The sequence below is a fragment of the Melanostigma gelatinosum genome, assembly GCF_949748355.1.
Source record: "Melanostigma gelatinosum genome assembly, chromosome: 1".
In the NCBI taxonomy this organism is placed as follows: Eukaryota; Metazoa; Chordata; class Actinopteri; order Perciformes; family Zoarcidae; genus Melanostigma; species Melanostigma gelatinosum.
Genome location: NC_136634.1, coordinates 7,374,246 through 7,507,029, shown reverse-complemented (window position 1 = coordinate 7,507,029; position 132,784 = coordinate 7,374,246). Strand labels below are relative to the sequence as shown.

At 43.3% G+C, this 132,784-nt stretch overlaps 2 protein-coding genes and 1 long non-coding RNA gene across 3 annotated transcripts; 2 read left to right on the top strand and 1 right to left on the bottom strand.

Annotated features, from left to right (window-relative positions):
* The first annotated feature begins 24,603 nt into the window (after positions 1-24,603).
* LOC306776073 (uncharacterized protein) lies at positions 24,604-25,978 on the top strand. The gene has a single exon (XM_079266658.1). It carries the CDS (start codon positions 24,675-24,677, stop codon positions 25,683-25,685), a length of 1,011 nt encoding a protein of 336 aa, XP_079122784.1. The 5' UTR covers positions 24,604-24,674; the 3' UTR covers positions 25,686-25,978.
* A 13,649-nt stretch (positions 25,979-39,627) lies between these two features.
* LOC306779825 (A disintegrin and metalloproteinase with thrombospondin motifs 20) lies at positions 39,628-113,074 on the bottom strand. The gene is made up of 39 exons (XM_079271848.1): positions 112,881-113,074; positions 112,346-112,707; positions 109,042-109,210; positions 99,758-100,011; positions 97,488-97,571; positions 96,849-96,973; positions 96,714-96,754; positions 96,339-96,444; positions 92,625-92,771; positions 88,964-89,105; positions 88,309-88,413; positions 78,288-78,433; positions 77,791-77,972; positions 76,884-77,020; positions 76,487-76,604; positions 73,469-73,564; positions 71,655-71,821; positions 71,297-71,426; positions 70,368-70,494; positions 70,059-70,269; positions 69,494-69,658; positions 69,015-69,185; positions 67,919-68,038; positions 66,816-66,923; positions 65,052-65,216; positions 64,573-64,842; positions 62,643-62,804; positions 62,242-62,418; positions 50,764-50,931; positions 47,725-47,898; positions 46,726-46,896; positions 46,281-46,487; positions 45,976-46,105; positions 45,045-45,139; positions 44,851-44,945; positions 44,583-44,716; positions 43,160-43,251; positions 42,723-42,827; positions 39,628-42,438 (listed from the first exon to the last, which is right to left on the bottom strand). The coding sequence occupies exons 1-39, from the start codon at positions 112,969-112,971 to the stop codon at positions 42,349-42,351; spliced, it is 5,739 nt and encodes a 1,912-aa protein (XP_079127974.1). The 5' UTR covers positions 112,972-113,074; the 3' UTR covers positions 39,628-42,348.
* Positions 52,293-59,191, top strand: LOC306779829. Its single transcript, XR_013772121.1, has 3 exons — positions 52,293-52,581; positions 53,446-53,499; positions 57,286-59,191. It is a non-coding gene; the product is annotated as an uncharacterized lncRNA (long non-coding RNA).
* Positions 113,075-132,784: the final 19,710 nt, after the last annotated feature.

Genomic DNA, 132,784 nt, shown 5'->3' with positions numbered 1-132,784 from the left:
AAGTCCTGTATTCAATATCTTACTTTAAGTATTTATTATACAAAATGACCTAATCCAGATTGTTATATATTTATATATTGTTGGTTAACTTTATCTGTAACAATTTCTAAACTGATCACGTGTTTTGGATATAAAATCTTGATCTTGATTAAAATCTACTCATTGAAAAATGAGTAGTAACTAGAGCTGTCAAATGATTGTAGTAGAGTCAAAAGGGCAATACTTCCATACAAATGTAGTGGGATTGAAAGATAAAGTATCACAAAATGAAAATACTTGAGTAAAGTAGAAGTACCTCTAAATATACTTACGTACAGTACTTTAGTACATGTACTGCCTAGTTGGGTAATTATTAAAGTAGCTTGAAAAGCAGCAGCATTAGCAGTTTTCTGAGAGGTTTGTGCATGAGTAGGCACTCTTCTGCGTGTATGCATGTGCTTGTGTTGGTCCGAGCCGGGTGAGTGGATTAGGTCTGGTCTCTGGCTCTCGTCAGCACATGCCGGACACGGCGCTCTGAGGCCCTGCATTCATTCCATGTTGTTTTCATTCCCCCACCTTCGCTATGTGCACAAAAAATGTTTTCTCAAGACTTTGCATTCCAGCCCCCCCCCCCCCCCCAAAAAAAAGTGCTAGCATTTACTTTTACACACACCTGGATCGTGGCCTTTCATTTGATACCCAACTTTTTTCAATTACGCAGCACAGCCCAAAAAATATGAACCATTTCTTCTTCTGCGCTAAACCGTTTTGTCACACAGGCCAAGCAAACAAACTGTAGGGGAAGTTTGATTGAACACATATTTCCTAATCCTTCATTTATCAAAGAAATCGACATTTATCTTGACCATTAGCGCTGCCGAAAATAACTTTGAACATGATTGTTTTCACTCACAGAGGGTCCCTATCACTCTGTTAGCACTGTAAACTGGAGCAGGAAATATCAAGGCCTGTAATTACAGTCAGATACAGAAGGTAAGGAAGTGAACAAACATTCCTGATCAGAGTGCAGCCCGGATGGACGACACACGAGACTTCCTCCATTACACATTCATTTATTAGCTTTTCATTAGGGAACTCACCCTCGGCTTGAAAGCTACACAGATTTTCCAAGAAGCAGTTTAAGGTTTTCTGCTCCTTTTGTGGGCAACCTCGGGTCAGGATTTAAACCTCCGCTTTCAGTGTAAAGCTAACGAGAACACTCACCACAACACCATGACCAAACACTCTATAAACACACACATCATGGTTTCATCAAGCGCGGCATAACATTGTGATTCCATGTTGATGCTAATGACCCTTTGACGGCCTTTTGCTTTGATCCAGATGACATCCTTTGACATTCTGGGACTGGGCAGCCGACAGGAAGCAGTTGGCATGCTCTGGCACATCCTGAGTCTGAGCTGAACGTGTTGTGTCATCTCACAGCCCTTTTACCGGAATGAGTTTGGCTGAACACCTCCTGACCTTACCACCATATATTAACTACAATTACATTGTCATTCTGTTTTGATTTTTTTGGGATAAGCCCGTATTGCTTTTGGAAATCTGTCTGTTTGATTTGTCTTACTTTGAATCACACATTTACATTTCTTTGCACAGAATTCTGATTGTGAGTCATAGAGCTTCTATATGGGTTTCAATACTCAAAAATGTAAGCAGAATTGTGAGTTTGGTTCGAGTTTATTCAGCTTATAATATCAAGAAAGCTCCATTAGCCTCTCCCTTTGGAATTGTGTGCTCATTTTGACCCTCACATTTACTTCCATTGTCAGTTCAGGCACCAAATCGGCCCATTCAAACGGACCTGGTTTTTAACTGAATAGTAGCAGGGCTTTAGGGAATGCAATACCATGTCAGTCTATTTGTCGACATATGAAATTTCACACGGACATTCATGTTCCCCAGAGGCTGAAGCGTACTGACTCCCCTTACGTTTCATCTCGCACCACCAGATGGGAAAACCTTTAACGTATCCCTTAAATAATCTCAACAAAATTTGCGGCTCAACTGGCACAGCATTTTGAACAGACTTTCATGGTTCTCAAACGATGAATCCTAAGACCTTTGGTGATCCCCCTGACTTTCCATGTATCACTACTATCAGGTCAAAAACTATATCTGCAAAACATCACGCTGGACTCGTCATTGTAAGCAAGTCGGCATGCTTATGTTAGAATTTAGCTCAAAATGCCTCTGTACAGCCTCACACAAGTGCTTTGTTGTAGATTCATAGTTTTCTTACGTTATACGCTCCTGGATGCATAAGTATACAATTTGTATAAGTATGACTTTGAAGTGTGATCTTGGCATATCATCTCTAGAAGTTAGTGGGATATTTCCTATTATACATTAGTAGCATCAGTACTGATATATGATTTGAGCTCTTCTCTACTGGAAAACTTGAAATTAGCTTACACTTCCAAGCATATGTCAACCATTCTGATAATAAAAAGTTAATCTATTTTATGTTTCTTCTTTTAATCTACTTCACTGGATAGAAATAAAAAGGTAGAATCCAACACTTTACAAGCAAAGCAGTTAAATCTTTATATCTCACGATAAACACGTGAAACGACAACTACTCGGTGTGTAAGCGTGTTGTCATGTGTTTGTGTTATCGGAGCATATTTACTCAATGGTTTGTACGATTGCTGGTGCGATAAAGAGGTTAAAGCCTTTTCATATCACTTTTCCACAAGCTTGGATGACTGTCTGTCTCATAGCTGGGTCGTTGCCCCTATGGCACCCTGGATCACACAGACGACCTCATACCAGAGAGATGTGCTGTACTGACACGGAGCTGAGATTCTAGCACCACACAAACAGCCCTGAACAGGGCAGGCTTTCAAAACAACGCTGCTAGTTCCGTTTCCTTTTACTGATGGTGTGATTTGTGTACGAGCTGTCTCCACTGTACCAGCAGAAGGCTAAGGAGGCCACGGCAGCCAGACCTTAACATTACACAGCCTTCGTCGTCTTCAACTGGTCTCTACTTTTCCAGTTTCTCCCCAAGCCTGAGCGTGGCCAGTCTTCCACAGACCATTGAGTAGTCCAGTTCTGGGAGCTAAAATACATTCCCTTCTTCCAAGATCTTGATATGATTCACAGCTCAGCTTCCAGCGGATGTGCTACCACCGTATTTGCTGGAGTATTGGCCTTTAAGCAGGAGGCCCCACAGTGCTTTGTTGTGGTGGGAAGCAGCGCTGCTATCCCACAGAAATCTCTGTCACATGGATTTCGGACGGCAGGAAAGCCAACAAGAGGGGCTTTCATATGTAATCCCCTGAACTGGTTGCTACTGTACCACGTACTTCCCCCATACCTTACCCAGCGGAAACAGATCCAATCTTTCCTTATCGTTGGGCTAACTTAACCCATATTTATGTAATTCCACCAGTTGACTGTTTTGCAGAGGCAACAGTGACTCACATCATTACATCATATGAGCAGATAGAGAGAGATACATAATGTAACTCATAAAAGCTGACACTTTCCCACACACCCAAGATAATACACCAGGCACCACAACACGTCCAAAAGCTACGTCTCCCTTTAAACAAGAATACATGTCAAACACTCGCATGGACAAACTGTTGAAAGCCAGCTGAAGGCTCAAGCGGCGGCTCAGAATGAAGGGGAAATGATCACGACCGCACAGACTTTGGCTTGGACATGACGGGCTGTTTACTGCCAAGAACAGCAACTCAGCCGGGGAAACAAGATCATTCTGACACTCTGCAAACGAGTCCCCCGCTCTTGTGGAACGAGCCACTTACTGACCAACTTTAATTAGGAATAAATTGAAGTTTTACATGATTGTAACTTGGATGAACTCGCATAACATAAGTCTGGATGGGAGGCTTCCCCACATGATATTCTCCCATACATGTGAAGCCTCTGCAGCTTTTTCAAGTGTCTGCTCTTGACAGGATAATATCTAAGGGCTCAGGTAAACATCATGATGCTGGAGTTGGCTCTCCTTTCAGTCAGCAACACTCCCCGTGCAGACAGAAGAGAAAAGTTTGATCTCCTATTCAGTTATTTCCATGTCTCAGCAGTGTTGAACATGTGAAAGGCTTGAGCGTGTTGCTGCCTTGATGTTGATGTAGTCTTGACTCCTATGGACACAGAAGCTGATGTCTCCCCCTGGCCTTTGAGGCGCCTGCTTGGTTCCCAACCAGTCGAGGAGATTCTGCCCTCGGAGTCACAAGGTTCACCACTCAGTGAACTCAGTGCTGAGGGGTCAAGGGTCAAGAGCCCAGGGACAGGCCACAGCCTCAGTAGCTGACAGTTATGCTTCAATATCATACTCTGCAAGCTGATTTGTGAGGTTTATGTAGAGCATTGGCGGGATTGTCAAACAAAGCTGTTTATGGCCCAAGTGTTTACCTGTGCCCTGCCCCTAGAACATCATTTATAGCCGATTAATCTAAAACTACAACACACGGGATATTTAACAGCAATGACAGGAAGTCTCGGGTAACCAAGTCACAGAAAAGTGAGAAAATATTCCTATTTGCAGAACAAAAACAGCCTCTTCAATACACAACGGCAATCATCTCCAGGTCATGAAAGATGCACATACAGTAAAGCTTTTAAACTTTTTTTAACTAGCTATGGTAAAAAGCTAATTATCTCATAAAGAGGGACAACTAAGTGGTCCATTGCAAATCTTGTCAAGGCTTTTTGAAGAGCTCTCATAACGCTTGCTGACCCTGGGGTAGAGTAAACATTCCATTTGGCCTTCATGACTTGCCAGTAATTACCCAGACTGTCCCAGGGCCTTGCTCGCTGCCTGGCTGGCTAACTGGCCGGGCTGATTTTACTAGCAAGCAGACATACAAAGAAACCTGCATGAGTTTCCTAACTGGTTTACCCCACATTAATGAATCGAGGTGCATCCACAAGGGGCTTGTAAACTCACCTTTAAAAAAAAAAAACAGACTCGAAGCAGGAAAGCAGTTTATATGTGCTCTAATGGATGTGTTCAGATTTTTCCATTCTTGTGCAACTATCCACAATGATTTTGCAGGAGAAATGTATCCAACCCAGATGCGTCAACTCAGTGAATTGCAGTATTGGAGCTTCTGTGCCTCCTTCCAAACATTCATTAAGGTGTGTTGACCGCTGAAGGCTGCTGTCGGTTGCAGTCTGCCAGCCTTGATGCTGGATTGACGCACTGACTTTCTGCCCGTGTGCTCAACCACTTTCTTGCACACACACACACACACACACACACACACACACACAGGTCTGATTGTCCTCTCTCCGGCTCCATTCCCTCATTATCTGTATAACTGCATGTCTGAGACCTTTTGCTCAGCGACCAAGTTTCCACAATGCAGACAAATATCCCAGCCACAATAATTCACCTTTGGGGAATTCATGCGTGTCTGGCCTCACGATGTTTACCGGTAGTTAAGATTTGATCCTGTTCTCATGTAAATTAAATGTGGTGGAAAACTTAGGAGTCTTATAATAATATGACAATCAAATCTGTCAATTCAAATTTGCTTTATTATCATGACGTAATGATGTAATTAAGTAAAGTCATGCCAAAGCAGGTTGTGCAAGGTTTACAATGTAAGTATAATCTTTTTAGGACTTGCGCACACACACACGCACACACTTCTTGCCCCTAGCTATATGTACAGTGATGCTTCTACATGTTTGTGTGTGCAAGATTGTGACTCCCCTTGAGTAGGTGATTCACAGTGGGGGATTGAAACAAAGAATGAATGAACCTGGAAAGACGATACTGAAAGTCTGGGTGGCCAAATTAGAATGCACTAAGAGAATTCAGTTTGTGACAAACTACGGCTGTACAGAAAATAAATGAATTTGGATTCGCATAATCTGCAAATAATGTCCAACAATTAATGTGATCTTAATGACTGCAACATAAAATGTTGCAAAGACCAAATGAAAACACGTTGAACCTGACAAGAAAAAGAAAATATGAAGGAAAACGGGTGGTACAATAAAAACCTTTCAATTAAATGTGACTTAAGCCCTCTATTATAATAATAATGACATCCCTCTCACTCAGTTTTTTTTTTCAAATTTTCACCATTTCAGCTGATCAGAGTGACCCGATCTTCAACCTAAATGGTGAATGAATGTGTTTGTTAGTTTGATGGATGTGCGTTTCCTGAGAGCCAGCACTCGTCTTGACTTTAAACCATACATCATTTTTAATTGGCTGGGTTACACTGGAATTTGGAACGTGACAATTAAAATGTAAAGTCCCCGCAAATTAGCTACTACTACGGCAAAGCCACACAATCCCGTTACCTTAAGTTCCATTAGTGTTTTACCAATAAACTAAGCATGTGTGAGCCTTTAAGCATGTTAACTATCGGTAGAGGAGCTGGAAAAACGGCCGTCCAAAAAAGAGAAGAAGAAGAAAAGAGTTTAATTCCTTGTAAGATTTGTGTTGAAAGGTTATTTAAATTTTTTTTAAATAAGCTTAAACACTCTTCAGAATAGATGTCATAGTGCATGTTACCACGTGTTGTAGCAAGTGGTTTAAAAAGGACTAGGGGAGACTGCTGAGCTGAATGCAGGTACTGTTCATGCAAGGCCCTCTCTGAATACATGTTCATTCAACCGGTCACATGACCAAATCTAAGCAGAAAAAAGCCATATTACCGGTTCCAGACAGATTAACCCCAAAAATTCAGGTTAACAGCCCTCAAGCGCAGGAAATTCTTGCTTCACATGGTCATTTTCGCATTTGCCACAATATGAATTCTGATCTGTGCTGTAACGACCTCTGTGAATGTAATCTATAAATTTAAGGGATATGAAATTAAACCAGTCGTTTAAGTGTTACTGACCGGGGAGTTCCTATGGTGTTTGGCAACATGTCAGACATTAGACATTTCATAAACGGTTGAAATACGGAACCCCACACATGCATTTACAACCCTTTTTAATGGAACGGCAATGAAAAAGAATCAACCGCCTGTTTAAAAGTCAAAAATAACTTTGTGTAAATCATATCCGTCGTCTGGTACAAAATTGAGAGAAAAGAAAAAGACGAAAAAAATAATTATTGCAGTGATTGGTTGTGCCACATTAGGGGTGCTCGAGAGTAAAGCTATTCCTGGAGCTTGTGAAGAAAGTCTGATAGGGTGGATTTTCCATGCTTGTGTGCACCCAGCGTCTGCGTAAATAAAGGGAAAGGGCTGGTAGGGATCTCTCAAGGCTGTGCTCTCTCTGCTCAGACCTTATAAGGAGGCTCACTGATCAACAGAGCAGTCGCTGGGACATTTGATCCACAGAGACAAATGGAGAGCACTTGCACTGAAAACAGTGGGCAGTGGGGGAGGGGGAGCTATCATGGTTAACCATCCTGAAGGTGTCACTGAGATTTCTGAAGGTGCTTTCCAGTAACTTTCGTCTGAATGTGTGGAGGGGTATCTGCATCTGGAAGATAACATTTTTATAAAATAGAGTCATCAATGGAGACAATAATCATTTCACTGTTAATGTGAAAAGAAAGCTCAATGAAAATATTCGTGAAAGTCTTTTTCAGCTGACTTCGCAACATGCAGGATCAGCTTACTTTGCCCCACAGGCAACAGTTGCTGATTCACTGGAGCTGCCGGGATGAGAAGGTGCTGCCAATCTCACAGAGACGTCAAGATGAAAGGGATGAACATGTTCATTCCCAGGGGCTGTTGACAGCAGAACTGACTTCCAGGTTAGAATGGGTAAGGATCATCCACGGGGTCCAGACCTTTGCGGTAACCATCAGGAAAACAGCTGGTCCTGGGCTCTCCTTCCACCCATCCTCCGTGACCTATTCCATCGAGCAAGTGCTGAGTCAACTACATGAAGTGAACACTCCCCTGACCGCCAACCACAAACCCAGACAGTTTACTGTTATCTCAGGCTTGCACCATCAATGGGAGCTTTGACAAGTCTTGGATGATTGTAGGGTGACTGAGAGCCTACGTGAGGGAATTCTCAGGACATCCGTTTGTGAGAAATCCTCCTGTTGGTGGTATTTTCTTGGCCGTATGTTGAACCTGACAGAGTGACAGGGAGAGGTCTGATCATGCAGGCGCAGGTGGCACAATGAATGTGAAGTAATAAGAAAAGTAAAGCAAAAACTGTATGATGTAAGGGAGGTCCACCAATTGTACTGCAGTGAGGCGAAACATTACACATTAGCTCCGTGGGTTCACTGCGTCGCCTTACATGCAGCTCAGTTTCGTGATGCAGCTTGGTGACCCGGCACCCTTATCAGCAAGTCTGTGTTTTGATCACTGATCACTCAGTGGAGTTCCACATCATATGAGCCCAAGGGGGCGAATACCTGTGATTCAGAAACACTCCTAAGACATCGTGTTAAGTGAGCGACAGTGCTGTGGTGCAGCTGTGTGGCTGACAAGTCCAGGATGCAGAGGCAGGTGTGAAGACCAGACCACCTACAGTTGGAGCTGAGAGGACACCATTGAACATTTCCCTCCCAGTCCCCCATAAAGGGTGCAGGTGTACCAAGACTCAGCTCCAAGTCGTGTGAATTCCTCACAACTCCTTCTGCCTCTGTTTCTCTCTTTACATTTCTATGTAACATCTAATTATTAAAATTGAATAAAATCCAATATCTAAAAGGCACTAAACACGACTTGTTTGTATTAGGTTTTACTTCTTAACAAACGGCTTCAAATACACAACACAGCAAAATAACTTAACCTTTTTAATCAAACGTCAGTGAGGTTGATATAATATTGTATGAATGCAGAATTAAAAACAAAGCTACTTGCAACCCCTCGTCTATACATGTGTTTACTGGTTGGGACCAGTTCAACCAAAAATACATGTTTTTCCTGGTTTTCTTTGAATGCATTTTAAAGATAACACGATCCAGTTCATATTGCAAAATATGGGGGAGTGGCTTTGGAGGGAGGCCTGAAAGGACCCGCTGTCTGTGTTGCCGACTTGCCGACTTTCTTGCTTGATTTAGGGACTTTAGGAGCAAGTGTTGCTAACTACTTTCAGTGGAAAAGAGTTGACAACACTGGGTTGGGTTTTTCGGTGATGTATTTTTTTATCGAGCGTGCTCGTTGATGACCAAACCATAGCTTTAACAGGTGAACAGATGAACACTGAGCTATGCTGTAGTTACAAAATGTGGGAGACTGGAGTTGTGCGTTGATATTTGCGTGTGGTTGAGCAAGAAAAGCACTTCCGTTAAGCATAGGGAAAGATGTTCATAAAGTAAACAGAGCCTCATGTTCAATGTCAATTTTTACTTTTTGAATATTTTACCAAGACTACGATGTTTCTAACTTTAGTGCTTTGAGCGTCTAAACGTAACCATAAGAAACATTAATCATGCTTTAGTTGCCATGAGGGGATATTGTTGTGACAATTGTAGAGAAAGCCAATGAAATGCATTGTCACTGAATGTTATGTATTATCTCTCGAAAATATAATTCCGGTGGGATTGCATTTCTCTTAAAACATATTTGCTGTCGCAGATTAGTAGTGCAGGCGTGAATTCTAGGAGACGGGGTTAAGAAGAGACAGTTAAAGCTAATGGGGATCAAAATAGATAAACAAACAATGAATGAAACAACTCTGCCCTGTAAGTTTTAGTCTCGTTTATAGATAGGAAAGTCATTTGACGGGGTTTTTTTCCAGCGTAAAGCCCTGCCCTGAAGTTGTGATTTACACAGCAAGAGGCCCCTCCGTAAACAGAGGGAGCAGACGTGATACTCGGGGCTCCTCATTCATCTCGCCATCCCAAGGACACTGACAGCTGGCTATCGTGACGGGACAATGAGTCTGAGAGGAGCTCCAGCAGAGAGACGCTGGCTAAGGGCCCTTTCTGACTCTCTCTGAAGGGGTTAAAGTCTTAATCCCCCTCTATTCTCTATGGCATTAGGATTAGCCAGACAAAGTTAATACGCACACCTTCAGGTTAGGGACGAGAGGAAGATCCCTGCTCTGTAGCCGCGAAGCCTGTCGACTGTTTGCAGACAACATGCGGCCTTCACTGCCCTCAATGGCTCAGGACATTCTGACCAGAGGGTGACCACCCCTATTTCAAAGCCCTTTATGTAGAAAGAACAGATTGTTTGACTTGGCCCTCTGCACTTTATGCGTATGCATTTTGTCACCACTTAACCCCATGAGCTAGGTCATGATTGAGATAGAATTTGCATTCATTCACCGTGAAAATATTGTAAGAGTTGTGTAAACACGCGCATAAATAGCGCAAATTCACAGCTCGCACTGCTGACCCTCAAAAGGGGGTTTGTTTGCCGCTGCTCAGCAGTATATAAATATTCAATTGCCTGTTAGCCACGGCTGCTGATAATCCTCAGCAGGAGTCGCTGCCAAGTTGGAAGCATATTTGAGGGCAGCTGGGTAATAAATCATAAGGACTTGAACACAGAAATATACCAAAGAGCTGGCTGTTTACGCCTTTTGTTCTGGAGCGATGATGGTTGCGACAGCGTGCTCGTGAGACAGGACAAAACCCACCAAGAACATCAGGCTCTATATGGACCGTCTGTGCTCTGAAGCAAGCGAGATGAAAGAAGAGCTCATTGCACAACAAAGCATTTATTGAAGAATGGACAGTGTAGTGTTCTTAAAATCATCCATATCTGCTGTTGTGAATGATGCTCACTGGATGTTTTATGCGTTCATGTGTTAATCCCAGAGTGAATCACTTTGTTTTATAATTTTACTCATGCTCCAAAACAATTTCAGATTTCACCAAAAAGCAGGAATAGAAAGAAATGGTGACTATTGAAATATTTTTCATGATGAGTGGTTTAATACTCATTGCCATGATTGACTGGTGCAGGCATCAGTGCTGCATTGTCTATACAATTGAGAAAGTAGCAGCTGTTTCCAACCATTTCTCCCTTGTTGTTTGTATGTCCACACCACAATGGCCATAAAGAGCTTTACGTGTTAAGATTTTTAATCAACCATCAGTGATGTGGAAAATGATTACCATTCACAAACACTGAAAGGAAAAGTGCATGGTGACTGCTCTAACTTTGACATTTAACAGTTCAATAATTCACTCATCTGTTTGTTGGCCTCAGCAAGTGGACACTGGTATGTTGTGTAAGTGAAAACAGGTGTCCAGTGCTGTGGCTGGTATGGAGACACACTGACTACATTATGTCTGTATCTATGCAAGTGGTGTATTTTTTTACTATATCACCTCTTTCTACTGTACCTCAATCTCTCGATTATTGCTGACAGTACACTGCTCTTTCCTGAATAAAAGTTTGGGACATTTTTTGATGATCTACAATCTTCACCAGCGTACTTGTAGGTATCATGGGAGATATCAAAAAGTATGTTTACAATAGACAACTTTGGTTTTGGCAACACAGATGAACCCCATATTCCTCAGAGAGATATTGTGACACTCGGGGTATTGTGGCATTTTTGTGTGACATTCAGAGTCGTAAATTGGCGCTTGTGCTCGCACCACCGCTGTCAATCATATCAGATGGCCAACGAGTGAGCATGTGTTTGCTAAAGCACCGTCAGTCAGCCTCAATAACATGTTTACACTGTTGAAAGGAAAATCTATTGGGCTTCTACAGAAAGCTGGCTTGCGTCACTGAAAGATATGTGATTGGTGAGCATTTTCAGATATTCGAATGCAGGAAAGCTATTTCAAACTTTGAATAGAAAGATTTGGTTGAATGTGAATGTTGCCTGTCACGAGCCAGTCCTCCTCTGTTGTCCAATAAACAGCTCTGCTGAAGCAGTTGAAGGTTGTGTCCGTTTTTTGAGGCCACCTGACAGTATGGAGAAGGCAGAGTTACACTGTTTCAACACATTTGCAGTCACATGTACAACTTTACAATTCATTAAACACCGCATTGTGAGCTGGTAGCCACGATTAGTCCACTGATTTAACTCCACCCCAATTTTTGCGTTGTCTACTAACCCTCTAGGATTGTGTTGGAATCACCAATTGTTCGGCTAAAAATGGAAAACATTGACTATTTTCAAAAAAAGTCTAAAACCGACTCGATTACTAGAAAAGCTCAGTGACTGAATTTATCGGCCAATACTTCACAAAATGGTAGAAATAGAAATAAGATGTATTACGTAAGAGTCAGATGGGTATGGTTACTGGCATGCAGCATTTATTTATTGGAACACTTTACATATAGGAAATTGCAGGCACCATCATTATCAATTTCTTTAAAAGATCACAGCATGTACTGGAAAATAACTTCCTTTATCATATTAATCATAATTTCCATGACGTTGGGTGTCATAAGACGGTACTTCTGACTCATTAAACATCTCTCCATCTATATACCTTTGTTTCACATTACCATACCTCCCCAGGGATCAGTGGAATCTATGGAATGGGTAAACTGCTTGTTGAAGTTCTTATGAGATCGCCTTGATCTATGTAATCCCATTCACGTAACATGTGTCCTACCATCTCAGGTGATATAAAGAATAGCTCCATTCATCTTGCCAATGAGAGGGATGCTGACCACGGTGTCCATCATTGGTCATTAGGACAAACCAACATGGCTCAGATCCAGGTGGGACTTGATTGCTGATCGGGCCGAGCAAATTCCAGTGTTCTGCCAGGCTAAAGGCACCGCACGGGATATCAATAAAGTAAGTGGAGCTTTGGAGGGCTGCTTTAATCCACAGTGAAACCAGAGCGGCCTCTGTCACGAGCCTTGTTTTTGATTTCTGAGGGGCTTAAGGTATTGCTAGGTTAAGAGCAACTTTGATCATGTCTGCTGGCTCCTGGAACACACAAAGGCTTGAGTATAAGCCAAGGCAACAATTACCAGCCGACAGAGGGTCATTAGACAGAGGGCTACTGCCTATGTTCCAGACCCCCCCCCCCCCAACCCCAACCAACCAGGACCTTTGATAACATCAAACCCACTTCCACTTCTCCAACTTTTGCCACAATCACACCAAGCAAGGCTAGACTCCACTGAGATCCAGCATTCCCCACAACTAAAGAAGAGGAGTGGCCCAACAGGAAGTGTCCAGGGTGGGCCAAAGTGGGAGGCTGTAGGCCTCTGGGTGGGTAGGTCTTTGGAGAGCTGCTCAGATCTGGTTCAAATGCAATGATATCTCTCTGCTGTGCTTTACTTGAATTTATTTTGATCCAATTGATTTTCCTAGGGGACAGACAATCCACTCAAAATAGCTGCAGGTCGAGTAGTCTTGTTGTAGATTCATTACAGAGTTACTGTAAATGTGATATGTATTGTTATCCCCAGATGACTCTCTAATTGACCTCTAAGAGGAACAGCATAGCAGATAAATGTGAAAGCAGCGTTTCAGATTAGCTTCTCTCCAGTGAGACCTTGTCACAGCATCTTCGTGACCGAATTGATTTGCTTAGAGGTAAGCTACAGTTACACACATGGGGGGGGGGGGGGGGTCACAGGCCATTCTACAGCATGGTAAGGAAAAAAGAATCAGAGACAAGTTTGCTTAAAGTTTACTTTCTGGTTGTCTCCAATCACAATGTGTGTGTGACAGTCTAAATTACAGCATGAAATCAACACGCTGACCTTTGACCCATCTTCCTTTCCGCACTCTTGACCTGATGTAAACTAAGGCTCCTCACCAAATGTCTGCAAGGTGAGCGCAGGGTCAATGTACCTGTAAACATGGAATGGAAAGGAGGGCCGAGCTTAACTGCAAGATAACATTTGACTTTTATTAGAGTGGTGAGGGTTAGGCCACTGATTCACTGGCTCTCAGTCTTAATTCACCGGGTCAGGACACTGAAAATCGAGGGAAAACCCTGCTATCCGTTTTAATGTTCTGCTTCAAGATTAGTTTGTGCAAAGTAGAGAGGACTGGATCTTAAACTGCCACCAGCTGTGTTGAGTTCAAGGCATCCTGCCAAGTTTGCTTGCTAATCAACCAGCTTATGGAGCATGTTTCTTCTGTTAAATATGCTTGAGTAGGATATGTAGTCTCTCATAAATCTGTGAGTCGCCCATCAAAATTCCGACTCAGCAGTGTTTGTCGGTGAATACGCAGCGTTGACATAATTAACAACACTCCCTTTGGCTCTGATTGTGCCACAAAATAATTCAGTCGCTAGAATGTTTTCCACTCGCTCTGGAGTTAAGTGCTTTCAGCTGGTCGAGCGTCATTGATCCCCATAAAAAACGCTTATATTGTTCATATCAACAGGAAACAAATCAGCAGCTAGCCGGGCCACAGTGTTTTGGTTAAACTTACAAAGACTGTGAGATGACTGGCAGGAAATATGTAAATAATAGCTCTATATTTACCCGGGTCTCCCACAGAAGCCACAAAAAGTTTGGCAAAATTGGGATGTAAATAAAGAAAGTGCTTGTTGACGGCGGTTCATCAGCGACTGCACGAGTAAACATCTTGCAATAGTTGTCATGTTGGGGGGACAAAGTGCTGATTGGATCTTTGAACAATCTGTGAAATGCTATCCTCCCACACCTTTCCAATGAAGAATTGGTGGGGTTCATCACATCCTACCCTTTTTCTATGATGACATTTCACCCCGCCTCCAAGAATAGCCATTTGGAACAGCTATAAACACTGGTTAGTGTCACGCAAGCCCCAGCCTTTTGAGCGGCAGTTTTGAGTCAACTGGAAATCAAAAAAACTCAATTCTAACAGCACAACAGTTTCCATTTTGTGCAGGATTTAATGCAGAAAACATTACAGAAAATAGCTATTTCAGAAGTCTTTACCTGAGACTGTCTGAATGCAGAGAATATTAACAGGTCAAATTGAAAGCATTTTACATGCACTCAGGTACCCACACGCGTGCGCCTGTTTACTTCCATCCTACATACAGACAGAAAATATCACTTCATTTGAATAAATGTAGTCAAAAAATAGAATTCATTAATACTCTGTTTCCTATTATGCAAGCAGTATATTCAAATTGAAATCAAATTTGATGTGGGTACAAAAGTAAAATGGCGGGTTTATTTCCAAAACAAGCATTTGGCTTCGAATTCCATGAGTCCAAAAGATTCTCATTCCTGACTCGTTGCATACAGTTTGGTCCGGACTCCTTGGCATCACTTTCTAACGCACTAGGTGGTCCTACGCGTCAAACTATGACCCTACACTATGGTTGCAGTAAACACATGGTTAATGTTTTGACTTCTTACAAAAGCACTTGCATATGTTTAGGCAACAAAACCACTTGATTAGGTTTTGGAAAAGTGTGTTGCTTGGGTTAAACTAGTTGGAATAACGCGACGCCAAGTTCTGTTTTCACACAGGACATGAACAGAGGTCTCCTGAGTGAAGGTCCTGTGTTTGTTTAACCCGGCCACATGTCCATCCTCCACTCCTGCTAGCTCTAAGTGGACAAAACGCATAGATGCTAAAAGTGTTTGACGCTCTGGGAATAAGACTGGGCTGATTATTCAGCAGAATTGATGTTTTTCACAGAACCACATCTACTGCTCTCCAGTATATTCTTCTACTTCCTACATTTCGCAAGCTCCACAATCTGTCGTAGACACCACCACATGGAAAGACCTGGAGTCACAGCAAGTGCAAAGGCATTAGCTTGCAGTGTACAGTTTGCAAGCCTTTACAAACATGCCAAATTTGATTGCATTTTGAGTATCCTCAGAGCTTTAGTCTTCGACACTGCAAAGAAAAACACCAATTTACTTTCAATCGCTCTAGGCTGATTTTATAACTATAAGCGATATTTTGTCAAGGCTTTTGTGAATATTATCATAAACAAAGCACGCTGAGAGTTTATAAAACCTCTGCTATCCCCAGATAATCCTTGAACTCTATGTTACCTGTGGTTGGTAAGCTATACTTGCCGGCCATGCTTGACACTGAGATAGGTCATATGACACACATCGTTGGCCTTTATTACATTATTATTCCAGATTAGAGGGATTTCATTCATCTTCTGCAATATATTTGACTATAAATGTCAAGTGATGTCCAGAATTCCATTTGAGTTTCATGGTAATGCTCATGTTACCTGAACACAAAATCTACTCCAAAACAAACTGCAGGATCTTTTGTTAAGTGTCTGCAGCTACAGTACAATTATTCTGCTGCAAACATGCATTTTATAGGCAGAAATATTCTGTGGTGCTGCAGTGAGCTTTCTAAATGATGTTTTTCTAAGCAGGGGAATTTTCTTTGCTGAACGTTCCTTACCTCTCTATCGCGCTGTCTTTTGGCAAACGTGCAAAGTAAAAAGTGTAGCGTATCATTAGATCAGCAATTGTTGCAAGGCCTCTACCCCCATGGCATGTTCAGGCTTTACAGCGAGACCTCACTCTTATCGGAGACAACTGCAGGGCAGATGTAGTCACATTTTTCAACTCTCCATTGACAAGATTTACTATGGTGCCCACTATCTCTGTGATTTGTAGTTCCAATCCACTTTGAAATTCTCCCATTTACTGTACCTCTGCTCCTTCTGGCAGGGCTGAATGGCTGTTGAACTTAACATTTGCACCCATTTTGAAATCTTTGTTTTAGAACACAATATATTTGCAAAGACTATAGTGTACATCAGGCCATGCATGTTCATGTACTCCAAGAAGAAAATGGGAAATTCTACTCTTCCTGTTCTGTTGGGACCAACAAACTATCCTCTTTCAAGCCATTTATGCAGCCAACTGGCTCTTCCTCCATCTTTTAACTTTATCCACCAACGAAACACAGACGCTGCAGTATTCAAAGAATGTTTGGCGAGGTCGATGCTGCAGCACGATTACAACCCGTGAGTTAAGGAGCATGAGGATTACAAGGAACTGACAGAATGGCCTTCTTCCTGCATTTAATTAAATCCCCCTTTTCTGTCTCTCTTTGTATCCACAGACGGCCAAGTCTGTGCTGCCAGGGGCAGGGCACCATACCATGGTGCGGTAAGCTGTTTAACCTACATGAAATTGTCACGGCTGAATAGAAAGGATGAACCCTTCTGTCTGGTCACCATATCCCTTTCAAAAATCATTTGAAGTTAAGCCCTGTGCTAAATGAATCTCTGGTCTGCTAAGATAAGATGGAGACGTTTCAACGGCTTTGTGGGTTTGGTGATGAAAATTTTATGGGATACATCAAAACGCAGATTAGCTTTTATGAGAATATAAACCATCTAAGACAAAATACATTTTTGTGAAGTTTGTGTGTATATTTTTGAAGTTGTTTTTTTTACTCAGTGTTAGACTAATTTAAACTGTGTTCAGAATTCTGGGAATTTTATTTACCGTTATTTATGAAAGTTCATTTGGATTTTCTGGAACATTTGAAATTCCTCATTCTGGAAACTAATGATAAGATGAATGTGCAAGTGAAATTTAAAATATTGAATTTGGAGCCGTCAGTTTGCCAAAGCAAAACAACAACAGGAAAGCCTGGATGTCTTCCAGCAGTAAGATTTAGAGGGTTAGATGATGTTGAACCTGATACAAACTAATCTCTGGAAAGGCTCCATCCTTGTTGTCCTCACATTAAAGACATGAGAAGACATCAGACAGACACTTCAAAGCACTGGGAGGAGAACAATCACTTTCAGAATTAGTCGTTTCCTTTTGGCTTATCCCCTTGGCTGAGGATATCGTGACTGTAAATAGCTGTTTGCGTGGATTTGATCAGTTTGGACCGCACCCTTCCATTGCACAAGCCAGACTGTCTAGTCCCACTGAAATCCTTGCAACCTTATCACCTAAACCAAGAACATAGTCTTTCTATTAATCTGTCAAATTTAACTGAAAGACATGACCGACAGCTTTATCTCTTGGATGCGAGCAGGTTTTGGAGCTCTTGATCTTTTCTCACATCTGAACCCACATCAAAGGCTTAAAGCTATTTAAAGAAGGTGGAGAATATTGCATCCTGTCGTCACGTGACCTAATCCAAGCCAGGCGGAGGCAGAAGAGAAGAATGAAGCCTGATAAATGGCCTGACATACAGACGTAGCTCGTGGCATTGTAGACAATTTAAAAGTCGATGTTCTCTCAGCCCAAGATGGCATTTAAGCTTATTTCCCAAAATGTTAAACTACAAGTGATTTTGTTCATATAAACAACTTACTAATATGAAAGGATTAGTCAATTTCAGGTCCACTGCCAACTACTACCAAACATTTCATCTCACAGCTTTTAGCCACATTTGACTCATTCGTTTGGGTTTAACTGGTATGTACAGATATTATAACTCACAGCTTTCCCACCCCCAAATCAATGCATGAGTTAAACTCTGGGGCAAGCTGCTCCATGCAGGTTTTAACTGCAATATATTACACAGAATATTCAGGCTTGGGTTGGGTTTGGACTGCTGGCTTTGATTTTGGGTTGGTTTATTAATATCAGGTCTCTCTGCAACAGTGAGTCACACTATCAGTGACTCTAATGAATCCATCATGTATCCCTATACAAATGCTTATAAACACATGAGGCCTGAAATCTTTCTTCCCTTTGATCAATTCCTTTTCTTTCAAAAGTGTCTTCATCAAACTACCCTCCTTTATCAACTCCACTCCCAATTAGTGAGCAGGTGTTGGAAATGCACCAGGTGTGACTCATTTGTACTAATGAAACAAGCTCTTGTTGGCATTACCTGTTAGCTCTGTGAAAATGTCAAGAGAGATGTAACCCTCAAGGACATAAAGAAAAACTCTAGATTCACACGAATGAAGACTACCGGGATGAAATAAAAGCTTTCACTGTGCTCATAATTGAGCCTACCGAAATCACACTTTGACTTTTAATTACAATTCCATTTTAAGGAGCACCAAAGACCTGGCACTCCGCCGTTTTTCGAAACATCAACAAATGGTGGTGTGTTTTCCGAACTTCAACGTGACGGTATAAACTGTATAAATTACAGCATGACAATTTTGAAGGGATTCCTCAGCTTGTCTGCCTGGCAAAGCAGTGGTCCCAGACATTTGAGTTCAACAGGTCTTACAATTGTAGGTTTGTCAACATGATGAAATTGTCCATTTGTCAATGCACTTCGTCAGGCTGCTATTTCTCACCTCCAGCTGTGCAGTGATTTATGGCCCGGTACTGTGCCTATTTTAAATAGTCTGACACACACACTGCATTTCAGCTTGTTCAACAGAGTTATTTAAACCGATACACAAGCATTTAATCACAGGTTTCCTGGTTTGTACCATCACACCCTTTATCACTGACACTGCTGTTGCGTGTTCTTTTTTTAGAAAGTTCTACAGCATTCATCTACAGGTACATTATAATAATGAAATAAATTAAAGATCTGATGGATATTGCTCAGTAAACACGTGTTAAGTGTGCTGTGTGATACAGAATGACATACAACCAAAGTCATTCATTTAGAAGAGAAGGCTTGGGCTTTTACACTCACAGAAAAAGTTCAGCGCCAGAGGAATAAAAGGAGGGATGAAAGGAACATAAGTCAAAACCACTGGGCAGAAGAATGGCCTTCATTATAACATTCAGGTTTGGCAGCATTGTTAGCACATCGGAAACAAAAAGAAAGGCCCTGGAACAAGTGGGATGCTTCATCTGTGGCGGATTAACAGTTCATTGGTCATAAAAGCAAAGTGCAGAACACAGGATGACCTTCAGGCAAATACAAATGATGTAATCTGTGATGACATCTTAGAAATTAAGTGTTTGTTCATTCGCCCCAGCTGTTGAACACACTTTGTTTTCACAGAATGTCCAGTGTTGGCTTTAAAGGGCTTGTTTTGGTATAAAGGAAGGTAGCTTTTCTGATTCATGCCCTGAGCTTATGGTCAGCCACAAAATGTCTTTACTTAAATATCCTCCTCAGTGTTCATTGGCCAGTGAGACACCAGAGAAAAGATGCCCTGCAGCCATAAAAGAAGAAAAAGGAGAACAAAAACAATTGATCTCAGTTGTTTAAACTTGAACTCCGGCAGGCTGATGGGAGGTGGGTTTTTGGGGTCATCGGTGCCAGAGTGATTCCCCTCTATGCAATGCCTCCCTGCAGACATCAAAGATTCTCAGCATCAGCAGATAACTGGTCAACCCAGTGAGCAAAAACAGCTGGGCCAGAGCAAAACAAAGATGATATAAGCGGCTTCCATAAAAAGAAAAAGGTCTGGCTTTTGTCTCTCCAACCATTTTGGGGAAGTAGTGGGAGTGACTTTAAGTCGCAGGGACTGCGATCTGTGAAAGCATTCAAACATCAGCTTCGGGAGAATAGGGGGAAGGTAATGGAGCTATGCCGGATGAGATGGGACATAAAAATGATGTACATGTGAAAAGATTCCGCTCTTGAGCTAAACGTCTGGCAAGTTGTGTCCTTGTTCTCCTGTAGTGTTGAAGATATGCAGAGCTCATTTTACATCATGACATACTACAGCAGTGTCAATGACACATAACAGTACTCTGCAACATGCTTAGGCTATACTTCCTCAAACAAATAACCAGCAAAACTCTGAACATCTCATGTTGACCGACACAACAGCTAAATATATGTATGTTTCTCAAATCCCTCACACTGAACAAAACAGTACAGGCTGTGGTGAATTTAGACCGTACATATGGAAAGGACCTTTTTTTTTTTTTTTTTTAACGGATGAAATTTTCCTGGACGGTATCCAAGGCGGAGGTAAACACTTTCGTGGGATGCACAATTTCCCTTTGGATTTAGCTGACATTAATCCAGGCTTGGACAAGGATCAAACTTCAGAGGTTGCCAGGAGCAAAAGATCTTATTTTTAAGACTTGGTAGCACACATGATATTACTTATATATTTACTTTTTCTAAATAGGAATAATCTAAGTTGCTTTGGTCCCCTAAGTCTATACCTACAGCCCTAGTGACCAGGATTTAAAGGCAATAAATATTTTCCCCCTTGTGTGATGTACTTTATACCTTTTTTAGCTTCCACTGACCTCAGATGTCAGCACTGTGAAGAGGGTTTGCAAGTAAACAGCCCAATTTGTGCATCAAAGTTCATAAAAGACATTTTCTGGAGCTCCTGGACAAAATCCCCAGATCAGAGGCAAATCCACATTGACTTGGTACTCGCACATCTTGCATGTCAAAACTCCTGACTGACAGAAAGCAAATTGTGCAGTGTGAAAAGTACAGCGATCCAACGACTTTGAAAGTCATGTGTGAACTTGGCCTTCGCCTCCATTGTAATCAATTGATTTTGATTCATTTTAAATGTTGGTGTGACCATGGCACATAGACAGCATCTGTTCATCCACTTCAAAGTACTTTCATGGCTCAGAGTGATATTACTGTCCCAGATTATATTGACTTCGGAGAGCAGTAGGGGCCACCCGGACCCCCTTTTGTTCCCCCGGGGCCATCCAGAGCCACAGCCACGTCTGGTGAAAGTGTGAGTCAGGGATCTCACAGCCAGGCTGCTATGCCTCCATCTGGGCCCCTGAATTAAACATCAGCTCGGCAGACAGGCTCCCTGCCGGAAAGCTTCAGGGACCAGGAACTGAGGCCAATTAACCCATGCCCAGTCTATTCAGCCCTTACTGTGTAGCCAATTAAGAGGGCATATCACAGAAGGGGATCAGAAGGGATGATAAAGCGGTTGGGTTTGATTTGGCATTAGGCACAAAGCACACTGTTTGTATAAAACCATAGTGACTTAATGGAGGCCCATGGCAATGATTGCACTCATCATAAGCTACACATTCAGAATGCCCTGGATAATTATTAATACTAATTTGGTGTACTTAATCTATTGTTTCCCTAAAGCTTCCAAGCGCACCACCAATATCTGCTACTAATGATTTGAGAATAACTGAGCTCTTTTTGTTAAACCATTGCATACTGAACATGGAAACTCTTGCCTTGACATCAGGCACTATGTCATATGATGTCACCAGACACAAGTATGTCTTCACTACAGCTTGGTTCCTCTTTCTCTGAGGAAATACTTCTGCACTTGAGAGGACAGGAAACACAGCGAATGACAGGAGCAGAAGTCAACAGAATCAGGACAGTTGTAATATATATATATATATATATATATATATATATATATATATATATATATATATATATATATATATATATATATATATATATATATATATATATATATATATATATAGTGAAAGATGGAGATAGTCACAGATGTGGCCCAATCAAAAGCTTCCAGTCCAACAGCCTGGTGTGTTGCTATTTCACAATGAAATGCACTATTGTGCAAATCATGTCTCCAAAGAAGCCTCGTCATTTATTTAACTGTTAAGATTTTTTTTGCAGAGGAGCTATGAGGTGGAAAACACCAGTTTCCATAGATTGTGAATGGGAAAAACATTTGTACGTTAACATGATGCAGACTGTGGTTGATTCAGACTTCATGGAGTGGTGTTAGTGGAGGGTCCTCAAATAATATGTCTAGGATTTATCTTCGCGCTGTGCAGGCTGTAAGTATTAGCACAGTGATATATTTCTCATTATTTTGGCTCTCGTCCAGCACATTGAATTTGAAATGAAACACTTGCTATGAGGTTGTGCGTCCACTTGACACTGGAGGAACATTGCAGAGCATTTTACCTTTGGGGAAAATAGAGAGGGGTAAGTGTTTCTACGTGGTGTATCAGATATGGATGTAAAAAAAGTAAAAGATGAAAGTTAGAGCGTTGGCTTGCATATACAATTTAATTTCAAACACAATGCACTTCACAGAGGTAAAACAAAAATGGCCCAAAAATTACCAACTTCCCTGCATATGAAACATTTTGGGGGATATTCAGCAGAGCAATTTTCTTCTGAAGTGTTCTTAAGTGTTTGTTTTGTGATAAATAAGAACCACGGGCAAAAAAAGATGGATTGTGAAACTCTTCCATCTCACAACCGTCATTGCATTTCAAGTTTTTGTTGCCAGGTACCGTTTTGCAAAATTTGATTGAAAAAAGTTGAGGGTTGGGAATAGACACCTTCTTTGGCTCATGTCAGCTACGATATCAAACACAAGCACACCATATGTCTGCGTATTAAACACATGTTCTTTTTTGTGAGCTGGCAGGAAAAATTCTTGGGAGATATAATCTTTACAACATTTGTAGCTCGGAATCCATTGCATTGGACTCTCCGTACGCCCCCTCCATCAATCCGTTCCCTCAGGGTAGGAAAAAGTGTAATGACGGTGACACTAAAAGAAACCGGTGTTCTTCTTGCAATGGTACCTTTGAAGGTTCTGAGAGCTACAGATAGATTGTGAATCACTGCTAATTGCATGAAATTATAGTTGCGGGGTGTAAAATGAACTCATTCTAGTGTTGCCATGAATTAAAGAATGACAAGGGTATTTCTAGATGGCAGCCGAACAATGACTCTACTTTACTGGAAGTGCTGAAGGGGATTTACGGAGAGCTTACTTGATTATGATGATTGAGGTACAATTCAAGAGCAAATTGTTTGATTTAATTCCATGAAAAAATGCCAACTCTGTTTCAGATCCACCAAATTTAAAAACCAGAAAAATATGTGCCACTTGGAGACTTGTTGGATTAAAACCACAGAGCCAAATGAGGTCGACTGGGTTTGGCTGCAGCCTTGTTTATTGTTTGTGAAGTAAAACACTGTTGTGCGGCTTTCTGTACAACAGCTCTTCTCTCAAGAGGAGATTTATTGAAAGCATTTAATTACATTTTTAATTGACAGCATAGCCCCATATCCAATTACAAAAATGCACATGCTCTCTAGTTGAGTTGCCCCACTGAGGGCAGTAAAACAAAAGCATTTGCAACAGATATTTTGAAGAGGTGGTGGCCTCTCATTATTCAATTGCTTGATCAGACAAGGCAGCCCTGACTAAACCAATTTAGAGGTGACAGATAAAAGTCATTTGTATTCTTTCACAGGCAGAAACCAATAACCAGGAAGCCAGCAGGGAAATATTAGAGTGATGCTGAATCTTGGAACTCCTTTCATGGTATTTCAGCAACATAATATACTCTGCATCTTAACTTGCTGATATATTAAACTGTGTATTGGTGCCTGTGTTCTGTTTGCAGAACACATCAGGGAGAGTTATTCATGTTGAGTTATTCATGAGCTTTTCCCAAGAACAGACTGAAATAGTATATTGTGATATATATTCTGCTCTGACTTTAGCCGAACCCTAACCCTAACCCTAACCCAACCCTTTTCTTCTTGTTATTTGTTCCTCATATGCAAGTGTGTTGTTTAAACAACCCTAAAATGTACAAACCAGAAACAGGATTATAGATACTCTACATTTCACAATGCAGCCAAACCTACTCAACTTAACTTTTCTAAGCAGAAGTTAAACACATTTCATGTGGTTTCAGTGGTTTATTTAGCAATCTTTTGACCACAATTGTTTTTCCATCAGGTCATGCTTGTTGCAGCAAATTGCGACGTAAGACACACATTTCTATATATATTCTTCTCGTGGGCAGAAAATGTCAGTTGGCGCATGACTTTGACTAGGCTTTGTGTCATCTTCAGAGAACTGAAAGCAGACTCTCATAAAGTTTCCTTCCCACTCAAGATTCACTTCTCTTTAAGGGCTCGAAGTCTGTCATTGACGTGCCAGTTATATTCTGTGAGGCTATTGTAACGACTCATCTTGACGGGACTGCTTCTCCACCAGGGCTTGTAAATCAAAGATTAAACTAGAGAAGGGAATCATTACGGTCAAGTGATTGGTATACGGATACCTTGGTCCACTCCTGTATATCATGGCGTGTTTTGTCGCCACACTCGGTGTCATCATTCTGTCGGGATTCATCAACCTCACGGCAGCAAACAAGGACACTTGTGATTTTCATGCTGTAGTTGGACAGAGTCTAACTCTGCCGTTTGTCTATGAGGGACTGGCAAACTCACATGTGCTGAGATGGACTCATAATGGCACGATCATTTTATACAAAGAACAAGGCAAGTTGTCTGCTGGAAAGTCGGAGGACATATCTACAACTGGATCTCTTTTGCTGAAGAACCTACAATTCTCAAGTGCGGGGGCGTACCAAGCAACAGTGCTGAATCCCAACGGGACTCTGGCTAAAACGTGGACTGGTCGTCTCTGTACGATGGACAAGGTATCGAAACCTCAACTCAGCTACACTTGTGACCTCAAGTCTGGTGCTGTTAATCTAAATTGCCTCGTAGCGAAACCTCAGGGTTTGGTGTTCTCATGGACCCTCAATGAAAAGACCTTGACCAGCGAAACAAGACAAACCCTGAGCATATCGCTGGCTCAGCTGAAAGGGGAGAGGAGCTTTACATGTAGCGTGGCAAACAGAGTCAGCAGGGAGAAGAGTGACACTGTCCGGCCAGCATGTACAAGTCCAGCACCACCATCAATCTGTTTTACATCCAAAGCTGTTTTGGCAGTGCTAGCAGGAGGAGCAGGTCTGATTCTGTTGTTGCTCATCTTAATCATCGTATTATGTTGCTGCAACATACGCATCAAAACCCAAATGCGACGCAGGGATGAGGGGGAGATGAGAATGCTTTCTCTAAACAAACGCGAGCCCGACTTCATCAGCCAAGATTATGAGACTCTGCACCCGACTGAGGACTCTCCACCCCCGAGACACAATTCTTCACCCGGATCCTGTTACGAGAACGTTTCTCAGCCTGAAGCTCAGACTGAAAACAGGTCCTTACAGCTATCCACAGCTGCCGGAGGACAACCTTCTCCTGTGCCGAAGCCGAGGACGAAGAGCCCCCAGACAGCAAACATCTGAATCTACCTCCCTCTCTTACCATCCTAGAAACTTGTGAAAATTAAGACAAAGATGCATATTTCTTTTAGCTTTTTAAACATACAACTGAACCAAAATGAAGAAAATCGCTCAAGAAATGTCTTATTGATGTCCACAATTATAACCGACACTTTCTTTATCTCTGTAATATTCTAGCATATTCCTATCATGACATGCTGTGTGCGCGGGAGGCAGAATTTGAAGCAGTATCATCTTCATTTACCCAACAACTTTAAATATGATATCATGGCTTATCTCTGTTGAAGTTTTGTTGTTAATTTTTTCAATTTAGCCTTTATAGAGGTGGGGGTAAATGGTTGGTGGGGAATATAAGGAGAATCATTCTTATTTGTTAATGTTACTGCTAGTCTTACCAGCTTTTTTGTGACTTCTCTGCAGAGTCAATGTACTCATGAATGTGTCTTATAAATAAAGCAATTTCCAAACAGAAAGAGAGGTTTGAGTAAAATATTTGATATTGTAGATTTAAGGATATTGCTGGTGATATTCTACATTTTCTTAACAAATCCCATTTTTCTGTCTTTCAACACTCTTTAAAAAAAAGATATGAATGTAAACATACATTAAAAAAAAGATACAACATTTAAAAAAACAGCTGGGCACTGTAGCTTTCAACAAATGTTTCTCAAACGAGAATAAGTTGCGTAATTGTTGGGTACTTAGTTCAGCGGTGGATTAATACACATTTGGTGCTTTTTTATAATTCATCAACAACAATGGTCAATGGCTCAGAGACACAGGTGATTTCAGACTTTTAATACGCAGACAGAGTTTGTTTTTGTAAATTGTATTAGTATGGTATGAGAACTATTGTATCTTAACAATCACGTAATGGACAGAAATATAACAGACACAACTATTCACCATCTGACCTTACATTAGCATTTTATTGAATGAAGATTCTTTTTCTTCACTTTTATCTTAACAATTGAGTTTATGGAATATATTTTCTGTAGTTTAAATATATGGCGTTTGAAAAAAATGTGATCGTCAAAATGATCTTATATTTGGACAGAAAAGTGCTAAAAGTGAAAGTTATCCGTGTCAAAAACAGCCTTTTGTTCCAGCTTCTTACACGTCAGCATATTAAAATTTGCTTGCTTGCAAGAAGTTATTAAAGGGAAAAAAAATCAATGGAGGAGTGGATTAGCAAAGGCAAATATCTATTATGTCCAATGGGTAAATGGTAATCCACACATGAAAGTGTTTGCTGTCCCGCCTAATGCTGTGTGACAGCCACATAATGCAATCCCCATGAGCGTCATCGCCTAAAACTTACAAGCCAATGTCATCTTTTGTCAGGCCCTGCTCCACTCCTGCTCTCTTTACACGGCTGAAATTTCAGTCCAGCCGGCAGGGATTTGGCAGTAAAGCTGGTATCTGCTCCCGGAACAATGCCACTTGTCTTTCTTGAGAAACACAGAGACTTTACTGGCAACACGCCACATGACTTCCCCTCACCAGCCAAAAATGTGCACCATATACATAGACAGACCAACACATGTGCACATACATAGGCATACTGTATTCTCACGAGGGACTACATTTCAAGATACAACTTAATGAAACACATCTCATATGGCTTTGCCAGATCTGCCCTGGAAATGGAAGGGAAATACCTCTGAAATGTGTTTAATCAGTGGCTCTTGGAGTCCAGAGGATATAGCCTTTTGATCTTGGAGTGTGTGTGTCCAGGAAAAAGGGTAAATTACCCATGGAAAGTATTTATACTCATGTCAGATCATTCTTATAACAGTTATTTCATTGTCACGGGCTGCCAAGTCTGGGGAGAGCAGCCTACAAACAAAATCAGAGGTCAGCCAGCGCAGAGGCCTTTTTATCAGATTCGTCTGAAAATACAGAGATGATTATGACCTATTAACATTCTTGAACCAACTTAGCACTCTTTGACCTTCGTCCTCTTTCTGAAACTCAAAGCATACAAAGCAGTGAGTGAGTTAAGACACAATCTCCCAATCAGTCCCAAGTTTATTGTCAAAGCAATGTCCTGAAAATCAAACAGATATAATGACTTTGTACACCATTATGTTTAAAGTAATGGCCTGTAAACGTCATTACATAGAAAATATGTAGAGAGATTGGGTTGTGGTCTTGCTCAGCACATTATTATTGCATTAAACAGTGCTAAGCCATTTTTCAGATGTCCCATCAATCAAACTCACACTATCTGTTGCCAGTCCTGTTTTTTTTTAATCTTTTCCATCTGTTCATCTCACATTTCTTGCACACTTTCTCCACACTGTACATGCAATTTGTGGACTGTCTCGGCATTGTATGTGGCTGTCTGCAACACACCAAATCAATTTCACAAATTTGCTGAGGAATCAGGCTGCAGCTGATTTTTAATGGCGGCAGAATACTTTCCAGACCTCAGTGATATTTAGCACCTCACAGAAACTGGATGTCTGAGGCCAAAGCAATGCTTTGTGGGAAGGAGTTTTCTAACGTCTGAATCTAAATAGGTTTTATGTCTGAATTGGCTGCCCCAGCTGTTTGAAAATGATTTACTAAGTTAGTGTGTAAAGTTGTTCCTAAGATTGTAGTTACTGCTAGTTAGTTTCAAACTAGTGATTTACTAAAATCTTTTGCAAGAGAACATTTTTAAGGAGCGATCAAAAGAAATGCATGTAAAAAGAAAGTAGCTGCAGCGTCACAAGATGAAACCTAACTTCCATAAACAACATGATAGTAGACTAACTTTAGTCTACTAGGTTCGGTTTACATAGCAGTTACACCTGGCAGTTACTGGGTGTAAATATTGAACAACTAATCTCTATTTAAAAACGATAGTTTATGTGGTACAACCTCAGATGTATTTAAAGAGCTTTTGATATGGCACAACTCAGCCTTGGTGTCAATTTGCCCCGGTGGGCACTCGTAGTATTGCAGCAAAAACATTCTTTTTCCCAAATACCTCCATTATAAAAGTCCGTAAAACTGTCAGCACACCTCGAACAACAAACAAAGGCCAATTATTGTTCTTGGATTATTCATCTGTAAGCCATACAATTATTTATGTTTGTAAAATGTTCCGAGTACAAAAAAATGATTTGCGTGACAACTTCCCAAATTAAAGTCAATGGGCTGAGTGGGAACATGTGGGCAGGGGAAATGCATATGTGCAGTGGGCTGCACAACATTTTTTAGGATTTATGCCCTAGGTGAGCAATTGTCATGCAAGTAAATCAGTGCCATCTTTAAGTATGATACATCCACCATGGGTGCAACACATTCTCTACTCAGTAAACACTTAGGTCTGCGTTACAGGCTAGGAGGGATTTACCAGTGTCTTTATCAGCAGGCCAGACACACAGAATTGTGGAAGATTAGGAAGAGGACCCCGACTGGAAGATCTTTGGTATGAGTCCTTAAAGAACCTGAAAAGCATTAGATACATTTTGCACAGGCTTAGTATCCTATGGAAAGGATGTTGACTGACATTTTGGATGAAATAAAGTGGAAACCAAAAAGCTCAATTGACAACAAATCCTGTCCTAGAAGTATAACCGTCGTCTGTGCTTCTTTGTCATCGTTACACAAGGATAGCGTGTTTAATCTCTGTTCATTAAAGGATTTTCTTTTACCGGATTTCCCTTGCAGAGCAGTTCTTTGCACCCTTGCCAAATACTCCATCATTGTCTACTTTGACATGGCGGAAGAGATTCCTGTCGAGGTTAATTCCATGAAAACCCGTGACGAATAGGCTTCCAACGCGTCTCTGATCTGTAGCCTAACTATTTTATAATTTCGTCATGGATAACTCGAAGTTGCAGAAAACACATGTTTTTAACAACGCGTTGGAAGAAAAATAACTGAAGAATTGCCTTGAAAGTTTTGATAGGTTTTTCGGGGATTCATTTTTGTGTTTTATTTCAAAGTCCTTTCTAATGCCCGCACTTCCAAAACAGCTCATTACAATTGAGGTCTGCATTGAGAAATCTAAACACGCAAATCAGGCGAAATCTCTGTGTACTGCTTCAAATTCACCATGTCATATGCCCAGGAAATGAAACATGGGGGTAACACAGGAAGAAGAGATGGATAGAATCACTGTTCAGGCCACAGTGACGGTGTCAGTGAGTAGAACAAATATTCCCATCATTTCATTCTAATGCCTATCAGCAGCTGCTCTGAGCCAAAGAGGCTGGCGTGTGAAAAGACAAAAGACACAGACAGGAACACTGCTGCCATGCCAGTGAAGGAATGTGACAGCACCAAGGTCTGCAGACATGATACAGAACATCACCGCTTCCAGCAGATACTTCAGAATACTTACATGAAGATGCTGCATACTAAATACTGAGTAACACTTTTGAGCTGTAGGAATACCAGTGTTGTCTTCTGTTCAGCTCGTAAGAAGCTGCATGAGGACAATAGGCCTCATTCACTAATTGCCTATACAAGTGCAATTTTATAGCACTAAATATGGTAGAAGTAGCCGATCATTATAGGCTAAGGCAATAAAAACAATGAAAGGACATTCTCATAAACTCCATTGTAAGCCAGGACTATAGGTCACTCAGTTATATTGTATAGTACGGTTAAACCATTTTATTAAGATATTCAATACACATGGCCATGGATTTAAATAGTGTTATCTCATAAAGTCTTTTTTAATGAAAGCAGTTTGAATATGCTACGCATTGTTCATGCATTGTCCGGGGCAGTTCTGAATTTATAGGCAGAGTGCGAAAATATTGATGAAGCACAGATTTGTTTGTGAATGAGGCCCATTGTAACTTTAGGAGGTTTATGCTATCTCTCATCATTCCATTCTACCCCACCACTCTCAATATGGGGTATGTTAAAATCAGCAACAGAAAATAGGAATGAAAGTTCTCATTCACTGCTGTTATGGCTTCCCTCTCTTTTATTAAGTCTCACCAGGCAGTGTTTATTTAGCATTCATTTTCTGTTTTATGAATCTTAATGAGTGTGGAACCATTACCCCATTTCTAGTCCCACAGTTAGCCCTACATGGATGTAGAAACCTCTACATCTGGCTCCAGGTAGATCTGACAGCCTGTCTCCATCTTGGGAGCTGCTACAGATTCCAGGTGAAGCTCCCGTTTAAGGGATGCGTCTAAACAAACATTCCAGTAGAATCAGCTGTAGACAAAAGAGAGGGGTAAACTCCAGTCCACAAGTGCTGTAAAGCAGGCCTGTCATTTCCACTACAACCCGAGCTCTGTAATAAAAATGCTTCCATCAGCCAAATTACCCATCCATGGGCTTGCACCTGATATAAATCAGATGGAAGAAAGATTCCACCTTCTGCTTTAATAAGCATCTTGTGTGCACAGACTCAACATTCATACAGAGATCAAACGTTTCTGTAACATTCTTGGAGATATGAGGCCTGTGTGCCAACACAAAATTGCAACCTGGCAAAAATAATTAAAAAAAACATTACACCCCACTGTGATGTGCATTGTGCAAAATAAGACTTTTTTGCTTTGACGTGTGGGGCAAAAGCATTTAAGATGGTTCTCCCAGATAACTGTAATACCTTTTGAGGAACACCCAGAAGAGATCATTTGGACAGTTTGAAGCCTTTGTCCTGGTCTACGGGTCTATCTCCTCTCAGAGAAAAGGATCCCATAAGCCTCATTGTGCGTGTGGATTCACGCAGCGATAACAGCATGTCAGTGACGGGACGTGCAACAATAGTCGAAGATGAGAGAAGTGTAAAGCTGCGACAGAGGGCTTACAACACAAGGTTTTGCTGTGGCTATGCCATCTAGCAGAGCATCAACACAACACTCCAATGGCCTCTCTGTGTGGCCTTGGTTTCTTCAAATGTCCTTAAAAAGTACTCCGTTATAGATAAGAGCTTTGGAAAAATGTGTGTTTGCAGGTTATTTATTGCTGCCATGGAGACAAACCAATTCAAGTTGAGCAAGGCAAAAAGACAGACATTACTACACCTCTAAATGAGTAGTAAAGAATTACATTGCTGTTGTTGGAGCAGCCCGGTCTCACCAAATGACACATGAATTTCTAGTCATATATATAAGTCATTTTTCGCCATGTGGTCTGTAGTGACAGCAATGTAAATGCATGAATATGCTACGCTGAGAGAAAGTTGTGCAGTATAAAGCGTGAGAAAGAAGACTTGTGGCGGGTGAGGTGGAGAGGGAGGAACACAGTAATTTCTACCAGGAGATCGTTCTTCGTGTCTCAAAATGTTGGCGAGTTATTTTGAAGTTGCGTTCGTGATGTTCGTGGCGTGTTTTCCGGACTTATGTTACGTTGTCGTTGGTCAACATATCTTTCTTATGTTTTTTCTCAACCTCAGGGGTTTTGTTGCCTCAGCCCAAATGTGGCCGTTTCGCGTTGACAATGTGACGTAAAATGACAAAAAGCCCAAAAATACATAATCATGATCCGCAGAATGTTCTGCTATTTATACGCATTCCCATGAGATTAGGTTGGTGTGAGACACATGCCATTTTCAATCTTTTACATTCACTCCTAATCACACAATTAGGTACAAAGTATGAGTCACTTTAAAGTGTCTTTATAGGCAGTCTGTGGCCAGGGAGGATAAATAAATAGATGTCATAACAATAAAACATTACTATATCACATTAGTACATATTATATACTACAGTATGATTGTAGTGATTTACAAAGAAAGCATGTAATGGTTGATACCAAGCTGTTTAATTAGAATACATCTAATCATGTGTCTAACAAGTCTTCTGGGCCAATTAATCGGAGTCGTATCTGGTGCTTATGGCGACTGACAGTCTGGTCTAAGTGGCCACTGATGCTGCCACTGTGTGCCAATAAATGTGTCGCAAGCAGCTGGGTGGTGTAGCCCACGTCGTTGAGCTGTGGCACCATATGGAGTGCTAAAACTGAATCAAAAGTCGTGCTGCCATCACGGCATGCGAGAAGCTCGTGAATCTTTCTCACAGGACACATTTCCTTTTGGGATGTCCATGTACAAAATGGGAACATTTGAAGTGGATATTTCAGAGCAGCCACCATTTTGATTTAGCCCAATCCTTGTTTATAGAACACGCTGTCAGAGCAGACAGATCGTGACATCAAGAAACGTGTTTCTGTTGATCTATGCCGCTAACTGAACATTAGCTGATTTAAAAGCAACAATGTTAATCACCTTGAAAGATGCAGTCCTCACGCGACAATCTAGCATCAACGCCGTTTACAAATTTGTGGTAATTTTTCAAAGTTCACACAGAAGTAGACAAATTCAGGCTTCTCATTGACGACCATCCGTTTTGTCAGCTGATATGATGACGAGTGCTGCAGGCCAACCCTGGGAGTTAGCAGATTCACACTGGTTCTCTCTGCTAAAAGACAGTGTGATTTTTCCATTTGATTTTCAAAGTTATGAAACAATCATTTTGAATTATTGTCGAAAATAAGCACCGTGCCAAACAAACATTTATGATACTTACACATTTGTTCAGCTACGTAATCTGACGAATACCACTTTCATGATTTTTGAAGCTTTAATGCAGTAGTCAGAAGTAAACTACCGGTACACTACGGTTGCACGTATACACAACGAGGCTGTGGAGGCAGACTTGACGGCGTGATGATGTTTTGTAGGCCCAACGCTCTTCCTGGGGGCTTGAGTAAGCCGGGCATGCTATGGTAATGCTAGCCGCTAGAGCAGGTAAATACAGTTTGATGCATTCCTTACACTGTCCGCTTCATCATGTAAATACATTCAGAGCAGCTTGATTTCTGAATTTTACATATAAATCAAAAGCTGCTTCAAACGCAGAGATGTGTTCAATAAAGATGTGTGGTCTATAGACAGTCAAAGAGCCTCTCTGTTCATCCTCATCCGAAGCTCGTGAAATACATGCTCCCAAAAAGCCCACAAATACAAAAAGCCCACAAATACATAGCTCATTATTACAGGCACTGTGGATGGCTAAAGATGTACTTGAACATAATAGAACAGTGTACTCTTTGATACAATTACAACTTCTTCAGGTGCTAAATGGAGACTGGAGAGCTTTGTAAGGGACTATAGTGTGATAAAAGCTTCTCATTGTACTGGTCTATTGAAGTGGTTGTGTCTGTGTATGAGTAGCACTATACCACGAGACAGACTGGATGGAGTGCCCCTTTTGCCACACTAATAGACGAGCCTATTTGAGTTGAAGAAGACACACAATGACACATATAGACGTATACAAAGAGATAAAGACACACGCACACACACACTGTCTGTTGCCCAGACAGGAAGTCATGCTCAACACAGGACAGCAGCACTTAGACAGGCTCTTATTAATTAAAGCATGGTAGACAGAGAGGAGTTGTTGTTTTTTTGGGGGGGGGGGGGGGGGGGGGGGACATTATTGGGGTTTTGAAGGCCTTTGGAAGGATGAAGAATAGCTGGACAATAGTGTGCCTTTCTTGTGGGTTAAATATGAATGACTGATGATCACAACAAAGTTATTTCATTGAGTGTTTAAGTGTCTCGGAATTTCCCATTTTTCTCTTGTTCAGAGATCATATCTTGCCTTGAAAGAGGGCCGGTCTGCATGTCTCTTGGGTGCGAGGAAACCAGAACCTATTATTTAGTCAAGCGCAAAGTGAGAAAAAGTGGCTTCTGAGAGCAGAGGACCTTCAGAGAAGCGATTGATGCGAGTTGTCAGATTTAGTGTTATGGATCAGTGCGAAATGGGACATAAATCACTTCCAAGTGGTCTTACCGACCACGGTTAGATCACTCTTTGCTCTCTATGTCTGAAATATGTCTTTATTAATCTGCCATTTTAAATATTTTTATACGAGCAGTAAAATTCCAGAGATAAGTTGATTATATACTTGCTGAGGACAACAGTGCCCTCCTTTTAGCTCGAAAGAAGCAAGGACACCATTTCCATCTTTTTCCCTGCAGCTTATCCTCTAAACACAAATTCCAGGAGGAAAATATATTTCATTTTGACAATAACGTCAACATCAAAAGTATCCGCCTCAATTCAAATTCAAATAAATTTGGCTGGTTTAATCATTGTGTTTTGTAGAAATTGCCAAATTCTTCAAACTTTTTCCATCTACATTACAAATACAGAATTGTTATCATACCAAATATGGAAATATATACAGCTTCGTTTTCGCACACAGTATAAAACCCCCAAATGCTGAAGCCACAAGAAAGAGATTGTATTGACTGTATTGGGAAGGATTTCCGTTGCTTGTATCTGCTCTACTGTCTGTGTCATCAAATGACAGGGTGTGTGTGAGTAACTGAACTGTATACCTCACAGGCCTCTTGTTAGTGTGAAATGCAAGCGAACAAAGGAGACATTCTGTGAAGAGGTTTAATATACCCTGGTGACGTGATCCACAACAGTGTGTAAAAATCGCCAGAAAGCTCATTTGATTAGAGTGTTAAGCTGTTAAAAATAATTAGCCTTCCCCCCCCCCCTTGTTTCACACACAAAAGACCGGCCACAGCTCACAGCTGTAGCCGCGTCTGGCCTTTGCCTCATTCAACCTAACTATGCTGACATCGGGCAACATTTTCCAGGCTGCTTAGCAGCATAAAGTTTTACAATGGGAAAGTATTTTCTGCAACGAAAATTTTACGGCTATTTTGCTTTGTTCACTGTGAGAACCACAGCTTTGCTTGTGAAACAAAGAGCACTTAAAGTAAATAATAGATACAAAATGTAACATATCTTGCCTTATTGCATGGAGTCGTAACAAAGACCCCTGAGCAGATATGAAAATCCTGAGTGTCTTCTGTTGACAACGATCCTTAATGTGTGATTCACGCCGGAGTGTCACATTCATGGATCAAACAATACAAGTCCATTTTCACCACATGTGCATATGGGCTGTTGGCACATACATGCGGCCCCCAGGGGTCCAACACCAACCGCCCACCCCCTTCATACCTCCTCCAGTTGGACCATGTCTGTCTCTGACAGCATACCGCTCGGCCATGTGCGGTGAAAGAGGTGGTCAGCTTTGGACCAAGGCTGCAGTCGGCCACACATCGCATGCAGCTGTTACAAAATGGACACTCTACACATGTAACGCAATACCTAAAAATGACCTCATTCAGTCTCAGCCAGTTAAAGTCAAAGCTGAGACGATTTCCTTCAAAAGCACTGGCAGCCAGGCTGACGGTACAGTTTATAAAGCCTGTGAGGCAAAGTGCCAACGGCTTCTACCCCCCAAACTACTGATAGCCCAGTTGGCAGGGGAGAGAACTGTGCAATCTTGTGTGGGTTTTATGGATTTTGAAGCAGACATGTTGCATCAAAAGATGAAATTGATACTGTTCAAGGCCAACTGTTCCACTATAGGATGGATGGGTGTGAGGTTAGTAAGCGAGTGAGGGACGGGAGGGAGTGGGAGATGTGTGAGGTACACAAGGATTTAAGTTCGCCTAAACAACCTTCTCCTGCTGCTGTGACTTCCCACGGTGAAAATCGTTTTTGAGAACAGTTAGAGTAGGAAGTTAGATGGTTCTGCTCACTGCTGTTTATACAGGCGTACATACAGCACAGGGAAATTACAGGCTGGAGTATAGAAAAGTTGGTAGGTAATATCCACTATGTATAACCAGTACCCATTCTTTCAGACCCTTATGATATTCAGTTCACTCCACACATAAGACATTATGTTTATGCGGACCACAGCAGCTTGCAGTACTCTCTGACAGACCATATGACCTCACAAATACCACAAAGTCAGTGATCTGACACATGGTGAACAGTATGAAATGCATTTCTAGGAATAACTCAAAACTGAAGCCCATTAACTTGTTTGTGTCTTTGGTCACATTTAATGTTGCATGCGCCGCCACAGAACGCCATGGAGGACATCCAGCCAGTGGTTGTGTGGTGCGTTGCCACCATCTACTGGTCGGCAACAAAGATGCCTTCACCATGTACATTACTTCAGTTCAATTGAAAGCAAATGCTACTGTGTTGAAGTGTAAAATATAATAAGAAGTTCATGTAAATTGCAAATATAATAACTTTTAAATGCATTTCTTCAAGACTGTGAGCAAGCTTTGCCATTTTGAAATATATTAACTCAAAAATCATGAGTCTTCTTCTTGCAAATCACTGTTGTCATTGCTGAGGAAATGTCTTTTTACAGAAAGCATTTCGACATGTAAGAGAAGCACAGGTGATGGCTGGATTGGATTTACCTGCGTTGGTGAGAGGGTCCTGGTATTGTGCATGGATCACTGTCAGGGCTCATTGGTGCACTTGAATCATCGTTAATGCTATTAGTAACACCTGTGTTTTTAAATCACAAGTCTTTATGTCTGCTGCGGTAAAGGTCTACATAGGATAACAATACGCGCAGAAAGATATTGTTCTCAATATAGCTAAGGATGAAATCACAACAATAGGCATTTTTCATAGCAGACCTTTTGACTGTGACTTAAGGAAAAGTACTTTACAAGACCTGCTGCACAGCTAACACACTTGACAGTTCTCCGTCGTAAAACCATCTGCTGATATTTATGCTTGCTCGTCACTCTTTTATCAATCTATAAAAAATCTTTTCATAATCTTCCAAACACATCTCTCTCCTCTCCCCTGTCATTTTACGAATGTAATTTACTGCAGAACATATCTTACCTATCCTCCTACATCTTAACAGTGCTCAGCCCCTCACTGCTACGAAGACGGATCGATGCTAACCTGTTTGCAGTATATCTTTGATTGAGCAGCTGATCGACACCAACATCCCACACAGAACATCAATAAAAAAAACTTTCAACAGATTATAATCCTAATAAAAAAACAAACAATAAAAGAAACAAATGAAACAAGCTTGTGATGTTTATATAACCTGAGCAAATAAAACATCTCACACGTGTCAAACAGGGAATGTAAGATCTTGTTTGACACAATAGGGGTCACTGTTTGCTCAGTTAAAAGAAATACATCTTTCATTGGGTTGGATACCTTTCAGAAAATAATTCACTAAGATATCACGATAACGTCACGGTGTGTTATGAGATGTAATACATGTTAACCAGTGAGCCTTATACACCTGTATTTTAAGTGGAAGTCATTTTGCCGTCGTAGTTTTACAACAGATACGTCTGTAGATTCTACTGTACACATTTCAATGGCGGATATGATATTGCAGATGAACCAACATAGACAATGTCTGGGATGCAGGTCAGTTAACTTAAAAAATACATAAATAAACACAACATTTCACAAGTTGTAAGCATGCACATTATCTGCCTTAAAGATGAAGTGTGTTGCTTCAGTATGTCAGTGCAAACCAGGTGAATAGTGGTTTGTGGATACACTCTTTAGGTTGCAGCTGCAGATTGCACTGGAATGTCTGCCCTGTTACCTCAAAGCACTTCATGGAAAACATCAATCATTAGTGTCTTTTATGAGGATTCTCTGAGCAGGTTTGTGTTTTTCAGCTGTCATTAAAGGTGTCTGGTTTATGCTCACAGCAAACAGGCCAGCTTTTTCCTGACTTTGTCTTCAGCCTGAAGAGGGTGGAAGGGCGCACAGCTAGGTTTCACTGGGAAACTGCTTTTGAGGGGAGTTGTTGTCGTTTTTTAGGACCCTTCCAAATCCTTAGGTTCGATTTTAGGAACCAAGCCAGGTTCCTGGCAAGAAATCAAAGCAGTTCTTGAGGGATCCAAAGTATCTGTTTTCATTTAATGCACAAAGCTATCTCAGTGCAATGACCCCTGGAAAAGTGGCTTGCCTTTTGCTGAAGTACCTGCACCTTTATCTCCAACTCATTATGGTGACATACTTCCTTGAAAATGGTACTTTCCACCTCTTGATGACGTTCTTAAAACGTACTGGGAACTTACCTCACTCGTTCATTTGACATAACAATTGGATGAGTCATCGGGTAGTTGACAGCTTCAGCTGTTTCCAGAACTCAAGAACATGTACTTTAGTGAGAAATAGGTTGAAAGGCATTTGCTCTGTTTATGTCTCTTAAGTGGAGCTGAACTTGTGTTGTGGAAATGCAACCTGCACCACTAAGTGAATCCACATGGAGCCACAATCTTGGGAGCGCAAGCACGCAGCCAGCGCTGACCTGCTGCCCTTCTTTATTAACCAACTGGCGTCTCTGTGATTAAAATAATCTCTGCTATGGTGATAACAAAGACAAGAGGGTTTACTCACAACATTTTCTCAGTGTAATGTGGCCCCCTCCGTTCAAAACATTTATCTTTTTTTGACATCACTTGGATGTTTGGCCTTCACTGCGCAGAATGATGGATGACACCAAAAGGCTGTCTTTTTCATCTGTGGTAAAGGGGGAATTTCTCTGTGGTTACCTTTTAGAGTGTTATCACGAGACTACTCAAGCGGGAAATCTTCCAAACAAAGAACAGTCAAGAAGGCGGCTAAGATAACAGAAGTGGGGATTTATTTATCTCTGGTATGGATGGTTCAAAATGAGACCAAACCTTTCTGACAAAAGACAAAAGGTGGCCTGTAAAACACCATGTGAGGCTTGTTTTTAGACAAGCCCACAACCAGAAATACATTTAGCTTCTGAAGCACTTGTTGAACTGATTTCAAAATGTAAAAAAAAAGCAAAAACGTGTCATGCAGCCTCATCAACACACTATGGAAGCCCATTTCAACCCGCAAAAAAAAGAAAAGTCCTTTTTATTTTTTTTTATTTTTTGGCAGAAAAAAGTAAAAAAATTATTTAAAATGTCATCCTGATGGTGGTGCTAGAGGAAAAATCAAGGGAACACAAAAATCAACATGATTCACCATCTGGGGACCATGACAATGTCTGTACAAACAATCATGGAAATCCATGTTAAGATATTTCTCTCTGACTGACTGACTGACTGACCGACACCGCCATGCCGCTAGCATGGCCAAAATAAACATAAATCAACTTGTGAGTCAGCTGAAAAGCATTTTTTATTGTTACTTATTTTTAACAGCATTAGTAGCAAGACATACAGTATAGGTACGATTAGAAAGCATAGCACCAGAATCAATCATTCATTTCTTTTACACAGGCTACATACATACTGTGGTATGATTCTTTAAAACATCTTTGGATAAAGCATGGCAAACAAGCACACTGTCTCTCTATTCAGTACCAATGCCCATTCAATATAGCACACTGTTTACAATTCAAGTATGGATATTAAAAATACACATATATCATAAGTTACAAATCTTAACGGTTATTACAAAAAAAAGGATTACATTTCTACAACATGTATGGCACATAGTGCATCAAGTATTCTTTAAATTTCTGATACAGACCTCATAGAACAATTGCCCATCATATAAAACAAATGATGGCCAAAGGTTTTCTAGCTGCTCATTGACTTTTTTATTTTATTTATTTTTCCGCCATTCTTTAAATCAAAAAGAAGCTGCATCGTCTGAGAAGAGAAAAATCTGCAACTATGGTCAAACTTTGGTTAAAGCTTAACGTCAGAGTACCAGCATGTTAGGTTGATAGCTATAGTGGTCATGGTGGAAGTAATTTATGATGAGTGAAGTATTACTGAAGGGAAGATTTCCTCATGCAGTCGTTTATCTGGCAACCTTGAAGCTAGATTTTCAGCTACATTAATGAGAGGACCGTTACATGCATTATAGGCAGATCCTACATCTGCCAAAGAGCCAAAAGCCAGTGTTTTTCTTCTCAAGAGCAGAAGTAATTCCAGTAGTTCAAAAGCACCATTCAAAAGATCATCATTTAAGGTTAGTGGTTAAACACTACATAGGCTAATACTTTTTTTTAGCAAAGCAGACAAATGACAAAACAACAGACAATGGCTTCTCCGTTGGTTGTCATTGTACCTTAAAACATAGAACATATCAACAGTCATCACAGAATAAATATGGTCAACATAAATATATTACAACACATATCTCAGTAGAGTATGGATGTTTGTAAGAGGTAGGGGTTGCAGGTACCTACGGTAGGCCCAATGGAGGGTGTGAGATGAGACTTCACACCTGATACTGTGTCTTGGTGTAACAGATGAGAACTTGTTTGTCACTGTGTGTGTCAGTAAAGAAAAACAATCTAAAAATAACAGAACCCTCACAGCTTAAAAAAGCCACAGAAAACTTGTATACTGTACTTAAATACCAGGAAATATTGAAATATTTCAGCTGTTTCCTCCTCACAGCACGAGTGTTTTTTCTGTCTCTATGTGACAGTTCTATGTCAGTCAGTGGACTGTATTTGCAGTAGTAGTTTTGTGAAATACCTAACAACAGATGACAGCAGACAGACTTTAGAAATACACAACAATAAAAACTCAAATGATCTGTAGTTGTTCTAAAGGCTGACGTTTGACCCTGGACATGAGGCAGGTCATATCAGTAGTTAGTTGCTAGCTTACTCTTTCTTTAAGTCTTGCGCCTCGAAGGAAAAGTTTGACATTTTGGTAAAATACACATATTCACTTTCTTGCCGAGAGTAAGTTGAGAAGATTGATGTCACTCACGTCTGTACGTTAAATGTGAAGCTACAGCCAGCAGCCAGTTAGCTTAGCTTAGCATAAAGACTGGAAACAGTGGTAATATTAGTCCAAAGGTAAAGATGCTAGACTAAAGGTGAAGTCACTTTCTAGAGTCTTCGCTGTTTGTTCGGATTCAACAATTGAGGTACAACATGTTAATGAATGACCTTCAGAGCTGCTGGTACCACGATTGTGTTACTTCAGCCAGAGCCAGGCTAGCTGTATCCAGCCTTTGTGTTGAGCTAAGCTAACCGGCTGCTGGTGGTAGCTTCACATTTTCCGTCAACACATGAGTGATGTCCTCTCATCTAACTCCAGACTAAAAAGTAGAGAGAAAATACCAAAATGTCAAACTTGTGTAAGGCCAAGATGATCTGCAGTGTAGCTCATTTAGTTGTCTCAAAATATACTATTTTTTTGTATTACTTGTTTTTTATATCAGCCAATTGACTGTTTCACTGTAAAATAATACATCCATCCCTCACATACTATTTCAATGTCTGTTTGTAGCACTTCTTTTTACCAGAGGATTGCAATGATTAATACAAACATACAGTATATTAATTGTTATACTGTCTTATTGATTGCATGTTAATTCTGGAAAACAAAAGCGTTTCACCAGACATGTTTCTTTTCTCACAGAATATGCTTCACTTCCCAGGATAACCATAAGAAAATGTGTTTTTTAAAGATGAGGATTTCTTCCTTGAAGTACTATGTTTTTCTACTGTTAACGCAGTTGCTTTCCCAGTGTTTTGAAATGTTGTATCCCTTTGTATGACGCGAAAAAAAAAGCACAGCAGTGTCAGAAAAAAACCATTGTAGGTTCCAAAGCACAGACGTGTTTGATAGCGATTGCAACACTGTTGGCATGCACATATAGCCGCCTCTTCTTCAGAGTGAGCAGTTTGGATGGAGGACCAGACAGTGGCCTTGTAGCCCTGCACAGTACTGCACATAGTGTCTGAAATGCTTTAGCTGCCATTTGGGAAGTGGGTATGTTACAGTAGGATGATTACTGTTAAACGCTCCTCCGCCACACTTACTGATGACGACGGGGGTCCAACAAATCACTGTTATTGCATGTTTCTGGGCTAGTCTTCAGAATAGTTCAGGGGTTTGGTCCCTGCATGGCCCTCAGTGGACTTGAAGGAGTAGGCCGTTGTGAGCCTGGGGAATGCACTTCCCACAGAAACCACCACAGCGGCCGTAGATTCTTGTTCCGTCCTACAGACAAAGACAAGTGAGAAAGGAAAGAGTGGGCAAAGGGCAGCTGTTTACGCGGAGAATGAATAAATGTCCCCAGCTTCATAAATGTCATTGGGGATTCCTCTTTAGTGAATCAGACAGAAATACAACATGGAAATTCCGATGACATTTCAGTGCAACAATCTCCCAACATCAAGCACAATTACAGCAATATAGCTATAACATAATCCATTCCTCAAGAGTAAAATAGCATCGGGCATACAGAAGACAACTGTTATATAAATCTACTGTTAGCCTCTTACCTCAGATCTGTGAACTTTGATGGAAACATAGTTGCCCTGTGATGTCCACTTGGTTTCCTCAGCCACTTTGAGACCAGTGCCAATCAGATTAATGCTGAACTGGCCCTGAAAAGACACATCAGATTTTAGTTATTTTTGAGCTCTTATTAACCGGGAAGATGGAGCTCATTCATGTTTGCAGAAACGGTTTGTGGCAAGAACTGCAGAAGGAGGGGCCTAAATACATACGACTATGTGGTGAGCACCTCGGATAGAGTAATAGAGAAGGTGGAAGTTATTGCCTAGGAGTGAGTGTTTTCCCCCACAGTTCCACGGAATTATAGCAGAACATGTTTCGTAAAGAAGTCTCTTCTTTGACTTTTAGGCCACTCACATATGGAACAAAATGGACGCATGAAACATTTCTATGAGGTTATAATGTACAGTATTTCACCAACCTGTGGACACTTGGCTGCACTATAACAATCTCCCGCCGTAGCAAAGGGCACAGGTCGACCAAGAAGAGTCTGGGAAAACTGGAGGTCTGTGACTAGTAAACAGCAAAGATACAAATCTAGAGTCACAATGTGCAACAGCAGAAGTAAACATAGACGGAAGACAGCTGCTCGAAGGTAAACAACCACACAGAGCACCTGCAGCTGCAGTTTATGCAAGTCACTCTCATTGCAAGGTTGATGTTACTTCACTGTCACGTCGCCAGAATGACCGTCAAAGACCTAAAACTCATATTTGCTATGATGTGAAGCTATTATATAGTGACCACCTAAAATGTTTGTGCAAAAGAGAGAAAAGACATCATAAAAGATGGACGACACTTTGAGCTTATGAATTCAGTTATTTTACAGAGGTGGAACCAGATCCATAATGAATCGGAATCAGCATATCCCCCCCCCCCCCCAGTTACAGTAGATTTGAGAGGATCTGGTTTTATGCAAATCAAATCTCTGTTTTACTTTTTAAATCAGTGACTCAATCTGAACCTTGTTTCCCCGACTCTCCTGTTCCTTACCATTTACCCGCCATTGTCACACATGAGAACCATGACCAGTGCCTTTTCCTGCTCTCCCTTTACTTTGGCCTGTATACAATGATGATAAAGTTCACGAGAGGCTTCCCTTCATCTTGAACTCATTACCCCCCCCCCCCCCCAGCTCTCTTTAAGCTGCCTGAAAGCCAAATGAGTCCCATGCAGAGGGGGGTGGGAACATGTGCTGTCAGGACCCAGACCAGACGAAGAGGATGGGAGGATGACTGCGTAAGTTCTGATCCAACTTCCCCTCAGCCCACACACACATACACTATTCCGCATACTCTAATCAAAGGCATACTTGGACGCAACAGGGAAGGTGGAGCTGAGTATAATAATGAGCAAAGGAGTATGGCCTGAAGATGTGAGTATATTCGCGTGTCTGCGAACGCGTGATCGCTCGCATGCTAGTATGAGTAAGTGTTTGATATTCAAGCAACTGCATGCATGAGTGTGTGCGCTTGCGTCGTCAGTTCTTCTCGTGTGTGCTCGCCTGAGAAAAAATGTGCGAGGCCGCATCGCATATTGTCTGTCTGAGTTTGAGAGCAGGCGCGCGGCGTCTGTATGTTGCACGCACGCGTTCCTTTATTCTTGCGCTCTAAGTGTGTGCTGAGAGGCCCGGTTTCAAGCCCTCGCCCAGCGATGTGAACGCGAAGCGCCGAAAGCCCATCGATTGGACCCGAGCGGAGAGAGTGTGGGGAGAGCGGCACATACTGCGCTTGGACGAGGCGGTGTCAAGCACTGGGCGACGAGGCGTCTGAGGGTTAAAACAACACCGATGTATGGTCTCATTACAGGAGACAGAGTAAGGAAATCACACAGTAATTACTCACTCATTATCCTCAGGGAGCTTAGGTCCAGACGAACTTTGTGGAAGAGTGTGTATCCAGCTGCTGAGTAGTCATTCCTGCAGTCGCAGTCCTGTCTTCGGCTGCCGTTAAACGGACATTCAAAGGGGTTCAGCAACCTTTGTATTAAAAACAAGAAGCATCGGGAGTTATTCAAGACAAATACTGACCCCTCCCACAAAGTCTATATTTACATGCAGCGCAGTAACTCTGATTTACAAGTGGCGATCAGTCACTGCTGCATTATACACACCTGTGCCCATACACCTCAGAGTAGTTGTCTGTCTGACCGCTGCGCAGGGTCACATACTCCTTGGGGAAATCAGTCTGCATCTCAGCACAGTAAATCTGAAGCCAAACACATTGAGACAAGGAATGAGAGGCTGTGGGGAAGCTGCAGGTCGAGTGATGAGGTGTGCAGGAGCATTTCTGACAGAACAGGCACACCTGTAGTATCCGGGACTTCACTTTGAGATAGTATTCCCCATCTATCTTCACACCCAGTCTCATCTGGACCTCTCGGCATGAAGTGAACGACTGGCCTGGGTGAAGAAATGTGAAGGGAGGAAGGAGAGGTTTCAGTTCAACTGCAAGGAAACAAACTTTGACAGAAACTCTACTCGTGCAAACCCGTCAATAAATCTGTCGTCAACAAATGCAAGACAGATTGCACAAGGTAATAAATCAAACACATCGATAGAAGAAGCGATTGTGTCCTGGCTCTCGTCTTCTTAAATGAAAGCTGCTGAAAACGTCTCATTATTTGTGTTGCCTCCTCTGTTTTCCCAGAGTGCTGCACAGCTCATATCAAGCTGATTAGCTGATTAGCATTAATACTTGACCGCAGAACTGGCTGTCACCCGAGCAGATCATTTTAATTTCGGCAGTGCTTCTGCCAAGTCGGGAGTGAACAGCCCAATGCGCAAGTACTGAAAAATCTGAAATGTGGGGGAACGAACCTACAACCTTTGGCCTGCTGCCGGGTTTTACAGAGCTTGCACGTTCACAATGAAGGCTGCACACACCCCTGAGGCGTTTTGACAGACTGGCCATTTCACAACATGTTGAAAACTGCTGACTGACTATTTATTGTTCCACTAAGTAATCACTCCAAGAGGCTTCAAGTGGAGGTCACTGTTCTGCTTAATGTGTTAAAACAAAGCAAAAATGTTGAGTTTCTGTAAACAACAATCAGATACGGTGTTGGTTGCCATATACAGCACAGTCCATTTATTAATACCATCACTCTACAAACTCCTGGTTGCCAGCAAGCAGACTTTTAGAGTTATGTACTCAACAGCCAAAAAGAGCTCTTAAGGATGAACAGAGAGGCGGGGGAAGAGAAAGAGAAGAGAAGAGAGAATGAGTTTCCACTCACATTCTCTGTCTTGACAGGCAGCTTGAGACTCGGGCCTTCCTGAAGGACGGCAATGTTTGGACGGTTGGCCTTTGGAGGCCACACACTCCACCCTGCGCTCCATCACTCCTGCCCCACAGCTCTGCGAACACTGGTACACACAGAAAAGCATTCAATCCCACAGCTACAAAAAAAATTGTCAAATAGGCTCAAGCCAGATCCAAATCCGCATCTCATCACAATGCACAAGTCATCAAAATGTTTTGCGCAAAAGCCGATTAGCTTGAGAGGATTGCTCACGGCCTAACAAGCGCTTTCTGTTTCACCTTGCTCCATGGGCCAACTTTCCAGTAGGTTGTGTGTGGGCAGTCCCTGAGGAGGCAAGGCCTGGAGCCAGGAGGGTGGGGCTCGGGGCAGCGGGTGCTGTCGGAGGAGGACGGGGCAGCAGCATACGGGTGCCGAGCCTGAGAGGAGGGCATCGCGGAGCAGGAGACTACACGCTGCTGGTAGCCCACACCGCAGCTGGCTGAGCACTGAGCCACACACAGACACAAGGATACTGACCGTTACTAAAGACGGGCATGAGTAAAGCTTTGCACAGAGCAGTAACGTCAAATACAAAAGGATTTCTTCTTGTAAACCTCAGTGATACTAATGTGGATAAGACAAGCAATCTCTGAGAATTTAAGATGAGCATTTTTCACTGTTGTCATTATTCGCTGCATTTGTAGCAGAACAAAGCTCAGTCATTGTTACTTATTCTCTTCCTACCTGTGACCATTCCCCTGTCATCCACGTGTAGTGGCAGGGAGCTCCTTTGCAGGGCTGGTGTGATGGCGGCTGGGACGACAGCGTACAGTAATCATCCTGGACGGGTGTCATCCCTGGGCCCATGCACCCCACCTTCCTGCCTTCCATGCCTTCTCCACACGTCGCATTGCACTACAAGGACAATGTAACCGGGGACGAAATCAGCAAGAGTGAAGAAGAGTTGGCAGAGGGGGGGCAGTGTTGTACTTTCCGCAAAACATCATCGACTTCTCAGACTCCTGCTTGCCTCTTAAGCTCTCCAAATAGACACGTCTCATTATGTAGAGGTTTGCACAAGTAGAGAAAAGTGTGTGACAATGCCGACATTAGCTCGCAAGAAGCGCAATCCCAAACATGTGCTCTGGTGGAAAATGTTTCCGTAAAAGATAAAAGTTAAGCTGGTCCCCCTCAGGCACAGTAAGGGTTCATAGGATCATTTGGAAGTAATGATATGGACCAGAATCTTAAAGTTGATTTCTGTAAAAAGTCAGGGCCAAACTGTGACCGAAATACGGGTGTAAGTTCTCGAGGCAACACAGACTGGAATCTGAACACTGCAAACATTCTGCAGCAGAAGGACACGGCGCTATGTCCCTACATGGTGCCCCTCTCTTATGCCTCAGTCAAGGCCAAAGCACGGGACGTTAAAGAAAGATGAGCGAAGAAAAAAAGCAGTCTGCTGGCGTGACAGAGTACAGTGATATTCAGCAGGACAAAAGGGATGATGGCCATGGGTACTTTGAGGTCTGATATGATTTGCCGCTTGATGGTTATCACCAAAGCCCTCACGATTGATGTGAGAGAGGAGGGGGAACCTGCAGGTCGTCCATTTAACGGCGCAGAGACGGAGAGAGAGAGCGGAGAGCTCAGCCAATAAAAACCTTAATGAGATGGTTAAACATCTGTTCGTGGGCGACTTGTAAAGAGGAAGAGAGAGAGAAAGAATGAGTCTGTACTTACTTCTTCCCATTCACCAGCGACCCAAGTGTAATGTGTGCATTCTGCAGTTTGGCAAGGCCGCACAATGGCAAGACGCTGGCGAGCGTCACATAGATCCCCTCTGACCTGTCCAGTGCCTTTTAGTCTGCAGTAAACATCTCGGTTCTGAACTCCGACTCCACAGGTTACGGAACACTAATGAAACAGAAACAGAACACAGGTGTGAATGAGAAAAAGGCAGTGAATGGATCTTAATTCACGGTATACTTATCAGTTGTTGTGCTTCTCATACTGAACAGTATCCAGCCAAGGGTATAACAGGAGTTATTTGCAGTATCCTGTGTTTTGAGAGTTTGACCAATACTATGGACAAAGAGTCAGGATACTGCACTGCAACAAGAATAATAATTTAGCCCAAAATAAACATGTCTTATAGTTAATCTTTGAAATGTTTATCTTTGATGTGCTAAAAAAAAGAGTCAGCGAACTGACTGAAGCTTTCTAACATGAGCCACCAGAAGCTACTGCAGATCAAATGGAGCTACATCAGCACAATCCCCGAGTGTGTTTCATTCAATAAGGGTGTGTTTTATTGCTGAAGTTGTCGTTTGCAAGAGAAGAATTGTGTTATTTCTTCTTTCATCTGCTTCACAGTCTCACTATGTGACAATACATAACATTTGTTTGGTCTGCAGTGTCAGTTTTTATTGCTTTGCTGCCCCTAAACAATGTAGTTAATGAATCCAAAGCCAGTTTGTCGCTTCTTTGGGCGACGTATATCTCACAAAGGTCTCTCTCAATCTCAAACATCTCTTTGATGTGCTTTGAGAAGCACACCTGCATACTGAGGAAGCTCTCTGTAAGGCTTGAGCCGATCGGCCTGACTTCTCTCCAAGTCTCCTACAGACCTCAAAGAACAGTGCCAGCCAGGCCTCAGCGATTTCACAATGTCAGAAAATTTCAAATCTCCTGAAAACCTCCAGATGTATTCATGTTGTTGGTTTCTAGCTGCAGTTGTGTATTATCATTACGGAATGTGTGTGGCTGAATATGAAGGCTGAAGGACTTGAGTTTGGAAAGAGAACAAACTGCACAACAGGAAATCCGACCTTCAAATACCAAAAAATGCCTTTTTTTATCTTACAAAGCATGAAAATAACTTCACTGTGAAACCTGATTCTGTATCCTACAAAAGACTTGCAGTCCTATCAGAGGCAGTGGGGACATCATGGAACTATAGATTTGACTATTTAATGATTTCATACTGGTGTTGAGTGAGTCCCAGACTTTATCAACATTTCTTCCCTTTCTTTGCCCAGGTAGTAAGATATCCACCTTGGAAACAATGCGATTTTAATTAAATTGTATTTGTGATGCTCCCAGCATTTGAAAATAAAAGAACAATGTGTCCATTTTACTCCTGATAATCCACAAAACGCATACAAAATAGTTTTCTTTGGAACTAATTTCCACAGAAGAAATAGACCCGCTTTAAAAACAAATACAAACAAAATTCCGTTCACCTTCATCGTAATAAGGTGGGGGGGGGGGGCAAATATTTCAGAAATGGATATCTGAGAAAAGCCAAAACTCAAAACTGTTTGCCTCCAGAAACAAAGTAGAAATGATTTTATTTGAAAGTCGGATGAGCAAACCCTGTCACAGCAATCTAAAATACTTCACTGAATATATGAGTGCAGAGCATTACAAACAACCAGCAGAATTACGGATAATATTCTTGTGTCCTTGGCTGAATAGGCAGTCCACAGCCTCAAAGTTGGCACGTGGATGGATATTGAGATATAAAACATGTCTTAATGCGCTAGTTGAGGATTTCATGGTTGCTGGTGGCATGTGGAGGAAGATGATTGCTTCCAGACACCAGCGAGAGAGAGAGAGAGAGAGAGAGAGAGAGAGAGAGAGGGGAGGAGGACATGCTCAAAGAGTGCGGAGTGGTAGCAGACTTGTGGAAGGAGGAGGACCTGGGTCTTCATGGACCTTTTGGGATTCAACTATTACTTGGTAAGGAGGAGGGATATGGTAGATTTTCAAACAGTACATCTTTTCAGAATATCTTGGAGTTAAAAAAAGAGTTGATCAGAGAACGTTGTTCAGCCAACGGGTGACAGAAAATGGTGTGTGGTAAAAGCAAATTCACAGATAACACACATCTTAAAAGAGCTATAATCGATATTTTGCCTCTCTTTATACTACTGCTGCTACTAAATCTGTCTGCAGGAAAGGATTTTCTAAGGGCAACTTAACTTTTGCTTACTAAGTAGCATATTCAATTGGACCGGGACAAATAGTCAAATAGCAGCCATGTGATCTGCATGACTTGTATGCGATAGGACTCATTAACAGCGATGAACCCATAAATAATTACGGAGCTTTACAGCGTCTTTTTTTTGGTCTTCCAGCTCCCCAACAACACTGTTTTGGTTCATTCTCACGCTTACTTAGCAATATAAACGTATAAGTTGAAAATATGTCAGTGCTGAGTTCCAGATGTTTCCCAAAGCCCAATGGCCAAAAAAACAACAACCCTGATTGCAGGTTTAAGAAGCAACCAGTGCAAGCTCTTTGTATATATTGTGTGTATGCTTGCTTGACAAAGAACATCCAATCATTCCTCCTCTCATTCTGCTCTTGGACTTGAGATAAATCTGGCTCTGAATATTTCCCTCCCTGTGGGACCTCGATATGACTTTTGAGCCAAAACTGTGTTGCATCTCCTTTTGTCAGCAGCTATTTTGCGGCTGTGTGGTTGGCTCCGTGTTGACAGTGACCTCACCCCCCTGGCGACTCCCCCATGCATGGCCTTTACCCTGTCAGCGTACAACGGTACAGAAACCTGCTGAGCTTCATCCGCATCTTTTGAGCAACACGCTAATTATTGACATTATTTAGTGCATAGAATGTGACTTGCAGGATCCAGCTTTTGTGTGAGTCATGCAACATGCGATGCCTTTGAAATATATATAATAAATAGCCCGGTCCCCGAGAGGGAGCCTGGGCTATTTCGTGAGCGAGAGGAGATGGGGAGAAGAGCAAACGTACCTCTCTCCACCTGTTGGCCTTCCAGCTGGGGCATCCCCGCGCCCGACAGGCCTTCTGCGTCCGCGGCCGAGGCAGATGACCGCAGTGTTCCTCCTCTATTTTGGTTTGGTTCTGATAAACACAGGCTATCTCCCGCTGCTTGGTCCCCCGACCACAACTCACTGAACACTGGAGAGGGAAGGGGAGAGAAGGGGGATGGGTGTATGGGGGATGAGTGAAAAGAAGAAAGCATGTTAGCAAAGTCCTGTTGAAGAACACAGCTCTCAATCTCTACTGGAGGTATTAGAAAATGGCACAAATAAAACCTCCAGAGAACGTAGACATGAAGGGGACTCCACAGAGCCATAGCATGTGGTGTATAACAAAATGTTTCTCCCAGTACATAAAGACCATTTAGACCTCGACACAAGAGCTCGCAGTGCACCCGGCAGCTTCCTCGTTGCATTTCATGGCCAAGTGAACACACTGCAAACTAATTTAACGAAGCAACTTAAATGGATTTCACCCAAAGCTTTTGTCAAACACTCGCACGGACGGAATGCAGCCCAACTATTTCACCTGTAAACAGAGGAATTACTTTTAGAGCTGCTGTGAAGTGGAGGCCGAGGCAAGAGGCGGAAAAGATGCAGAGCGAAACACTGATGCATGCACGCGGCAAGACAATCATAAGAATAACACAAAATACTTCAGGAAAGAAAGATGACGAAGATGATGAATATAATCACCCTGACAGCTCTGAGATTGTCGATGGAAATATTCTGGAGTACTCGGTCCTCATGAGGCCAGACAGCAATTAGCATGCTCGCTATTTCTGCCTGACGAGTGAGCGCCCCCATTCAAAAGCAGCTCTAAAAATGGGGTGCTGGAATCGAATACACAAGACGAGGAGAGTTGCATTTTGTCTTAGCATATTTTCCAGTCCAGATAACAAACATAATATTGCATTGTCCTCTAATTATGATCTCAGAACGTTGCATAACACCAAACACACACAGTATGTGCTCATAATACTGATCATTCTACAGATGATGGACCATGGAAACCTAAATCTGCAAACGTCTTGAGGATTTAGTCTTTTCTTCCTTCAGTTTCTAAGAGGTAAAAGGCATTTATTCTCCATTTAAAACAAACAATCTGCTGATCAAGGTCTGAGTATCCATTTGAACCCTTCAAACAAAGCCACCTCCAGCCTTTTCTTCTTACGTGTGGTGCGGGCAGTGGTTAACGCTGCACACACATGCATCATGCACATTGCAATTACCGAGGCATTTTAAACACAGGGTTGGCTCAGCTGACTGAGAACATCAAAGCCGAGGCCGGAGCCGAGTGACTAGTCGTGAGCGTGGCAGATTCACATACCCGCTGCACACTCACTCAAACATGATAACAGCACTCCCTCTACCTCAGACAAGAGCAGAGACCGGCAAACATGCTGCAGGGGGGGGGGATGAAGCGGAGGGCTGGCCCCTCCTTACTGCTGTAAAAGCAGGAGGGGAAAAAAAAGAGAGAGGAAAAAAAAGGGAGGAAGAAAGGAAATCACAGCCATACGGGCTGTGCTCCCCCAGCTGAACTGTATCTGCATTTTTACGGTGGGAGAAAAGGCGCTATATGGCGATGTGCTCCTCCCTCCACCCTGCCAACCTCATCTGTCAGCCATTAGTTGATCAGGGCTGGTAACACAGAGCACAGAGAGCTGGCACAGCTTGTGGGACCAGAGGACTGCAGCTTCACCTCTGAGAGCAAGAAAAGGGCAAAGACTCGGGGACCTCTGCGTCTCGATCTACAGCTGGGCTGCTTCACTCACCAGCACCCACTCAGGTAAGACCGCTCCACTTATCTCCTACGCTCAGCCGCTACGAGTGTGACCAGTTACCGTTTAGCTGCTTTATTCTCTTTACTGATATAAAAAATAAAAAATAGTGCCGTCTGTGTTTGGAGAATGTACAATTTAAAATGGATGTTTGCATGTCCTTTGAAGGTTGGTGCCTGATTATTAAAAAGCATACGTTGTACCATGAAAGTATTTGGTGCACGTAATCTGAACTATACGCCGTATTCAGTTGAAACAGGTTATGTCGGTGCTCTGAAGTGTTGTGTTTTGAATGTATGGGATTCTCACTTTAACATGAAGGAGGGGAACAACTCCTTGAGAAAAACACATACATCAATGGGTCACACGGGAAACACTCTTGAGACAGATCTGCCCGCCCACGTTGTCCAAGTGATTCATTTCACATGATTAGGCGAGTTAGATCTGACATAATCCCGTGAGGTTCATCTCGACATAATGTGGATTACTAGAAAATGTGATGACTCAACTGCTTTTGTGAAACTAGTTTCTTCCAAAGCAAAGCAGAACTTGTGCAGAGAAAGTTATAATTGATATTTAAAGCCATACGTAATGAACAGGCAGCTCTGAATGATGCTATACTGAGTGGAGCAAAGCGGCTTTCTTGATTTGATAGCTTTCGCAGTTCTGGAACAAATCACATAATCACATAATTGAGTGCTAAACCAGAGCCAGTTCATTCATGCCTTTTCTGAAACCATTAGACAGCCCGGGGAGTTTTGAATATTGATGTCTGACAACACAATGTGATTGCATACAGACATATCTGTAGCAGATAACTGGATAATCAGACTGATATGACTTTTCTTTTGAGCATTTATGTCTTTGTCTAGGACAGGCAGGCGTCAACCTCAAGATGACCCCACCCAATGCATTTCTGTGAACAGGTAAGCCAATAGAACACATGGAAACTGTTAGGCATCCAAGAGAAACTTGACTAGAGTTTAAATATCTGTCACTCAGCCAGCGTGGCTATCAAAGCAGCCGATACTGTGCAGGACCTCACACGGAGAAGGTAGATTCCACGAAGCCAACAAAGATCAAAACTGTAAATGTGGTTTTATTTGATCAACGAGCTCTACGGCCTCAAGCAGTGCATGGGAGCTTTACTACTGTGAGAACTATAATTAGGCTTTCGTTCGGTGATTAAAGCAGAATGTTGTGTTTTGAAAACAATGTCGGGGCTCAGAAATCAGAAGGAGTGTCATGAACATCTTTCATCGTATCTGTATTTAACATAATTGTTTGACTGGCTGATTCTTTTCCCCAATTTGAGTTTGTTTCTTAACAACCATGATGATTTCCTGCAAAAGAATGAAACAAATTGTATTATGGAACAGAATATGCTAACAGGACTAAAGTCTAGTTCGTGATATGATATAATATGTTAAGAAGAAATGACTATTGTTAAGTATGACGTTCAGACCACAGATTGGGGTTTTTTTGTTGTACGTCTCCGATATCGCCTGGTTTTAAGTGAGACCATATCTTAAAATGGGAGAGCCAAGGTCGAATTCCAATCACATTGCAGCACGCTCGCGATGCAAGAGGATGGTAATACCAAGCATATGGCAACTGTAGCTACAGAGACTCTTCAAAGGAGATCAGTGTTGACCCGGAGCAAGAACAAACTTGTAGACTGTGAAGGGAGTGTAGCATCATACCCTGGGCTACATGTTGTCAATGTAGTGAGATACGGTACACATCTACGGTATATGGTAAACTATACTCATTCAATCTTAATTAATCTCATCATGCAAGGGGCAAGTAGTCATTTTCTAGGAACTGAATGCCCTTTAAGAGAGTTTGTTATAGCTTCATCAGTATCACAATGTCCTCTGGTGCACAGATTAAACTGCAAATCAGAGGAAGAAGGAGACAAGAGGGAAAGACACGAAGGGCCACAGAACATTCAGGCTGCTTTTCTGTCCGTGATGTTGTTTTGCAGGGAGGTTTCAAAGACAGAAGTCAAAACAACACATGTTGTCAACATGGGAACAGCTGGTAAGAGCGGCGTCATGGGGCAGAGGAATGTCAAGAGCCATAGATCTTTTATCCATCAGGCCAAAATAGCTATCCAGGCTGGTTTGAAACCACGCACAGGAGCAGTGTGAAATTCTTACATCGAACTCATCTCACGCTTACCTTCACTAACTTTATCCGTGACCAATCTCACAACATGCTTTCAACTGTAGAAACCATATGATGAACACATTCAAATATGTCCACGTTCAAAACACTGATATTGTATCAGTGCAGTTCCTGCACTCCATGCAAAAGTATGACTTTGCCATGTTTGAAGAGTTAAATAAACAACCGGTTGAGTAGAGATATACAGTTTCTCCAACACGGTTTCCTTTTTAAGTCAACACCACTCAGGAAAGATGTACCAAGAGACCATAAGTCAAAACAAAATGACAAAACAGCTTTTTCCGCCTGTCTAAACATTCCACTGAGAGCTTTTTCCATCTTATACTAAACCATCCAGCACCACTCAAATGTGTACTCTGCTGCAGATGGGAATGAGGAATAGATGGTAAAAAAGAGCAAATTCTTGATGACAGGACTTGAACAATATAGCAGAAGTTATTCAGTCGTTACCTTTGACACTGAACATTCAAGTCTAAGTTTCTCTTCCTGCTAAAAAATGAATACAAACATAAAGAAAATGATGCAAGAGAAGGAGAATACCATAGTTTGAAAGAGACAGAAATTGCTGCTGCTTTTTATACCTTACCACCACAACCCCTTTGTCCACTGAGTCTATTTTTGAAGCACTGCTAAGCTTGTGTCTGATTTCAGGCGAGGCCATGGGCTTTGACATTGGACAAATGCCTCCATCAGAGGAAAAACCCACCCAAAAACACTTTATCATTGAGAAAAAAATGAAATGATTCCTGACGTACCCTGCCTAAACATCACATTTCCAGAACAATGGCAGAATATTTTGATCCGTCTACAACATCAGAAATAAACATCAGGTTTTGGTTTCAGCCCCTCGGACTCAACGAGGAATATTTGACTCAGTAAACCCAAATGCATAATGCAGTGGTTCGTAATGCTAAATACAGCCAGTCCTTGACAGCTGTTATCATTTTAACAAATGAAAGAAGAAAAAGTAGTTGAAGTGAGTACTAAAACGTTAATATGAAGCTATACTTAATAATATCTGTAAAAAACAATTATAATAGACATAGAGCTGGAACAATGAGTTGATTAATCAATTCGTCGATCAAGCATCCATGTTGGCAATCGATAAAGGCAAATTTTCAAGCAACAATGGAAAATATTTGATGGTTTCAGTTAGTTAAACGTGAGGATCTACTGCTTTCCTTTGTCTTACATGGGCTTTGAACTGTTGGTCAGAATAAGAACAAGATGTTCCCGCTGACTTGAGGAAAGTGGAAGGGACATTTCTTACTATTTGCCAATATAGGCCAAACAATTAAACTGATTGAATTTAGCAGATTTATTGACAGATAGAAAATGATTATTAGTTGCAGCCCTAGAAATATACAGTGCACGAATACGCAAGGGTGGACATACCCTTTGAATGTTGCTGTCTTTTAGTAGCAAGTGGAAATAACTTCAGTGAATAGTGCACCAAGCACTTACCAACAACTGGAATTACCTAACAGCTGTAGACCAGTGGCCCTGCTAACGTATATCGAAATAAAAAGACCTGACAGGTCACGAACTAGCACAGAAAGTACAGCACACACAGTCAAATAGTAAGGTACAGGTAAATCTCTAACTCCTACAGTGTAGCTAAAACAGCACACCGGCCTATGCTAACGTTTAAATGAAGGACTATTATCCCCCTGTTACTTAAAGTGGGCTTGAACATCCAATCTATCACTGTCCCTCCCATAAGAGGGGAAACAGAGATGTCGAGTCCCACAAACTCCATTTCACTCCATCAACTTGAGAGCATCGGCAGGCCCAAACCGGACCAGGCCCCATCAAGTCTGACGCGTTAACCTCGTTAAGAGTCTGAGAAGTGACTCCTAGAGGCCTAAAACCACTTTATAATACTTGACCAACGAGTTGAGGAAAAGCAGGCTACCGAGTTGAGGAAAAGCAGGCTACCTGTGTCAATGTGAGGCCATGTTCCCTATCATTCTATGAGCCGGGGTCGACCAATCTAAACGCTTCCAGACTTTCACGCCTTGTCTCCTCTCATTTCATCTCACTGCATCTCTTCCCACATTGGATCACCTACAAAATGACAATGACCCTTACTAGATGGGCTCCTCTAATAGTTTCCTCCAATGCTCTGCTCAAACTCATTGTGGTTCGGAGTAAACTGATTCACTTCCAGATAGGGCTTCACTTCTACAGGGACAGCCCTAATATCATCTTTTAACCGCTCTCTGAACTACAGTACATTGTGAGAATGACTGTGCAAGTGCTGGCAAACAAAATCCACATTCCAGCAGGTAATATGTTCAACTTATCTTCAAGTTATTCAACTGCTTGACCAAAAAAGAGACTTCCATTCCTAACATGAAAGCCACGCTCTGATCCAAATATTTAGAACCTTCAGAAAACATCTCAAGAGCATCTGGTTTTCTGCTTCCAAAGTCTTAATGGTTTGCCAAAAATCTGTAGGCCATAGTGCTTGACTTTTAACCAGCAAATCATCAACTGAACTATTTTGCTTTCTCTCAAAGGCCGAATTGAAACAATATCTCCATCGACTCAGATTTAAATCAAAGCCATGCTCGTGTGGACCACAGGGGACCTTCCAGCCACCGCTTCAATTGCTCACACTCGACTGGCATATGTGCAGGATCAGGAAACACAAGACCAATGATGTCACGGCCAACTGACCCCAGGGTGACAGGTTTGCAGAGTGTTCTTGCCCACTGCCCTCAGGCTAAAGTCAAACTTGTGCATGTGGATTTCATTTGAAGCAGCGTGATTAGGTCACAGATGCAGAACTGCGATCCCCCTGCATGGGAAAGCCACGCTCGACAGGAAACGGTATGTTTTTGTTAGCAACAAACAGGCATAAATTACTAAAATGGGGCCTTGGTTGCCAATTTATAACACACAGTCTTATTGTTGCTGATTGCACACATTAGACCGTTGACGTTGCTGTTGAGGTGCGTCATTAGTTGATGATATATACATTCCTGATCGTTTATGCTGATGAACTGCATCTGAAACCATACATTTCTGCAATAAATGTGATAATTGTTTCGTGTCTTTTCTTCTTTATACATGACAAATGTGTTTTGATGATCTGTATTCATACATTTTGAAGGTGTCACTGAAAGAGTATTAGAAATGATTAAAGGTCCAGGGAGAAAAATGGCGGCAGAATATTTTGGAGGGATAAACTAAAGCATTGATTTAACAACATTTGAAAAATAGTTTTTTGGGACATTATTGAATGCCATTTTAACATATTGCACTTGATGATCAAATGTTATCAGGAATGCAAATTTGTGAATATTGTAAGACGTATGATTGTAGTGTAAGATGGTAGTATACCATCATTATTAAAGCCATTTTCTTATTAACAAGTATTTTGGTGTATTTCCAAGAATGTAGCCTACCTCTGAAACATGAGATAAAACGCAAAGGTTTTACAAGAAATGGCATTTGTGGGATAGTTAACTACTTTCCCAAGAGGTGATTAAACAGTATGCAATAATATGAGATATTTTGGGAGACTATAGAATTTGTGAAAATGTATTTGAGAATGTATTGCAATAAATTGACAAAAGAAACCCCACAGGATTTCACTGATGAGCTCCTACTGCAGACTGGTGTGATTGATGTTCCTGGTGTAAAAAAAAGGTGTTTTCTTTTTAGCACAAAAAAACAACTGAACAACTACTAACTGAAGAGGCCATTACATAAGGTAAGATGCAATCTGAAGTCATGACAAATATTTTGACAAAGTTATGTAATACAAGAACTTCCGGAGCATTTTATTCTGAAAGAGTATTAGCTCCTAAACATTGTGATTTATAAAAAAAAAATGTATTTAAAAAAAAAAAAAAAAAAATGGTACAGAGGCTTGCTGCAATATCTGATAGAAGACACGTGTGTAAAGGTAACTTTATAACCGTTGTCATCCTCTAACCATCTTATTTTAATCAATGTAGGCTTCATTGTTGGTTTGTACAGAGTTATATGTAGCTGTGATCTGATGTGGTCTACTTTGGGTTGCTTGAAGCCGATGGTAAAGTATTTACTTGAATTGCTACATTATTCGAAAATACTGCCTGATATTACTTCTCACAAATGTGCTTTACTTCAAAGAATGACCTCAGGACAAGATAATATACATGATTAAATCAGCAGTTTTCTGTAAATACTGGCTTTCCAGGGCTGGCTTTTGGATCGCCTCAACTAAACAAACCTTGCCAGTATGCATTAATACCAATTATTGTCGTAGTAAAAGTAATACTCTGCAGGTCTCCCGCCAAATGCATGACAGAGTGCACCATTAATGCAACGATAAGCAGATGTGCCACCCGGCGCCAAAGTTTGATTTACACTGTGTACTGTCTGTTTTCTCCGAGGACATTATGAAATAAAAAGTTAAAACACATAAAAGGAAAAGGCCTGCAGCGTTTTTACACTACATTATGCAGAGGTATGTAAAGTACTACAGATACTATAAAAACTGATTTGAAGTACGCACACTATTATAGAAGGGTTAAAGAAAAAGGGGGCTAAACAAAATGAAGTCAATTGAGGGTCAAATATCTTAATGACCTACAAGTCAAGTCTTTTCTATGAGCTGTTTGTAGTAACTCACACACTATATACTGCAAAAACCTGCTGTATATACTGCATGCCCATGGTTTACCAGAGCACATTAGAGCACTATGACACGACTGTATGTGAAAAATACCTGCTGTGTCAACAACTGTTCCCCCTGTGAAAGCAATAAACTTTCAATAAATGTTTCAAGTGTTACTCTTTTGCAGTGAACCGTGTCTTATTTAGTTTTCCCATCTTATTCCCTAGAGACGTCCGTAGGATTTACATGTGTTCATAACCTCGCGTACATTCAGCTCTTCCTTCAGAGTCCTGAGCTCGAGCTGAAGCTGTTAAAAGCACAGACCTGTGTTTTGTTTGCCAGCTAAATATTGCATTTAGAAACAACACAAATGTCACAGTTATGTTTCTTTAATAATCTTTACAATGGGGGGAAAAAAAGCTAATTCAACATGTTTATGTATTTTTGCATGTGAATGAAATAAATAGCAATAGGAACAACAACCAACCAAAATATGAAACATAAAGTAGAATTGCCTCTTTGAGTTAAGCAATTTCGCACCACAGGGTTAACAATGTGAAGGAGTGGGAGTGAAACTTCCATGGCTGAGGAGTCTTGGCTGCAGTGGAAGTCTTGGTTGAGAATGACACACAGCGAGAGAAGCAAAGGAACAAAGAAGGAGACGGCACACATCCTAACTGAGAGGACGCGGACATAAATACAAACCCAAGCTGCAACACTTCACCTGAAATATGTGTCATGATAATGTCATGTTGCTTTTAACCAGAATATAATTCAAGGTGCTAACATCTTGTGTTAGTAAGAACCTGAACAACCACTGCGGTGACAGAGAGTGCCTGACTTAGAGTTCAACACATACTCAGACTTTATATGACAAACGTACTGCAGCTGCTACATTGAGTGAGAGTTGTACATTTGCTGAGATAGAGTTATAAGTTAAACTCTGAACTGACCTTAACATGTAACTTAATACCCAGCCGAATAGTAATGCTTCACTGCCTCGTTGCAGCTATAACCACGCCTATCAGTGATGTCATTGTGTACTGACACACCCTGGAGTACACTTCTCCATCACTGCAGCGACGTGAAAGCCTGATGACCGTGCCAGAGAGAGATTTAGATATGATATTGTATACATATATGATGTTGTGATCCTGTAAACTCCCGAGAACCAAACGTTTTCACCTGCTGTAGCCTTTGCTGACTGTAAAAAGCCCCAACAAGTAGTGTTCAGGTGACATGTGTGTGTAAAGACAAATCATTCAAGTAAAGTGTTACATCAATCTAAATTGGAAGAAAACATTAAAGCGAAAACAATGGATAACCTGTAAACAAATAAATAAGTTTCAGTTGAAAAAAATCCTTCAGAAATACAAAAACTGGCCAAAGGACTAAAGAGACACGGCAACAAATGACTCTAACTTTAAAAGGAGGAGGTATCTGTGTGCTTTAGTTTCTTTGATGGACCATGATGAAATCTGACAAAGAACCGTTCAACGATAACCCGTGATGTACTGCGCTGCATTGTATTGTATTCATTAAGCTGCACTGATGCTGCCTACCATTGACAGAATACATTCATTCATTCTTAGCCTGGAAATATGATGAAACTCTATTTTCATGATAATGCGCCACTATAAAATGTTATATAAAGTTTAATAGCACCTTTTTATAATGAATAACAGTATGACTCAAAATTGAATTTTAAACTTGCTGTATTTGTTTTTGTTCTGAACAACTGGATTGAACCTCAACCGGACTTCCTTTCACAGATATGACGTTAGGATTAAATCCAAAACTCCCACCGTTGTGATCAACACATGATTTATTCTGACAAGCCATTGTTTTTGTGACATATGACAAAAGTTATTTTAATAGTTTATAAGTATTTATGCCTGTTTTCCTATGTGATAAAGACTACATCATATATTATGCAATCTACTTTATTAATAATTCAAATAATGAATATCTATAAGAAAAATGCTTTCCTACAATGCTTATTTTTCAACCACTCTGCATGTTAAACTTAATTTTTGTGATATTTTTTTGAAGATCTATTTGTTTGTTTAATATTTGCTTTTGAGATTATTTCAAATCGCTTAACCTGACAGAGATGAAGCCATTCTAAACTGCCTTTCAACTGAAGTAAAAAACACATTTTCAAAAATACAAATGAAGCATGTTTTGAAAATATTTTCCTCTGTACAAACTGTATTTACTCATAGAGAGATACGAGAGGTCTGACCAAGAGCACCAGCAAAAATATTAAATAGAATATTCAGTAATTCAATAAAATCATACTGTACAAAGATACACATACAAAATACACCGACAGTCATTTGCTGCTGTTCCATAAAGGTCATAATATTAACTCTTATACACAAATATACACTTGTGTACTTCGGATACAGGGAGAAGACGGCAACAACAACAAAGAACATTTACTTCACGCCTCATATATGAAATAAATATGTTCGAGAGTGATGCCTCTTCAAATATATGGCATTGTTGGACAACACTGTCCTGATTTATACGTCTTAAATTGGAGCCTTGGCTCAAAATGGCATCCACGTGTTTTTTATGATCTCCTAAGTGGAGCAGCATTGTGTTTTTGTGCATTTTTTCCCCCCTTGATTCTAATCAGCATCATGCCACTGCAGGGCCCATCTGGGTGGGCTGGAGCTGGCTAACCAACAGTGGCGCTCGATACCCAGCACCCGCTTCAGGAGCTCCTACAGTTTTAGACTAAAAACACACTCGGCACACACGTCTGGAGTCATTTTAGCGCACGCCATATCTACTTACAGTGACGCACCCTCAGTGAGGAAGGTAAGTGATGGAGGAAAACGAGTTAGTACTATCGTACCGGCTTCCATGGTCGGCGGTGCCAGGAGGCAGAGCCTGGGCAGGGCTGCAGGTTGCATTGCTCCATGTCGGGCGGCTTGTCCAGGATGTCGCAGTTGTAGTTGTTGAGCCTCTGGCCGTTGGGCCTTTGACAAACCACCAGACGAGTCCTCCTTCCACCACCGCAGGTCTGTGTGCACTAAGGGTAGCAAACAAAAAAGATGTCAAATAATGTATATATACAATAACTATGTAATAATGTGTCTTATAATGTGCTTCAGGGGGCTTTTCTGAGAGAGAGAGAGACAGACATACAGGCAAGGATGAAACACAAAACGTGTGTGGGAAATGTAATGAAGTTCACACTGAGTGAGTGGAAGAGTATGACAACGACAGTGTTTCCAACTGTCAGTATGAACTCACCTCTCCCCAGACACCAAAGTTCCACAGAGGACAGGGTCCAGAGTCGCAACCCTTGGACTCGGCGGGTTTGACCCTCTCATCGCAGTAGCTGTTGCTGCGTCCATCGGCATCCTGACACACCACCACTCGCCTCTGGAAACCTCCTGCACACGTACTGGAACACTGCAGAGCACACAGAGCCTCAATGAGGATGATGACACATGCACACACACAGAGGTACGACACATACTTCATGCATAAAAGGCCTATTATGAGGAATAAAACACAGACGGACTTATTTATTTTTTGTTTTGCCATGTGCCAATTATTATTTCTCAGCCGTGTTAAAAAGTTGACACTCAAGCTTCACTTACTTCATTTTTTTCTGGAACTTCTGACTGTATCCTCGGGTTAGGGACAGTCGGAAGTTACACAAACACATATAATACACATAACAACTAGTTATGCTGAATATACCTGAGTCTAACCAAGGCCAAACCCAGCTGCACTGTTCAAAATGATCTTCCAAAGATGGAAAACATCAGTCCATGAAGGACATTGAAGAACACATCCTTGAACAGTGCAGTAGGTACACTCTGCATCCAATTAAAATGACACATCCCCACTGTCAATGGGAGTGAGCACAGCCAATGCTCTCTATAGTATGTGAGGGAGGACAGCACAGAGTGAGCCTGAACAGCAGTGCTTCCAGTCAAGTTCATTATGTGAGGCTGAACAGTGTACTGGGATGAACGCCTCTTGCTGCTGGGGGTTTAGAAAATAGAGCAGTGATCTTCTCATGGCTTTCAGAAAAACAAGATGAAACCACACAAAATGCATGTCCTCCAAACAAACATACAATGTATCTCGTTTCACAGTAAAATATTCAGGTCGTTTGATGGAGTAATAGACGTCTAATAACTGACTTTTACTGATTAGGTGAAAAAATTAAAATGGCAACACCAGGTGCAAAATGTTGTCAATTATCCTCTCGCATGGAGCAAACTTTCTCTTGAATACGACACGCTTCGCTCTATTGTCATGAAGCTGGGCATGCCCTCAAGTGGAAGCACAAACTAATGCAAACATCAGCACGAACTCAGGGTGAAAGAGCACATTCCATATGTTGTCTACAGAGATTTCATCAACTTAAAGTGATTAACAAGTGATTGTGGATGAGATTACTCGTAAGAATCACAAAGTACCTAAACTCATGTGCTACCTACCATGTAAATCCCCAAAATAGCTCTCTGCGATAAGGTGTGGTCTGGGTACACAAGAGCAATTTAATGGCAAAACCGATGCCAAAATAACATCATGCAAACCAAACTACACACAGGAGACACAACCCCAGCGGCACCAATGCACCTATTTTTTGGCATGAAAATACCAGACACAGTTAAATGCAAAACAACCATTGTGCCTGCTTTTTTCACAATTTGATTCAACACCAAGGACATTAAAAGAAGTTGGAGCCTGAACTGCCCCAAACCATTTGGGTTTGCTCGTGCCTTATCAATTTCAGCCCAACAAATCAAGGCTCTACCTTGAGGTAACCTAGTTTTTTGGTTACACAGCAATGGAGTCCTGGACATCTATTCATACACTGACACACCGTATACACATACATATATATCCCTTGGTGCTGTTTGTAAAGTCCTTGACCATGTATGGCCCTCTGCCCTTGTAAATGGAAACATCTGCTACATTCAACTGAATGTGTTCACAAGAATGTGTTTACAGACAGAGACACACACAGGCCTTCAACACCTTGTACATGCTGGCCAAGGTGTTCTTTTTTTTTTTTCATAAAACTTAAATTGCGTGTGGCAATGCAGAATATTTATCCATGAGAATATCTTAATTGGTTCCCTTTACTTGAGAACAAAAGTAAAATGACAAAATGTTTCTGCACAGCCCTCTTTCCCCAAAGATCATGTGCTGAACATACTGCGCCCCAGGGTCCGGTCCTCCACTGGTTGTCTGCTGAGGGCACATTCCAGCTGCTGTGGCCAGGATGGCGTCCGGGGTCCTGGGGATATCCGTAGGGCTGATCGTTGATACGCTGGCGGTGGTAGATAGAGGGGCAGGGGGCAGCGGTGCACTCTTGTTCCGTCGTAGGCTTCTCATCCGGGTCACAGAAAGACTGGTCCACTGGCTGGTGGTAGTTAGAGCAGACCACCTGCCTGGTGGTTCTTCCAATGCCACAAGTCATTGAACACTGGGGACAGAGAACCAGAGGTGTTACAAATGTTGAAATAATGAAAAATACTTTAATATTTTAAAACTAAACTGTCCAAGATCACAGCAGTACTTAGAGCCCATTTTGTTTCAGGATGATTTGAACATTGTGGTTGAGTACTGAAAGTCTCTGCAGTGGAAAACATCTGTATTGATTGGACACAGTTGTGGATGTTTTTATATACTCACAGGAGACCACTCCCCGGCACGCCATTGGCCACAGGGGCTGAAGCAGGCCGAGGACTCCGGGGGCCGGGGCAGGTGGGTGCAGTGTGCCTCGTCAGCGACTCCTCCCTGGGCATCTCTGCAGCTGACGTAACGCGCCCGCTTTCCCTTACCACAGGACACCGAGCACTGGAGGAGACGCAGACACAAGCAGAGCTGAGATCAATGTTTGTATCGCTGTGGTTGTTAAAGTGATGCTATTAACTGTCTACTTTTCAAGACTCGTGATTATCACGAGGTAGAGTGCGACTGTTTGGAAAATGCACCGCAAAATTGACTGTTTGTGAGTGAAATGTAAACTGTGCCAGACAACAGGCAGCCCACAATGGTAATGAGAGAATACTACATTGTGTACGATACATGTCCTGTATCTATGGGTCTATTGTACCTGTAGTAGACAGACAATTACCCAGATATCGTATAGCACAAAGTGGCATTGTAAAGCTGCAATTATGTTCAATTTGAAGTTACCAAATGGCCCTTTGTTTCTTCTAAAAGTAAATAAATGAGTAATAAATATATCTGCCTTCCTAATGCTTTGATTCATACGTTTCTGTGCTGTGAGAAAATGCTTGATCACTTTCTGTGGGTTGAAAATATTTCCCACCATAATGCAAAAAGCACAATTCGAGAAAGTTGTAATGTCTTGTATTAGGATATCTTCAAGGTGGTTTGTTTGATGCTCGTTGTACTTCCTGACATCAGTGTTCATGTTGCAATCAGTAACAGACATGTCTTCCTCCGTAACAGATAAGGCGACATGTTGGTGGATTCTTTACCTTGTGTCACAAATAAAGGCGTTCATGATTTTATCTGCTGCTGCCGGTGTCCTGAAGTGACTCCCTGATCAACTTTCAGCTGCTCACACTCTATTGTAGCTGTACCCCTGCCATCTCAAAGGGACATCACAGTAAACACTTCTGAGGGGATGAATACCGAATGCAATCAAATGGCTCCAGCTCAAACAGGCACGTTAATATCCCTCTGATATCAATGACTCTCTAAAGAGGATGGCAGATCCGCTGCTCGGGGGGATTGTATGGAAGTGCATGTGTGTGTGTGTGTGTGTGTGTGTGTGTGTGTGTGTGTGTGTGTGTGTGTCTGTAAGACCACACCGGCGCTGGCCTCTTTGACATGTGAGCTCACACCGACTTTCAGATTGACAGACGGGGTTCAATCTTAGAAACCGTAGACTCGTGTTTAGATGAAATCTGGTTTTCATTTGCGACGAGTAACAATGCAAAGTATCAGAGAGACAGAGGGGCCTCTCAGCCAGACAGTGGAGCCTGTGTGTGTGTGTGTGTGTGTGCCCGTGTGTGTGTGTGTGTGTGTGTAGATGCAGCAGGGGGTAAAAGAGACAATGCTAAAGAGGATCATGGTCCTGTACAGTATCTGCTATATGCAGGAGATCCATCATTACTGGAGTGTGGTTTCCTTAAAATCACACACACACACACACACACAAACACACTTACACATTCATATATTTATACAAACTTTTTCATCAGTATTCCAATTTTTCACTCTTTGAGAGCTAAGTCAGATTCCAAAGCCCAGCAGATCATTTCTCTCAAGCTACACACAGAAAGATGAACGAAACAGTAGAGGGATTTGTTTACCATTCAACAAACAATGCGTCGCTTTTTTATGTTCTTTGGACCGTAGAAGGTGAACCCACAGGCTATAATATGCTCTGTTAGACCCAATAAACCCAATTTCTTTCCTTACCGCAGTCCAGGAGCCATATCTCCACTGGGTCAGGAGTTGAGCGGAGTCGTCAGGACGAGGTGTGCTTTGTACCGGAGAGGCCCAGGGACACGCCTGCATCTCACAGTCCTACAACAAAAAACATGCAAATACAGTCAAATGATTACTTGAGTCATGCATCTGCACATTGACGCAACGCGAGTGAATATACCAAAAATATTTCTAAACATGTTTCAGAGACTCCCTTAGATTCAAAGAACCAGGTGTACAAAAAAACAAAAATCAATGTTATTGTTTAGTTCCATTCCTCAAAATGTGTAGCCCCGGCCTATACAATGTCTGTGAATATTGCGGTGACCTCCATTCCAACAGCTGAGACAGATATCACCTATCTGGAGCCTGAAAGGTCATCAGTTTAACATCTTCCGCCCACCTCATTGTGTCCATCAGCCTAAGAGCCCTTATGTAATACACTTAAACCACTCAGGTAAAGTGTGCCGCAGCCTCATGCTCAGTGTCCACCTTGACGCACATTTGGACTTTGGGTCAAAGCAAAGCAGAACAGGCAGGCATTTAAAGAAGCTGCTGATGTTAAGCAACTTTTAAAGTTTGTAGTGATAGGTCGTGTCGTCACAGACTACATTTCAAGGATACTTTGCAGGTGAGCGGATCGGCCTTCAACCAGTCGGCAAGTGCTTGACATGAAATATGACAATAACTGAACGCATGTGGTTGAATCACTTTACAGTTCTGCTCAGCTCGAAACATTTGAGTCTCTCTTTACCATACGGTTTAGTTCTACGGCTCTCATCCTTCCCCGGCCGCAGCAGGCAGCTGTTCACTGAAACGTTCTGCGGCGCGCTACCTTTCCAGTTAGCAACTAGCTGGTGAACACAGCAGAGTACTTTGTACAGATATTTCCCTCGCAGGAGTTAGTGGAGACTAAAAACGTTCGCCTGAACTCCTTGGTCAACACTGATTTGAATATTGCATTACTGGTCCTTATGTCAAAGAGGATCCTTCTTATTGTAAACAGCAACCTTGTAATAAATCTGCGCAGTGAAGGATGAACCTTCAATGTTTGAGTTTGGAGAGAGTATGAGCAGCTCGTAGTTTTTTCTTACCTGACTGTCTCTAGGCCTTGCTGCAGCATTGCACTCTCTGTCGTCTACTGTGTCACCGTAGACCCCTGACACGCACCGAACGGCTCTCATCTGGTAGCCGTGGCCACAGGTCACCGCACACTGAAAGACAAACACGCATACGCACACATATAAACAGAAGACGAGAGAAGCCCGGTCAACCACAAGCTATCTCAAACTCTATCTCAGTATGTCAAGGTTGATATCTCAGACGGGGCCTCTTTCAAGATTCAGCTCAGCAGAGCCTGGGTAAGACCGACGTGCATACACACACACACAGACACACACACGTCAATGAGCACATGCGTCCACATACGCACATATAGTCTGAAATCAACCCTTTACCCCGATTCTTAACTCACATACAAGGCGATCGGGCCACATTCAGGTACAACATGAGAGCAGAGGAAGTGCCACAGGATCGTTTATTTGAGCAGCAAAAATTGTAATTACACAGGCATTAACGGCCTGATCTATTCCAGCTCTGTAAATATCACTATCTGACTTCATACAAACAGGTGGGGGGGCATTAGACCTGAATGTATAAACTAGACCATGAATGGCCATTCATACATGTTTCATTCAATTTGTGCTTTACCCTAACAGGGCTGACTCTATACAGAAATATTTGGAAACCTAGAAGATTGAATGCATATGAAGGTGTGTGTGTGTGTGTGTGTGTGTGTGTGTGTGTGTGTGTGTGTGTGTGCGCACTGTGGGTCAGGTTTAGTCTGACAGGATATGAGGGGTAAAGTGAAAGCACCGTGGAGGAAATAGCAGCTGGAGTCAGAGCACACTCCTCCGTAACTTGCCGGTATATCAGGTTACACACACACACACACACACACACAAAAAACTCGAAATATACACCATCACTGCTACACACCATATTTTCTTTCTGTGACGACACACACACACACACACACACAGAATAACAGATACGAGTCTGGATCCTAGACAGCAAGCTACACATGAAGCCCATTTCCTCAGGGACACACTGCATCGAGTCACCTCGGCCCGGTGTGTCTATGTCTGATCTGTGTGTGTGTGTGTGTGTGTGTGTGTCCGCAGGACTCACCGCTCCCCAGACGCCGACCTGCCAGGACGCGCAGTCGGGCAGCTCGCAGCTCCCCACAGCAGGAGGTTTGCTGGATGGGTTGCAGAGGTGCTCGCTCAGCTTTTCCTCCCCGGCTCCCATGCTACAGGACACCTGTCTGTGCCTCATCCCCTTACCACAAGTCACCAGGCACTGGGTGGCAAAGGGGGGTGTGGGATGATGGTGGAAGAAGTAGAGAAGAAGTCATTAACATAAAAGTATGCATCAGACATCCCCCTGTTATAAAAATAGTTGACAGCATAGCCCCACAAACTAAAACCTCTAAAATGAGAGAAGAAGAGATCATATTCTGCTGAATTTACAGTTAAACTCTATTTGAGCCGAGTTTGACGATTAATGCTCCGCAGCCTATTTCCAAGGATTAATGAAGATGTATAGAAACCTTCTTGCTGCTTTGTAGATGTGGTCGTGTGTATTGTATGTGCATGAGAGTTCCTCACCTCACTCCACTCGCTAACGGTCCACTTCGGACACGGCTGGTCGCTGCAGGTTTCAGTGACCAGCCTCTGGTATTCGTTGCACTCCCTGTCCACCAGCCGTCTGCCCAGGTTGTTCATACAGTAAGACTCTCTGTTACGGCTCCCACGTCCACATGTCTTAGAGCACTGTGTCCAAGAATACATTGAACATGTTCAGCCCACTTCATCACGTGTTCATCTGTGGCATACTTTCTCCAATGATGCAATGTCAATGAAATTAAAGTGCAAATCAGAAATATTCTTTGAAATAATTTAGATTTATTTCTGTCCAAAAATGATGTTTGAAAGATACAACAGACAACATATATGAGTTTATTAGGGGCCACATCACACCAAAGCTTCCACAGAATATTACTGACATCAGAAAATAGAATCTCTCCTTATAAATGTAGTTGATGAACAATTATATACAGTACATACATTACCAGACATTAGAACTATATAAATAATTCCTAAATATGCCTCTAATTGGACCAGGGTCTCACTTTTCAGTCTGTTTGGCCATCATATCTAACTGACTGTGTACCTGTGACCAGGCGCTGTACTGCCAGCTCTTCAGCAGACAGTCCCCGTGGCAGGGCTCTCTGGTCTGAGGTTTGACGGCGTCTCCACAGGTGCTGGCCTCCATCCGCTCACTCTGTCTCTTCATCAGGCTGTACTTCATACACTGAACATCCAAACTGCGGTAGCCTGGGCCACACTTCGCAGAACATTCGCTCTTTCCAGCGACGTGCCACCTGTGAAGAGGAGGTGTGGAAAACTGTTTTGGCTGCGTGTGCTCCGTTAAAATTAGTTTTGTGGGTGCACGTGTGTGTTCTGGTGCATTAATGCGCACCTGACTTCACAGTCAGTGTTGCAGCGCTCAGCAACGGCAACAGGACGAGGTAAATGTTCACAGCGTTGGTCCGATACCTCAAGGTGATCGCTCTTACGCACACATACCACCTTTCGTCTTCGCTCACCTGCACACACGCATGCACACAGACACGTGGGGAAAAGCATGTGTTCAAATCAGATAACATCTGGCAGACAGCTCGATGGCAAAATATCATATTTCTTCACTTTTAGCAAGTCTGACCAGCTTTTTGACATCCACTCCTTCATCGTGCAGCCTTAGGGGTCCATGTCGGACGTACACCCCACAAATACAAATCTCTTTACTGGATCCCACTGTGCCCTCTGACCCACTGGGAGCCTGACTAGCTGGCTTTTAAGGGAGAAATTTGAGGGGCTTAGTCGGGTTAAGGGCCAGGCGAAAGGGAAGGTGTCGGGCGATGAGATTGGCCGGGGTCAAATTGGGGTTGCCGGGGGGGGGGGGGGGGGATTTATGGAAGGAAAGCATGAATCAGTGCGTTTTTAAATCCAGAGGTGAGTTTAAGTGATGCAAGAGAAATGCTAATCCCAATGTGCCCTGACACTTGTATTCATGTCTATGTAATACGATTTGGTGTAATAAGAGCTCTAAGATTCCACATTTCATTTTTTATAGTTTATGTCACAAGTTGCTGTAAAGTTGCGTGTCAGTTAGAGCACACAGCTCCACACACCCCTGTGCCCCTTTATTCACAAGAACACATTTTCCAATTTGGGAAATACCTTTGGGCCTAAAAGTACATTAAATATGTACTCATGTGTGTATCAGAACTGCACATCTTCCAGATATTTTGTGCAATTGCAAAGCTTTTTTTAAGATCCACTGAAGCCAAAGAGAAAACATCTTATTCTTCATGTGTGTCAATTTGGAAGCCAAAGCTGAGGTCTTACCCCGACAGATGCGGCTGCACTCGAGCCAGGAGCCTGAGGGATCCCACACAAACTGCTCCCTGTGCTCCTCGATGGGTATATTAAAGGAGTAACGGACATCTGGGTTGTGGAGGTTTCCCACACACAAGACCTGTGGAAACAATGGTGGGAAAGGCAAGGTCAAAAGCCTTAGCAGTGCTGTCCTTATTTTGTCTAAGTCCACACAGAGATATCACCCTGTTAGACAGACATCGAGCTCAGTATCTGAAGAGGTTAGAAGGCAGTAAACTCTTACAGGGGGAGCTGTAGAGATCAAGACGAATGGAGGATAAACAGAGCAATATACAGGATAACAAAGTAGGATTTAGTGATTAAAAACCTGCAGAATGAGCTCGTCCTCGATGCGGTCAGTGCAGTTTATGCGCTCCACTTCTGTGTCCGAGCCGCTGTAGTCGATGACGGTTCCCTTGAAGGTGATTTCCCTTTTGAACATGGCCACCACAAAGTTCCCATTCAGGAGAGAGCTGGACTGGCTGTCAGATAATGCTGGAATAAGAAATGGACACAAACGCAGAGCTCCAAATGTAAAAGAACTCAGCACAAGTGAAGGAATGCTTGGTTCCTGCAGACTTGGGAACGTTTATGAGATGTGGCACTTATTATTTCAGGCTATAAGTTAAGTAAACTGTCCTTGAGCTGCAAAACTATTGTTCTGCAAAGCCTGTGTTGCAGGGGCGGTATGTTGAAACACTGGTGACACAAAATAGCAGTTATTTGGAGTTAGACTGCGTGACTCTTTCGTAATGACTGACATTGTAAGGCAAACAAAGGACCTCCACTGACTGCAAATACAATCAACATAAACATACACACGCAAATAACACACAGGAACACATGGATAAACACTCACAATTGGCAAACTGGCACATAAACCCCAAATAAACCCCAAACCACCCCTCTCTCTCTCACTCTCTCTACCTCGAACATTATGGTTCCAAGAAACATGCAGTTAATTATGCTCTGAAAGAGCATGCTGAAACAATGTATGTGATTAAGTCCCTAGAAGCAACTTTGATTACATTTCAGTCTACACATTGTTGGATGCCAGCTCTCTTTTGCCGGAAGATAACTGTGGGGTTTTGAAAACGATCTGTAGCTTATGGTTGTCATCACTGACATTTTGCGGAACTGGAAAAAAAAAACAATGCTTTTTCGAAAGGTGTCCACAGGGTCCAAGTCCAACAGGGGAGAGCTTCAAAGTTAAGGAGCAACGACTTCAAAGTCTCCTTTTTGTTTCTTTTGGTCATGAGTGCAGTGATCTTCTCAAAGAAATGCCTTCATACTGTACGAGCCCGACTGAAAAAGACAGGGCGCTGCAAATACCGACCATGTGTAACACAGGCACCACTCGCGCATTGTGTGGTTGTGGCACTCAGCAGCAGCGGGAGTGAAGCCCTTCACAGCGGCATGGCAACGAGGCCCTGCCAGATGTGTTTTCTGACTATTTGACTTAAAACATCTTGAACCTGACTTGAACCATCTGAAAATGGCCGCCCGCCCTTACAACATAGGCAAAACTCCCTTTCCCCGTTTTTTTTTTCTCCCTCTCTGTCTGTCTCCCTCTCTCACGTGCAAGCACATACGCAGTCAGAAACACACACACACACGCACACACACACACTCTGAGCCCGGTGGGTCCATCTAACCCTACACCCCTGTATCCACTTTCATGCGGCCTGGGCTCCACATGCCTCTAATTAACACCTATTGCTGCCTCATTTGTCTTTCTCAGGGGCTGACACTCCATTTGCTTTCCCAACCAACCCTCTCTGCCATGACCAGATGGACCAACGCCCCTCCTAGTTTCCACCATATACACTCAGTACAAATGACAGTTTCCTTTCCTTCATGAAAACAGTTTGACAACAGTTTGGCCCACGTTTCCTTACCCTCCTTCACTAAAAGCCTGCCTGTACACCTCTGGGTCGCCAAGTCTGGGTTGTTTATGGTCATGTTAGGGGATAATGGCATTGACCTATGAGATGAGAACTGAAGGGCTGTAATGTATACATCTTATTAGGTTGGACTGCTTCCACTTTGGATTGATTCTCCCAAGAAAACCTGCAATTTGATACGGTGTTGCTTAAAAACCACATTGTTAAGCTGTCACACACAAACAAACACCACACTCACCGAGGTAGTTGTCGTCCTCTGGCTTTCCAGAGTAGCTGACCTGTTTGATATCAATGTTGGTGGCTCCAGCTGGGATCCGCACCACTGTGTTGTAACCTGAAGAAGAAAAGTAGAGAAAGAGAGCACAGAAAGTCACACAGTTTTTATGAAGTCTCAAAAGGGAACAAAGTAGCCACAATAGCAGCAGTGAGTGGTCCCACCTTGATTTCCATAATAGCTTCACTATGCTACACCAAATCCCAGTCAGGGACGTCCGGTTCCAACCACTGGGGATTTAAATGTCACACTTGGAAAAATACAAAAAAAGGTCTAGTCCTCTCAAATAACCTGCAGGAGGCCTTGTTTTAGTCTCAGAGGCCCGACCGTGAAATGATACGTAATTATTCCCTGGACCTACCCTTGGCCTGTAATTACTACACCGGGCCTGTTGTCCCGTGATAAACTAACATACAAAAGGAGTGAGCATGAGGTGGATAGAGCATGTGAAAGCCAAGACGTGACCACAAAAAAAGTGAATATGGAGACTGAACAGGGGGAAGGGTATGACATAGGGTCTGTGAGGTAAACACTTTTTTGGAACGTATCCGCAGCAGCAAGTATCGAAGACGATCATACAACACTGAGTGCTTGTTGAGATTTGTACTTCAGCTTTGATCGTCCTGTTGTGTATTTAAATACTTATTATGCCAATTCTAGGCTGTTTAGGTCAACTTTTTGTACAGTGTAGACATCATTCAACAGTCGATGAATTTAGCTTCTTCTATTTAAAAAAATAAATAATCAGATGAGTAAGAACATATTATTTGATGTATTACAGGGGCAGAAAGTTGAATCCATAATGTACTGTACTGATGATGAGCGGCTGTTTGGATGCAACCACAACTTTGTACGACTGGCCATTTGGTAAAACCAATAAAATCCAGTGAAAGATGAGATTTCCACAGGTACATTAATGGATGTTACGTACAGTTGGAGACGATCAATATTCACTCGGTTCTTTCATTATGAGAGTTCAGCTTGAGAATACTTACTGCTGCCTTCAAAAAAAAATGTCTAAACTGAATGGCATGAGAGGAAAGGTGTGGGCTGGTGTGATATGATGGCTAGCCTGACACCTTGAGCCACTCGGGGGCAGCACTTGGTTTACATATCTACCTCTCATCAGCCATGTAAATCTTCTCACACACACACACACACACACACACACACACTAACTATATAGTCATCACAATCCATGTAAACCATGATTGAAAAACGTTTTTATTTGAAGTCATACTGTACATGAAGCTACTACAACTACTACTCTATTCCTTCATAATAAACCCTTTTCACCACAACGCCAAACATCTATACACAACCTCCTGTTCCTGTTTTCTGTGTCATGTCAAATTACCTCACTAAACACTGGGACAGGATAAGCTCATTAAAAAAAACACAGGGGTGTATGAACATCAGAAACCGCAAACACGCCCCCCCCCCCCTCTGAGGAAACATGCTATCCACAAACCATATGAGGCATCCGAGATCCCCCAGCTTAACAAATGACCACACACACAAGCCTCTGCCACCACAGAGTGACCCAGGGATGAACAGTAAACACAGCACCCTGGGGAAAAGAAACCACCATGCTGAACTCAGGGAACGCTGGGGTTTACCTCAAACATGCTCACCTCTGTCACTAGCAAGAAAGAAGATGATGTATTAATACCCTGCAGGGGGAAAGTAGAAGGCGTCTCATGCCCTGATGCAAGTTGTCAGACAGTGCTGACTGGGTTGATGACAAACATCTGCTTGCTTTGCATTTACTGTGATTTTTTTTTCTGAAACATTGAAGTTGTTCTTGTTTCCATCGTATGATCTCATTGCTTGAGCAACAATTGAAGACACCAGGAAATCTAGAAAATGTAAGCCTGTATCAAGTCCACAACATCTCAGGTACAACTTTAAGTCTTAACTTACTTGAAACTTGACAATCTATAAAGATGGAAAGAGACCTAGCAACAACATCAGTGTCAAGTTTGTATATGTTATACTACCAGGGGAAAACAGGACAGCAAAAGACTACAGAAATACCATTAACACGTATAAACATACAAGTTAAATGTTCAAATGCTTTGTCAATTCAATGGTCAACATGCAGAAACTTGCAATTTACTTATGAAGATGTGACGTGACTTAGACTATCCTAAAACATTTTTTTTTTAAAACTCTGGTTTGAAGTGAAGAGAGAGACAAAGGAAGAGACTCAGAAATAGAGAGACATCAAACAAGAAAAGGACAAAAGGTTGAAAGACAGAAAGACAGGCCTCGACCCAGGAGCAGAGGGAGATCCTGCCTGGGCTGTATTCCCACTCGTGTTCTCTTTCTTAAGGTCAAGCCAAATTACCAGGGCTGAGCTCAGTGCCGGGTTTGGTTCAGTACGATCCTCGAACCCTGTACCCCCAACAGCTAACAGAGTGCAGAAAGAAAGCAGATGGATAGAGACGCTCAAGCTCAGCGCCAAACTAATGCGGAGTAAACATGATGGAGGCCACACCCAGCAGGGCTTTGATGCTAATACTTCTGCTGTTTTGCTGTCCAGACCTGAAAAAGGATTGGATGCAATCAGCAGTTGGCCCACACTGAGGCACCGCATTATGTAAGGACAGTTCAAAGGGGTGATGTCAGGTTTGTGTTTGCTATCTGAAGACCTGAGAGAGTGAGGTCGCTGTGTTAATCAGTTTTCTAAAAGCTTTACAGAAGATTGGTGCTCTGCATTTTTCCCAATCTGGCTGAAGCACGTAGCGTTGCTGAAAATGAAGCTGTATATGTTTAAACATAACCAGACGTGACATCAGCACCTGACAGGCGTTGCAGCCACGTGGAACTGAAGTCATTCTCAGCTCGTCTATGTTTACTGCGTATCGGATAGTCGCTCTGCAGAAGCTGCTGACATACAGTATGTTTAATAGCGACACCTTTTTTGAGAACAGTCAGCTATAAGTGTACCGTACTTGTAATCTGAGCGGTGCGACTTACCATACTGAGCATCGTTGAAGGTCCCTGCCAGGGTTTTACACGACGAGTTGTCCCCGCCACACACTCCGCACTTGTCATTCCTGGCCTTCGAGTTAAGAACGTGGTCGCAGCCTGCTTGCTGAAGAAGTACGGAAGGAGAGAAGATTTGTGAATTGATGTAAACCATACTTAAAATGATTAGTGTGAATGAAAAGTCAAGCTTCAGCCTTTCCATTTATTACGAAATGTGAATCGTGTATAAGTATGACTACGCGGACGGTGTTAAGTTGTTTTTTTGTCTGCAACATATGACACTACATATCATGACAGCATGATAATACAACTAAGATTACGTTAATGTTGAAGCTTATGTGTGTCTGTGTGTGTGTGTGTGTGTGTGTACATAGGTTGATTGTACCCTGCAGAGGCCTTGAACACAGATGTCGTAGGTATCTGGCCCACATGGCGTGCCGTCTGTGACGCGGTCCTTCAGCTGATAGTACGCCGTAGTCTCAGCGACCCGGCAGAAGAGCTTACAGCGATCCTTCATTAGTACTGCATGGAGAAAGAAAGCAGACTATGGACAAAGTTGGACTATAGCTAATGAGATTAATAAAATAAAAATCCTGAACAATAACAAGATGAGAAGCCTCGAGATGACGTGCACGTGCTGATGAAACAACGCATTTTTCATCCTATACCTAAGATCAGAGGACACATGCCAGATTTTCCAAATTGGTATCCATTGTTTGGAAGAATCACTTTGTATCTGACAGCGCACTGGCTCTGGGGCTTGGCCTGTTTGCTTGTGTAGCATCAATTATATCGATGAGTCACTTGCAGTAACTTAGACAAGGTGGTCTTTGCCAGATGGTAATCTCATGTAGCTGAGCAGGCTATGGAAGGGCTGCTTGTTGCTTTATTAATGTTGCTGTTGTTTTGGGTCAACTAAAGATTTAACCCTTGCAACTCTTCTCGTGGGTTTGCCAGGTATGACAAATAAAGGACACACCCACAGATATACGCTCACCTGCACATCCACCCATTCCCTCGTCTCCCCTAATGTATTAAAACTGCATTAGATTCAAAAGCAGAAGACACATAGATATCACGATTTTTCATGTATTGGCCTTCGAATCCCTCCCACACACAATGTGGTGTGCGAAATTTTAGTTAAATGCACCAAACATACTGTAACAGAACAGTCACTGGCTTCAAACTACATTGTACAGTTGGATGTAAATGGTATCCATCTTTGATGTCGCAGCTCAAGTTACCACGAAACATTCAAATGACATGCTTTGGGATTACATTGGCGCACTCACTGCCACTGTACTTGGGGACCCAGCGGACGGTGGGAGGTAGACCGTTGATGTTGAAGTGCTTGCCGTCAAATTGAGAGCACTGCTCTTCGCGGAAATCTTTCTGTCCTCGCGGACACGGCTCAGTGTTGCAAGAGCGGAACTTCATCCTGCGACCGACACAGAACTTCCCGCCATTTCTGGGCCTGGAGCAAGACGGGACAGATCACAGAAGCGCTACACTTATTTTCAATTTAAAGACCATGTTTGCTCTTGTTTGAGTGGTATTTATGACTTCAAACCCACATTGTTTACATTGAAAGTCACACTTAGGAAACAAGCTCTCTCTGACTGGCTAAATGAATCTCACATGCAGGTTTAAAAGTCACTTTAGCTTGTTTACAACTCTCATTCAGGCATGACTGCTCTTTTTTTACTGCTTCTCTTACTGGTTCAGAGTCTAACACACATTAACAGTCTGTAATGGGTTTGATTGTCATAACTGCCCGATCCTTCCTTACTCAGGCTTGTTGCAGTCTCTGGCGGTACTCCGGGTTCCTCCACCACAGGACCTGGAGCAAACACTGTAGGGCCCCCAGGGACCCCACTCCCCATGGACTGGCTTCAGGTCCAACTCCTTGTTTACACACATCCCGTGTCTGCAGTACTGCAACAGACACACAAGAAATGACTGCAACTGCTACAGATCTGAAGACAAACACAGACTGCAGAATTAATGCAGGCACAGCTGGGAGTGGTGTTCATCTGTTCCTTCGTAATCCTCTGTTTAGATCGCAAGCTATATTTTTGAAAGAAATCCTAATTCCACTGTTGTTGACCCTCGAGGAAGGCGTCCAAGTCCTCCAGCTGTCCAAAGAGAAAGAGGGAAGGAGCGGTAGGGATACAGACAAAAATAGAGATGGTAGAAGACAGCGAAAGACAGGACGTGCCAATGGGAGAAACCACGAACTGAAATGTACAGTATGTGGTAGAATACTTCTTTCACGTCAACCAAATCTATCATTTATTTGGGGGTGTTCATTTCTTCTAAAAATTTATATGATAGTATTTGCATGAAGGCACACTATTTTCCACGTGGGCTCTCTGTTTCTCAAGCCTGAAGTCATTGAAATGGCAACAGAAACCTCCTAAGACACTTATCAAAATGAAAAGCATTTGCTCTGCGATCTTTTTTTTAGGCTTGAGTTGTAAATACAGAATTACATAATATCTTTCATACAGTACAGTAGACCCACTTTGACATAGAACATAAGGCGCCCGGTATCAAACAGTGTGTACCCACTAGCCAACCTTTGCCAAGAAGGGCTAACACTGCTTTCATATAGCAAAGCACGGCAGGCCCATTTCCCTTTGTGTGCAACCAAATCCCCTTCTCAGCGGCTAAGATATCGGAGGGTTCTGTTCACTGAAAGAATGCAGGACAAGACGCCGTCTGTCTGGGTACGTAGCCAGCCGTCCGGGGCACACAGGCACGGGGAGCAGTGGCACCATGATAAGGAAACTCTAGAGTTGTGATAACAAGAGGAACAAAGTTTATTACTGGCTTGAAATCAGGAGCTCCCTTCTGCTGTTGGGCTGTCTATCTCCTCAGATACAAAGCTTTTAAACCTATAACCTGGAAAGGAGGATGCTCTTTGGGGACACCTCATTCTCACTGTGTTTCCTCACAGCATTTAGTCTGTGAGGTTCATGCACAAGTTGTTACTTCAATTGCCAGTTCTTTCTAGATGAGAAATGCAACTGCTATCATTTCAACTGGCCACACGCCCGTTCCACTACAAGATATTCAATCCCCTTTTCTAGATAAAAAAAGACTCTGAGAACAGAACCGTGTGAGATCCGCTTCAGTGGATTTTCATAACTACGCTAATAAACCAGGGAGGATATCAATCAAAGTCATCTGCTGGACAATGGCTAATCTGACCAGTTTCCGCTTCAACCTAAATTCACAACTTAAAGCCATTACCTTACGTGAACACCTGCAAAATCAAACAGTCATGCACACAAACACATGAAAACATACTGAGAATTTGGCACCGCTGCCTCTACTATCCCGGCCTAGTTGGACACACTAGCAGGTCTAATGATGGAGTGTAAAGTCTATGCACAATGGCATACAGGTGTTCACAGCTGCAGGGTTTGGACTAAACAAACCACAAACAGTTCCATGGTGCAGACCTGATTTGAGATTCGTCCTGGCCTGTTCCACTGTAAATGCAAAATGAGGGCGCTGATACTTTGGTTGGAGTGCAAACAATGGATTTAAAAAACAAAAAAATTGAATAAAAGTGACTAAAAGGAATGTGATAAAACATCCACATGAGTGGAAATGTCTTCCACACCACAATGGGGCGAACAGGTGCCGGTCCTTGTTGGTTGAGCAACCTCCTCGAGACAAAAGGAGCTAACCAATCAGAGTTCTTGGAATCGTCAAAGAAAGACTTTCAAAGATTTTTCCTAAAATGTACATGAACAGTTTTCCTTTGACCCAACACATTTTTTCTCTCCCCTTATAGCTCTCACATCCCCTTCCCCCACCTCAGCTTCAGGACTGTCAACCGGGACCTGGGCATCCCTTCTATACCTCAGCCACCCATCCCCCTTATCCCCTTATGGGAAACTGCAAGGGCCACGCATGGGACCACCACAGTGCCACCAGGCGGCAGAACCCGAGGAACTGTCAAACACAAGGCGGACTGTCTGTCAGAGAGGACCAAAGCCTGTGTAAGCCGCTGAGGCATTCCACTGCCCCCGCTGGCACCCTGTGTTTACAACCGTTTTGTTTGGCTTGAAAAGGTGATGTGGGTGAAAAGAAGAAAGAAGGAAAGGGGGAGTAGAAGGAAAAAAAACATCTGTGTGAGATGATGTATGTGTGCGAACGTGAGCATGCGCATGACTGTGTGTGTGTGTGTGTGTGTGTGTGTGTGTGTGTGTGTGTGAGAGAGAGTGAGAGTGATTGCTCAGAGTCTGGAGGCATCTGGGGGCCACGCTCAATTCCAATTAGCCTCTCTTTCCAAAGTGCACAAACACACACTTGGAAAACGCTGAGGTGAAAGGCAAAGCTCAAACAAGCATTAAGGACACCGGCAGACTCTTTCCTGGAAAGAACACAATTTGCCCCTCAATTGGGAATGTAGTGAGACATTTGAAGGTCTTGTGAGAGAAACCTGTCCAGCTGTGACTAGCAAGTGTTTCAAATTAGGAATTTCACAAAGACTCCCAGCAACAAGACATGTGCATATCTGCAAACACATACATAACGTGCATGCATTCTTTCACATACTGTTTATAGATAAACATATAATGCACACAGGGAAACTCACACTATACATTTGCCACTTTGCTCTCAAATCACACACCAACACACAAAATACAGTTCAACCACCTTGCCATACAGCCACAGAGAGTAGTCACCAGGATACTAACCCCAACAGTGGGAATCGTATCTAAAGACAGCAGCATCTGCTCTGAGCTCCTCCGCTGGCTGGTTTGGAAGTTAGTGCCCTGTAATTGCCAGGAAACCTCATTTCTGAGCACAAGCCATACATCACTGTAAGAATGAGAAGGCAGAGGGCTGATTTAAAAAGCCCTCCGCTCTTTCATTTTAACACGGCCATTTCCAAAAGGCTTCACCTTTCATGTTGCGGTGTCTTTCTCATGGCTCTGGTTTCGGAGTTTACTTTGGCCTGTTTTGGGGGGTGTTGGGTTGTGTCTGTGTCTGTGATGAGTCCACTCCACAATGCTTCATTAACCTTTTCACCTGTGGCGCAACATGGACCACCGCCGTAGAATTTCAATACGTCATGACGCACTCACAAATCGAACAACTTGACCTGGCGGTAAGAGGCTACAGAGAGCCATGAAGCTGTTCAGTAGTAAAGGATTCTTTGTGTTGCTCATAATAAGTCACATTGCATCTGTAATTACAGAGTGGATTTACACAGACAGTTTTCCTTGTTAGTTCCATATTTCATTTCCGTTGTGTTCAAAGGTTGCGAAGACAGGAGGAAGAGAGATGACAAGAGGGATGGTGAGCTAGAGAGAGCAAGAGAGGACATGATGCAACCGTGACCCCAACCAACCTCTCTTCTCACAATATCATTTTAGCTGTCGTCCAGCTATGTTGCTCTGCAGAGATTTTTAAACTTATATTATTTTTTGGGCCACTTGAGGGGCAGCAAAATAAGCTGTAAACACAACATTGACAAATGGTCATCATATAAAGTAGATATTGCAAACGTGTTCATAAATATGACGATGTCGTGAAAGGCAATTGTTTGCTAACACGTCAGCCATAATGGGAAACTTCATATGTCAGATGTTGTGTGTGTCTTCTCCCAATATGCAATGAATACATCACCTTGCATACAATATTGTAATTTCAATAACTGCGTATACATTTCTGACACATTTTGACAACACACTACAATTGTGTAAATACATCTTCCTCCTTCAACACAGCCAGCAATGAAAGCTCCACTCACTGGCTCCTGGACACAGTAATTCCAGAGCAACAATCCTCTTGTTAGCCCAAATCCACAGAAATGTCCGTGATGATGGCAAATCAAAGTGGCAACGGCCTGCAAATATCCAGAGATTAGCAGAGAGCGACACTGATTCCAGTCTCACAATCCCAAACTCCGACACAAACACACACACACACACACACACACACACTGTTACACACAAACACCCCGTCCCCGCATCATACGACAAGTCTGTCAGGCTGCCAGGAAGTTCCAGCCAACACTCACCGCCTCCGCCAACAAACTCCATTCTGCCCTGGCTTCACTTTTCAAGACCTCACTATCTCACTCTAATTGGCTGAAACCAGAGCAGGTCGTCATTCTTTTCAGAGGAATGCTCTGGAAATCAAAAGCAACTTCCCATTTGTTCACTTACACTAACCACTCAATTAAGCCGTCTATTAAGAGAATCTGGGAAGCCTTTGGGGTTTTACACGTAAAGAAAAGCTCAGCGATTGAAAGAAATGTAAAACTTGAGTATTTCGTTCGTCATTTTTCACCAAATTCCCCAAAAGCTGGCAAGGGAGCTTTCAGTCGAGGCCGCATTCAAACTGACGACAAAATGGACACACGTGACAACAATAAGAACTTTGGCAACAAAACGCTGCAGTTTATTCAAGCTCTGATGGCGCTTTTTTCCCTCCGCCACCCACTGAGCAGCGACGTGGTGAGAGGCAGCGCAGGGATCTTCAAATTGTGGGGATGTGGATACGGCGCTAAGCGGTCCCCGGCTTTGGCTTGACAGGCACTTATTGACCATGCTGGTAGGCTCCTAATCTACACACACACAAAAGCACACACTGACACAACTGTGCATGTGCTTACACTTATATTAAATGTAGATAATTCTGCAAAAATATAAATGCAACACACATACACACACACACACACACACGCACAAGTACTATGCATGTATGCACACACACAATCAAAACAGACACAGACACACACAGATGCAGGATCCTTTTGAAGAGTGAGAGGGACCGAAAAGGGGAGGGGGAGTAAGGGAGAAAGAGCAGGAGAAGAGAGGATGGAGGGAAGGGAGGGTGGTGGCGGTATTTATAGACAACAAGTGATGGGATGCCCTCGTTAGTGCACGGCCCACTGAGCCAGATAACAGACGCGCCGCCAAAGGTCATGTGACCGCATTACTCACTCCGCCGCCCTGTGAGAGGGCCCGTTGAGCAACAGAGAGGGAGCGGGGAAGAGAGAGAGAGCGGCAGAAGTAGAGAAGCAGAGAGAGTCAGAGGAGAAGGGAACAGAGGGGGAGGAAACTACCAGTGAATCCTGCAGTGCCCGTTGCCCTATTTCAGCTAAGCTGTATACAAACAAACTTTTTTTTCACTCTTCATTCAGAGGACGTGCCTCCCTCCCACTTTTTGGGCACCGACCTCATTTACCCGATGCGGTCACAACTTTGTTTCGTAACCCAGTTGAACAAAAACTCTCCGCCGACAACGCAGTCACAACAGGTGACAGCTAAAGCCGTTCAGAAAACGCACTTTTTACAAGAGATGACGTTTCCCGTGTAATCGCTAGAGTGACATGGCAGGCTCTGATCTAATGACAGGCTTCCAAAGAGCTCTTTAAAGGGGAGCTGTGGTTACCAAGATAATACTTGCTGCTAGTTTTCCTCATAGAGGCCATACATAGTTGTAATCCTCCAGATCTGACACCCCCCCCCCCCCCCCCACACACACACACACACACATTCCCCCTCAGGGCCCTACATACACCTCAGGGCCAGGAACTCGACCCAAGACCCTGTAAAGCCTTAGACCTGAACCTCATGACTTCTTTGAAGAAGAAATGTGAAAGGAATCAGCAGCAGAGGCGTGATCGTTGCAGTGCATTGAAGTTGTCTAGGAAAAGAGAAGAAGAGACAAAGAAATGCAAGAATGCAAGAGAGGCACCAAGAGATACAAAGAAAGAACAATGCAACACTGACGCAAGAGAGTCAGGGACGATCCTGGGTCCATGGGTTTGTAGATTATCAGACTTTTGAGGCACATGAACATACTTGCACACACACAAACACACCATACCAAAATACCACATAAAAGAGCTCTTGTATGGGCAGCTGAGTGTCAGTACAGGGTCTCAATCTCTTTCAACTCACGCTACTTCAAACAGCCCCCTGCATGAGGATGAGACTGGGCCCTCAGCACTGCAAACAAAGGTGGGGCCTCCACTCAGAACACAAAGAAATGAAGGAAAACTGTTTGTGGATTTAGAAAAATACGAAAAAGAAAAAAACACTGAAGGATCTCATATGATTTGTGTTGATTAATAGGGCTCCGTGTCTGTTTGTTGGTAGGTCCACCATTCTGGTTCTGATCTCAACAACTATGAGAGGACAGGAAGGTCTGTCCAGTCATTGGCAGTCCTTAGTCCTTATTCCTAATGGCTTTGATGATCCCTTATCTTTCCTCGAACGCCAATATGAGACGAGCATTGTTGGATTTTTAGTAAAATGTTTTGACCATTATTGGTTGCATTTGAATGCAATTTGGTACGATTGTCTTCCCCAGAGGATGATCCCTTAACTTTTCAATTTGATTTGGGGATCAACAACGTTTAGATGGCTCGGATAACATGCATCTAAATGTAGTTACCAAGTAAGTGTTGCAGCCTTTACTTTACTATATCTTTGTGTTAAGTAGGTCCATATTACAAATAGTTATATGTAACTGAATAATACTTAGACTTTTGTTTTTACTGGTTTTAACTTTGAACGTCTAGGCCTCTTTGATCAAATTAATGTTTACAGGGTTTCAAAGAAGACAAGACATCTATTGTTATCTAGCTAAGTCAGCTTAAATTGGGTTAAGGGTTTGCAGCTTATTAAAGCAAAGCACTTGATGTGATTAAACCAACACCATGTCTCCTCAAGTGTTTCTCCCACATACGGGCTGAGAACAGTGTGGGAGCTGCAATCCCAGGGCCATTACGTTTTAGTCTGGTTGTTGTAGTTGGATTAAGATGTTAGCTATCCCCCGTTAACCTCTTCTCACTAGACGGGGCTGATCCAGGACCTAACATGGTGAGGAGAGAGATGGAGTCAGATGAAAAGATATAAGGGATATGAGACTTGCATCGGCCCATGTTGCAAAAGACTCCTGGAGGGCAGAAGGTTAAGGAGAGTAGAGAACCCTCCTTCTATTTTTCCTTCCCTCATGCATGTTCCGAATGCTAAACACCAGCCCACCAAATTCTCATCCCCCTGTACGTCGTCGTCCTCACTCTCCTCCTCCCTCCTCCTCCCTCCTCTCCCGCCTCCTGCACTGCAGAATCACTGATGTGAGGTCTTTTGTGAGAGCACTGTCTGGCCTCAGCCTGAGCTCTGTTACGGCCTGACCACTGACCCACTCACCCGCCTTTTTAAGAGGTTTTAGGGTCATGGGTTCACAACAAGGTGACTCAACTGTGAACGGCGGGTGGCATCCTCTTTCAAAGGGCCCACGTCTTCACCTTTCCCTCTCAAGACTCTCCCACTTTTTTGCCGCCCTCTCTCTCTTTTTCCTTTCCTTTTTCTCTCTTTCTCTTTCTGCCCCCCCTCTCCTGCAGCCCTTCTTTCCATGTATCCTCAGTCACTGACCCGCCGTCTCAGCTCTAATTAGCATAGCATCCCAGAGCGAGGAGAACATGAAGGCTAATGGGGGTTGGGGCCCCGTAACAACACGGAGGGAAAAGCTTCAAGTTTCTAACTAGGGCCATCACCTGACCACATGTACATGGGTTTCTGCAACCAGAATGCAGGCAGGAAAGTAATGCATGATAAATTATTCCTTTTTCGTGGTAGAGGAAGTGAACTAGAGGGTAAAAGCATCAGAATTCCAAGCAGCCCTGCATGGGAGGCTTGACTTGTGGCTCTAATGCATTTTGTCTCTAATGCAATGAGGCGGAGGAACACAGACAGATGAAGTATATTCAGTGTTGTCATATGGGGATCCCAAACCAATATTTACATCTGATCCATATTTTGTGTTTAGGGACCCACCCACAACAGGGGGCACACTCTGGACCTAATCATCACCAAAGGTGTAAACATTTCCAAGGTTGCTGTGACTGATGTTGCACTCTCTGATCATTTCTGTGTTTTCTTTGAGAGTGCAATCTCCTTGCACACAAATGTCCAAACCAAGGTTGTGACAAAGCGTTACATCTCTGAAAACACAGTGAACTATTTATTCAGAAGTTCTCCTCCACACCAGCCCTCTCTTGCCTCTCAGTCAATGAGCTTGTAGATGGCTTCAATTTTAAAGTAAAAAATATTGTTGATGCCATTGCACCCACTAAAGTGAAGGTTGTCTCGGGTAAGCAAAGATCTCCTTGGAGAAATGCTATGCTGATTTTTAAAATGACATGTGGTGTTCCCCAAGGTTCAATACTGGGGCCTCTTCTGTTCAACATCTACATGCTTCCACTAGCTCAGATTATGGAAAACAACAAAGTGTGTTATTGTAGGGGACGACCGAATTCACGGGGCCCCTTTAAGGAAAGGGGCGTAACCCTGGTGACAGAGGGGGTTAAAGGGTGACAGGAAGTGAATGTGTTTTATGTTTTGTATGGATGGAAATAAACGGCCACAAGGTGCAGCCAAAGGGAATACTCGACTCCTTGTTTGTTTCCACACGCCTACATTATCATAATTATGCAGACGACACACAAATCTACATAACTATGTCACCAGGGGACTATAATCCCATACAAGGGCTGGGTAACTGCATTGAACAAATCAACAACTGGATATGCCAGAATTTTCTTCAATTAAACAAAGATAAAACAGAAGTAATTGTTTTTGGTACCAAGGACGAACAATTGAAAATCACCGCTCAGCTTCAGTCACTGATGTTAAAACCCACAAACCAAGCCAGAAATCTAGGTGTAGTTATGGATTCAGACCTCAACCTGAACAGCCATATCAAGACAATTACAAAATCAGCCTACTATCACCTGAAGAATATATCAAGGATTAGAGGACTTATGTCTCAACAGGATTTGGAAAAACTTGTCCATGCATTTATCTTCAGCAGACTGGACTACTGTAACGGTGTGTTTACAGGTCTCTGTAAAAAGTCCGTCAGAAAGCTGCAGCTTTCTGTCAACAAAGTCAACAAAGAATTTACTTTAAAATCCTGCTGTTGGTTTACAAAGCACTGAATGGTTTAGGGCCAAAATACATCTCTGATCTGCTGCTACCTTATGAACCATCCCGACCCCTCAGGTCGTCTGGGACCGGTCTACTTTCTGTTCCCAGAGTCAGAACTAAACATGGAGAAGCAGCGTTCAGTTTTTCTGCTCCACATATCTGGAACAAAGTCCCAGAAAGCTGCAGGTCTGCTGAGACCCTCAGCTCATTTAAATCAAGATTGAAGACCTTTCTGTTTGCTGCTGCCTTTAATTGAACCACATTCAATTAATATATTAATCAATTTCCTGCATTTCTGCATTTTACTACTGAATTGTATTTCTTACACTGTTTCTTTAATTGTTTTTAAATCTCCTTTTCTTTTGCCTTATGTTTTGATGTTTTTAATGGTTTTATGTGAAGCACTTTGAATTACCTTGTTGTTGAAATGTGCTATACAAATAAACTTGCCTTGCCTTGCCTTGCCTTACTGAAAGCAAACAAAAAATCTGGTTTTACGGTAGCTGCAAACAAATTACTCTGCTTCAAATACTAGATGGGTGGGCTTTACTGCATCAGGATCATTTAGTGTGTCAATCAAATGGCAGACTACCCAATAAAACTAAGAGGTGGAGAAAACATTTAGGTGTGAGTTAAGGAGACATTAGAGTTGAAGGAATTAAGTTGTGCAGAATTTTCCAACATCTTGGCTGTGCAGCTGTACTGAGGCCTACACTCCCAAACCGACAGGCCTTGAACAGCAACTGTAGCACCACAAGTGTCATAAAACGTGTTCATATAGGAAATCAAATGCCTATATATGTGTTCATTAAGCAACACAGATCCACATGTGGACCGACTTACCATTCCATTACCACAGTCGGTCCCATCAGCCAGCGGCATGTGCTGTGTGCGACATCCTTTATGGTCCCCCTCTGCGCTGGTACACCATAGCCTCTTGCACTGTTTCTGTGGGGGCAAAAGAATTAGCACCAGCATTATTATTCTTTGCCTGAATAGCAAAAGAGCTTGTCTATAATGTGAGAACACAAGCTTCTGAGAGGACGATTGTGTGATTGCAGATCGAAATAGGGTTGTTGGTTTTCTTCAAACAGTATTTCAGTCAGTAGCCAGGAATTCACATTTTCTTTTGTGCTTCATTGCTTTCCAGACATGTGCCAGATGCATTTTAAATGGCCACGTATCAGGTTTTAATTAGTGGCTGGGCATTCAACAATAGGCAGAGTTTATCTGCCTCTTTGAACGTGAGAAAATGCATGCCATACATTCCGCATGGCAATTTACAGATTACATTTATTCTACTGTATATTACAATTAAGAAATATAGAACCTAACTGCAATTAACTGACCTTCATGGATAACTGCTCTGATCACATGTCTGAGGGTTCTGCTGTGTCTCTTAGTAGACGACAACTATCTCAGATCTACTTCCACCTGAAGTCTTGATCCTTCACTTTTTAAGTGTGGTTTTCCTTGCTTTGATAGCAAGCCAACTTACCATGTAAGGGCAAATTTGGGAACCAGGTCCAAACATCAGTTCACACTGTCTGTTTGCTTTGTAGATTTGACCAGGGAGGAGGGTGGGCAACTCGTACGTCCTGCCCGTAGGCTCATCAAGGAGGCACTCCCCATAGCCGGTGCTGAAACACAAAAGTATGAATTGTGTGTACAGTAAAGGAAAAGGAAAGCACGCAATCATACAAGTGTGTGCACAGACAGACAATCGCACACATGTACACACACACACATGCACACGGTAAACTTTCATGGCAACATTTTCAGGATACTTCAGTATTTTCTGACCCCAAAATGTATCAACACGTGTCCTCTCTTTCATACGAGCAAAGTAAACATTTCCATGTCTTTGTCGGTGATCATCCTCAGATGTGTTTTCCCCTGTGGGTGGTCTGTAAAGTTACCCAACAGAGAGACTGATATCACTTCCCCTCAATGGCCTGTTAGTAAATGCTGTCACTATGAAACTCTAGTCCGGCGCCACAGACTGAATCAAACAGCATTTTGATACGGACTGAAAAGGTTCTGCACACTGACTGCATTTTTATCCGAGGTGTATTTATCTGCGCTGAAGAAGGAAAAAAACGAGAATCTGGAATGGAATCCTAAAGCACCTGATTAAGTTACAGAAATCTGTGCCAGCGCCAGCATTGCAGCATAATGACAGACTGCGCTGTGCCACGCCCTGAGCCACGACACAGTAACAGAGATAACAAAAGCACAGCTGGACTGAATGTATGCAACAACGTCCTGCATATAAAATCATCAGCCTTCACGGTCGTGAAAAGGCAAACATGTTAGCAGAGCGAGCCCAGGCTCAAAAGATCTCTTGTTTACTTTTGAGAAAGGAAACTGGCTGATGAGACATGTATAGATGTGTAATTACACAACATGTCTGCACCGCTCTGACAAATTTAATCCGGGATCGAGCTTCTAAAACACCTGCTCCATACAACGCCAGCTGACATGACAGTCCAATAATTACACAGGATTTTCCTGAGTTACAGTCACTTGTTTCTTGTCAGAAACTGCAGCAAACAGCGCTGGGTGTGAGGGGAATGATTGCATGAGAAGAAGAATACTACAGTGGAGGATACTGTGAATGAAAACTATTGAGCAGCCTGTCAAGGACCCACACAGACATTCCCATATTACAGGATCTTTCAGCAGTTGGTCATCTGTCTAATCAGTATCCTGGAATCTAATGGAATGATTATTAAGACCAAGACAGACGGACACACACAGAAGGAGAAGGGGTCAGTGTGGTCATTTTTTAAATGAAACGTCTACCTTAAAAAAAAAAGAATATTGGCCGCGTGGATTTCAGACAGCGAGGCAATTCCTCTCTGGCACCAGAAGAGATTCCACACCTGGCAGCCATTGGGAAACTTGAAAGTGAGTTTATTTATAAGATGACTTATACCGGTAGTTGGCTGTTGTGTGCTTGTCGTAAGAGACTAAACAATAATAGTTTCCATGCACACCACACCGGGTTTCCCTCCGCAAACAAGAAAAAGTGCAAGAAGTGCAAGAAGCCTGCTCATATGTCAGATTGTTTTTTTTTTATTTTGCAGATGAAATGACACAGACCATCACTGTACAGTGTTTGATCAAACAGCACCAAGTAAAATGCAGCAATGCTGTCATCTCAGAGCTTTGTCTCAGACAGCGTGTACCGATTATAGCACAGGGAGATACAGGACGAGATAATGACAGAGGTTTCAGTTGAATTTAGAGCAACATACCGAAAATAAAGATCCATCTTGATTTTATTAAGGCGAGACACTACAGGCTAAAATATTGTTTCATCGTGCACTTGTCCATTTTGAGATTTAGGGCTATTTTATTTAGTTTGGTCGTTAGTGGACAGAAAACATCCTAAATACACATTCAGGTGTTTATTATTCTATTGACATCTGTTAGATAATGCCTCATTTGCATATTTAAATATAACAATTTAGAAAACTTGTAATACAAAAAACACGGTCTTAATGTGAGTAATCAACTGGGGAAGTCTCAGGGAGATATCTTCTAGATACATTAATTCCTGTGTGTTAATTGCTGTGTGTTTCATGGCAATATCTATTAGTTAATTAATTTTACCGTAGTCACCTGTAATGTGTCGCCTGAACATAATGACAAATGAAGTACTTAAAGTGACTTCAAATGGAAGAGTTGCTGGAGCAGTTAGGCTAATTCTTGAGGTGTGTAATGGAAAATGATGGGGCTTGCCCACTACTACTGATTATGTGGTTTCAACACCCAGCCAACACAACAATTAGTGGGTGGCAACAGCCAAAGATTTGCATCTTACTTTTATATTTGGATTTTGAGGCTTAAATCAAACGGCTCTGCGACACCGTGGGAATGAATGGTTGCTTTATGCAGCAGTTGACGCATAATAGCGCTGCACAACAGCAGGATGCTTTTCATCAGTGCTCAGGTGCGGGAGTTCAGTGCACATTATTACAGCAACAGTGGGATATGGGGGGGGGGAGAAGGAGGGGAGTCCTTCTGAACAGGGATGCTTGAGAGGTGGCGCGGCCTTTCATTTTGTAAACCGGTAGGAGAGTGGTGCAGATTGAATTTGCTCTTCAGGGAGAATGGGCAGTCAAAACACTGACGTACTTGACCGGGGCAGCCCACTGAGCAGGAGCAGAACTGTAGAGGTAGTACTTTGAATCAATGCCCCTCATTGTCGGCGGGGGACGGATTTCAAAAGCTCTTGGACGACGCTCTCATGGGCTTTTCCCACCGCTGCGGCTCCCACAATGACATGCTCTCTTCATACCTCCATTGTTTGTTATATATCCCATATGGGAAACAAATGCTAAAGTTTATCACAGTTGCATTTCATATTTACACCACAATCCTGGTTTCGCGCCACACAAAACACAAAAAAAAACCCCACAGCTGTCATGGACCGGACCAAGTAATAAAGAGATTCCTCTTAACTGAATGTTCCGACCACTCGATGTTGAGGTCATCGCTGGCTGGAAACTATGTGAAACGCAACCTTAAAACTCCATACGAGGCGTTGCCTAACACCGCGCTCTCGAGCTGCATCTGGTCAACAAGGCCGTCCTTTGTGAAGGCCTCCACAATTAACAGAGGAAAGGAGGCAAAGATTGAAGGGTCATGTCCTGGGAAGATATAATTATAACTGACATTTCCCATCTTAAAGGGAAGCCTTTCACCGGGATCAGCGACCACAGTGCAGGTTAGGAATTGCTGAATGAGCCGTTGCCCCGTGTTACGGGTTTTGGTGCAGAAAGCAGGCTAGTGACTAGATTACTGTTTGCCCAGCATCTTGAAAACACGGCGCTGTATGAGTGGGGAGACAGCCGAGGGGCTGCGAGAGATCCATCGCTCGGGTCAGCCGAGGAAGACCCCCGGATTCAAACAGGAAATACTCTTTCAACACCAGGCAATAACAAGTCCACACAGTTTACATTGCACTGACCTGTCTACAGAGCACTGCGAGAGACGTTGCAGCGGTTTGTTTGGCCGGCCACGTCACAACAAGTAAAAGTTAATATGGCAAACTAAAAACGCGGCTGTGATAATATGAGATTGGAGGAGAAATCGTTTCAATTTTGTTTTGGTGATGAATCAGGTTCAAAGTGAGGAGAGCTGGTACCTACTCGAGAAACTCTGTGATGTACTTGCGGCTGCACTTGGACCACGACCAGGGATTGGTGTCATAGTTGAGGGTGGGAGCCATAACATGATACTGGTGCTTCATGCCTGCCTCTCGACACTTTGGGTTGTCATCGTGAGGCATGTTGAACCTGGTGCGGAGAGGAAACAGAGAAGGGGGGGGGGGGGTTAGCGATGGAGAGAGGGATATAGGGACCACACAGAGAGTGATTATCAGCTGCTTAATGGATCAGCCCTAATGAGGAGGATAAATGTCACAGGATTTACATTCAGTCCTGTTGGGCCGCCACACACACAGATGCAGCCGGAGACGCGTGTGAAAAACCACCACACACACCACGCAGCTAACCCTCTGTCGTTTTACATAATTTTGTGCCATCTCCAAAATATTTATTCAGTAAAAATCTCAGAAAGGCTTCTCTAAAACTCCTACTGGCCAGTTGGTGATGCAACCTTTTATGTGAACATCATTCTTTATCCATCAGCATCTATCCGCTCCACCTTAGCTCACTCCTGAGAGGTCAAAGGTCACCATCTCACATTCTCAAAGAGCTTACCTCTTTTAAGCCACCCCTCTTTATCAGTGACCCATTTTTGTCATTTCTTTTAGGGGGGATAGGGGATCTTTAGGTTGAGATGCAGCTCCGTACTTTTTCTAGTTATACACCTGTAATAAAACGTGCTTTGTTTGTGCTCCTATTCTAATCTTGAAAGTTTAAAGAGCAAAAGGGGGGTTGGAAAATGATGATGGAAGTATATGATGGCCATTCCCCATCCCCTAATATGGGCAGAAACACCGTGCATCAACACACACATGTATACGTTGCTCGAAGGTAAACATGTATGAACAATGACAATTCCTCACATTTGAGAAGCTTGAACCAGCAAATGTTTGCTTAATAAATTACTTTAAAGCTTAAAAGCTTGTCAAAGTAATTGATTTTCTGTTGATCTACTAATCAGTAAATCAGCTGATTGTTTCAGCGTTGTAAACGACGAATCAAGAGTCTTCACAGAAGAACAGCTGTATAAATTGAAGTACACAGCATGGCATCTGCAGATGAATGAATTAAGCCGCGGTGAATGGAGTTGGCAGTCTCATAAAGCAAGTTGATCATGTCCAGAATAGCGTGGTCCAACGCAGATGTCCTGTTTTGTGCTGCGGTTTGGCCGATTACCATAAGTGCATGTAGTGCATACACATGTCTATGTACACACACAGGAACCCATGCAGCTGAATGATGTCTGAGATGTTTACAACAGGATGTAGGCCAGTCCTGGGCTCTGGACTGTGGCCGAGGGTCAATCCATACCGCCACACAAACAAGACCGAGCAATGCTGGCATGAGGCCCACCCTACAGGGGCCGAGGGCCTGAAGGCAAACACCCAGGGAATAAATAAGCCTCTGGCACAATAATGAGCTCTGCACATACAAACCAAGCTGCTGGCTGATGCTGACAACATCAAATCAGGCTCAAATGATATTTGCACTGTTAACTACGGACTATTCTTTGTCACTTATGATGGTGCACAGGTGCATCGGGGTGATGCAGCAAGTTTAAAATGAAAACAAACAGCTCGATACTTTGCCATGTAGGCTTTCTTATTATCGTGAAAGGGATTTGTGACACGCTCCAAACAACTTGTACTCTTTGAACACATTATGATAATTAAGTTGATAAGGACTTGAAATCCTGAGCCTTTTAGAGTAATTAGGTCGTAAATCAGATATTTTGTGGCTCCGTGTTTGGCAACCTCAAGGGACCGATCAATAACGGAGTCAATTCCAGTGGGAGGGAACCAACCCCAGCATTATAGATTATAAGCATCCGGACTAAAGTGTGATTAGTTCGGGTTCACTCACTTATCGTGAGAGCTCTCAACAAAACAAGCTGCTTTGTTTTCTGCACATCCCATCCTCCGTGCCATGCTGTCATGCAACTAGACAAAGACATAGAACTGTGCTGAAATGGCCATAAATAACTGCGAGAGTAAGACACTGCTGCAGCGATGACGAGCTGAATTCCTGCAGAGTGGGTGTGCATGAGTACGAGTTGGAGCCAACAGCGCAGTCTGCAGGAACCGCAATTATCAGCACTTCAACAGAGACAGAGCTCAGTGACACCAGTGGAGGAAATGGACTGATACCTTGTCAGTGGATTACACGTTGCAGCTCCTCCAAGTGTAAAGCTCCGCAAAACAAACCATCTTTGACAATCTCAGTAATCTCATCCACGAGCATATGTGTGATCGGGACAATGCCAGGGGAGTTTTGTGGTGTGTCGTTTCGTTTTTTCTTAAGATGTTGTAGAAGAAAGCCTGTGGACTTCTAATGTGATATCAAAATGTCAGGACGATTTATTGGTGATCTAAGACATTTAGAGCACTTGGCACCGACTAATGACAAACTTGATTATATGTGTCACCTTTGAACGGCTATCAAATGAGACCGCCTCGCCTGAAAATCCCCATGATGGCCATTAGCAATCACACATCCTTGCAGTCATCTGAGAAAGGCCTCCTATCCATTAGTCTAAATCTTTCTGCAATCTGCAATGCTCTTGAGAGGCTCCCACTACCTGACACTGGCTTTCCCAGAGCGCTAAACACTATGGACAGCTCACGCCTGTAAACGCAGGGATCAACCACGCCAAGAGGCAGAGCCAACTGGGCCTCCAGCTGCTTGAACTTTAGCATAAACAGATCCACACGAGATATACAAGGGGGAAGAGTGTAAGGGGGGTGCTTGCTCGGGTCCGATCGCTCCACTGGAAGAATGTGTGAGCGGGGACAGAGGAGGAGGAAGAAGAATATCTGCCATTCTTCACCAATGGCTCACACGACACTGGTCCTCTTTTAGTAGCCTACACAGGCAGACCGGAAAGAAAATCCCTCACTCACTTTCACTTTTATACTTCGCAAGGGAGGTGGGCAGGATGAAAGAGCAGGGAAAGACAAAAAGATGTGCCCTCGCTGAGATGGGACAGAAGATGCTGCCTGTGCGTTACAATTCACATCTAAGGCTAGTGCTTCTCAAATCGCACCACTTTTTAATCAACTAAACTGGATTACAAGATAGAGTAATATACAATTATACCATTTTTTTACACTTCACACAAGTAGCATTATTAGCTTGTTGTAAAAACACTCTCTGGCAGACAGGCGTGTTCGGAAAACACACCGTTATTCACTAGCACACAAGATATATATGACGGCACTGTGACATTTTCGTGTTGTTTTATCAGTCTTTGCGGCTGATACGAGGAAACAAGCGAGCTCCCGAATACTAAACAGAATATTTAGCCTTGCCCTGACTGATAACGTTCTGGGATCCACTTTCAATGATGTACTTACTGTATATAGAGAACAGAAAACCCACCACATATCCACACTGAATTTCATCTGAGCTGTCGTCCACTCGAGACGCAGCTCTGACACATTAAGGGTTAACTTCTTGAGCTGTATAGTAAGGTATTAAAGGCTGGCATGTTATTAAAAGTCAAGTTTTCACTTTATTATGTTTTGCACCTGTGACTGCTGCACCCTATGTCTCTTGATAAGAGGGCTTTTGTTAGTCAAAGCTGGCTGAGAGGGGCGAGTTAGTGTGTGTGTGTGTGTGTGTGTGTGTGTGAGTGTGTGTGTGTGTGTGTTGGGGTAGGGGTGGGGTGATTGCTACAAGTTCTGTGCTGCAACTTACACATGGCCCAGCTCATGAGCGATGGTGAAGGAGGCACTAATTCCATTTTCTTCACTGATGGAGCAGCTCCGGTATTGGTCGCACATGGTCCCCAGCTCTGCAAGCCCTACAGGGTCACGTAGATACGCAGAAAAACACACCGATGAACACATACGAACACGAACTTACTGTTCCGTAAGAGAGATTAGCAACCGCCATCCTCCGTCCCTCCTCCCGTTTCTACCACTCTGTTCTGTCACTATAATATTATGAGCTGACAGCTTGCCATGAACTCATTACTGCACAGTATATGAGCTGTGCTTCCCGGAGTCTATAGTTAATTGAAAAGGACTTGAGGTGGAGAAATATTTGTAAAATAGAAAAGCAAAAGTTTACCTAACGTGTCACATTTATCTTTCGCACGGCAGATGTCCTCCCTGAAAGAAATAAAAACACACAACGCCGTTAGCCGTTTTTCAGTTTTCCCTTTCAAATTGGCTTTCAAAGTGAGGATGGGAGATGAGGGTGTACCTGGTGATGAGGAGTGCTGTGTCATGGTGAGAGGGATGGCTGTCATCCGGGAAGTTTTGGCTCTGCTGCCAGACACAGAAGTTGTGGAGCGTCGTGGCAGCATTGAAGCTCACTGTGGGCCCTTCCTGTTTTGGGTAAAATACCATTGCGGATGTGACCAAAAAAAAACGGGTATACATCTTGTAATGTAGCTGACATAAGTACATCTTAAAATCTCATGTAATAGGGATATCCCACATTTTTCAACCTGTCTTATGATCATATTTCTCTCAATTGTGTGTACTGATCATGATAACGTTTTTCTTACTTCATCAGGTAACATGGGCAAAAATCAGGAGCCCCCTACGGCTTTCCAAACAACTTCCGTTCCCTTTAATTTAACTATTTAAGAATCAGTTACAGTGACCCAGCAAACTACAGTGAGCCTCTCAAGCAACCTCTCATTCGCAGGTGGCTAGCTGCCTCACTGTAGTATCGTTTGTCTTCCATGGAGACCTCTCTTGAGACTTGAAACTGACAAGGCAGGCAGTGTCCTTTCAAACAAGCCCCTCAGAGAAAAGGCCAGGCCAGGGACACCTGCACTGACGTCAGCCATATTGGAGAGCTTGATACAGGTAGCATTCAAGACCCCACACTCACCTGTTCATTGTGGACCATGACTAGCTTGACAATCATGATGTTGATGAGGTTCCCTACGCTGGGGTCCTTGTACACTGCTGCTACCTGTAACAAAGACAAAACACACAGACAAAAAATGCAAACCTCCACTGACCTGAACCAGAGCACAGATAGGGACGGTATGCAAGCTGGTCTACTTCTCTTCACTCAATACGTGGATTGAGAAAATACAGCAATTGTTTTTTTCTGGCTAAGCTCCATGAGGTTTAATCAAAATTGCAACCGTTAATTCAAGTCAAAAGAAACAAAAAATGTCTCCTTCAGGGTAAGTTTAATCAACAGGGTATTAAAACCAATTACAATTCCCCCACAGACCTTGCCAGAGAAAAAATAAACTGAAATCTGGACCCAGCAACAAACTCAGCAAAGCTGGAGCTCAGAGCCCCTCTGTGAGGACAGCAAAACATTCCCTCTGTAGTTTTTCCCCTCCGCTTCTCTTGCTTTTCTCGTGCATCCCTGTCACGGTCGGCCAGCAGTCTCCTGAGGCCGCGTGTGGCCTCCTGACAGGAACTCATTAGGCCACGATAAACATTTAGCTTTTCTTAGCCTAGTGGGAGGCGAACGTGGTCTAAGCCTGTCCAGAGTGGGTGCTCAATGCTTAAAGTCAAGCTGTGACACAGGACGTTGTTCTGTATCCTCTCGCCCCAATGTATGTTATTGTATGATTAGTGCAAGAACCAGAAGGGAAGGGGACTGCAGCCTACACGGGAACATCACTACAGTATCTCACACAGCCAGTTAAATATACGTATATAATGTTATTTAGGCACTCAGTCAGCATGAACAAAACCTTAAAACCTCACTTAAATGGAACACAATGGATCTAACTTGGTTTTGCTCTCGGTACACTGTGGATAAGAACATTGACTGAGAGATTTTGAAAGAAGAAAAGGAAAAAAGGTGTGTTTGTATGTGTGTCCGCACCACCGGTCTGCAGACATGAGCATAGCAGAATTAATGTTTTGACTTCAAACCTGGCACTAAAAACTGGGCTGACACATTTAACACGGACTGTACCCTCACCAACTTACTGAACACACCACTGACAATCATTACTCCGTTATATGTTAATGAGTGTTTTGAACGGTCTGTCATAGTGGAGCGAGACACACAGCGGAAGGTACACACAGGTCAGTGCAATTGATAACCTATCCTGCTTTGACACTACCACTCTAATATATGATGGTGTGATACAGTCAATCACAGTGTTACTGACTTGATTACCAGGCAGCTCTCCCAGTCATGGGGGCTCATAAAGAGGTCAAGGTGCTGAGTCAGGATTTTACCAATTAACTGGGCCACTTTCGTTGAAGCCGCAGCATGCTAGGGTCACATCAGGGTTTACGACCAAAATGTCAAACAGTAACATCTGAGGCTAGAAAAACACAGACCTGGACTGGGGCATTTAGTTTCATATTTTTAATTTTAAAAGAAAACACGTCTTGCCTCTGTTATGCCATTAAAATATTTTGGGTTTAATTTGCCCCAGGTTTTGAGGTGTCAGTTTCTGAGATTCCGGCCACCACCCTAATACAATGAAAGACTTTTGGTGCTCAAGGAATAAAAAATAAATTTTAAAAAATCACTGTTTTCACTGTTCGTAAAGGCCTATTATCCTGAGAGCGTAGGTCTACTGCAGACTGTTTACAATGGGATCTATTATCGAGAGCAACAGGATCGTTTTTTAAATGTTTCCAACTGTGTGAACCTAATGATTTTCCCCTCCATTGTATTTAGCCTCTGTTGAGTTTCAAATTTTGTTAAAATTTTGTTGCCAGCAAATCTTTCAGGTTGAGTTTGACTTTGGTACACTTTGAAATGTGAATTCATGGTGACAGGCTAGCATTAGCATGTTCCCAGGTGGCTGGTGTGTTAGCAGTTAGCTGGCCAGTTAACCAACTCGTCATTATGTCAACAAGCTTTAAGCATCACTTATTTCACAAAGACGCAAGGATGAATTTTGCTGTGCCACGTTCTGTTGTGATCAGGTCTTTAAGACGGACAGATAAAAAGCCTATCTGCACGGCTAAATACCAATGCAGGTCGATAAAATACATGTTTGTTTGTGTTTTGTAATTTGGGTAATAAGCACATCCATTTGTGTAAGAATGACACAGTAGTGTGCATGTATACACCTACCACGATAACAAACTCATACCAATCATCTATAATCCTAAACATTAAAAAAATTCAATATTGAGACAAATAAATATTTTTTTGTTTTTACTTACTACTGACATGATTGTTAGGATGTAGTGCTCTAGGTTGCGTCCATGGTGGCGCACCATTTTGGCATCCGCCGTCACCATCAGCTCGACGTAGCGAGGGTAGGAGAGGAAGCGCTTGCGTCTGCGCGGGGCTTTGGGGTGTGTGCCGGTGGAGTTGTTGTCGTAAATGTGTTGATCATCTATGGTGGCTCTGAGAGAGTCCAGCTCCTCTCCCATACTCCATCGGCTCTCAAAAGCAACCGGCCTCTTGGAGTTCTCTGTTTCAAGAAAGAAAAATGCTGAGTGATGATGTGGAGAGGAACATATTCATTGGATTTAAAATAATGGTAATACAGGTGAACTGGACTATCAAAGAGTAAAATTCTTCCACACTGGACACCCGCTGCTTTATGTTATGAAGGCATTTCAGGAGAGAGCATGGTACATCTACAGTTAAAAGCCGAGGGTTTTAGCTTAGCTGAATTCCAATGACATAACAGAAGCATGCTGGACTTCTATGGCAAAGAAAACATCATAAATTGAATTATTGCAGTGGTCGGAAAACAGTTGTACCAAGAGACACGGGGTCAGTGGTGAGCTTTAAGAAGACGGGTTTTCAGGTCAGGCAATATTCCCGCCCTCTGCCTGAGTGTAAGCCTCACAAAAAAGAAAACCCCACGACGACATTTTACCGACTCACACAAGGGCTCGCCGAATCATCCCACCTCTCTGAGCCTGGAAACATTATCATCTAAAAATGAAGTTAAATGTGGACAACCATGATCAAAGTTAACATCGAATGCAGTATATATACAATGCCAGATTGAACCAATTCCCTTCATAGGCTGGCGGCGAAGAAAACTTTCAACACCAGCCTCATAAGAGGAAAAAAAAGAGAAAAGAAACATCAGCGATGTACTGTGGTACTGGTGTTCTCTCAGCTGTGTGGAGCGATAGATTCCTTTACCATGACGGAGTGAAGTTGAAAGAGGGAGACAGAGGCAGAGACACAGAACGCGTTAAGAGCATGTTTCATTGAGACAATCTGTTTCCGAAGACTGTAGCCTTTTGAAAGAGTTTGGAAGAGCCACAAGTAGAGCAGGGGAACAAGAGAGGGGATTTCTGGTCTCCGTGCAGGCAAGCTCCAAATTGATGAAAAAAAAATAAAAAGAAGGTAATTTTGTTTGGGACAAATAGCTGCAGCATGTTCTGTTACTGACCAGCAAATCAACCCATGCTGAACAAGTCAGTCACGGAAAAACCTCTTCAACATCATCAGTAAAGTTAATGACGAGCACATCAAAAATCATCTGCATATTCTGAACATCAAAATATTTCAACCGCATTCAATAATTTATTAGCATTGGAAGGATTTCAACAGCAGTTTTGGGTTGTAACAGGCCATCTGAGGACTAAGTATTTGCACACAGGCTATTGTGCTGTCCAGATTTGCAGCAGCGCATTGCCATATGTCATGCGGTGTGAAAAAAGACTGCTTGCAGCAGTTGCTCGGTTAGAAGGATTTAAGCAGCTACCCGACAGCGCGATGGATAAATGTAGCAGGAGTGAATAGTAAATCATGCAAAAAGACAGACACGACAGCTGGAACGCCACAATCTAAGAGTTCTTTGACAAGTTCCTCCTATTCCTAAAATGCATTACTGCAATGTTTGCAAAAATGGGGGGCCCATTTTTCACATCCATCATTATCCACACATTGAAACTTGTATTTATGTGGCCCAAATGTCTGCAGTGCACATGTCTGCACTCCACATGTCAACAGTCATAGCATTCTGCAGTGTTTTTTGTTGCTTTTTCTGAAAACATGCATACTTATGGGAATGAACAATTTTGTGAAATGAATGAAACATAAAATGACATTTAGTCTCAGTAATTTTATGATTGCCAGTGTTTACGAGCCAAGCATAGTTTGGAGTCCGTCATCCTAAACAACCTCCTCAACTTGCGATAACCCGGTTGTGGTGAAGAGTTCTATTGTCTTCTGTACACTCAATCTTTCCAGACACAGAGAGAGATTGTGTACAACTGTTAGGTCTGAGCACTCCGAGATTATTCAAGAGATGCCCCCAGTGGGCACGCGAGGAGGAGCGTGACTCCCTGGCACAAAGGCACACAGCTCTTGCTGCCGTGAGGCCCAGCCCCACGCCAGTGCCAGCATCCAAGTCAGCGCCAAGACTCAGTCAGTGCACACAGCCCGGGCAGCTGGGCCAGGACAGAGCTTTGTATTTTCCAGGAAAAATCTCTCCGAGGCCAAACCCACTACACTAAACCCCTTAAACAGACTCATCACTGCAGACAGTCTGACATCAAAGGGATTATCAAAGCACAGAAGAGCATCTACATCAACAGAAATTGGTGTTAAATCTCAGAGCAAGCGAGTGTGAGATGAAAAAAGAGAAGAAGAAGAAGAAGAGGAGGAGTAAAAAATATAGTCCCTATTATAATAGCCTTTGAATCAGTGCAGATTAGCCACACACAGCCTTTCCCAAATCGCCTTAGGTTCAAATCCCCCTCTCACTAGGTAGTGAGCTGCTACTTACACCATGAGAAGACAGGGGTGACTGCCCTGACCTGCCGGACACGCAGAGACGTCACATCCTCCTCAGGTCATTGGGCCATCAAATCAGCATCAACTACACATCCGCATCTCTGTATTTTACGTGTTGGTAATTGATTACCGAACATCAAAATGTGAGATTCATTTTTACACCACCAAAAGTCTCCCAACCGCGAGCTTATAAAGCCGAGCTCCAGCGGTTCTTCATAACAGAGAACAATAAAAGGAGCCGAGATGAGTGTAAGCATTTATAAATGTTGTCATTTAATAGGCTCCATATGCACATCGCTGAAAAAGACCAGCATCACACTCTTCTGCTCCAACGCCTACTTGACTTGTAAACTTTCAAAGCTATTTTTATGACTGTGCCAAAAGACAATCAAACACAATGCATATAACAATGTTTATCTATTCACTCAATAATATGTTTAATTGCACCGCAGGTAACCCGCACATTAGGACTGAGCACTTTCATACATATTTCAAGACTCCCGCATGGTTTCAATTCTTACATCTGTTTACACTTATTTACTTTCATTCATAAACATTTCATTAAGTATGAAAGCATTTTTGATGCTTGAATTTGCACTTTCTGTTTGAGCCCATTCATGTACACCCAGCCTGTCCTGAAGGATCTCATTGAGATTTCAATCTAGATCAAAGAGTTGCTCTTTGACTCTCCTTCAGCTCTCTGTCAAAAGTATCAATGCCAAGAACCCAACAATGGGGAACACACGTTTCATTGTTGAACTAATTAACATTCTTTTACAATGGCCCGCTGGGAGTTAAAGCGCCCTTTTCCCCGGGTGCCAATTAAATGGACAGTATACCTTACATTGAGTATAGGTACTGCCCTGGTTCTATACGAGGTCATACACTCTGGTTACTGACAGTACAACTCAAGGGGGGAAACATGTTGAAACTCCTGTAGACAGAGGCACAATTAAGTGCAATTCTGTGGCGAGACGGAGAGAAACAAAGGCAGCTAATTGTTGTTGCTGAAGAAGGCTTTTAAAGTGAAGTGGCATGGCTTTTGACCTCATTGGGAGACGGTGGGCTGTGTACACCAACAGTGCTTTCAGAGTTCAGTTGTTATTTTCAGTTCAGAGACATGCTGAAGACAGCACGGTTGTGAGCTGAAGAATGTGTTTGGAGTAGCAGACCTCCTCTGAGGAGACAAAACACTACTTATGGATGTGGAATCCTAATGATGGGCAGGGGCCTGGAGTGTTTTCATTTGGCAGACTCAAACTGAGAGTTTCTGACTCTCGGATTTAACAGATTGTAGATTACATGACTACATGATGGATGGCTGAGAGACCAACATCCACCAACATCCAGAATCGTCAAGGACTGCTGTTTTAATAACAGTGCATTTTTAAAAATGGGTCTGCATCAAACACAAAAAGCCATCGCAACAAACATACAAACAGGGCTGAAGTGTTCCCGTCTAGATTGGAGGTAAGTGAATGGAATTTTTTAAAAGGACATTAAATGTGAGTACTTGACTGCCGACGTGATTTTCGGCTATTTTAAAAACTGAGCTCCTTATTTCTCGTCATTATTTATCGCAAAAGGAATCCGCTTTAGGATTTATGGTTTATGGTGTAAAGTTATGGTGAGAGGCTTTCGAAAACCACAGCACCATAAAACCAACAATTAACATAGCACCTGACTTTGCCGTCTAACGAGAACACAAAGAGGGGCACTTAAAGAACAATTATTTTCTTAAGTTTGGCCGTCATTCATGTCAGTAATAATAGCATTGCACTCATCGACTCCTGGGAACAGCACCGCTCAGTCAGACAAAATTAACTTTGTAGTAGCGATGTCGCCGTGCTACCAGATCTCAGAAATGACGGAGGTGAGTATGTTATCAGAGAAGGGATGGACATAACTGTGAAAATAAACCCAGAGTTGAATTACCAGCAAACCAGAATCCATACAAGAAGAACTTACAAATATTTTAAACAGTTTCAAAGAAAAGTATTTCCCCAAAAACTATTCAATACCCTGAAAGAAAAAGTTATGCCTTGACAAAATCAAAGCATGTCTGCAGTTTTGAGTGCTTTCTGGCTTCTCAGATGATAAACAGCAAGAGCCACAGGCGATGACACTGATGTTTCACTGGCCAGCTCCAGGCACTGCCTCTCCCCAGTCCACCTCAGTGGGAAACTGTCGCTCATCTGTCACCCCCTCTCACCTCTGAACGTCACCCATGCCACCATGTCACTGTCACTCGAGTTGTTCTTGCCATCCCAATCAGCCCCCATCTGTTAAGAATGGCCAGACAGTAGACAGTGGCAGAAAATAGCCCCAGCTGGAATCTGTCACGGGAACTCCCGAGACAACACAACGCATTGGGTTCAATGGGGTTGAGGCCTCGGGGCAGGCAGACACATGGCAGCTATTAAAGTTATAGACTGTCTGTAGTTGCCCAGCCTTGTCCAGAGTATCTGTTATCTTAAAATATGATGCCAATGAGTGCAATGGGCCATATTATTAGCTCCTGATGCAGTCTCGTGAAATTTGAGGCAACGATGGAACAAAGCATCATGCCTGATGAGAAAACTTGCACATTACTCAAAACGAACACACATGTTGGCTCAAGACTCCCAGTCAGTGTATGGGAGAACCCATTTTTCAACTCATTTGACAACTAGGACTAACATTATCAGCTTGCTGTTCCAAAACGTACTTTATGTCCATTCAGAAGGACAATCAAAAGACAAAAGAAATTCATATTTTTTCTTTTCTATGTAGGTCAAAGGAAAAACAGTGGGTGAGAAAGCTACTTTAGAGAAGCAGGTGTAAAAGAAGAAAAGCAGGCAGTGGGAGTTGAGGAAAAGGCCGGGGCCTCTGCCAAGCTCTGCAGCAAAACCGGCAGGCACATTTAGCGCTGGCCAGGAGTGCTCAAACACATGAAGAAAGAAGCTCATTTCTCCATCCCGCTGGACTGATTTGCTCCCAAATCAGCGGGACTCTTCGTCCACTGACACACATGCAAACCACATCTATGGATGCACACAATCGGGCAAAAACGAACTTTGTTTTCACGGCAACAATAGGTACTTCCTGGAATGGGGGAGGTTCAGTCTGTCCAGGGGGCATGGGGGCACAAAGCAACCCTAAGCCTTTTGGAGCCATCTGACATTCAGAAGCTCACCATCTAAAGCCAGACCCCTGAAGGTGAAGAGAGGTTGTCCGAATGATCTGCACCCGTCCATCACTCCCTGACCGGGCCACCTTCCCTGACCCTTGTCAAGAGCCGGAGCTAAGAGGAAAACAAAGAGCTTAACGCATACATAGTTGCAAGTGAGGCCCAGCAAAGTCCAGTAACCACGCACCTCTCGGAGGGGAAAAACTCAAGGCCACATCCCCCCGTCCAGTGAGTGACTCCAAACAAAGAGGGAAGTGAGGTCACAACCAACAAGTGCTTCCATTGACATACATGAAAGCGCAAAGGGAGAGCGGGCAGCGATTCAAGTCGGCTAGTTCAAACCCCAGGCGGGGGAGGGCATTTTCCATGCAAATGAACCCATTGACCAAAAACCTGATGCTGGCATTTGAACTACCATGTATACACAGTGGGCACCAAGGGGGGGAAGCCCATACAATGATTGTGTTGAGGGTCAGGGGGGCACAGATGCCATGTGTGCCAAGTATTCCCGCATCAAAGCCAATCACGTAGCTGTCCCAGCTGCCCTCAGTCAGCCATCAAGAAATCGGGTGACGCGCTAGGGAGCCAAACACTGGAACATTGGTGTTTGGGTTTACGGCTGGCAGCGTTTGCTGTCAAGCTGTCTGTATTCAATTCACTATCTCTAATTCAGACAAAATATGACACCCCACGACTTTAGACACGCAGCCAGCGACTGAGAGAAAGAGATACCTCCGTCTAATGCCTGTCTTCACATGGATTTTAAGAGAGCAAAGGGAAGAAACGGAGCGGGAAGAATCTGCCCCTATCTGTAGCAACCCTCATCCCCGTGGCTATCTATATCGAAGGACGACGCAAGGATTCACATGCAAGCTCAGAGACAGATACCCCGTAGAATGTGTCATTAAAGGTCGGAGCGGTGTTGTGATTTGAGCCCAGTAAGCTTTTTTTCCCCGGGGGCTTTGAAAAGCCAGAATCAGGCACAACAAGGCACTCTGTGAATTTAAAACATTAATCACCCACTCGACAGCTATCTACACTAGAGATATTCTAAACAGCGGGGAAGCCACCCAGGTTGGCTGACACAGACAGAAGACTGATACAGTTGAAATGTCAGTCAGTGAGATCAAACTAAATGCTCCTGTTGTTCAGGTGCTTTGAGTTACTCTCACATTTTACGTTTCTTTGGAAACGTTGCATTTAAATCATATATTAAACTCACATGCATTTAACTGCACATAAGAATAAATGAACACACACAGTGGTATATCGTCATGGTCATGACTGCTGAAATAACAAAACCTAATTTTCCTTCAAGGTAACACTTTAAAAGCTCTTACCGTTGCACTTCTGTTGCTGACACTTCACAGGTAGTGACGGCACATGTAGGAAAAAGTCTTTGTTCGTGTCAGAGATGACAAGCGCAGAGTTAACAAAACAAAAGCTCCTCGTCTTTGAATTCATGTGGAAACATAGCCTTCCTCTCCTTTCAACGCGAGGTGTGAAGGGACTGTACAAACTCTGGAAAGTTGTACTGCCTCGATAGATACAGAAGTCCCATTTATTGTTCTGGCACCGTCTGTAGAGCATTAAGACTGAAGTATGACACATCATGAGGGAAAAGCTTATCTCACCAGAGGTATCTGGCTGGTGATATACATTCTGTTTCCTGGAGGGCTGCTTGATAAAACACAGCTTGTTTCATCTTTGTCGTGTTCAAAAAGATGTTTTTTTCTTTTGCATAGAGAAAGGCGGATGAAGAATAATAATCAACACAGTGACTAAAGAGGCAAAACAATGTCTATACAGAGGGAAAGCGCTGCCTGGCTTGCAGATTAGCAGGTGATGTTGGCAATTCAGCACTTCCATCTGTTTGGATCAACTGTGATAGTTAGCATGTTTCAGGAATAGAAGGCCCATAAAGTTTTGTTCTGTTTTAAGGGCACAGTTAAAGACATTCTGCTGCTTAGAGATCTATTCCCCTGCTAACAAGGATTCTACTTGTTGGTACGGTGTTTCTCTAAACTTCTTTCTCTCTCAGCAACTGGGCTGTGGTTGGGAGCCCCATACGTAGACACTGATTTAGTCTGACGCATAACATAAGGAACAGAAAAAAAAAGTACAGACATGGTGTAGATTGGAGACAAGAGAAAGGAACTACGGAGACTGTAGCCCACCGAGCAGAATGTGTGCTACATGTTATCTCAAACACATTTAACACATTTTAAAATTCAAAGCCAAGAACAGGAGCATCCACTATGAGTGTTTTGCAAGCAGAACAACACGTGCCAAACCAGTGTTTACATCCAGCCGGCTAGTAGCAGCGTGTACTGCACTCCTTCCCATAAAAAGACAGGACAGGCCTGTTAGTCTTGGCTTAGTGTGGCCTTCAAAGAGCACATTTATCACCGCATCTGGAGAGGGGCCTATCTGATAAAGCGGAGGAGCTGCAGCCTGGGACACCTCACCGTCCTCGCCTGGCCCTACTGGATATTTTAATCCTGCTGCTTGTTGTTTACCTGCAGCCCTTTGAGCCAGCCCTACAGGTGTCTGATCTATGTATGCATCGTCCTCCCTACTATGTCCAGCTGTACACTGAATCCCCTTCCCACAAGGAGTATACTGGCTCATAGTTGAGGTTATGTGTTGAAAAGTCTCATATACTGTTAAGTAGATGAAGGATAACTGGCTAAGACGTAAACTAACTGAATGATGCATATAGATTTCCTTGGGAGATTCAGTCAGGGTCATTCACCGCGCCTCCACTCTCAGTTCTTAAGGGAGAGTATGTTTAAAAGTGCCTCAGAGTGGGGGCTGAGAGACCCTCCAGATTTCTCAGTCTCTGTTTACCACACACAGACTGAGAGAGTGAAAGGGCAAAGCATAATAAGGAGGTATTGACCTCGCCCATCAGGTCAGTCCAAGTTCTTTAAACCGCCGCCACGCACAATAGCCACCACCATGCGACAATGGCGGGGTTCAGACAACAAGCAAATCAAGTGGGCTGCACATAAAAGACTTATTGCATCACGCCACAAAGGCCTCCCATGGAGCTCCCTGCGAGGAGGACTCTAAGGCCTTCCATCGCGGTGAACTCCACTCGGTCACCCTGCTTTCTCTAGAGGGCCTCTCCACCACCCAAAGGCCTCAGACATAAACATTCAAATGAAATTGGGGGAACTTTTTAAGCAGCCTCCCATGCGGAAAACCTCTCCAGTTCTTTTCATCGCAACTGCAACCTGAAATGTAATTATTCCTTCCCTCTGAGCTGCTGCCACAGGCCCGGGATTCAATACTTCAGCAGAACGTGAGTGGAAACACCAGGCAGTGTTGGAGCGCATTTTGCTTAATTAAGTTTTCTATAACGCTCCTTTATCAAAGCTGAAACCTTTTGGGTATCCCGCAAGCCAAAGACCGTGACTGGGTATAATTTCCTTTTTAGGGCCGTGTTTATTGCAATGGCTCAGAAAGTTAATGCAGCTCATCAGAAGGTACAGTAAGTGTCTGTGGGTGACAGTCAGACAGACAGTGGTTACAGGCAGTATAGTTAGGCAGTCTGTAGTCTGTTACCTGAGGCAGCACAGGGCTCTGTGTTGTTGTCAGTATGCGAGATGTTCCTCTTCCTCTCGTGCCGATAGACAAGATGAGGTTTGTTGTGCTCTTCGTCATATTCCTCCCCCACAGCGTTTAAAAGAGGCTCCAAGAAGTATTCGCCATGTTGTGTCGTAAATGTTCCAATCTAGAGCAGAAAAAAGGGATGTCATTGACTGCTTTGGTATGAAGCATGCTCTTGCATATGTGCACGCTGCACTGTGTGTGTGTGTAGATTTCGTTTACAGATTAGGGCATAGTTTCATTCAAAGAGGTTGCGCTTTAATTGCAGTCCTTCTGTGTAGCCCTTGGGTACCAGTGAGCACATTATTTCCATGCTCTTTTTTTTTTTTTGACGGGTGCACGTGGAAAGAACACGCTGACTCACAAAAAGGTCCGAGAATATCTACAACAGCTCAGTATCGGTCATTGTTGAAATTGTAACCATGAGAACACCCAATCGTGTGACATTCAAAACCTTTTATACGTTTATCAATACATAAGCAAGTCGTTATGAGTCAGTAAACCATTTTACACTTTCATGCGCGGGCTATTAAGAGTGCTTGTTCTGGCTGTGAAAATGCATTTCCCCTCACGACCTGACACTGGGACGAGTGACATCGTCATACATGGACAGAGCTGCTGACAGAGGAATGCTAATATTGATTTGGCAGCTCAGTCCCTCACAAAGTTTCTTAGCTCACTCCGCCATGAGGCACAATGGTGTTTGTATGGTAATTTCATGCGCACACTTAAACAGGATATTGGACACTGGAATGTTATCTTTAAGGCAGCATTATTGCGTAACCATCCCCAAGAGTGATGGACGCCTGACAATGGAAAACGAATCGGATATGGAAAACATGTAGAAACTGTATGTGTACCTTTCCGCGCCACCTTTCAAAGGGTGAAGGATTAGCTGGCTTGCACGTATGCAACGTACTTCCTCAAAAGCGCTACAGGCCTTGAGTGCGACATGTGTGCAGTGCTGCAGTGTAATAAGCTTGTGAAAACAAGACACAGGATAGGAACAACCACACTCAGCGCCTCAATGTTTCTTATGTACTCCTACTCCAGCTCTCCTGCAATATTATTATTTCTTCAGTTCTGACAGGCCAGTGTAATAAGTATTGACAGAATCCAGTTAGGGTGTGTGTTTGCTGTTTTGTGAGGCAAGGCGGCATGGTGTTTGCACAAAAATGTCGGTACTTTGTCATTAAATGATGCAGAATGACAAACTAACATTTGCAGTGCTCTAAATGTAATGAGTGATTCAAACTGTGTAACAACTGGAAGATGTTTACCTGTATCTTGTAAATCACTCTCTATGGCAAGTTAACTTTAATTAGACGATTATGGTTGAGCCTCTCTAAAGTTCTCATGTGGTGTTAATGGAAGGCTGAACAGACAAATGCTCTGTTTAGTCAATGGAGGGGGCAGAGTTTCAGGGTTTCCCAGCATTAGCTCAGCAGCAAATCTGGCAAAAAGTTTGGACAGACACAATGGTTGCTGTTCAGTAGCGGGTGCTGAACTGGACCTTACAGCTGAGAGACTCCTATTTGAAGCGAGGTCACCACCATGACATGGATGAAATGGTGTTGGCACACATCTGTTTTTATCAAAAGCCCCTCAACCACCGCCTCCCTCCCCGATGCCCCCCTGGGGACGGCTTTGAGCAACGCTAGACAAAAGGGGAACCTGCTTTTTCTAGAGTGACCCCTTTGTTTTAGGGCTTAATTATTCCTTAATGACCTCAACCCAACAAAATGTGCAAGGCCATCAAGCCCCAGTGATCAGATACGGACGCATTTATGACCCTATAGCCTCTGGTGCTGTCTCCATTGTCCTGTCATCCTCAATGAGTGATGATGCGGATAAGCAACAAAGATTGCTTGAAAAAGGATGCAAACATGTTTGGATAAGCGAGTCATACATCAAAGTTGGGCAGAGGGGCAATTAAAGGCGTATTACCCTGATAATTCCAGCATACCTCATGCCTTAAATTGTTATATAAACATGAAAAAACACTTAATGTGGTTTGGTGGTGGTCTCTGTTCTCCAAAGCTACACTGAATGGGAGTTAACCCCCACTAGCATGGAGTACAATCACTGAATGCATTGTGAATGTACTAGATCAACATGCTATCCTGGTACTGTACACAGTGCACCTAAAATAAGGATTATGTCACTGATAGGGGGTGTGGCAGAGAGGGAGACTCCAAGGCTATGGTCCTCCTGGCTGTGTTGCTGAGTTCAGCCAAACACCCCCCAACCACGCAGAGTCCATGCCAGGATCCGGCTGGCTGAGGTCAACCCCCTGCCCCTGGACCAGCAACCTTATGTGACCCATGAAGTCATCCCCTTCAACACTTCTCAGATTCTCTCACACAGGAGTTTGCAAACTAAATGACTTCAGGATCCTCAAATGGTATAATGGGGCTGTAAACTCATTATTACCCAATAACTCTATTACAGCCCCATAACATCTAAACGATGTCTGATGAAGGGCAATTTAAAAAGCAAACAGCTGCTTTCGACTGATTAATAATGTCTGCAGCTTGGGGCCGCAACTGATCAGATCTTTCCCATCAATCAATCAATCAATTAGCTTGTGCTTTTAGACCAACAGTCTCTAATACAAAGGTATTCAACTTAGAGGGATATGAAAACTGAGAAAAGCACCAAGTCGGCACATTTGGAAAACCGGAACCAGCATATGTTTGGCGTTTAAGATGGAAATATCCATCGACCAACGAATCAATTAACTGGCCACTAGTTGTAGCGTGTCTGCTGTTATTGCTGTTTTGTTTTTTGTTCAGGGTTAGAGGTTTCATGTAGCAGAAAATAAGTGGTTGATAAAGTAAAAGCACAGCCATGACACCAAATAGCTATTTGCTGCACATACGTAGATTCAATTCAAATTCTACTGCCCCATATGTCAGTCAAAGAGCAGCAACCACAGCTCAAGCTGATCAGGGATTTTGCTCAAGGGCACTTCAGTAGAGTGGAGTCTTGTTGTCACATCAACCCCAGTCTCTAACATCACAACACCACCACCCTGATGCCCAGACAGCACTGTGCCCTTCAGCAGCATCTCCCCACAGGCAACGAGATGCAGAGCTGTGCGCTCTCCTCATCCGTGACGTTTGTCCAGTAACACTTGCTCTTGTTACACTCCCAGACACACACTTCCCTTTTGCTGCGGGTTATGGGGGACATGCATGGATGGAGGCCTGTCAGCATCAAAATAATAAAAAAATGTTCAAGCTTGTGAAATACTCACAAGGCCAGTGCACAGGCTGAAGACGGCAGGGTACTCGCTCTTGGCGTTGACTTGTCCGCGGAAGAAGCAGTGGCGCATATCGCTCTGGTCATGGAAGTGGGAGTCCGTGTCGTTGCTCTGTTCCGCTCCCAAGTGTGCCACTGTGTACGAGGGGGCGATGAAGCCGGATTCTGCGGTCAGATTGAGGTGAAAGCGGTCCCCGAACGCGTCAATCCTGTAGTGAACCCGTAAACCCGAGAGGTCGTCATTTAAACTTCTCCGTCTCCGTCTGTAGTGCAACTTATGGGGGAATGATTCTCCGAAGTCATTGACGCGGAGCGGGGTGATGATTTCATACGATGACAGCTGCTTGATTAAGCTTTCTGCAAAAGAAAAAAAAAGCAAAGAGAGAAAGTAGAGGCATCAATGTAACGCGCGCTGACAAGCCCCCCAAACCTTTGCACCATGCACCGTTCCCAATTACCGCAGATTACTCTTGAAACATCTTCTACACGAGAACTTCACCGCACTCATAAAATCACAGCTAAAACACTACCTTGTTTGGGATGCAATCGGTGTTGCAAAGTGTCCCGGACGAGCGCTGACAGATGACACATTAGTCCAACCAGCCAGATTGCAAACTGCATGATTTCCTCCGCGAAGGAACCCCTGGCTGTCGTCTCCAAGGCAAGTACCCTCTGTCTCTCCCGAGCGGCTCCCCCTCTCCCTCTCCCTCTCCCTCTCCCTTTCCCCCGGCTTGTCAGCAACAGGTCGCGGGATCCGCGGAGGCTCTCTGCAGCGCAAGTCTTGCAAAGTGCACTGGCCTCATCGCATTGCTAAAACGTGCATCCACTGCCCACTGTAAACGCGAACTATTTATGACACATTCATCCCCCCCCCTCCCCCCCCCCCCCTGACGATAAACGAAATTGCTGCCTAATGTAAAAATGCAGTCTACACTGCAAGGAGGGATCAGTGCCAAGTACGCTTTCCCTTAGCCATCCCTTGAACACCCCGTGCACCCTAAGCGCTCTCAAACCGCGAAGCAACGCCCCTACAGGCTGCCGAGCCAATGGTGAGTGCGCCTCGACCACCACACATGGGGCAGGCTCGAGTGCTGCAGTGTTGGAAAAAGCCTGGAAATAAAATGTACCAGCCAACATCTTGAAGTCTGGGTTTTAGGTTTGTCCTGAATCGTGCTTATTGCTGATACAAACTATCCAAGGAAGGAGGTTGTATTCAATATTACTGCAGTTATTTTATTTCATAATCTCTTATGATGAAATGAATAATATTGCCATGTTTAGCTAATATTATAAAGACTTGACAATAGACTGTATCACTCGAACGATATACTGGCCGAGCCGATATTGGCTGCTTGTCGTTGGTAATACCTGTGAGGGCTAAATGGCAACAGGCAAGTTACAAGAAACTGCAGCAGATTTTTTAAGTCCGACATACTGATATTAGCATCATCCTCAAAAAATCCAGCATTAGTCATGCTATAATAGACTGCATATAATAACACCTTTATTTTCTGTTTTCTCGAGCTTTTGTCGAAACTGCCAGAGAAGTATTTATTCACGCTGATGATCATTTTGTCCATGGGCAGGACAGACATGTGTCCACCCAATAGGTGGACAAATACATACAAACACCCTTCAGATCAGCGTACGGGCCGAGTCACGGTGTTATTGTTGGCACTGTTTGTGTATCAAGAGGGGTAGACGCTTAATGTAAAGAGCTTCATAAAGGAAAGACTATAACTTGAGGGTTGAAGAATTGAATTGCACAAGTGAACCGATGAAACTGGGAACTGTTTAGCAGCTTCTTACATCCTTATCTCTCGTGGTATGATAGTCTCAAGACAGGCTACACCAATATGAGTGTAATTGTACCATTATGCGTTGCTGCAGTGTTAATATAATGCAAACTGACCAGAGTCACTTCAACCAATTGTGTTTTGAGTTTGAGTTTTAACTGTGTTGTACGTTAATATATTGTTTAGCCGACTATGACTGTATCCACAGTGGTATAAAGTTATAACTCATGGGGAAAATAATTCGGCAAAGCACAAAATAATTCGCACAGTGCATCATAAGCCATTCTTCACTGTCATCATGTTGGAGGAAGCTCGACTTCCTTGGCCACGATGTGGTCAGCTTCTCGTTAATCATTTGGGCACGTAAAGTCTTCCACAAAGTTGATGGACGTGTGAAAGGGGTCTTGCTTTTCACGTCCTTTGAAGACTAATGTCACAGCATTGTGAGTGATTCGACTCGGTGGGCTCACCGGAAACACTTTTGGATCCTGTAAGCTCTTTCTTTGACACAAAACATCGAGTCTCCTAGTCATGGCTATTACTTTTTAAAAGTCTCTCACTCACTCGTCTCTTTTTCTCTCTCTCTCTCTCTGAACTCAGTGCTGTCATGGACACATTTCAGCTAAAATCACAGTGTGCTCAGTGCTTGCCCAAACGCTGGTTTGCCAAATCAATTTTATTGCGTTTTTGCTGAATATCAGATATGACCCTGTCATCACTGCACACATGCTGGAGTTGCAGCAAAAATATATAAAACAGACTCTAAAACGAATTTATGTTTTGTTTCTTTAATGTACCATTTTATCATGTGGGTTCATTTTTGTGTCGAGAGATTTCAGTTTTTCCAGAGATTCCAGTTTTCTATCTAAATGTGTCAACATCTGCTATAATACACCCTGAATAAGTGAGCTCGCGCTGACGGACATCTGGAAACAGTTCAAACTTGCTTATAAAACAACAAGATTCACACGTTCCACTTTGTTCTAGTCTAAAACTTTCATAAAAGAATGGACGGTCAATTCAAATGCTCAATGTTGAAGCTGCATCTGAATGTCAAAGATAAAGTTATTCATCGCTCTGCTGTAACTCCTCTGATGCCTCCCTCATGTGTTATTCATTCAGTCTCCAAGCCTCCTGTGAGACTATTCATTCCACTAAACCACTGTCACTGTTCTTTCATCATCGAGAGCACAGTGAGAATGCGCAAAAAATATTGAATTTGACAAACATAAACCAGTTGAGACTAAAGGGCAGCAATAATATGAATTCAGCGTATATATAGTGTGACAGCCCCCGGGGTGGCAAGGGGGTTTCACGACAACACGGACCAATAAACACAACCAGTCGGTAGATAAATGGTGCAAGTGAGGTTTTTACTGAATATAGAGAGTGGATAGAGGTAGGATAGACACTCAACAATACACTGTCCGCTTTCCAGAGGGATGGTCGGTGTTCACTTCCACGGTTCGGTGCACAACGGGTATTCCTCATACGGTCCAGGGCGCGGGCAGGAGCAGGGTAGTCGTACAGGCAGGGGTCGGGAGCCGGGCGGGTAGTCAGACGTTCCAGGGTGATCAAGGGGTAAGGCAGTTGTCTCCAATGGGTTTGCTTTTTCTCCGTCTCCTTCCACTCCTACTCTCTCCTAGTTTCCTGTGTCCGGGGCCCTTTTATAGTCCCCTCCTCCTCCTCTGATAGGGTGTGGTCGCTCCCTCGTCTCTCCTCCTCAGGTGTTGCTTGTTGGGCTGATGGTGGTTTGGCGCTCTTTTCCACTCCCTGACATGGGGGCTCCGCCTCCATGTCAGGCAATATCGTCCCTCTACCACTTCTCCTCTGAGGTTGCCCCTCCGGCTGCCACATACCCCCCCCCTTAAATCCGACCTGGGGGGAGGACTGCTCCAGGAACCTAGGGCGTCCCGTCTTGACAGGGCGTCCGCGTTTCCATGAGCGGCCCCGGATCTGTGGACAACAGAGAAAGCATACGGTTGAAGGGATAAAAACCAGCGGGTGACCCGGGCGTTATTGTCTTTTGAACGGGACATCCATACCAGGGGGGCGTGGTCCGTGACCAGGGTAAAGTGTCGTCCCAGCAGATAATATCTCAACTCCCCCAGAGCCCATTTGATGGCCAAACATTCCTTCTCGACCGTGGCGTATCTCGTTTCTCTCGGTAATAATTTTCTGCTTACGTATGTGATCGGGTGCTCCTCTCCATCCCTCAGCTGGGACAGGACGGCACCCACCCCGGTCTCGGAGGCATCCGTCTGTACCACCAACGGTTGCGTAAAGTCCGGGGTCACCAGCACTGGTTCAGAACAGAGTACTTCCTTCAGCTTCTCGAAGGCGTCCTCGGTCTCTGCCGTCCATACGATCCGATCTGGCAGCCGGTTTTTTGTTAGGTCCGTCAGGGGTGCTGCAAGAGCAGAGAACTGGGGAACAAACCGTCGATAGTAGCTAGCTAGCCCAATGAATGCTCGTACCTGTTTCTTTGTGCGGGGGCGGGGCCATTCCCGGATCGCCTCGACTTTCCCTACCTGGGGCTTGACGCAGCCGCGGCCGATGGTGTACCCCAGGTAGTCAGCTTCCCGGAGGCCGAGGCGACATTTCTTGGGGTTGGCTGTCAGCCCCGCCCCTCGCAGAGCTTTCAGGACGGCTTCCAGTCTTTGGAGGTGAGCCCCCCATTCCTCCCCGTGCACGACGATGTCGTCCAGATAGGCTGCCGCGTATTCTCGATGGGGACGTAGTACCTGGTCCATCAGTCTCTGGTACGTGGGGGGGGCTCCGTGGAGACCGAACGGCAGCCTCTTATAGTGGTACAGTCCCATGGGAGTAGTGAAGGCCGTTTTTTCCCTGTCTTCGGGGGCTACTGCCACTTGCCAGTAGCCTTTAGTCAAGTCGAGGGTGGTTATGTATCTGGCCCTCCCGATGCGCTCTATCATCTCGTCCACCCGGGGCATCGGGTAGGCATCGAATTTTGAGATGGCGTTGAGCTGCCTAAAGTCATTGCAGAACCTGACTGAGCCATCGGGTTTCGGAACCAACACTATAGGGCTGCACCACTCGCTCGTCGAGGGTTCGATGATGTCGGCCTCCAGCATACTCTGTACCTCCCTCTCTATCGCCCCCCGGCGGGCTTCGGGGATGCGGTACGGCCTTAGCTTCACCTTCTTCCCGGGCTCGGTGATTATCCGGTGTTGCACCAGTGTGGTGTATCCGGGGTCCGGGGAGAACACGTCCCGGAACCGATCCACCATTTCCCGGACGTCCTGCTTCTGCCGGGGGGTCAACTCTTCTCCCACGGGTACCTCGACTGGCTCCGTTTTTCCTGGGAGGGTAGAGAGAGAGAAACAGAGCATGGCATCCCTACGCACCCATTTCTTGAGCAGGTTCACATGATAAACCTTCGTCGGGTGCCTCCGACCTGGTTGCCGGACTCGGTAGTTTACCGGCCCCAATTTCTCCATCACTTCATACGGCCCCCTCCATCGGGCTAGAAACTTACATTCCGCCGTGGGTACCAGGACCAACACCCGATCCCCTGGGTTAAACACTCGGGGTTGGGTTCCCCGGTTGTACACGCGGGCTTGGGCCGCCTGTGCCTCGGCCATGTGTTCTCGGACGATGGGCCAGAGGGATGCCATCCTCACCCTCATCTCCTCGACGTGGTCCACCATGGTGCGGTAGGGGGAGGGTTGGTGTTCCCAGGCTTCTTTGGCCAGGTCGAGTAGCCCCCGGGGTCGTCGACCGTACAGGAGCTCGAAGGGCGAGAATCCGGTAGATGCCTGGGGCACCTCTCTGATGGAGAACATCAGGAAGGGTAGCAGTTGGTCCCAATTCTTCCCGTCCTGGTCCATGGTTTTTTTCAACATTTTTTTCAGTGTCTGGTTGAATCGTTCTACTAGTCCGTCCGTTTGGGGGTGATACACCGACGTCCTCAGTTGGGTCACCTTCAGCATGCCACACAGATCCTTCATGATCCTAGACATGAACGGGGTTCCTTGGTCGGTGAGAATCTCCTCCGGTATTCCGACCCTGGAAAACAACATCACCAGCTCCCTTGCAATGCCCTTGGTGGCCATAGAGCGTAGGGGAATGGCTTCGGGATACCGGGTGGCGTAATCCACTATCACCAGGATGTACCTGTGTCCCCGGTTGGTCTTGGGTAGTGGCCCCACTAGGTCCATCCCGATCCTGCTGAAGGGGACGGTGATGATCGGCAGGGGCACCAGCGGGTTTCTGTGATGGGGTTGTGGGGCCACTTGTTGACATTCGGGGCAGCTCCGGCAGTAATCCTCCACGGCCTTTTTTATTCCGGGCCAGTGGAACCTGGCCCTCACCCTTTCCAGGGTTTTCTCCACTCCTAGATGGGCACCTAGGATATGGGAGTGGGCTAACTGGAGGACAGAGGGTATGAAAGGACGGGGTACCAGTAACAACCTGAGGGGGGCCCCGTCCCTTATTACTACCTGGTAGAGGAGCCCGTTATAAATGGAGAAATGTGTGGGAGGGAGGTCTCTTACCCCGTCCAGTGGTCGTCCGTCTACGGCGGCCACCTGCCGAAGGGCGTGGGCTAGGTTGGGGTCCTCCAACTGGGCCGTCCCAAACCTCCCTGTGAGGGGCCCGGGTAAGATGGGCTCCTCCGGGTCCTGGGGAAACAGCCCGGCCAGCTCCTCTTCTTCGAGGGAGGGGGTATCTGCCTCCTCGGGGATGGGCGGCGCCTCTCCTTCGGGCTCACTGGGGCTGGAGGGTCCGTCGTTCTCGACGGCTGTGGCATATACGTCCTCGGGGTTGGGTTGGGTGGCCTCCACCAACGCCCGGGCCACGGCACTGGCGACTCCTTCCGATAGGGGATCGGTGGAGATCTCCTCCCCCAGCCCACAGATGGCTTTCTTCTTGTACTTTCGGTGAGGGGTCGTACCTGGTTTCACCACCAGGCTGCGCCACAGCTCCTGGAACACGGGCAGGTCTCGGCCGACCAGCACCTCTACGGGGAGTCCTTCCACTACTCCTGCAGTGCCGACGTATCTACCCCTCGTCGTGTATATCTCGAGGGCGGTGGTGGGGTATTCGCGGGTCTCCCCATGGATGCACGTGACCGCTCGGGTGCCGGTTAGGAGCGGGTACTGAGCAAACGTAGGTCTCACCAAGGTAATAGCGCTCCCGGAGTCCACCATCGCGGAGGCGTCGCGGCCGTTTACTTTGACCGGGGTGAGGGGCATGTGGTCCTCGTGAGTGGCCCAGCATCCGGTAATCAGTCCGCATGGGCGACTCCCCTCACTGGCCGTGGGCATGGGTGCGTCCTGGCGGTGAGGACATTCCCAGGCGATGTGCCCGATCTCGCCGCAGTGGTAGCACCTCCTCTCTTCCGGTCCAAACGCCGGCCGACGTCGGGGAAAGCCTGGGGGAAAGGAGGGAGACACATAGGTAGTTTCCTCCGTTCTCATCTTTTCTTTGCGGGTGGACCCCTCCACTTTCGGGTTTCTTCCCCCACGCACTAACGCTTGTGCTGCGTGGTAACCCTCCATGATCTCTACCAGTTCCTCGAGGTTGCGGGGGTTTCTCTGGCCGGCCAATTTTTTTGCCTCATACGGGAGGGATCTAAGGAATTTGTCCATGACGACACGATCGGTGGGCGACACCTCGGTTGGCTCTGCGTGCAGCCAGGCCGTCGTAATCCTCTTGATCTCATGCATCTGGGCTCGCGGAGAAAGGGAGGTGTCATATGTCCATTCATGAAATCGTTGTGCCTTTATTAACAGCGTGACCCCGCATCGCTGTAACGCTTCCGCTTTCAACACCCGGAAGTCAACTTTTCCAGCGCGCTCTAAGTCCTGATACGTTACTTGCGTTTCGTTGATCAAAAAGGGGGCTATCAACTCAGCCCAGTGCTCTTCTGGCCATTTTTCCCGGAGTGCCGTTGTCTGGAATATCTGAAAAAACACTTCAACATCGTCAGCTGCCGTCTGCTTGAGAAGGAAGCGCGCTGGGTTGGCTTTCTCCACGGTACGTTGCTCCTGTTGTGTCTGTAACATGCCCTTGATTTCGCTTTGCATCGCCTCCGCGCGTTCGGTTTGTACCTCCATATACTTCTCCATGTGTACTTGCTGTTGGTATTGTTGTTGCTGCTGTGCTTGGAGGATTTGCATTTGTACTTGCATGGCTTGTTCGTGGCGTTTTTGGGTTTCCTGGTTGCTAGCGATTAGCCCCGCTAGCAGCTCTTGAAATGGCACCGGGGTGGCCATGCTTACTGGGTCGGTCGGTCTATCGGTCAGTGTTGCCAGAACCGGACTGTGCCCACATTCTCCACCAAATTGTGACAGCCCCCGGGGTGGCAAGGGGGTTTCACGACAACACGGACCAATAAACACAACCAGTCGGTAGATAAATGGTGCAAGTGAGGTTTTTACTGAATATAGAGAGTGGATAGAGGTAGGATAGACACTCAACAATACACTGTCCGCTTTCCAGAGGGATGGTCGGTGTTCACTTCCACGGTTCGGTGCACAACGGGTATTCCTCATACGGTCCAGGGCGCGGGCAGGAGCAGGGTAGTCGTACAGGCAGGGGTCGGGAGCCGGGCGGGTAGTCAGACGTTCCAGGGTGATCAAGGGGTAAGGCAGTTGTCTCCAATGGGTTTGCTTTTTCTCCGTCTCCTTCCACTCCTACTCTCTCCTAGTTTCCTGTGTCCGGGGCCCTTTTATAGTCCCCTCCTCCTCCTCTGATAGGGTGTGGTCGCTCCCTCGTCTCTCCTCCTCAGGTGTTGCTTGTTGGGCTGATGGTGGTTTGGCGCTCTTTTCCACTCCCTGACATGGGGGCTCCGCCTCCATGTCAGGCAATATCGTCCCTCTACCACTTCTCCTCTGAGGTTGCCCCTCCGGCTGCCACAATAGTAAATCTTTCTCGGGACAGAAAAGTGTCACATCTTTTTTTTTACGATGATCTCAAATACATGTTTTTAACCTTTAATGAGAAAGTGTATTGGAGCCAAACAACTCAGAAAAGCGTATCGTAAAATAATGATAAGCTCCAGATGTGCAGCTTTCTCAGACTGTAACAACCACTGCAGGGAGGTTACCCATTGGATCTCGTACTGCATGGCACACAGGTGCCAAGGCCTCTAGCTATCACTTTTAATTCATTTCACCCAGCCAGCCACTAACTGGCTTTTATCACCTACGGCACATTTTAAAGTTAGCCATATGACTGCTCTCGATTGCTGATTTAGGGTTAGTGTAGCTACCCGCATACTCATTAATTCTCCACAGATGCCAAAGTTAATGGATAAAACGTCCCCAATTTCTGCCAGATGTACAGTCGGGAGTCTGCGTATGAGTCAGTTTCTGTTTCAGGCCTTTTCACATCGTGGAATCCTCGAATTTGGAGTGTGCTCTCACTGCGTTGAGTCCAATCATATGGATTAAAGAGTCACCATTAAGCCAGTGATGCTTTCATTGCTTATTTGTCCAGGTGAGGGAGGACTAATTATGAATGCTCTTTCCCAGTGAAGCAAGCAATTGATGTATAACGATGATAAGATTTGAAGAGCCATTATGGCGATGATGCTAGCACTTCTTATCCTGCTTCATCATGTCTTGATGTCCATTACACCTGGATGCACTTTGTTTTTTAGACAGACAACTGGATAAAGCAGAGATTGTACTTGCAGAAAACTCCCGCTGTGTGGCATGTGAAAGATGTGGCCAAGGGTTTGTCTCCTTATGGGAGCAATCAATTGTGGTAAACCACCACGCATTAATGACATTTCAAGCCTTATCCTTTCCCATTATGCACAACATGGCTCATTTCTTTGGCAGTATTCTTGCGTTTTCTGATTGTATGCAGTTTGTACAATAAAGCAGTTATTTTTTTCTTAATTGTCCCTCTCGTTGTAAGATCTTTCTGCACTTCAGTTATTTACTTTTGACAATGATTTATGCCATTATTGCAATACAGTGCTGTTACCCCATTTTTGCTATCAATGAACCTACTTTGCAATCTTAGCTTAGGGAGATACAATAGGAAATTAACTTGACAAAGGATTAAAATAGGTGACTGACCCATAAGAACACAGCTGAAAGTTAACATAACGTAACTACACTAACTAATATCACATTACACTGAATCAACATTCGGAAATTCAACACCAGAGGTTCCTGCCAGATATGTTTAGAGCTCTCCAAGAATCACTGTACAAAGCACCGCTCAGTAATTCCCACTGTACACTCTAACCCAGGGGTCTCAAACTCCCGGCCCGCGGGCCAAATCCGGCCCGCCACGTCATTTTATGTGGCCCGCGAATCCACCAGCAAAAAATAATAACAACAATAATATTTTTTTTAAAGTTAGACTTGATCATAAAAATATCCGCATAGTCAGAATTATGAGACAGAAAGTCATAACTATGATAGAAAGTCATAATGATGAGATACTTAAACACACAGAAGCAGCTCTTTGGCTGGTTACTGTACATTTGACATGGAAATGTATTGTGAGTACATTGAAGACTACTTTAAACATGGCTTTAAAACACATGAAATACTTATGATTGTAATAACTTGTTTGATATTTGTCTTAGATATTTTCTTTAATAGTTTGATCTTTGATAGAGTAATGTGGGTTTCTTAACCCTAAATTAAGAGGATTGAAGTTATAACAACAGAAATGTGCTTAAATATATTTTTACATTCATATCACTGCATGTACAATATTTGTACACTTGAAGAAACAACAATCAAATGCAGAGAGTTATTTAACAACATGTTACGAGTAGTTACATTTACAACCGGCCCTTTGTGGGCGACCATGATGCTGATGTGGCCCGGAGTGAAAATGAGTTTGAGACCCCTGCTCTAACCGAAGGCAGCAGTGGAAGCTCGTCCACTGACATGTCAGGTGATTTATCTTCTAGGCCCCCCCCCCCCCTTCTACTTTACCCACAAGCGCAGGCCTGAGAGCACAAATAGCTCCAGAGCCACTCTCCTCTCATGGTTGGCTGGGTTTGAACTCCCCAGTCATAACAGCGATCTATACCTCCTGATACACACCAGGGCCCAGCAGCCTTTACCAGCCACTCCTACCACCTCGGCTTTCCTTGCTGCTTATCCGCACGTGTAAGAGGTCACCGCTGCAGAGATTGTAACATGAACACAGAGAGCGATTCCTCACAGGAGGGTAACCAAAAACTGCACTACATCACAGCACAGTGCTGTCGTCGTGTTTGACAACAGGTTCATCCTGATGATCCACAGAGCTCAGGGAAACACTGCATAGTAGGTGTTGTGTTGGAATAAGACACATACTTGTATTCAACTCTTCCTGTTGTTTTATAATCTGCATGGTGCAATGACTTTGAATCTTCTGAGGATGAATTAAAAAAAATCAGTGGGGTGTATAAAGCAGGTTACTGTGTCACTGAAGGAGTTACCATAACATGCTGGCCAAACCCCCCCCCCCCCTTTCTATATCTCTGCTCCCACCCTCCCCCGTCTCTGACCGTTCAGGTGGTTCTCATGGTGCAGTGATCAAGGAGCTCGGCCACCTGAGACTTGTGTTGGCTTGCACCGCAGATTAAGGTCCCCCCCCCCTAAATAGGCTTCCGCCCCCCGTTGCCACAACGAGGCTTCATAAGCCGCTGAATTCCTCGTGCCCGTTAAACACAGTGGTCTGTCAACCTCTTTCCTGCTCCCATTGAGTGAGGCATTGTCTGTGTTCGCCCTGCAGACAGCTGTGCAACAATGTCAAAGCAGCACTCTCTCACCACTATGCTGAGTACTGTCTCATTGATGAAGCATCTTATTATGGCAAAACAACAAAAAAGGAAAGAAACAAAACAATGAGGCTATTAATTTTACATCGTGACGACTGCAGTAAAGACAGTTGTGTAAATATATGATGACGTCTTGCTGCTGTCGCGAATACAGAGCTTGTATTTTGACATCCCCTTTTCATGGCAGGGTTAGTGTTTATGATTGTAATGCTGAGGTCATTACAGCACAACCAAAAGCCTGCTGAGTGACCTAAGTAGGAAGGCTTGTACCAGACAATTATCAGTTACACTTTACTATGTAGGAAAAAATAATTACCAACAGAATGACCAAAGGAACAAGTGAAGAACAAACTGAGAACTAAATGTAAATGAAAGCATCGCCAAGTTCCCAAACAATATATTTATATATAATTTATATATTTTTATGTGTCTTGAGGGCAGAATTCCATGAATTGAACATCATACCTGACAAACATAAGTCCAATATTGATGCTCCTTCAGCTTTTTCTGTCACCAACTTATGGGTAATACATCTGGGTCTTTCACTTGCCAGATGTTCTGCCCTGTTCACCAGCTAGTTGATCATTTTTCTGTATCGAAAGTCTAACATTCACTCTTCCTTTTAGCTCTGTTTTGGTCTCCGCCAATCCTTGGCTCTTTAGCTGCGGAATGCTCCACTATGTTCACCAGCTAGTCGCTAACTTTGTCTTTTTGCAGATTGGTGATGAGCAGTGTACAGATGCTTTGCAGCAGTTTATATGCTGAAAACAGCTGCCTGTTGCTGGCAAAAACATCACTGTGAGAGCAGGTCAAGTGAACCGAAACAGTTAAGTTGCGGCAGGAAAACAAAAGAGTTGAAAGATGCTGTAAAACTCCGTAGAGCTTATGGTAACCTGAAAAGTCAGTTGATAATTATGTGTACATAGCCACAAAGCCACAAAATGGTAAGTAATTGTGAGGCAATGAAGAAATGACTTGGTAGCTACTCAACATTGTGTGTACCACATCGTTAAGGCTTACCCGGTCATTATTGTTTATATCAGCTATGTTTCTTCTACCTTTTGAAAATAATCTCTCAACCACAACCATCCTCCCTTTTGCTCTCTGTTCTGTGTCTTTCTACAGGCCAGATTTGCATCATATGTGACCCGTGAACAAATAGATTTAAGCTTGGTAGCAATTGCGTGAATTCAAATATATATGCACCGTTACACTCCCTCATCTGTGTGAACTCTCAGCTGATGGGTAAGATGTTTATTGCCAAGTTACCAGTAACTTACTGTCAACAATTATCCAGCAGTTGCTGTATTTCATATCATGGTAAAATGACAAAGGTGAGCGGGAAAAGTGGGGCTTGGTCCGCAAGTGTGTGTGTTTGGATTAGAGGGAAAGAAAAAAAAGAGTCTGGTGTCATGAATACCAAATTCAATTTGTCACATGATTGTATCAATTCTAAAAAGCGAAGTGAGATCATGTTTTAAATAGACTTTAAAAATATCACCAGGAAGGGGTGGGGGAGGTGTCATGAACTGTAAAGAAGACATCACACTCATAAAGGCTGTGGGGACGATGATCTAAACAGAAGTAATGTGAGCGTTTCACAGACAGGATGTACCCACCGTGACTACACTCACGACACAACGCCTGCCACACAGGTCTCTCTCGGAGCGATTAGGTTTCACACAGAAATGTATTCCCTTACTGCAGTTATCTGCAGGCAACCGTGCATCTATCCCCACGATAGAAATAGTGAGTGTTGATTTCTTTTTGACATTCTTCTCACGTTCCTCAGCAGCAAGTGTTTTCAGCATGGAATTCCAAAGTCAATACAGTGGATGGAAGCAGACATATAGAACACTCATGAATCAGCTATTCAGTTGGAGTTGTCCAGTTGACAAGAGGAAATATTTTGATGTCAAACGCCAGAACTTCCTGCCACCTGATGTGTTGAATGCCACACAATCACCTGCGTTCATCATGTTTTCGTCAAAGTATGACCAGGAGGCAAAATGCTGACCATTTCACTTTGCAGGGCTCTGCATTTTCCCGTGTCGCATACATAGTGGACTAATCTGGCAGTGATAAGTGGCACAGGCCACGCCAGAGACAGCTGCTTAGTATTTGAGATATTAACAGCTGTGTGCTTTAAGCGGGCAGTGACTCATGTGATTTGATGACAGTCCAGTAGGGGGTCCTTGGATCTTTCTGCAGGTCTGCTTATAGTTTAGTATACGATTCTGGAGATGGAGCCATGCGTGTGAGGTCATAGGTAAAGAAGACCCTGGTGGGAGCGCTTTTTATCCGTTTGCTTTCTAAAAAAATATTATTGATGGCCAGTGTTGGGCTTTACTGGATAACACGTCACTTTTTATTTCTATACATGCTGAATACAGATGTGTCATGACAATGTTGAGGATTTATTGTCAAGAGGCAGTTTTGACAGCGCAGTGTTGAGTAGCAAAGGTAATGAAATGAGAAATGTACTTTTGCATTTCATTAGTGAATAAGTATTGTGTGTATTTTGTGTTAATAGCTTCTTTAACAGTTGTAGAAACGTGAATGCATTTGCTTTAACACTATAGGCCAATGTAAATTTGAATACAATCAATGCAGATTTTATTTGTATTGCGATGGATTACACAACTCGAGAAAAAAAGAATGCTCTGTTGGTTTTCATGAATCATAGAAATTAATAAAAATCCATGGGCTGCCTGGAATAAACACAGAACAAACACATTTAAAAAACCTAAAATGATTTGCTGTCGTTCCCAGTGTTAGTTTAGAAAAAATATATAATTGTGTCTGTACAAGAATAGAGCAAGAGCCAGAAGATGATTAGCTTAGCTTAGCATAATAACTGGAAGCAGGGGGGGAAGCTAGCCTGGCTCTGCAGTCACTAATTAAGACATTGTAACGTGTTTGTTAATCTGTACTCAATGCCAGATTTATGTGAGGGTAAAGCTTGCCATTTCTCCTCTAATACACACAAACATGAGTGGCATTGATATTCTCTTCTAACGCTTGGAAAGTCAGCAAATACAGTAACAGTGTTTCCCAAAATACAGCTTCTTCTTGCCTGACCCTTCTCTTTATCCCTCAGTTTTTTTTTGTCTCCCAGACTCTCGCATACATACAGACATACACAAACATGCAATCTCCTTCTCTCACCACACCAACCTCTCTTTTCAATCAGTTTGCATGGGTAACAGGTGATGTTTAGATATCTCAAAGCTCAGGGGGAGATTCATTTACACCACGAGCTTCTAACTTGATGGCTTCCCGCCTCGAGAGAACATCTATTCTCTAAATATACACGAAACACACACACACACATACACACACTTAAATTCCCTGTTCCCTCACCACTCACATGAGGTTTGGCATCAACTATGGTGAGGATCTGTTTTCAAACCAGCACTTGACAAGTGACGTGTTTATGCACACCCTTTTTGCATATAATCGAGCTTTGCATTCATGTGCTCAGACAAATTGTGTCATTTAATAATATATATCCACCTGTTTGAAAGGAAGAGGAGAAATTACCGGATCATTTCAATCCCCAAAGGCCACAGGCTGGACAACTGCTGCACTATTTGTGACCAGCAACCAAAAATAACAGTGAGGTCACATGGGGTAAAAAATAGATAACACCAGCCAATGAGAGTTTGGCGGGAGGGTTCACTTCCATCATGGATGCCCAGAAAAAGACAAGCTTGACTGGAGAAAATCTGTGATTTCTTTCTGGGTTACTTGATCGTAACGCTCCATTCCTACACTTGGAACATTGCGTTACATATAAACTAGCTCAGGCTAGTTTTCAGGACACAAATTAAGTTAAAGTCCTCCATTACACTGCATTTTAAATGGTGATTTTCATTTCAAAAGTCAGTTCACTCTGTGTCTGGTAACCCTTTCTCTGTATGATTGTTACATTATAAAACTTAGCACTTCTCATATTTTTACATTCTGTAAATGCATACAAAACAGCTGTAGCTCACGGACAATGTGTGAAAACATTTCTCTTTTCTCTCAGCCCCAATACCCTCAGAAATGAGGATGTATGATCCCCACAAGTCGCACAATTTCCTCTTGTCGACCAATAAAGATATTTTACTGAACTGAAAAAGGAAGCAGTATTTGTTGGCTTATGAACATTTCAACATGTACTGTGGGAAGGAAAGAAACAATTTGATTCTCGACGAAATTCATTTTTAACGTTTGCAGCGGAAAGAAGGATCTCTACTGTTTTTACAATGTGCAACCACAATGTTCCATTCTGCCGTTGCATTGTTATATGCACTTTGCATCATTTTCACCGAAGCTTCTCCAACAGTCTGATGGTCATTTCTTTACCCTCCAATTTTTGGTGTGTGTGAAAGCAGAGATAGCACCTCAATGAATCGATGAAGTGCTTCCTGCCAATGACCACTTCCTGGTACACCCTTAAAAAAATAACAGAAGTACATGAACAGAAGAACTGTGAAGAGCTACAAAGCTTCAGCTGTTTCATGTTCTGTGCATTCGTGAATTTGTCTTCAAACTGCTAAAAAAAAGAAATCGTAGATCTAATACGACACTGATCACAGTGCGGACTGCGGGGTGAGTTCATAAATAGTAGACTAGAACTAAGACTTTCCTAAATAGTTGATATGTATGTTGAAAAAATACAACAGTACTGACTTAAAATATAATATACTTAGTGGAGAAATGATTTGATTATTAAATGTAATGTTTGCCATTGATTAACATTTCATTTGCTTCCCAGTTCCTCCAGGACACAAGCATGACTTTGATCTACTCAGTGATTCTCTGCCTCTTTTTTAAGGCCGGGAGCTGCGACTTTATGTGTGTCGAAGGTATGATGAATTGTATCTTCAAATACAGTCAATATAAATGAATACATTCCACATTGAACAATTCGGGAAATTGTTGTAATTTTGCTCAAATGGAGATGTACTCAGACGTATATTTTTCTAAAGACGGTTCAGAGCTCAGTTTCTGGGGAGTAAAGCATGTCTTGCGCATAAAATGTGAATTGATTTTCTTACATGTAATAAAATGTATTCATACAGCAAAACAGCAAAAAAAGAACAACACATTCCTTAAAGGAAGAGTTCAATATTTGATTAAATACACAGTTACAGCATTGTTATTACTGCTACAATTTTTACATTTTGTTTGTGTATTGACCACAAAAATAAGTTACAATGTGTTAATTAGTCAGCTGTGTCCGTATGAAGAGGATTTATTAAGACTCACTCCTAGCGCAGATGACCACAACACCAACATCACATATGTGGCAAATTATGATCACGGTATTGTCAAGACAACGGTCTCCTTGGCTGTGGAATGTAAGTAGGTTGCCGCATTTGTTAGACTAAATATTAATTTGACATGCTTCCAACCCATATTCTCTCTATACTGGTCATTATGATTGCTCAAGTATTTTCTTGTGCATGGTTGAAGGAAAGCTTGTGGTCTGTGTTTGCATCAGTCGGGGGAATCCTCTGCCTCTATTCGCCTGGCCTTGGGCCTCTCTCACTAACTTCTCAGTCACCCGCTATAGCAGCATCCAGACAGTTCACAGCACGGTGCTTGCTGCCGACTATACCAACACCAAATGCATCAGCAGCAATAAACTGGGCCGGGTTGAGTTTGACCTTCCGCTCCAGAACTACACTGAGAACTGTGCGTAGTCCTTCATATCTGCTCAATGCATGGTGCAAATGTATCTCTGTTTGCATTGCCATTGTGCAAAATGATATCCTCTAAAAAATCTTTAACAAGAAATATTTTTAAATATCCATATCAAAATATTCTATTTGTTCTATGGTGAATTTAAGTTATTGCTGCTTTTTTATATCAAAATAAGCATTATCCAGCAAAGAGCAAGGAGTTTTAAAACCTCAGGTAAAGGTGTTTGAAATTATATTAACTATTGTGTTGATCTATACTCACCTTTTTAATTGACTATTGGTTCAAATGACTTTGACAGACATCAGTCAGAATGGTAGACAGAGGATTTAGAGAGAGATATTTGATAACACTGAATGTTTACATGCTGCTGACCTACTGTTGAAAGCTGCGTAAACATTTTTCTTCAATGAAGTTGAAACGATGAATTTATTTAGATTGGTTGGGTATGAATCCCAAGTCTGATGCGGCCCTTCCCTGGATAATTGCTGGTGTGTCTTTAAGTCTGAACCTGGTCCTCCTCACTACCATGATCATCCTCACTTACAAACGGTGAGAATGTGAAATTACCCTGAATGCACACCCTAACACTGATGTCAATAAATCAAAGGATTACGTTTTTACCATCTTTTCTTCTACATTTTCAGGAGTAAGAGTCAACAGAGGAAACCTAGCGTGGAGATTAACACTTATGCTTCCCTGAATCAAGCAGATGTTGGGCAAGAATATAGTGTTATTTCACCACATCCCAGGGGAGTGTCCAGGGAGTGACACGTGACACCCAATAAATCTGATTGGCCGCCCCATTATCTATTAAACACAGGAATGTAAGAAACTGTTAGATACTGTAATGTTAGTAATTAAAGTAGATGAGTAGTGGAGACAGAAATTGTAAATGAATGCTATTCTGATGTGCTTTTGTGTGCGGGCAAATACTTCATGCTAACCCTGCATAAATCAGGCCCATGTTGGGCCACCCAAGAGCATATAATTCCTTGCTGCTTGTTGATAGCCAATTTTTTTGTCCTTGAGTTATGTATATTTTTCATTCTTATTTTTGTTTAAATCTTTGAACTACATAAGAGTACATTATTTTGACATTGACCAGATACTGTAATTCATATTCCACTTTGAAGACAGTTTCCGATAATACATCACAATATCATCACCAATATCCTCAGTGATATTGGTGAGAAGAGGAGTCTGCAAAGAGCTAAGGGGATATTAAAAGAAAATACCAACCCCAGCAACAACCTGTTCACCCTGATACCGTCTAGAAAGAGATACAGAATTCTCAGCTGCCAAACCACCAGACTTCAAAACAGCTTCTTTCCTCTGGCTGTGAGACTCCTTAATTCATCCTCCACCCTCTATATATAATATATAGTTTTTTGTTGTTGTTGTTTTCTTTTCTATGTGGCAAATTGGGGCTACAACATATTTTGTTGTTGTGCAACCCTGTCGTACAATGACAAATAAAAGACTTTGTAACCTATGTCGTATTAAAAAAAGACCGTTCTAGGAAGTGTTTAGATGTGTGAAACTATGTCACAGCGAATAACTTCTTCTCATATCACATGGCACCAACGATGTGTACAAAAGGTTTCAGGGACAAAACATCTGCAGTCGCTACAGCCAAACTCAAATCCCCTCACACTGAAATGTTTTAGTGTCCATTTGTAAATTAATTAACCAGCTAAAGAAGCTTTTATTCTCTAACACTAAGTAATGTATGGATGAATTACAGGAAGTGGCACTTCCTCCAGTAACAAGATTACTCGCATAAGAAATAGAAAGATGATAGATGGGTTTTTATAAGCTACGGTACGTATCATGATCATTTGAGGCCACCAGTTGAACACGGGGCACGGCAGAACATTTGTAGGCTTCAACAGTGTCAGTCTGTCTAAAGCAGGGCTCATCCTTTTACACACCCACTGAGCTCACTGCTATTCTACGCTCTCATGAAAAGCTTTCCGCCTCATTTCATTCCCTTACAGCAGGATTAGGGCCTTGTAGCAAAAGGCCCTAATCCCACAGGTGTTGTGTGCGCACACACGCGCACACATCACACACACATCACACAGTATTTTTTCTGTCTCCTGGTAAATACCCCAAAAATGTACCTTAGAACCAGATCCTGTGTCTTTAACTTCACGCCTTAAAGCAACAGTTTAACATTTTGAGAAATACGCTTATTCATTTTCCTGCCAAGTGTTAGATGACAAGATGGATACCATACATGTCTGTACGATAAATATACACAAACAACACCACACTGTGCTAAACCTCAGCTGGAACGGACTCCTTCAAAGGACGGTTTCAGTGTGCCAAGGTGTCCCTTGATGAAGTCCTGGTACTCCCACGACTGAAAGATGGCAGCTCTCAGAAGACCCGTGGAACTTTCAGCCACAGATAACCCGGCCTCAGAGATACCAGGACATCTAAAATTAGTGTTGTCAGAGCGTTCCTCGATAAGGAAGTTTGAGATTTCACACTGCACACTGGTGGTCTCCTTGTTCACGTCCCACTGCTGCTGTGTGAGTAAAGTGTGTGTGTGGTTGCCAGTGAGCCAGAGAGAGAGACACACAACCCTAACACTAACCCTAACCCAACTTTCAAAATCTCTGTAGCTTGTATTAACCACAGATCTTATTTCAGACCTCTAACCAAAAACCCATTCAACAAACCCATTGACTTCAAGACGAGGGAACCCGAAAGTGCAAACATGCTAACTCATCTGGGGTTGTTACGCTATCAGACAACCTCAAGGCTTTTCACAACAATGGCAATCAGGTGCCTACATTTGAATTGGAAGTTTAAAAGGTCTCTGCTTTTTGTTTCCTCTCTTCAATACCGAGACTACCTGCTGCCAACAGGAAATAGGTGCCACGCCTGGCAATCGGCTATCCACTTTTACCTGATCTTAAGATATATGTAGACAACCAGTCTCCGTAGCTTATTTAATCATGTTATCTGCATGCGTTTGTCTGTGTCTGTGTGTCTCCGTGTATGCTGTCCCTGTGCAGTACAGATGTATGTGATTTATATTTGGTGCAGCAAAGTCAAATCTGACGCCAGATTATTGTTTGAGGCTACTATCTTATACACAACTTCAAAAGATCCCGTATCCACAAATCTAATCTTGGTCAAACATAACCACGATGAAGACGTCAATTCT

Excerpts from the sequence above, each read along its gene's own strand:
- LOC306779825 (XM_079271848.1), bottom strand. The coding sequence starts at position 112,971 with ATGCAGTTTGCAATCTGGCTGGTTGGACTAATGTGTCATCTGTCAGCG. Across the intron at positions 70,270-70,367 it reads AACACTGACTGTGAAGTCAG|GTGGCACGTCGCTGGAAAGA; the intron begins GTGCGCATTAAT and ends TCCTCTTCACAG. Across the intron at positions 66,924-67,918 it reads CAAGGCCTAGAGACAGTCAG|GACTGTGAGATGCAGGCGTG; the intron begins GTAAGAAAAAAC and ends TTTTTGTTGTAG.
- LOC306776073 (XM_079266658.1), top strand. The coding sequence starts at position 24,675 with ATGGCGTGTTTTGTCGCCACACTCGGTGTCATCATTCTGTCGGGATTC.